Source organism: Bidens hawaiensis, unplaced genomic scaffold, assembly GCF_021521415.1.
Source record: "Bidens hawaiensis isolate Kalapana, Puna unplaced genomic scaffold, B.hawaiensis_p1.1 tig00024821_1, whole genome shotgun sequence".
Taxonomy (NCBI): domain Eukaryota; kingdom Viridiplantae; phylum Streptophyta; class Magnoliopsida; order Asterales; family Asteraceae; genus Bidens; species Bidens hawaiensis.
Window position 1 is genome coordinate 225,576 of NW_027493932.1, and position 123,314 is coordinate 348,889.

The 123,314-nt window shown below is 34.3% G+C and overlaps 5 protein-coding genes, 2 long non-coding RNA genes, 1 other non-coding gene and 1 pseudogene across 9 annotated transcripts; 4 read left to right on the forward strand and 5 right to left on the reverse strand.

The window, feature by feature from the left end:
- Positions 1 to 11,117: 11,117 nt before the first annotated feature.
- TRNAY-GUA (transfer RNA tyrosine (anticodon GUA)) lies at positions 11,118 to 11,201 on the forward strand. Its single transcript has one exon. It is a non-coding gene; the product is annotated as a tRNA-Tyr (tRNA).
- Positions 11,202 to 15,571: 4,370 nt separating this feature from the next.
- On the reverse strand, positions 15,572 to 16,020 carry LOC143570092 (uncharacterized). Its single transcript, XR_013141866.1, has 3 exons — positions 15,948 to 16,020; positions 15,738 to 15,854; positions 15,572 to 15,656 (listed from the first exon to the last, which is right to left on the reverse strand). It is a non-coding gene; the product is annotated as an uncharacterized LOC143570092 (long non-coding RNA).
- Positions 16,021 to 16,619: 599 nt separating this feature from the next.
- LOC143570093 (uncharacterized) lies at positions 16,620 to 17,070 on the reverse strand. Its single transcript, XR_013141867.1, has 3 exons — positions 16,988 to 17,070; positions 16,785 to 16,898; positions 16,620 to 16,673 (listed from the first exon to the last, which is right to left on the reverse strand). It is a non-coding gene; the product is annotated as an uncharacterized LOC143570093 (long non-coding RNA).
- Positions 17,071 to 27,644: 10,574 nt separating this feature from the next.
- LOC143570096 (uncharacterized protein At5g41620-like) lies at positions 27,645 to 77,015 on the reverse strand. 2 transcript variants are annotated; one of them, XR_013141870.1, is made up of 4 exons: positions 76,469 to 77,015; positions 75,540 to 75,665; positions 74,027 to 75,459; positions 27,645 to 27,655 (listed from the first exon to the last, which is right to left on the reverse strand). XR_013141870.1 is itself a non-coding variant. In XM_077055838.1 (3 exons), exons 1-3 carry the CDS (start codon positions 76,847 to 76,849, stop codon positions 74,143 to 74,145), a joined length of 1,824 nt encoding a protein of 607 aa, XP_076911953.1. In that variant the 5' UTR covers positions 76,850 to 77,015; the 3' UTR covers positions 74,026 to 74,142. The 2 variants fall into 2 exon arrangements, 1 of the variants encoding a protein (XP_076911953.1); XM_077055838.1 differs by lacking the exon at positions 27,645 to 27,655 and having other exon boundaries at positions 74,026 to 75,459.
- Positions 27,727 to 28,972, forward strand: LOC143570094 (uncharacterized). The gene has a single exon (XM_077055837.1). It carries the CDS (start codon positions 27,884 to 27,886, stop codon positions 28,853 to 28,855), a length of 972 nt encoding a protein of 323 aa, XP_076911952.1. The 5' UTR covers positions 27,727 to 27,883; the 3' UTR covers positions 28,856 to 28,972.
- LOC143570098 (uncharacterized) lies at positions 41,471 to 42,346 on the reverse strand. The gene has a single exon (XM_077055840.1). It carries the CDS (start codon positions 42,344 to 42,346, stop codon positions 41,471 to 41,473), a length of 876 nt encoding a protein of 291 aa, XP_076911955.1.
- Positions 71,574 to 74,088, forward strand: LOC143570097 (uncharacterized). The gene is made up of 7 exons (XM_077055839.1): positions 71,574 to 71,860; positions 72,700 to 72,866; positions 72,964 to 73,066; positions 73,172 to 73,288; positions 73,385 to 73,555; positions 73,629 to 73,752; positions 73,837 to 74,088. Exons 1-7 carry the CDS (start codon positions 71,588 to 71,590, stop codon positions 73,950 to 73,952), a joined length of 1,071 nt encoding a protein of 356 aa, XP_076911954.1. The 5' UTR covers positions 71,574 to 71,587; the 3' UTR covers positions 73,953 to 74,088.
- Positions 77,016 to 77,867: 852 nt separating the features above from the next.
- LOC143570099 (F-box/kelch-repeat protein At3g61590-like) lies at positions 77,868 to 100,556 on the reverse strand. Its single transcript, XM_077055841.1, has 4 exons — positions 100,373 to 100,556; positions 100,287 to 100,300; positions 79,497 to 79,553; positions 77,868 to 79,275 (listed from the first exon to the last, which is right to left on the reverse strand). The coding sequence occupies exons 1-4, from the start codon at positions 100,554 to 100,556 to the stop codon at positions 78,022 to 78,024; spliced, it is 1,509 nt and encodes a 502-aa protein (XP_076911956.1). The 3' UTR covers positions 77,868 to 78,021.
- A 14,654-nt stretch (positions 100,557 to 115,210) lies between these two features.
- LOC143570100 (cation/H(+) antiporter 18 pseudogene) lies at positions 115,211 to 118,467 on the forward strand (annotated as a pseudogene).
- Positions 118,468 to 123,314: the final 4,847 nt, after the last annotated feature.

The window sequence follows — 123,314 nt, forward strand, 5'->3', positions numbered from 1 at the left end:
TGCTACTTGGGAAGTCGAGGATGAGATGCGCAAGTTTTACCCTAGTTTGTTTATGTAATAGTTAGGTTTCGGGGACGAAACCTCTTTAAGGGAGGAAGACTTGTAACATCCTAAAATTTTTATATTGATAAATAAAAGAAAGTTATGTTTAGTAAATTCACGTTTTAGTTATTTAATGTCGAGTAAGGAACGGGTCTTGGGCTTAGTCATTTTATGAACTCGGCCTGTCTCGACCCGTAGGAAGCCAACCCGAGCCTAACCAAACCTGTAGTATATAAACGAAAGTTCTTGACACTTCCACCATTTTCACCATCTTCCTTCACTTACACCCACCCAAACACTCTCATTTCTAGAGAGAGAAGCTAGAGAGAGAAAGTTCTCAAATCACAAATCCGAGTCCACAATCTTGTTCCTAATCGTTTTTGGTAAGTCCCTCTCGAAAATCATCCGTTTTCATAACCATTTCGGCCTCAAATCGAGCAAAAACGTAACTTGAGTTTTCGGGTCAAAAACCGCCTTGTTTTGGTGTCAAAATGCAAGCTTTTGTGTTTAAAAGTACTAGGAATCGATAGCCCTTTCAATCCCGAGCATTTCCATGTCAAAAACTTCGATTTTGGGTCAAAAATCTGGAAAATCTGGAAAACCCGTGGGTTTCTCCGTCGCCCAGCTTGAAGGAGTCGAATCAGACTCATTCGATCGAACCAGTCGATCGAATCAGTCCATTCGATCGAATGCGTAGATCGAACAAGTCCAGTCGACCGAATAGGGAAGCAACCGAATGGTCTCCAACTCATTCGATCGAATGAGTTTTGTATTCGATCGAATGAGTGTTGTATTCGATCGAACGTGTTCCTATTCGATCGAACGTGTTCCTGTTTGATCGAACGTGTTCCTATTCGATCGAACGTGTTGTATTCGATCGAACGTGTTCCTATTCGATCGAATCAAGCCAGAACCAAGTTGTTTCCAAGATTCGCCTGAAGTGAAGTTCGTTTATGAAATAAATTAAAAACCTAATGGAAAATGTGTTAAGGCGGTTATCGAAAATGAGTAGTAGTAATAGTAGTAGCAGTAATTGATATGTGTAAATATTATACAGTTAGCCGAGCCCAGTTAAAGAAAGGAATTACAATCAACGGCGAGCGTAACAGGATCCAGGTGAGTTTCTAGCCCCATTCCTTGTTATGTTTTCGGGGCTGTGTGCATACTTGATGTGTTGTTAATACATTTATCCAAAGTGATAAGTGTATGCCATAGGTGATATATGTGATATGTATGAATGATTGCTTGATGGTTCGTGAACGATCTTCGGATATTGCACGTACTGTCAGGTTGTAACGTTATAAATATGGCAAGTATGATATGTATGTTTATGTGTATGAACGTAAGAAAGTTAATAAAAGAAGGAAATGACGGTTGTATGGTTGTATGGTTACGAAAGGGGTACCGAGCCCTAATAATACTCGAGGTATGATGTATGGTTGTATGGTAACGAAGAGGGAATCGAACCCTACTAATATTCGAAAACATGGGACCAGACCCTAATAATATCTGTGATGTTAGGGACCAGACCCTAATAATATCTGTGATGTTAGGGACCAGACCCTCATAATATCTGTGATGATAGGGACCAGACCCTTATAATATCTGTGATGTTAGGGACCAGACCCTTATAATATCTGTGATGTTAGGGACCAGACCCTTATAATATCTGTGAGGTTATAGGGCGAAAGGCTCTTTAAAACGTATGATTATGAATGTAAAGAAAGTATGTAAGTAAGAAAGAAAGTATGTAAGTAAGAAAGAAAGTATGTAAGTAAGAATGAAGGTATGAGTACTTATGTGTGTATGAAAGAAAGTTATGAGGTTAAGTACGTATGTATGTAACAAGGTATTGTATGGTAGTGTATGATTAACTAGAACTCACTCAGCGTAGCTGACTTTTAGTATGCACGCAGGTGAGTAGGATGAGACAGCTGGCTTGAGTGGAGGACACATGGCAGAAGACTAAAGCCTGGCATCTGAAGATCCGATATGTTTTATAAGTTACGTTTTGATTTTGAAAGACAAGAGGAATGTTTAAAGACATGATTATGAATTGATATGTAATGTTTTATGAAAGTTTTATATTCCGCGTAAAGTTTTTAATTAACTCTGATATTTAGAACTGTGTTTATGAGTAAATCCAACACGAAAGTAGGGTTACCGGTAACGGGGCCTTACAATGTTTGCCTTAATCTAAGTTCTCTTATATATCTAAGTTCGCTTATATTTATAAGTTTGCTTATGTATCTAAGTTCGCTTATATTGTGACCCGGATACCTGACAACCTGTGTATGTAGACATATATGTGTAAACACATTATGGTATACAATGTAAGGACTTAAGAGATAAAATGCAAGAAGGTTAAAATAAAGGAAAGACCATAAAAATGCTAAGTAAAAGTAAGCTAATACTAGGCCACTAGATTAGATCAGACGCGTATTGATACGTGTAACTTATATACAATTAGCATAGCTCAACTAAAGAAAGGATTAACTATTAGCGGAGAAAGAAACATGATTCAGGTGAGTTTCTAGCCCCATTCCTTGTTATGTTTTCGGGGCTGTGTGCATACTCGATGTGATTAGTTAATACACTTACCTTAAGTGGTAAGTGTATGCTATATATGATTTATGTGATGGGATATGAATGATTGCTTGTCGGTACATGAACGATCTTCGGATATTGCATGTATCGCAGGTGGTAGTTTAAAGATATGATTGCTATATATGAAGTATGATTAATGTATGTATGTTATATTATATATGAATGATTATTAGTGCGTGAACGATCTTCGGATATTGCACGTGTTATTAAAGAAAGTATGTAAAGAAAGGTACAGTATGGTTGCACGAAATATAGGGACCAGGCCCTAATAATATCTGTGAGGATAGGGACCAGACCCTCATAATATCTGTGATGTTGGGACCAAACCCTTATAATATCTGTGATGTTGGGACCAGACCCTTATAATATCTATGATGTTGGGGACCAGACCCTTATAATATATGTGATGTTGGGGACCAGACCCTTATAATATCTGTGATGTTGGGACCAGACCCTTATAATATCTGTGATGTTGGGGGACCAGACCCTTATAATATCTGTGAGGTTATGGGGCGGAAGGCTCTTTAAGTAGTATGTATAATGATGCATGTGAATAAATTGTATGTATGTATGATTGTAGGTTAACTGGTTAGGTATGAATATGTATCTTCAGTTATGTATGTTTGTATGATATGTGTATGTAATGTATGTCGCCTGATTAACTAGAACTCACTCACACTGACTTTTAGTATGCATGCAGGTATATATATATATATATATATATATATAAAGAGCTAGCATGAGGATGACACATGGCATGGATTGAACGGCTGGCCTTTGAAGGTGGAAGAAATGATGTTTTAAATGTGATATATTATGATACTTTTTTAAAGACAAGTTGTATATTTTGTAACGAATGATTGAAGTTAACGTTTCCGCGAAAAGTTTTAATTAACTCTGATTGTAAGAACGGTGTTTATGAGTAAATCCAGCGTCCAGTGTAGGGCACCGGTAACGGGGCCTCACAGCTGCAATGCATACCATTACCGTATCCTATGGGTAGGGTCGTGTATGAGTTCGGGTATTAAAAACCCGAATATAAAAAAAACGATTTTTAGTTCTTTTTTTGGGTCCGATTCTGTGTGCACCTCTATTAGAAACCAATATCTCAATATTAAATGGCCAATAACATTACAAAGCCCTATGGTCGGCTATCGACCATTGGTTATTTTCCGTATGGATAAGGCCGACTTCAAGAAGATGAAAAATATTTTTGGCCTTAAGTAAAAGAAGTATGTTATTGGGTTTAAAAAATTTAATTTTTAATGAACATACTTGATTATGATTTGAGTTGTGTAAAAAACTTTTATTTAAAACTAAGCTTAAATAAGTCTCAAATGGGACTAGATACCACAACCTTTAATTGATAGTGATATCCCTTTGTCACTAGACAAAGCAAGTTGCTATGTAATTAAGCTTAAACATTAAATAACATATTGTTTTTCATAAAAATACATATAAATTGTTTTAAAAAATATATTTTTTTGGGCCTAGCTGGGTGTCGGGCAGGGGCCGTCGACCACCCAGCCCCCTTAGGCTCGGCCCTTCCGGTACGGATCTAGCTGGAAACCAAAAGGACATGGGCTTACGGACAAAATCCAATGTGGGGCTAGAATGTTGGCGACTAACGAGTTTGGTGGGTTGCCTAACTGCTCCCACGATTTTAATTAAGAAAAAAAAAACATAACAAAAAATCAACTTATTATTTAAAAAAAATATACCAAAAGCTACATGTCTTTTTTTTAAATATAATTAAATATTATAAATTAACATGCACATACATTCATATTTCATACCTACATATCTCAACAATTCTCTTAAAAGCACACACGTTAAACAATAAAGAAAAGGTTGCTAACATTCGGTTTTAACAACTTTTACATGATGCCAAACCCCAGACTAGAGCCGGTCCATCCCGAATCTTAATCCAAGCCAATACCCGACTTTAAACATAGATTTTGCTCAATGTTAACACCCCGGTTATCCACTCTTCTAACACCAGAACTACGTCATGCAAAATTATCAAAATATTCAAAATCTTCAACAAGTTCAGTTTCCACTTCTTCTTGACATTAATCTAAGCGCATCGTATCCATCACCTTCATATATCCAATCGTTGGGAACATCTTCTCTATCAATTGATGCTCCTGTGAGTAGAAAGAATAACTCTAAACCCACTTCCAGACATCTTCTAAGGCAAAATTCGTAATACATAGATGCGTTGATGAAAAAGTAATTCTATATGTGCATACATTCACATCTTTGTCAACTCGAAACAGGCAACACAAAAAGAACATCGATTTCTAGACTCATGTCTACAAGTATTGTTGTAATGAAATCGGTGAGAGCTCTCGATTCGCCCATTATTTAAGGTCACATTGGCACATGGTGACATGTCTGGTTAAGAAGTTTTCTGACTTTTTCAAATGCAACCGATGTGACAAGAGAAATGGGTGATGTAACGATCAAGTCATGACCCATGCTATACCACGAATAAATGAAACACGTTTTTAAGTAAGATCATGTATGGAACGTTGTTAAATAAGAGCCAAACTAGGTCAAACCAATTCAATCAAAGAGGACAAAAACTTCAACTTCGGGAGGGGGGGGGGCACCAAATCATATTCCAACTCACATACAAGCATTGTAATGCCATGGACCCAGAGCTTCTTAGATATGCATCATAATTCTTAAAAATTTAAAGCTTTATAAATCAAGTAGCAAAATCGTACTATTTTTTTTACCCATGGGGTACCAAAACATAACAAACAATGTAATTGTCTGAATAAACAAAAACCAGAAACTTCAAACTACTTGGATGCTAGTCTTCAGTTGGATAACCCTACCTTAGTGCCCACAAATCCTTATTATATAACCATACATATCAACATATGTGCATACTAAAAGTCAGTCTCGCCAGTGAGTTCTAATGCTTAAACATTCATACATTCAACCAGTTATTGATATAACAACACATGCATACCTAAAGACACAAAACATTTCAATTCGATAGAAACTGCCTTTTTCCTTTACTTCATTTATAAGTCTAAGTTTCATGGTCAAAATCTACTCATACTTCTACTTTAATAGGCCGTGACACACCTTACTTCAGATTGACCGGAGTTAGTCAGCTTTAGATTGACCGTTATCATTCACACAATTTTACAATTGTCGGTATGCAAAAAATGCATCACCAACTTCTATATAAACTTATAGCGAGATTTAACCTTCTACCTTTCACATGGGCTAAGTTCATGTAAGGGACTGTTAGTAGATTAGAGAATTCACATAACTTATAAAACATACGTATTTACTTCATACTTTTGCTTCTTACATCACGTATTAGTATGCATACCAGTCCCAAAATATTTAAAAAACGAATCTTTAACTCACCTGGTTTGTAAATCTTCACTCTAACCAAGAGTCTTCTTTAACGGACCCATGATCAATTGACTATATAAGGTTCATAGAAGAAGCTATCACTTAAACCATCCCAGAACTTCATAGCAATCGCCTTTCTTCTAAGTTATCTAGCTAAGTAATCGCATAGGTTAGGTTATCGTTAATCTGAGTTGTTGATAAACATAAGCTACCATTATACGTAAGTATTCGCCTAACACAATTTAACGCTATACCAAGTTATCACCTGAAGAATTTATCACCGAAATAGTTATTGCTTAATTAACTATGTTATGTGATAGCTATTTATGCGATAAATCTATTACGCGATTATTATGCTATGCTAGAAACAAAACAGTTAAAACCCACTTCTTTTCATGTAATTGTGTGTCATTGACGTTTGGATAGCTTGTTCTAACCATCGTCTTTTTATATAATCTTTTTGTTGTAAAGAAAACTACGCGAGAACTTTAATACTCGATAACTTTACTCACGAAATAACTACATTCTAAGATAGCTATGTCTAAGGCGATAGCTACGCTATATGTGAAAACTAATAAAAATACGAATCTATCATAATGAAGCAATAACATACCCAGCTTTTTCATAGAACCCTACAACTGAAATGATCTTTGGCTTGATATGAAAATCCTTGAAGATTGAATCAACTTTTGAACTTTCTTAATCTTTGGGACTCGATTCACAACCTCTAAGAGTCTAACGCTTAGATCTAAACGAAAATTCATATTTTTGCTAAAAAAACCTACTAAAGGTTTTGATATCAAGATGGAGTTTGAGCTTGACACCACGGACTTCCACTAATGAATCAACTTGAGATTGCTAGCTCCTTCTTCAATCCGAGCTTGAAAGACGATATCTTGCACCTCATTCTTAACTGCTTTCTCTCTACAAACCCACATGCATACACACACATTCTATTTCTAGAAATACTTGGGAAAGAAGAAAGGAACATAGTGACTATTAGGGTTTTATTCCTTACTAGTTTGAGGCCCGTGTATTACAAGGGTAACTGATAAAAATTTTAAACTTTAACCATTAAGTGAAATACAATCAACAAAACGATCATATATGTATTATAATTTACATTAAACTTAATTACAGAAATTATAAAATAAGATAACACAAATATGTTACAAATAAGTAAAACATTCCTTGTACACTACATTTTTGATTTGTGATTGTATTGATCGGTATACATTATTATATCAAAAATCAAAACCTTTAGTCTATGTCTACATGTAACTCTTGATAAGATAACATATAGGTCTGCTTATAACTCTTTCGTGTGACATATAAGATTCTTTAAGTACATACCAACCCTAGATAAATGATAATATATCCATAAAACTAACAAAAAAAATAATGCACATAAAATATCATACATCTTAATAAATTAATATGATGTCATTTGAGATCATATGCTCATGTTTATCCAAAAAACATGACTATGCTAAAAACAAATTATCTAAACTTTGATGATATAATAATCATTCTTAGAATATTTAGAATTTAAAATTGATTGATCATGATAAATTTATTGTCATTAATACTATGTGTATGACAAATTATTAATTGATTTTATATTTCACAGTTAACAATTGTATAATCAGGCAACATATAAAACCAAAAATTAAAAATATAATAAAATGACTTGTTTCATTTCATATGAATGTAACTGTCAAGAAAATGCCAAAGAAGTACTTACCTTATAGCCATACTCAAATAACAGTGGGTTAGCTGAATACTAAAAGATTGCATAAATTTCATGTAGTGATTCTTTTTTATAATAGCTTAAAGTATTGGATTAAAAATATTTAAATTGTGAATACTAATCCCGTGTTATTGGTTAATATATGGGAAGTTGTTGGAATATTTAATTAATCGATATATATATATATATATATATATATATATATATATTTAACAACTTATAGAAAAAAATAGAAGCAAAGATTTCGAATTTTATGGAAACATGGTAAATGACTTTTACCCGGATTAACTACTTTTTGTAAGTAAATGGAATATCGTTAAAATGGAATGAGTAGCTTGATTAAGTTACAAACAATAAAAAATAAAAATAAAAATAATAAATATTTTTATCTAGTTACATTATAATTAAGGTGTGAATCTTAATGAATTTTTATAATATATTTTAATAATAAATGGTATAACTGTATTTTTTTTATTTTGTGTATAGGTTTATTATTTTTAATATAAATCATAATAAAGACTTTAATTATGTATTAACCAACATGTAACACTAACATAACCCCAATTCGTTGTATTGGTATAAATATATAATTAATAAGTTAATATAATATTGGAATTATGTAAATAACAGATGAAAATGATATTCAAGGTTTCAATATCCTAAATGATTTTTGAAAAACATAAATAGTGGATTGGGATTGAAACAAATTTTTTGGTAATAAAATTTGAATGCTTTTAATTAAGTAATTTGTCTTATAAGGCATATTAAATTAAACATATTTAAATGTATAAAAAACAGTATAAATCAAGTCATAATATATATATATATGTTTTTGAAGTATTTTGATCTGAGTTGTGGAAGAAAATATTAAAAACTAAATGATGATCTTATTGTTAAAACCCTTTATACTACATAAAAAATCATATAAATATATTACATATAGTGTATATAGTTAAATTGCTATACATATGGATTATAATTATAATATTCAACTTCAATTATTTAATACTAAACACCAAGATATATGTAATAAGTATTCTCCATGTTCGCAATATGTATATAAAATGTTTGGAGAAATTAAGAAAACACACATTTCCTTATTCAAATGCACATGAGAAAATTTTAAATTCAAATTTGAAACCAATCTTGTATAAAAAGTTATGCAATACTGCTCGAATACTAGTTTATAAATAATTTATAGTTTACCATACAAATCCAAATTTTTTGACAATGATGCACCTATATTTTCTTTAATTTGAAATTACATGTGACCACCTGTGTATCACACGGACTTTATCCTAGTTTTATTTTATTTTTGTAACCACCTGTGTATCACACGGGCTTTATCCTAGTTTTATTCTAATAGGCTTACAACTTCAATCTTGATATTTCCTTATTTTCTTTTTTCACCATTAATGTTAATGAATGAATCGATTATGATTTACATTTAATAAAAATATTGGGTTCATATATTGAAATGACTTAAAAGATAAACACCATATATCAAAATGAGTTGAAAAAAAAGGTAAGGAAATTTACAAGTGACAAAAATGGTAGTATTTTATTAGAGTACCATTTATGAAAGTCTTTTATTAGAGTAGTATTTTATTAGAGTGCCAAACATGGTAAGGCTATGAAATTTACAAGTGGCAAAAATGATAATATTTTATTAGGGGGGGAGGGGTGGTGGATGTGATGGCATCACTCATCACACACCCCACCCAATCAAATGGTGTCACATCACCAACCCCAAATCCATCACATTTTGATGAAAATTAGTAGGGGTGGTGGTGTGGTGTGGTGTGGTGTGGTGTGGTGTGATAGGAACAACCATCAATTGGAAAACAACAATCAAACGGTCCTATTTCCTTGGAAACCCACCATCACTTGCGTGATGGCCATCACTCAACTACACCATCACACGCGTGATACACCACCGGCGGCGGTGTTGAGTGATGCCATCACGCGTGATGGGCATTCATCACGCAGTGCCCCTCCCCCCTTAGAGTAGATAGATAGATTTCTCTCCATAATACCTTTTCATTGCCATCTTGCACTTTAAAACAAGTCCAAATATAAAGAATAACTCCTTTATTATTTACAAACTTGGGATGTTACAAGCATTGATGTCAGTCTCGGTCACACAAAAGGATAGTTAGAGTAAAATGTTGCTAATGAATTTGTAGAATTCCTACGTCCAACCGGATAAAAGAAGGCAAGGGCAAAAGGGTAAGTGATATGAGAAATGGTTGTGGACAAGGTACCCGAACAAATGCATGGTTTTATGATTAAAATCTTGATAACGTAGGACAAATTTCAAAAGCAAATGAATGAACTTCTATTCGTCAAGAAACGAACATTCTAATTATGGACTAGTTGCACATGGATTCACACTTGAAAAACGCACTTGACGTTATGTGCAAAAAGTCACGAATAAAGTTAACATACGTGGAAATTAATTTTGTATTTTATCTTTTATATTTATAATTAATGTATGTTTTATTTTTAAATTATTATATGTTTCATTTTATAATTAATGAATGTTCTAATTTTATTTTTAAATTTTCTATCATTTTAATTATATTATAATATTTAAGTATATACGAAAAATATAAAATTGAATCTACTAGGAGTAGGTGATCATCAAGGGTGAAGGTTATGAGGGACCTGGTGCCCCTAGTTACCCTCGTTTTTCCGTTTAGTGGTGAAATTTTTGTAATTTTGTCTGAATTTATTTTTATAGGTATTTTGAGTCCGGACACCCTTAAATTATTTTTACCAGACCTTTATCATCCCTTTGACTAAGCTCAAGCTTCACCACTGATTAACAAGTGGCCATTTGTGAAGTTTGTTTAATGCTCGTGTTCAAAACTTTTACTTTTTATATAGTCTTTCCTTTTGTTTTGTAACAATTTTATCATGGTGTTGGTAAACATACGCACTCCCTCAAGTTTTACATTAATACGATTTAAATCATTTTGTTTTTATTTTGACATTTGTTATCTTTTGTTATCATAATTATGTAAAAATAGTTTTTTTTTATTCTTTAAAGAGTTTTTTTTTTCATATTATAAAACTTTTTTTTGTAGTTTTTAAAAATAACAAAAAAATATGTTTTATGAAAAAAAAACGTTTTTATAATTAAAAAAATAAATTAAATTTGTATAAGTGTTTTAATACTTTAAGATTTTCTATCAAGTGATCCATCTTTGTCAAATCCTTCTAATAGTCTACTTAGTGGGACTTTGTATTTTATATAAAGTGATATGTATTTGTCAAATCTGCCTGGGAGACGAAAGGAAGTTGATTATGGAACGTCTAAAATGAATTAGGCGTTGGGTCGATGCCCGAGTGGTTAATGGGGACGGACTGTAAATTCGTTGACAATATGTCTACGCTGGTTCAAATCCAGCTCGGCCCAACAATTTGTCAATCTACTATCAGATGGTAGAACCCTCTTGTTCTTAAAAAATACCTGATACGAAAAAATACCTGATACGAGAGAATAAAAAAGAATCCAAAATTTCTGCTAGATCTCTTCTTATTTCCCTGGGATTGTAGTTCAATAGGCAAGAGCACCGCCTTTGAGTTTTTTTAATAACTTTTAGATATAGCTTACCCTTTTTTATAAAAAAAAATCTCATTTATAACCAATAAAAGAGATTAAACAACATAATACTTGATTAAAAAGTTAATTCTTTTCTCATGTGACATTAATATGCACCCGAATCTAACAAAAATGTATTCAAATGATTTTTTTTTGTCGATTTGCGACATATTATAAGATAAAAATATACCAAACGTTTTTATTGTTTTTATAAATACGTTATATCATTATTCTTTAAATACATTTAATAGTGCATGTACTAATAAATATTAAAATGATAATGAAGAACAGTAAGCACAAAAAGAGAGAAAATGAAAAAAGAAAAAATAAAATGTACGGTTTTAATTTGATATTTTGAAGGGAGACCTGAAATTACAAAAATATTATAGTGTAGTAATATGTCAAATAAAATTATACAATGAATTAAAAGTTTAGAGGAGAGAGTATGACAGGTAGAGGTGGGCAAATAAACCGGTTAACCGAACCGACCGAAAACCGAACCGAACCGAACCGGTTTGAAACAGATTTGTAATTTTCTCCCCAAAACCGGTTCCAAATCGGTTAACCAACCCGAAACCGGCTAAAACCGGTTAACCAAACCGAAACCGGCCAAAACCAAGCAAAAACCTGTCAAAACCCGAACCTAAACCAATCAAAACCAGAACCGAACCGATCGCAACTTGGTCGAGAAACTGATTTCAACCCGAACCGAAACCGATCATAAACCGGTTTTGACCTTTGTTGACTAAACCGAACCAGTTTCAACCCATTTTAAACCGGTTTGTACACCTCTAATGACAGGTTGACGAGGTAGTACATTTAGCTTAACTCTTTCATCATTGCACATCTTTGTTTTTATGCAACACATGAAAATTACAATGTCAAAGCAAATCCTAACTTATTTTCCGTTACAAATTGTAAAAAGCAAAGCATTTGACCGTGGAAACTAATATTGACCAATACATGTGACGCTAGTGTAGTTTATCTATAAAAATTCACAAATTATACTTACCTTTTTGCTGTAAAATACATGTGACGCTAGTGTGGTTGTTGCATATGGATGATTGGTGTGACACCGGAATCACATTGTAGATGATGACTATTTAAAATAAACCTTGTACCTTTTCTATAAAAATAAGTTTATTTGGTTATTACCTTACTTATTTTTCTTAGTTAGTATCACAATTGTTTAAGAAAGCTTAACCTCGTTTTGTATCCACCTATTTGTTGAGTTAAACAAATCTTCTAAGTGTGTGTGTATCTATTTATGAGAGGAAGAATGAACGAGACAAATCCTACCCAGGATTCCGCACGCCTTCTTCAAGGAAAATACGAGGCATCTCCTTCTCTTATTGCAACGAGTGCCAACAAAAAAATCAGCAACAAGCAAAAGGTAGTGGCTGCTTCTAAATCAAGATCATCGTCTCATAACGATACTCGAGAAGAAAAAGAATTCCGTTGCCCCTCTTGTCCTTGCAAGTTTTCGGTCCAACAAGCCTTGGCTGGTCATAGAAATAAACACAGGGCTGAATGGGAGTCTCTTGTAAACATACCTGATCAAGGAAAGGCTGATCGGTGTTGCAAACTTCCAATCCAGACTAAGGCCTCTAGCTCAACGCACACGAATGCACCTCGTCCTATTCATAAGCCATCATTTTGTACCTCATTGCATCCTTTAACGTCTGATCCCACAAATATCCAGGATGGGGCACATGCTAAATCATCTCCATACCATGTGGCTAAACCCATAAATACTTGTGCCCATCAACACCCTTCGGTTAAGCCTACAAATACACTCATGGGGCCATCACCTATATCACCTCCATCACCTAGGTACCCCTTCGTTAACCCTGCAATTAACCACAAAATCCACAAACCATTACCGTTGTACCGTTTGGATACCTCCACAAGTGTACTCAAGGCTAGCCCCACAAATACTCTAAAAGACTTGTCAATACTTACCCCTCAGTATCCTTTGGCAAGCTCCACAAATACTCGCAAAGGCTTGTCAATACTTTCCCCTCCGGATTTTTTTCCGAATGCTATAAATACCTCTTTAGTGCCATCACTTACTCCTCCTCAGCAGTCTTTCTTTGTAAAGGCACCGCACATGCCTTCAATTCTGAATCAAAACCACCTTCTAGCAAGTTACGATAACTTTATATTAAAAATAGTTCCAATTACAATAAAGAGGCAGGTAAGCGGGCAACAAGCCGCGCCGCCACCCCCTTTTGAATGGCAAAACCGATCCTACTGAAAACAAAGTTATCGTTCTTCGGCGTCAATGAGTTACTGTGCACGACCCGCTGAACTCTTTTTAGAAACGCAACAGCTTCGGGGGCAAGAGACCCAAATGTGTCAAAAGCAAAAGGAATGAAGGCGTGTTGATTCTCTACACACGCCTTTTCGTGCTTAGCAATTTTTCTGCTTCTGCCTTTAGCACGGCATGTCTAGCAACAAACCCGGTGTCCCTAAGCCCGACAAGAGGGGACACCCCAGTAAGGTCCACACAAGCATGCTTCCCCCCCGCCCATCCAAACACAAGAATGTCCGTTGGTCGGAGAGTAGACCTTCCTTCACGTGGATCCGACAAGAAATTCACAGGAGCCTCTTTTCTTGCCGAGATTCCCGCCCATTTTAACATATCACAAAGAACATCTCTGACCAAATCATGTCTATATTTGAACCCAGGGAGTTCTTTGCAATGAATCACGTGTTCACCAAAATTATCTAAACAAACCTTACGACAGATCGGGCATGGCTCATCAACCCAGGGACCTTCTAGCTAATTACGCAAAACCTCAAGGTAAGTTAGCAGTTGGGGTGAGATATGAATCAATGATCCACAAACCTTGCCAGCGCAGACGTATAGGACAGAGTGATCTGAGGCATTTTGGCACTGACAGTAGCCATGCTAATTTAAGATCTTTATTGACAGCTTCAAGTTTCAATTCTGCTTCTAGGACCGAAGGTCGAGGAAGTAACAAGACCCCTTATCTTGTTTATTCTTCTTCTTCTTCCCTGCCTAGGGGGATAAAGGCACATGACATATTCCCTCTTACTCCAGCACGTGAGAGCTATAACCATAACATTGTTCATTCATCACAAGGTCTAGTACCACAACCAGATCACAATGGATAGAATGTTGATTTGGACCTCAAACTTTAATCATAAGAGAGAAAGATGCAATCATTGTTTTCTAGTTGCTTTTATTTTTCATGTTAACTTAGTGTGTTATGCATCTAGAATATAATAAACTCTATTTCATGTTTCGTATATCTATATATCTATAGTGTAAGTAATTGTTTCTTTCACGTTACAATTCAGTAACCCAACATTCATTTTCCCACTTTTTTTTTTCAATTCAATTTTTTTTTTCAATTCAATTAAACATTCATTTTCCCAATTAAATATGATTTGTTATGCATCTAGAATATAATAAACTCTATTACACATAATTTTAATTACATCTTATCTCAAATTTATATTGTTTTATTTCTAAAACTTCATTACTAACTCATTAATATTTATTTAACCGTACATATAATACAACGGTTTCTAAACTACTATATATCATGACGTTCACTTTACTCTTAAATAATTTAAAAACTATCACCACTAGAAAAATAGGCATTTGCGACGATCTTTTTGGTCGGAAAGCGGTTGCAATAGGACTGTTGCGACCAGTTTGCAACTGAAAATGCTGTCGGAAAAACGCAGGTCGCAACTGCTCTGTTGCGACCATTTCTACTGTTGCGGTCGCAAACCTTGCAACCACTTATGTCGTCGCAAATCTTACGATCATTTATGCCTGTCGCAAATTTCCAACCCTTGCTGCGGTCGCAAATTTTCCAACCCCTATTGCGGTCGCAAATTTTACGACCCGGTCGCAAATTTTCCAACCCCTGTTGCGGTCGCAAATCTTCCGACCACTTCTGTCCCAGGTCGCAAATATTCCGACCATTATTGCAGTCGCAAATCTTGCGACCACTGCAGCTACCACCACTTTTTCCAACCAACATGAAACTGCTGGCTTGCTATGGATATTATTTATTATCTACAAATATTTACAAAATCATATAAATAGAGATGCAAACACAATGTTAACTAAAAATTCTATCAAAGATGTTTAATGTATCAAAATGTTATTCGAATTCTATAAGCCGACATAAAAAACATGATATTCTAGCTATACACAAATCAAAAACCACAAATAACATACTTCTGAGTATCAGCCCACTGCAAGCCACATAAATCGGATTCAAATATCTTCATACATAATTGCATTTTTAATACTTAACTTTTATAATATTGGATTAAAGATTAATATATTTTGAGGGTGAATGATACCATTATAACGTCACTGGAGAGAGATAAGAAACATAGTTGATTTTATTTATATAATCCTCGTATCTCTTCAAGCATTGCTCCAGTTGTAACTCCCATAAACCTTTTTGAAGTTCTCACCTTCATAACACCATATATTTATAATATACAAGAGTTATATGTCAGCATGAAATATAAGTATAGCTTAATAAAACATAAGCTTGAAGTACTCACAGCATGTTTATAGGCCGTACAGAGTGATTACATGGTCCTGATGTCCCAAGCATGGATGCATTTTCATCAATCATAAATTGGTCCGAATAAAGACCCTATTCGAATAAATAAAATGAGTTAAATGGGTCAAAACATGATGATAATGGTAATGGTTAACTTGTAAGCATCGACCCGAAGCCAGTTTTTGTTTGAACCAAAAATCTAGATTACCCTTTGTAAAGTTGTATACTTGTATGTTAACAATCAACCTTTGACTACATTTGCTGAAACAATTTACAAAAATTACAGAACTGCCCTTTATTCAAAATGTCCTTGACCCGTAAAAAAATTTCTGAATACTTGTAATCTGCTTTGAGTATCGAAATTTTACTATAAGAAGTTGACCAAACTACCATCAACTACAAATTGCAACATCAATTTCAAAAACTAATAACTGTATTCCTTTTTGGACCTACAGTTGAGTTAACGGGGAACAATATATTATATAATTTGTTTTTTAGAATATAGCGTTCGACAAGTATAAAAATACTTACAAATCAAAGATGCTTTGAAAAGTGAAGCAGTGTTAAGATATTCCACGGTGAGAGGAATACATTGACTGAAAAGTATAAGGTTTTTCAACAAATTGTTAATTCGGTTACCGAACACCGATATACTCGACTTGTCAAAACCGGTGAGGTTAAGTGATAATTTCCCCACTGCAATCGAGTCTACCCTTAGATGAACCTGTACCAACAATTCTTGTTAAGTTAAAACAAGGTGTATGCGCGTTTGTGTCATTGTGTGTGTGTATATATATATATACATGTAGAGATATAATAAGTTATAACTAATTACCTTTGATAATAGATGTAATAATATAAAATTAGCTGCTAAATCATCACCACCAAGAATTACTGTAAGATGCTGCAAAAGAGACTGGCTTATTTCTTTCATCAAATGAGGTTTTGGCTGCAAGATGACAACGCTTGAATTAATATTACTTATTTGATTATTAAACATTGAAATGAATAAACAAAATCATAACTAACTTCTTCTACCTCCATTGTTGGTGGTCTAATAATCAAATCATCAGGTGAAAGCTTTCGGTGTACAAGACAATGAAGACGTGGAACCTGAAAACATATTTATAATGTATTAAACCATTAAGTTTAATAATAAATAATACTCATATTTATAATGTATTAAACCATTGAAATGAAAAGACGTGGAACTTGATTAGACATTCTGATTTAGAACTTCATATAAAGTATGATGTTTTGACATCAATTAAAAATGGAAAAAAAATATCAATTAAAAATGAAAAAAAATTACCTTCACAAAACAGGGAAAATCATTATTATCAAAATTTGGCACCATAATCATACCACAATCAGTACCCTCGGTCATGCTGCCCGGTAGAACAGATACACATTCTCGCTGTTAAGAATAAATATTTGCATCAAGTTAATTTAAAATCTTAAAACAGAATATAACATCATCTTATACAAAGTAATCAAATTGATATATGAAAACAAGACATTAGCTCACCATCATATCTTATGTCAAACATGTAAAGCTTTAAACTTTTTTGTAATGCCTAATTAAAAACATACAAATATAAAAAAAACTTTTACAATAGATTCCAACATACTTGCATTTCCACCTCATCAGAAACAGAGCAGTCGTCTCTCTGTCGCTTCTCTCGGCTTGCTGGCGAGGCGTATATATTTTCCTGGCCATCAAGTAGCATGAATTATGACCAGGAACCTATAATGAAGAAAAAATACATGTAAATAATAGTTTTACATCATAAATGCATACATGATAAACCTTTTGGGACTTACAGGAACACAACAAAGTAACCGACGCTCCCAGACACGCGTGTTAGATGAAGAACCCATGGGAAATTAAGAAACATCTGTAAACTTATTGGTATTCCATGTATCATTGTTCTGCGAAAAAATGAACCCAAAATTAATAACAATAAAATAAATTAAAAAAAACATATTCATAATCTTATTCAGAGGTTAAATTGAGCCAAAAAAGCATACCTTGTAAGCACGTTGAATCAAACTAAAGATCTAAGTGGAACTTGTGAAGTAAAAGTTTTAAGAAAACATTACTTTTTCTCAAACAGCTAAGACCAGCACAATAAGATACTTAACAAGTGAGAATGTATATCATCTGTCATCAAACAAGGAGTGAACAATAACCAAACCGTTAACCGAACCGAAAGTAACCAAAAACAGTTATCGGTGTTTTTTTGCACCTCCATTTCATGTTTTCATATATTTCTAGCTTTTATATCTCCATTTCATGTATCTCATGTACTTATACCACCATTTCATATATTTATACCTTCATTTCATGTATATAATGTGCATCCAATTCATGTACTTCTAAGTAAAAACTTTAGCCTAAGTATGATTTTGGTTATTAAGTATTAACCAAACCGAAAACTGACAAACTAATCAAATAAACCGAACCGACAGGTTAATCCGGTTAAGCTAATAACCGAACTGAATCATACACATCCCTACATCAAACAATATATAGAGATATGACAGTTGAGTTACTCTTATTACAATAATAAGATGCTCAATTGACAAATCAAATTGAAGAGAAACCTGCAAACCTAACGAATAAATAAACCAACTGACTGACTAATTGATTACTAACAGCTTCCGATTGCAAATGACCTAATTGATTAATTTTAATTAATGTTTAAACTTCAAACTATAGCAGACAGACACCAAATCAACAACTGTACGTAAGCATATGCATAAATAATACTACCTTGAGAGGATGTAAACCAGCTTTAAGCTCGCGCTGTTGTCGTTCGGATGAAGAATCGTACTCGTTGCGAAAACTACCACCGAACAAAAACGGTTGCAAAAACTCCGACCGCCTAGTTGCGGTTGCAAAAGTTCCGACTGCCTAGCCACTCGGTAGCAAAAACTCCGACCGCCTAACCACCGGTTGCAAAAAATTCCGACCGCTTAGCTACCGTGTCAAGTAATTATGCATTTCGGTAGCAAATTTGCTAAATCGGTCGCTAAAATTGCTACCGTTTTTTTCGGTAGCAAATTTTGGTCGTAATTGCTCAATTTTATAGTAGTGTATAAAAGCTCTTATACAAACAATGTTTTAAAAAAATAATAATAATGATATATATATTAATATAATTTAAGGGTAGTTTAGTCACTAATTGAAAAACATCAATAACATTCTTTATGTGATTACCCATTCTTTATTCTAATATAAGGGGCTTTTTTAATAAAAATGAGCCACTTCGAATAGATTCATTGTTCTGCCCAGAATATTATTAATCCAGCATGGGCTACAGGAGCCCCTAGTAGTTTGCCGGATAAATTGATAAGCTGGTCATTCCCAGCCCACCAAGCGAAACTCGTGGTTTCTTGGTCAGACCAGCTAAAGCTAACCTCCTTAGGGAATATAAGGTTTTTTAGGCTGATTTTAAGCCGCCATCCAAGCACGATGGATATCATTTGAAAATGAGTAGTTCAGATATAATCAAACTTTCGATCGATCTGGGTACTTGGGAGCTGTAGAAAAGAAAGAAACTTCGTAGAATTGAAACATGAAGAACTAGATATGCCTAGCTATTCTCGTCTATGAGTATCTAACTGATAGAGTAAGTACCACAAAGATCAATTAGCGAGGTTTTGGCCGACACAATAAAACTGCTTACTTATGTCATGTTTTGAGGCAAACGTTAGTAATCAACTTATATAATAGAGTTTATCCACTAAGGTACTGAGCAACGGTGTAGGGTCTGATCCCAAAGATAATAAGTCTTTCCTTTCAAAAGCCTTTTTCAAAAATTCTATATAACTTAAATTTCTATATGATATGAAACTAGGATAGTTACCTTTCAAAAAATCCTAATGATAAGCGAAATGTCTATGTTTTATTCTTTGAGAAACGATAAACTAAAATAAACCAGATTTTTAATCCAAACTTAAGATTTAAGTTTGAGACTCATTATTTAACTTCTTTTTGTTAACCTGGAAAAAAGAAAAAATCGAATAGATCTACGTACAAGAAATCTTATTTAGTTAGAACTTCAAATGGGACACAACTGGCGAGCTAGATGAGGTAGGAAACTCTCAAGTATGATTCTAAAGGAAGGAATTACCCCTCCTATTCCGACCGGGAATACATGGGATTCTGAAATTGTGGAGGCTTGGTCGACCAAGCCGCTGAGTATTGTAAACAGGCTATAGCACTTACTCGTAGAAATTATGTTGTAGCTCATAATTGGTTGAAGATGACTAGACGTTTTGAATAGAAGAATATCATATAATGATTTAAATATTTATAGATATTTTTCTTATTTGTTATAATAAATTTTTTGTTACCCCATCAGCCAAATGAAATAGATCCTTTCTTTGGGGAGAATCAATCAAAGAATTTATTTATATCACTAAGCGTTATATTGCGTATGGTACTTTGTAGGTTTCTTATCAAATGTTCTTTTTATTACATCTATGTTTTATTTTCACAAGTAGTTTTACCCGCGCGTTATTGTGGGGACATGACAGGAACTCAGTAGATATTGGCTTGGTTTATTAAGATAAAAGTGTTGTGGAAAAATCATAAAATTTAAAAGTTGTTTGGCCAAATTTGAAAGTTTAAACTTTTATTATAAAAGTGTAAAATTTTTGTACCCAAAGTTGAAAGGTTAACTATTTTGTGTTACAATATTTGAGGGGCCATCTAAAGTTTTAATCAATTACTGCCAATTTCAACGCTAGAAAATTAAAAACATAAATCCACTAAGTGTGAAACTTTGGTTAAAAAAACTCAAATGAGGTCGAAGTTGTGAAGCCAACATGCAAATGACAAAAGTTCAGAGGAGGCCAAAGTTTTTCCTTTTCTTTTTTTTTTTCTCTTTTTTATTCTTATAGCTAACATGTAAATAGTAAAAATTCAAAACTAGGAGCTTAATTAAAGTCTCTTTATAAAATTTTAAGGGCCTAATATGTAAAGTTATGAAACCTTGGTGGTGCATTTTGTGACCATCGCTTTGCAAATCCGAGCAGCTGGGGAGAAGTTGTGGAGGGAGCCAACTTCGCCATAGGTGACGTTAGGACAACTTCATCTATTGGTGAAGTTAGAACAACTTGGCTATATGTGAAGTTAGAACAACTTCGCCATCAGGCCCAAGCCCAAGCCCGCGAAGATGTTTATCTATATATATGTGTCACACCCCGACCAAAGGCGGCGGAACATGCCGGGATGCGACGGATTGCCCATAAGCGCATGACACTATTTAAAGCGACAATATTTAACAAACTCATTTAATTTCACAACATCAAAATGTCACATAACATACTTGTTCATAAGATAATCATAACAAAATATAGCAAATCGAATATTGTTCATACCCCTAATATCCTAGAGGTCTTGAACAACATGTATATTGCATAAAATAAAGTTTTTCAACACAAAGGTTGGTGAGCAATTCATAGTTTTGAATAACATGTATATAATATGAAATTTCCACAACTTGTATACGAAACAATAAGTAATAGCAATAATTTGGATAATATGAGATCACTAATAAGAATGCATTAGTGACACTGTGTTATAAGAGAATACCAGATAGTTCACGGATTTATGTATGAGATCGTTAATAAGAATACATTAACGACACCGTGCTATAAGAGAATACCAGACAGTTCACGAATTTATGAATCAACCCTCCAAAAGCGGTAAACACATTAGTATATAAGCATGTAAGCATAGAACACCAAATCGAGCATTTATTTAAGTAAAGTATACAATAACATTTATGGTTTAAGATTCAAGTATAAAACATTATGTTCTAAATAAGTATGCAATATCACCCCCAAAACGAAAGATGAAAAACGGGGTATGAAAGTACTCACGTTCAAGTAACAAACTTGAAAGATTGATGATTTGGAGTTTAACCGGAACGACGGTTTTAACGAACAAAGCCTAAAGGAAAAAGTCTTATATTAGAAAAGTTGTCTTGGAAGTCTTTAAATAAAATAAATGATGAGAAATGTAAGCAATTAAAGTTTAAGGTTTAAAATGTAAATAATTAGGTATTTATAAAAATAGTCCTTTGAAAATATAAGTTTGCTCGAAACAGGGTTAAAGTATCTAGCTAATATTTACTCAACCTATGTTAACTAATAAGGTGGGTAAAATGCAAGAATGCAAATCCCTTTATAATATAGATACTAAAACAGATTTTAACGAGTGTTCGGGATGTTGGTTCGGGTCTTGATAATTGGTCAAACCCAAAGTCAACTTTTCAAAATATTAAATGTTATGAGATAACTCAGAGAAATCAAGTAAGACTTAACCAAGTATGTAGTAATATTGTTTTAGAACTAACAATGTCCGTTAAGCGAGTGTTCGGTTTTGTCGGTCCAACTCTGTTATAAGATTAAATTGGATTCAACATTCCAAGTACTTTAATAAAATATTTAAAATCAGTTTATAAATGATTTTTAAAGAAATATACAAGTCTTGATAGCTAAAAACACATTTGTGTGTCTTAAGCGAGTGAAAATCGATTTAGTTGTTTGGTTTGGTTTCCATCTCACAATAAGTTCATGGATGGTTTCCACATGCCCAAATATCAAAGAACTTGTATAATAACTTATAAATGATGTTACTTAAGTTTTACAACCAAAAAGTTAACAATAAAGTTTTTAAACGAAAGTTTGGTTTCCGGTTCGAATCTTGTTTCGGGTTAAGGCTGAGGTAAGATTTTACAAACCCATAACCATAGAACTTATAAAAATGATTTTAGAAACTTAAATCTAACAATAAACATGTTAAAACAATTATTTAACAAAAATAGTAAACAAGTTCGGTTTACGGTTTAGAGCTATTTATGGTTAAACTGAGGCTAGTCTCTTCAAACCCATAACCATAGAACTTCATAAATATGATAAACAAACTAAAATGAGCAGAATTTAAGCATGGTTAATATGTACAAACAAGTTATATAAGTGTGTGTGTGTGTGTGTGTGTGTGTGTGTGTGTATCAAGGACTACGAAAATCCTCCATGAAGTCTTGCCTTACGAGGCCCGAAAATTCACCGACCAAGACCGGAGAAGTAACAACCAAAGGTAACAAGGGGTGTATATTATATATATGTTGTTCAACCATATTCAAGTATTAATAAGACTATATAAACTAATTAGAATGCAAGACTTTTCTCAGTTTGACTTTGGAAGTCAAACCTTCAAGAACAACTAAGAAAATAACCTTGAGATCTTTGAATTTGAGAGAGATTTTGGGGTTGTAGCAGGGGAAAAATGAAAGGATTGATGGTGTTTATATAGGGTAATGAGTATGGTCAAGTATGTTTGATAATAACAAGAGTTTGCATGCAAAAGGGATCAAGACAAGACACAAAATAACAAAAATTCGGGCTGCTGACTTGATGGTCATCGCGCCAATCGATGGGGCTTGGCCACCCCCATTGCGCCACGTAATGGGCTGGTCAACAGCAAATCCCAAAGTTTCAAAATTGACAATTTTGGCCCCTGAAGTTCGTTTTAAGCGTTTTTAAGGCGTTTTAAGGATGGATGTTTTCAAGACCCAACAAGTGTAAAACAATATTGTAACATAAAATCCATCATTTTGATTATATCATAAGTTTCGGTTTACAAAACGGGTCGGTTTACATAGTAAATGGATACAAAACGAATACAAACGAGACCCAAATTTGACGAATGTCACAATATGTGTGTCATGTTTAGGATTAAGGTAACTTGAGAGTAAAAAACAGAGCAGAGAGTATTGTGTGTAGCCGTCAAATTGTTTAGAGAGAAACCGAGAGGGGTAGTCGCGTCGGCAGACCCGGGGTAGAGCTCACCTTGGGTCGGCCGTAATATGTTTTCTCGTTCGGTATGTAATGTGTTTTGATTAATATATAAAGTGATCTGTAGATCTGTTTATTGAATTCGTGTGTTTGTTTGTGTATAATCGTGTTCTTTGTCTCCAACACCATAAACGAGTCTATGAGTATTCCGCACTCGTAGACATCGTGCAGATCTCGTATCGATCACCATCGCATCGCAGACTTACAGGTGGTATCAAAGCAGTAGGATCTTATGCTATGGTTCGAGATCTGCGTTTTGGTGTTTTTGGCACGTTTCAGATCTAGTTTTATTTGGAAAAAACGGCAGGGGCGAAGTTATAGGGTTTGAGCGAAGTTGTCGCTAGAATTTTAGGGTTTTGGCGAAGTTATTGGAAGCTGAAGTTAACGAAGGGCGAAGTTAATGGAAGGTAAAGTTAACGAATGGCGAAGTTAACGAAGAGAAAAGTTACTAGAAGGTGAAGTTAAAGAATGGCGAAGTTATAACCAGTTGAAGTTATAACCAGACGAAGTTATAACCAGGTGAAGTTATAACCAGGTGAAGTTCACCCGTAGGTCAGACTTCTGATATGCAGAAGGTTAGACTAACGGTATGTTTTCCTTTACCTCCGACGTTCAAGATATGGTATTCCTAAAAAAAGGAAAAAAATATTTTCGGGAAGTTTTCTTGAACGGAAATTTTTATATGTCATTCATATGAAAAGAGGATCATTAAGGAAAAATTTGGTGATAACATTTTTGGAGATCATGGATGCTCGGGTAATAAAGATCATGGAGGCTTGGTTAAGCTTTTAATGATTATTACAGGTCATGTGTGTTAGATTATGTCATGGTGGTTTTGTGATGAAACTGATCATTTACTGTTGAGTAGTTGAAGATTGAACCTTATCTTACGAACCGATTACGGTTGAGATGATTGATTAGGCACTGGGATGCAGATCAAAGATCTCGATATAATTTGGATGTGCTTACACTAAAAGGGAGATCTGATATGGAAGACGTTGGGTGATTGGTAGATTTGTGAAGCTACAAGAGAGATTCAGACAGTGCTGGTTGAAGACATGATTGATGTTGCATATATACGTGAAGTTCAACCTTGAAGATCATAGTGCAATGTCTGAAGATCGAGTCCTACCAGAAGAAGAACACAGAAGATCATCACTTAATGGGGTGTCTGTTGGTGCATGTTTTGTAACAGATGATCTTTAGTGTTTGTTAGAATTGAGAGCAACGGTCAAGGGGGAGTCTGTTGGTGCATTTTGTGACTGTTGCTTTGCAATTCCGACCAGCTAGGGTGAAGTTGTGGAGGGAGCCAACTTCGCCATAGGCGAAGTTAGAACAACTTCGCCATCAGGCCCAAGCCCAAGCCGGCGAAGATGTTTATCAATATATGTGTGTGTCATGTTTAGGGTTAAGGTAACTCGAGAGTAAAAAACATAACAGAAAGATAGTATTGTGTGTAGCCGTCAAATTTTTTAGAGAGAAACAGAGAGGGGTAGTCGTGTGGGCAGACCCGAGGTAGAGCTCACCTCGAGTCGGTCGTAGTATTTTTTCTCGTTCGGTATGTAATGTGTTTTGATTAATATATAAAGCGATCTGCAAATCTGTTTATTGAATTCGTGTGTTTGTTTGTGTATAATCATGTTCTTCGTCTTCAACACCATAAACGAGTCTAGGAGGATTCCGCACTCCTAGATGTCGTGCAGATCCCGTATCGATCATCATCGCACCGGGGACTTACAAACCTTTGTGGTCAAAATACAAAGATCACAACTTCACATGTTGCCTATTAATATATATTATCTTAATGGCAACCAGTGGGTAAAAACTCGTGCTTCATTACGGATTGGATATTCGGGCATATCAGCTTTATTCGTCACGGTATTAGTATGATACCGACACTTGGTGTAGCAACCTAAAGAAAACATCCAAAATATAAAGTCCTTATATGATCAATTGGATACCTATGAGAAAAGCCTGTAACAAATAACAGGCCGTGTAAAAAAACTAATCAAAATTAAATAAAAAAAGCAAGGAAATAAAAAACTATTGAGTTAATTGCAATTATGGTTCCTGTGGTGAAACTCGAAATGCAGGTTTCAATCATGTGATGGTATTTTCGCATATATGGGCCCGTGGTGGTCCTTTTTTATTGCAATTTGGTTTTCTGTCTGGTCAAACATTCAATTGACCGTTAAATCCAGGGGTAAAGTCGTCTTTTCACGCCTAATAATAAAAATAATTATAATAAGAAGACTAATTGCAGTTTTAACCCATGTGGTGAGACCCGTTTTGTAGGAAAGACCCAAATCTGCAACTAACATCTGCCAAAATGCCACCATGGGGTTGAATGCTTCATTTTGAATTTCACCACATTGACCATAATTGCAATTAACTCAAAACTATTAAAAAAGAATAAATAATTTAAAATTTAAGGGTTTTTTTCTCAAAATACACACACACACATATATATATATAAAACGAGCTTGTGCTTAAAAAATGACTCAGCAGCCGAGCCAGAGCGCTAGCTAAATTGCTAAAACATGCAAAGGTCAAGTTTATTTATGACCCTACATGTTGTTGTATTTAAAGATCTTGAAGTAAATCTTTAACGATAAAATAACTTCTATATTCAAGTTAACAAAGAGATAAAGACGCTCGGTTACTTGCGAGTGTGAACCATATCAAAAAGCTAGGCAATCTATGGATTAACATCAATGGTGTAATTTTAATTTAAAAAACATTTAGATTTATTTTCACGGGTGTTTGTAATGTGTTTCTAACTTCTTGCTAAATATCTTGCATTTTTCTACTAATAAAATGTTTTGTCACGGTTAAAAGAAAATTAAAATTACACAAATTTTTAAGATTTACTTAAGTAAGAACATTTTTTTTACTAATGTATAGGTGTATTAGCAAAGACAAAGTATTTAGCATACCCGAGTTTAAGATGTCTTGGGTTTGATTCAAGTTTCATAGACGACAAAGTTTAAAACAAATTCGCAATTAAAGAAAAAATAATATTATTTTTTCTTTAAATATCCCATGCCAACATATGATACTCAACCAAAACATGCTAATTAATGCTAAACGAGTGATAACATTTTTTGTGCCAGCCGTGTGACACCATTTAGCACTCATACCTTTTAAAAATTATGATTAAGATTACATTAAATGTAAATTTATACTATAATTGGTAATAAATTTCAATAAATACATTTCGGTATTCGAGAATATTATATTGAAAAAATTAAAACAATTTCAACCATATATTGATTAATGTATAAACTACTTTAATTGATAAACTTTTTTTTTTTACTAAAAATCATTAATAAATAAACATACACATTTAACTTAGTGGTACCAAAAATGGTTTTGGCCAATGGTATTATTATTTTCGTGTTGTTCATAAAGCATACTAAAAATCAAATATATTTACATATAGTTTACGATTTGTCTAATGGACACCTAACTTTCGAGTCAAGAAATCAGTCCAAAGTTAAAATATATTTACACATAGTTTATGATTTGTGTTTCCAAACTTGAACCATGTTACAGTTAACTTATTGCTTGTATGCCAAACATAGATTAAAATCTTAATAATTTAACAAATTATCCTATATCAAATGTAATTGACATAAATACACCATCCTTTTATATTTAATCAAAATATTTTCAAAAAGAAAACTCAGTTTAAACAATTAAACATAATTAAGTTAAAACTGTGAAATTAATTAATTGTTATTAAGCTAAATATTGCATGATTTATGCCAAATTAAATGATTTTTTATTTTGAAAGGAATATGGCATGCGTTAAATTAAATTTTGGTGTTAAAACTGAATTCTTTTATTAAATGCAGGGTATTCTTGAATAATATATGCTTAATATAAATCAATGACTTTCTAAATATTTTGCATTGAATATCAAACTATCTTAATGCATTGTGTTACCTTCAAAACTAGAGATATAATCAATTCATCAACAATTATATTTACTTAATTATGTGCTAGTTTTACTCCATGCAATGATTACACCAGACAAGGTTTCCATTTATATCAGATATCATGCATTTAACTCCCTCTTTATTTAAACAAAGTATGATTTCAATCTCACATATCTTCTCCTCCAATCTTGTTCCATCTATTGCAGTTGCAGTAATGGAAGAAGAGCATAAATCAGATCAATGCCCTTCTGAGGCTTCAAGCATATCAGCAGAAGGTGAAAACTTGAAGAACAAAGCCCTAGATGTTAGCAAACCCTTAGAAGACCAGTCTTCTTCTAGGGCTTTTCTTGATCTTAAACTTTCAAACATGGATCAAGAAAAGAAAATCGAATTCAATCTGCTTAACTCTTCAGATCTGGAGGGTGCAACTTCATCCCAGGCGAGCGAGTCATCAAAGGAGGTGGCTCGAGAAAAATCTAGGCTTTTCTCTTGCAACTATTGCAAGAGAGAGTTCTCAACTTCTCAAGCTCTTGGTGGTCACCAGAATGCTCATAAACAAGAGCGGCAGATTGCGAAAAGGCGGCAGATGGAGATTCCGCCTTATGCCCACCTGCTTCCACTACCACCATCAAGTTATGGTAACTATACTTGTTACCCTAATTTCTCAAGTTTCACTAATACTCCACTTGGCACCAATAGATCATCATATATGGAAATACCCTCTTCTTGGGCAACCTCACCGATGAATTATCGGTTTGCTCATACCCCGAATCATGACCAATTCACCACCAGACTATCATATATTGATAGACCAAAGTTGTTGGAGAATTTTCAAGGAAATATCACAAGTAATGTTGGTGGTTTTGGTCCTCCTGGAGTTGGATCTTCCTCTTTCAAGTTTGAAGGGGGCACAAGTGCAACTCATGATTTTTTGGGCGTTTCTTCTGGAATTGGTAGCTCAAGTGCTGCACTTAACCATGGGATCGAACAAGAAAACAGTGCAAATAATTATTTGGCACAAATCGGTATGGCTCGTCCAGAGAATGATCAAGATGGATCCACAAGCGGTCTTGATTTAAATCTCAAGCTTTGAATCTTTGATGTTCACTAGTGTTCTTGTTGAGTTTGTGTTGGGAATATCCCATAATTTATTTCTTTTTCATATTGTTAAATTAAACTATTCAAGAATTTACAATGTATTCTATGATTGCTTATTTAAATGAAGTTCATTTTTTTCTTTATTTATGCGGATTTGTTAATTGTTTTTAGTAACTGGAAATCATTGAAGGTTCATTGTTTTCGAGAAGAGGGTGTTAAGAAAGCAAGTTAGTTTATTAACTTCAATGTTTTAAGTTATAAGACTCTTGCCCCTTCTCTCTATTGGTGTTATCTTTTTTTTAATGGTGTTTTTATTTTATACACTTTCCGTCTCATTAGAAGTGTCTTAGTTTGAAAAAAACAAAGTTCAAGGTAGATTGAATGATTACTTATTTTGTTTACCAAATAATAATAATACCCTTGAAACTTGTCAATCAATATTGTTTATTAATTCTACTTGTGTGTGTTTAAAGGTAAACTTGGAAATTAGCCAATAAATATTGAAAGTGGACATTTGTATTGGGACAAATAAAAATAAGAAATATGGACCATTTTAATGGGACGAAGGGATTAGTAAGCAATTAGACCTACCAAGCATCAATACCTGAGTATGAGTCCTGAGACGGAATTTCAACCGCCCATAATTAATTTGATGTTCCAATGATTTAAATCGACCAAGACCTCCCACGAAGGAAACCCTTAAGGGAGAACCCTCTGACCACTGATAGCAGGCCTGCTTGCCATTTCAACTTTATGATTAAATATAAGAAAAATGAGTTCATTAATTGCGAACAAAGTAAAATTGTAATCGAAAACACTCTGATTAATGCGGCGTTTCAAGTGATCGGTTATAAAACTGATCAAATATTGTCGTGTTCAATGATATATCGATACATTGACCTAGACGGACTAGACTAGTTTAACCCATTCGTTTGTTGGCCTACGACCAGACAAACAACCCTAGCAAACGTTACAATTACAACCCAAATAAACATGTTTTTACCCACTAACATTTAAGAGAGAGAGAGTTTTAAGACATGATTAAAGATTTATATGGGAACAACATTCCTCCATAATTCCTTTGCCATGTCTTTACGATCTTCAAGCTTTGAATTCATCATGCTTTCCTTAATTTGTTGACGACACCTCCATCTTCTTCACCATCCACATTTTCATCTTCAAATTCTTATTGGTTGTTTGTATCATCTTAATCAACATGTTCATTCTTGGGCACGTCTTCATCCATATATGGTGGTATGCCTCCAGGTGGAAATCTCGAATTACATTTACTTTTCTTTTCTTATACTTGATCCTTGTGTTGCTACTTTCACCCTTATCATTGGTTTCACTCATAACACGTACCCTCATTGTGTTCACTCTCTTCATTCTTGAACATCTTGAATTCTTCGTCTTCCAACTCGTAGCATTTTTGCTTGGTTATGGCCTTCAAGCACCATTCAAGCATGTCTAAGTATTGCACATATACCAACTTAAATTCAAGACCTTTATCAAGAAGTATCCCCATCTTGGTTGCAATTAACATCCAAGTATCTACCTTGGGTACTTCTTGATGACCACCATCACATAAACATATAGATAAAGGCTAACAAAATCAATTTCTCTCACGCCTTCTAACTTTAGTGGGTAATATTTCCAATAAACTTTCAAAAAATCTTCATCAAACCATTTTACTAACTTTTTAAACAAAGTTTGAAAAGCAATTGTATGTTGCACGAGCAATGTGTGAACTTGCAAAACGAAATACGGCTTTGAATTTTGGTACCCAATAATGGTTTTCAAAGTCTTACTGTCGTTCATTAATTATGTCGAAACAATCCCAAACTTCAATTGCTTCCTTTTGTGAAATGTTCAATCCTTTAACATTGAAATGTTCCCTTCATTCTTATTATCCTCTTCAGTAATTCGATTGAAGTGATTAAAGTAATTTTCCAAGTATGTTTTTTGACATGCAAAATATTCCTTTTCATCATTTTTCCAAAACACCATGATTTACTTCTTCTTCCAAAAATTAGGTTTAATTCAACTTCCATATCCTGTGCGTCTTCTCGATGTAACAAACTCTCCATGTAGTTTCACATTGAAACCTTGACATTTAATTATAAGTTCTTTGCTTAATACATTTTTGTCTAATTTAGAAACAAGATACACACTTGGGATCTTCTATATTTACCATTTATGAAAATCTTCTCTAATGAAAAAGATTTCGTTTTCATTTCTTTTTTTAATGGCAATCGAAAGCAAAATTTATTTACCAAAAACCAAAACAACATGACAACCAGGTTGGCCTAGTAAGTCTCTCTAGACAGAGTAACACTAGTAGGGCATCAACCACACTATTACAGAACAAACCAGCCACTCCCGGTCCACCCACGATATCAATGACCTGACCAACCTAGTTTTAGCCCAAAGAAACTCAAAGTTTTTACATTAATTATCCACTGCGCCCCAATAGTCACCACCGCACCGGTATGCACCATATCATTCCTTGTTTTCCATAAACACTATAACGTGACGAGACAAATTGCATGAAACATTTTCTTTTTTTTCTTAAAAAAACTATGTGAATTTATGTAGATTGAGAACATCCCGAACACCAAAAGAAAACCAAAGAGGTGTTGGAGTATTAATTCAAATATGGTATGGGTCATGGGTTAGCTCATTTAAGTTTATGGGTCAGGTTATTTTGTTTAATTATTATCCAAAAGAGTCGTCGTCTTCTCCAAGTTATTCAGTTTTGCACGTGTGTTTATTTTTATTAGGTTAAAGGTAGTGGTCCCTGATTTATCCCAATAAACTCGTGTAATCATGGTCACGTAGGTTAGTTGTTTTGTTTTTTATGGCTTATGAGTCTTTCTTTCGGTTGTAATTTGTTGGCTATTTAAAAGCCCTTTGATTAATGAAGTGATAACTTGTTATGGCAACAATATTTTTAATTGATTGCTCTTGATTCAACATATGATATCAGAGCTTCGGTTATGAATTAATTACTTATAACATCGTTCAATTCCTATCAAGCTATTCTTACTTCTCTCATGGCAAACAACAATTCAAACAATCTCTCAACCCCACTTCCGATCTTCAAAGGGGAGGGTTATGAATTATGGAATATCATATCTCTGGGATTATGTGGTAACGGGCTTTATCCAAGAAGATGCTGATAGAACCCACCTGATGCTAAGGCTCTTAGCATGACTCAATAAGCAGTCCATAATGCTGTAGTAGGAGATCAAGAGGAAGAGAATGACGATGGCCTTTTGTATATGGCCATAGTTGAGAATGATGAACCCAAAGATGATTTTTGGCTTATATACGGCAGTAGCTCTGATCACATGACAGAGCGACGCCGGCTGTTTATGGTTTAGATGAGGCAAAGAAGGTAACTGTGAGAATGGGAAATGGAAATGGAATACAAGTAGAAGGTAAGGGTAACGTGTGTCTAGAAGTTGGCAAGGGAATGCACAAAACATTGAATGAGGTAAAATATGCATCAGCACGCAGTTATAATCTTATAAGCGTAGGGCAGCTTATGAAGGTCGGGTTTGCTCTACTGTTTGATGATGGTGCGTGCACTATCACACGGTCTAAGAGTGGAAAGCATGTTCACCGAATCGATATGGTTGAGAATAATGTATTTCTCTTTCATGTGAAGAAAGAACACAAGCAAAAGACACTAGCAACAATGAAAACTGGTGATACTATTATTGTAAGGTCCCGTTCCCGGTAGCCCTACTTTAGCGTCGGATTTACTCATAAACACAGTTCTACAAATCAGAGTTTATTAAAACTTTCGCGGAATATAAAAATTTAACCGTTTATTACAAAGCATTTAATCTTTTCTTTGATACCATAACACAAAACATTATATTTAAAACATCTTTTCTCATATCTTCAGATGCCAGCCGTTCAACCCATGCCATGTGTCATCCTCATGCTTTCTCGATAAACATATTCACCTGCGTGCATACTAAAAGTCAGCTACGCTGAGTGAGTTCTAGTTAATAAGGCGACATACAATACATACACATATCTTACATACGTCACATAATATCTATTAAAAGAGCCATGGCTATTGCCCATGCTATATGTATATTTTCCATAGAATGACACTCTGTATAAATTCTCCATAGGAGAGCACTATATATATATATATATATTCTCCATAGAAGGGGCATCCTATTTACTTTCAAAGAAGGAACACTATGTTTTCCATTAAAGGGACACTATGTTTCCCATTAAAGGGACACTAGGCTTTCCATTAAAGGAACATTAGGCTTTCCATTAAAGGAACACTATATATATTATCCGTATAGGGAACTCTGTATATAAGTTATCATTTAATATCCATATAGGGAGACAATCATAGCTATTCTTGGCAATACGTGCAATATCCGAAAATCGTTCACGTATCGACAAGTAATCATCCCTGCATTACATACAATATCCATATCTTTATTTATAACCTAACAGTACATGCAATATCCGAAGATCGTTCACGTACCGACAAGCAATCATTCATGTCGTACACATATATCACATAGGACATACACTTATCACTTAGGATAAGTGTATTGACTGATCACATCGAGTATGCACACAGCCCCGAAAACATAACAAGGAAGTGGGGCTAGAAACTCACCTGAACTCGGTTACTTCTTCTGCTAACGGTTACTCCTTCTCGAGCTGTGCGCGTCTAACTGTTTAATAATTATAGTATTAAATACCGCTCTAGTCATCTCATTGCTACTTAATTAGTCTTACACGTCTAAGCTGTTTTACTTCATTAAATCATTACCTGTTTAGTTAATCGTTACTCATTAACCTTTAAAGGTATCTTTCATAAATTGCCAAACTCCAAGGGCTGTTATGTAATTATATAATTCTTTTCTAAGTCCAGGGACCATTCTGTCTTTATATTAAACTCCTAGTTCGTTACTTTGCCCTTAACGAATTGGGTAAAGAATCACCCTCTGATTCGCTAAGCTCCCATAACGAACTAGCTAACGAATCACCCTCTGATTCGCTAAGCTCCCATAACGAACTAGCTAACGAATCACCCTCTGATTCGCTAAGCTCCCATAACGAACTAGCTAAAGAATCACCCATAACGAATCACCCATAGTTCTTATCCAGACTTTGACTCAAGGGTCAAAGTCAAAATCGTCAAGAACAGCAAATAGTCAACAGATCTTAGATCTGCAATTAATCCTTCGTTTCTTAACCAAATATCACGATTTTGGTATCAACAGAATCGTCGGACCAGCGCCTACAAACCCCAACCATCAAATCGGCCTAACATCGATGTTTAAGGGGTGCGATTTAGGCATATAGGTTACGGGTTCTTTTAGGTTAACAATTAACCTATCAAATGCTAATCAATTCCAGTAATATTTGTTGTTTTTGGTTCGTTTATAACAAACTAACACAGATCTATGATTTCCCAAATCAAACCGAACCTATACGAACGATTTCTAACTATAAACGTACCTTGAACGAGTCGAACTACGAACATGGTTAAGCCTTGATGTTGTTTTGGTCCGTCACGACGTTCCAGCACCAACAAGCTCGGGTTTTCGCCTTCGGATCTTGGTTCGGGTTATAAGATGGTGCTGTGTGTGTTTTCTAAGGTGTAGGCTAGTGTGTAGATTAGGATAAAAATGGAAATGATTATGGTTTAAGGGGTATTTATACTCCCTTAAGCCCATGGACCTAAGGCCCATCTTTCCCTTTTGGTCCATAATTAAGTCCATCTAAAAGCCTACTTATCCTATCATATTTATTATTATTATTATTATCCGAACGAAAAATTGGGATGTTACAATTATGTGGCGTCAAAGATATGGGCACCTTTATGAGAGAGGGTTAAAGGTGTTGGTTTATAAACGGTTGGTGCGAGGACTACCGAGACTCAAGGCAATGGGTGTGTGTGAAAGATGTGCCTATGGAAAGCAAACCAGGAAGACTTTTCCATTATGTGCATAGCGTGTAACCTGCGCGTTGCCGGTCTAAGACGTCGAGGCTATGAGTCTACGCGAACTTAATTCTCCGGTTTTCGTTACGCTCGTTAGCGTACCGAAATTAAAACAATAAAAATTAAAACTGACGTTTGGTCGGTTTCCAAGAAATCAAAACAAAATGCGAAGACTAATAAGGTGCCACCAAGTGTCCCAATCGACACTTAGAGGCACCAAACTCTTTAATTATTATATATAATAATTTATATTCCATTTTTAAAATAAATTCAAGTTATTATACAAAACGGGACAAAAATGAAAAGGATGAGAAAGATTTGTGACAAAAAAAAACTCATAAAACAATTATAAACTAATAAATATATCATAACTCAAAATAAAAAAAAATATTTCTAAAAAAAACATTGCTGAGGAAAAAACATCATTCTTTGTTATTATTTATCATTGTGTTTTATGTTTGTTTTTGTCATTAATTGTGTCTTTTTTCTTTTACATTGTGTCATTTTTTCTTAATATTGTGTAATATTTCTCAAAATTGTTTAATATTTTGCTATGCATTGTGTTATATTTTGCAATCTATTGTCTTTTTTTATCAATGTGTTTTTTTTTATTTCCGTCATTGTGTTTTTTTCTCAATATTGTATCTTTTTTAGGGGTTTTTTTAGCGTGAAAGACATGAAAACATTTTAGTTTTTCTTAACGTTTTTTATTTTTTATTTATATTTTGAGTTATGATTTTTTTGAATTTTTTTGAATTTTTTTTAGCTTTATTATATATTTATTATTTTTATTACAAATTCTTCTCACACTTCTTATTTTTGTTTCTCTTTGTATTTTAACTTTTACCTTTAAAACAAACCATACATGTAACCCATCAAATAATATACTCTAAAAGTTGACATTACTTCCTTGAGTATTTTCTTCTTTGAAAACTTATTTACCAACGCTAAATAATCCAACTTTAAATCATCCAATATAAAGACAAGATTATATTACAATACTATTAAAGCAATACAATGTTTCACATGACATTCAATTAGGGTGTCTACATCAATGTCACATCATTGCCAAGTCATCTATTTATTAAAGAAATACAATGTTTCACATGGCATTCAACTAGGGTGTCTACATCAATGCCACATCATTGACAAGTCACCTATTTCCTTTCTTATTATTGTCAAATGATCTTAAAACCTCTTTTTAATTAAATCAAAAATACTTGACGAAGACGGAATTCGAACCCGGGTGTGAAACCAAGATAAAAGTTTTAAGAAAATCATCTCTAGCCATTTAAGAAAATCATCTCTAGCCATTCCACCAGACTATAATGATGTCTTTCTCTAGAAAAACAAACATATATATTTAGATATGGTGTACATGTCCTATAAATGGAAAACTGAAAATTAATCCTAAAAAGGAAATGAATCTCATATATTCAATGGTTCAAAATCAATAAAATAAATACAAAATCTTAAGAAAATAATAAATAAATGGATATTAACCCAAAAAAGAAAAAAACTCATATTATATATAAAAATTTGTTATATATTTATTATGTCAACCGGCTCAATGTCCGGTCCGTCCTCCCGGGTCGGTCCGACATGTGACCCGGTAAGGAGTCCGAGTCGACATCCGGTCCGGGTCTGAAAAATTGCATACACCATATTTGAACTTTAAGATTTTCCAACCTTAATCATTTTAATCTCTCTCTCTCTCTCTCTCTCTCTCTCGGCTTATTACCTCCAACATCTCCTATATTCCGGTAATGTAGATGGGGATTAATCGTTTTCCGGTAAGGTTATATTTTATATTCTAATGGCCAACAATGTTACATGATTTTCCGGTAAGGTTATATCTTTTTCCGGTAAGGCTTTATATTTATTTTAGTTATTATATGATTTTGTTATAATCTCTTTAGGTTGTTTATCAAAATCCAAGATTAAATTAATATTTTGAAGTTATTACGGTTTTCCGGTAAGGTTTTATTTGCTACTCTAATGTCCGATTATCATATTATTCCTTATTTCATTTACAATTGTCTTTGTTTTCCGTTTTTGTTTGTATTTATATTAATTATTATATGATTTTCTTATAATCTCTTTAGGTTTTATATCAAAATCGAAGATACAATGGAGATTTTCCCTATTTCGTTTTCCCGGTAACGCGATTCGAATATTCAGGTTATCAATTAGAACATCAATTTTACATTTGTTTACATAATTCAAATCTTATCAACCACAAATGATTTATCAATCATTTTATTAACTATGTTAGTAACTGCATACACTTTCATCTTATTTTCTGCATACACCTACACAAGAGGTAAGTTAATATTAAAAGTTATTTTTTAATTGATATATTAAAAATAAGTTGACCATTATTTGTTGAATGAGACATAATAAAACAGCATACATTATATAAAGTTTTTAGATATAGTTTATGTTTTATTTGAACATTTAATAATGTTTAATCCTTATTTCGGTTTTACTAAGACAAACATCCGAGTATATGAAAATGACACTAACATTAATTATTCATTAATATTTAAATCAAATAATTTGACATCATATCAATTCGTAATTACAAAACTTATATAATCATTCAATTATTTTCTTATATTTTGAAACAACTGAAAATAAGTTATGAAATAATTCTTATATGTTTAAAATTCTGAAATCTCTGATCACTCATAGTGTTAAATTGCTGAAATTAATAACATACACTCATTTTGTTATTGGGGCAATTTCATATAATAGTAACCAAGTTTCAAAAGTGTTCCAATTAGGTCACTCAACTTTAAAAAGTGTTTCAATTGGGTCACTCAACTTTCATATTTTATTAAATTAAAAGTTTAAACATGTTTTTTTAACGTTTTTATTTTTCATTTCACATAAGAAATCTTTTTATCTTTTTTTTGATGTTAACGTTGAGTGGCGACGTGAATTTTATTTTTTATTTTTTAATTTTATTATAATTAAAGTTTTCTATTTTTTTTAAATATAACTACATATATTGTAAATTCCGACCCCACATCTTATCCTTCATTTCTTTCTTGACAAACAAAAAAATCGGTGAGACTCGATTTGAAGATTTAGTGACCCGATTTGAGAAAATTATGCATGAGTGACCTAATTGGAACACTTTTGAAAGTTGGTTACTATTCTATAAGATATTCCCTTCTGTTATTATATACTGAATTCTCGGATCAATCTGTATTAACTTTAATTTATAGTTACAATTACAAAATTTATTAATTTTTATGCTCCATTGTCAACATTCCATAATTTCAACAAGGTAGATACTTTATTTTATAAATAAAGCAAATAACTTCTGAAAATAAAAATATAACTGTTTTTTGTTATAATTTCTAAAAAATCTAACTATTTTTTGAATTATTTGTTGGTGTTTGTTATACCGGCTCGACTCGCTTATTAGCATGCACTTCTAGATTATTAGTTTCTCTTCAAATGACTTGCAAGAGATGGTGCCTGCGTTATCGTATGTGTAAATCATTTAACTAATTAATCGATTCAGATGAAGTTTAACTTCAATATTAGTGATATGTGCATAAGTAGTTACACTAGATTATGCAGGTATTAAAAAAGCACAATTGCCATATCTATAACTAAATATGGTAATGCAATAATTTTGTGTATTTCTTTAGGTGAGAAACTTCTTATATTTGCTAGATCAAAATGCTATTATTAATTATGATAAAACTAGAAATTAGATATCTCGAATTCCAGATGATGTGACTTTTAGAGAATGAAAGTCTGATTAGGGAATGGATGCAAACAAAAGCAATAAGGAGAATGAATGCAAAAGTGACATTTGGGCATGATTATCTAATGTTTAATTTGAGGGTTCTTCATACATAACAGTATTCGATTTATAAACAATATATTTTTGGATTTGACAAATTTACCCTTGCATATTTGTGTCTTCTTTTGCTATGGAATGATAAATTTTATCAAACTCATTTAGTTTTGTTGTGTATAAATCAAATTGTGTTGCATATAAATCTTTCAAATTTACCTACTAACCTGTTGTTTTTAAACCCAATTCGGGACTTTAACTTCCATTCAATAAAATGAAACATTTTTTTTCATAGTTTTGTTCTTTTTGGTATTTCTTCTATTCATTCCTTTATTAATAATATATGATTATTAATAGTTTTGGTTTCTTGATTTGCAAGTTTGTAATCGTCTTTCTCAGGTCAATCTAAGATGGAATGATACATAAGACCTGGTTGTGTAGTTCAATTTATATATCCATGTCATCTTTCTCTTGGGATCAAGTAAGTTATTAAATAAACATAATAAATTACACAAAAGGTTCATGTGGTATGCATGAATTACGGATTGGTTCCCTACATATTTATCAATATTATTGAATATGTCTAGTAAGTTTGCGTTCAAGATGGTTTGGTACAAAATGGTTTAGCATAATCATTTTGAAGAAGTGACAATTTTGTACAACTCATTTAGGTTGGTGAAAATTATTAACTGCAGCTGGTTTAATAAAAGTTACTTTGTGTTGGTAAAATTTTTAAGTGACAGTAGCTGGTTTAATACAAATTATATTGAAATTTTACATTATTGTTTGAGTCTTCGTCTCCAATTCTTCCAACGTTATAGAAAGACATTTTTTAATATGTGACAACATTTTGTTCTAAAAATCATTTTTATACACATAAAATGTATAATAATATCGATATGAATGTTTTATTTTAAAATAAATCAAACACCAAGGTTTGGTTTGCAAAATATAATTTATAATTAATAGTGTATAAATATATTAAAAACTTATTATAAAAAGGCATAAATAAAATTCATTATATAATATAACTCAATTTACGTATTACATGTAATATTTTTTTACTTTTATTATAATTTTCATCCGTGTGTAACACGTGCATTCATTATTATTCATGTTATTATTATAATGATATATTTAATCTGGATGATATTATTTTTTTAATTTTTCAGGTGGTGAAACAAAATGAGTTTATTTTGTTAGAATATTTGAAGAAGTTGATGGTGATTTAATATGAAAGAACATGTTTAGGTCTTTTGTTGATTTTTTTTTTTTTTTGTGGTTTGGTGTACACTAACTTATTGTAACTTTAAACTTTCAATATCTAGATATTGTAAATGGTTAACGTTTTGGTCCGAAAGTTGAAGAAGTTTTGTGTTGCTTGAATTTGTTGTTTAAATTTATTATGTTTTTTGACATGTTTTTCCACCTGTGTGTAACACGGGCCTATACCCTAGTTTTAAACTATAATCATACAATTTTAAAAAGGTTACGTACGTTTCTTAGAATGGCTCACGATGACTTGCCATATGATGCTCGGGTTTTACCGTCAGATTAAACGTCATTTTAAATATGATTGTTATCAATGTTTTAGGCTATACGAGTGTTTTGGGTGTTCATATTTTATTTTTTGGGTTTAGTGTTAGTATAATAATGAAGTTAGCCAAACTGACTGAATTTATTACGCTATAATCATAAGTTGTACGTGTGTCATTTTAGGTGTTCGCGGGTCTTTTTTTTAGGATTTGTGTCGTTGCCATTTCAAAGTTACTAATATCTACCAAATTCGTAGCGTTTCAACGCCGCCGCAACACAACGGGTTTCGGGGTTGGTATTGATTTATTGAGGAGAAGATAGGTTGACCGAATTCACAGTATTCGTTGTTTCTTTTTCATGTGTTGGACTTCTTTGAAATTTGAATTCTCGTGGTTGTTTAATATCAAAGTTCAACATTGTTCTCCTTGGTTTAATGTTCATCGGCCCAAGCCAGACACCTCTTCTTAGCCTGCGTCTGACTTATCCTCATGTATACGGTTTGTTACGTAGCTTTCCTTCTAGAATAGATCTCCCAGACTGGCATATGAAAGATGATGCACGATAATTGTTCAAGATCTTAAGATTGTTGCTAACATGCTATATCATAGAAGTCATCGATTATTTTCAAATCGAAGAAGATCAACGTAGTCTCTAATTCTCTTTGTCTTTCTAGCTATAGGTTCATCCCTTTATTGTTATCTTCTTGTTTTGAATATTCTTGTAAGAACCATGTTCTTATATTTATGTTCAATCACTTTCGTACCATTCAGTTCTTGACGGTTTGTTTCGCTTAAATTTCTATGTACAACTATTAATCTGTTATGTTTACAGGGGAGGGTTTATGTACAAAATAATCTTAACCCGAGACATAGGAAATAATACCAATCAACCAAAAATGAGAACGTAGAAAACAATACCAACTACAACATCAATCTACATAAGTAGTGTTTTGTAATAACAAACCTAATAGAAACAACAAAGAATCATAATCAACAACAATAGAAAATAACCCAATAATAACAATGTATAAATCAGCAGATCATTATAACATCTCATAATTGGATATATATAAACATATACGAACAAAAAATAACAGCAAATACTTATAAAAACAAATCTAATAATAACAACAAATTGATTCTCATTGTCTTAATGTTATGTATACGATACTGAATATTAACAACACAAACTTGTGAAAACTGATGACAAAAATAGAATTCTGAAAAAGAAATGACAAAAGGCACCATCTTTAAAGTTTTAACTAACTATTAAGTAGTAACACCAGGACTTTCAAGATTTGGACAAGTCCTTGTATCGGTTGCACATGGCATCTTACTATAACCAATCCAAACTGTTTCAAGATCTATACTTCCTTCTTCCATTTGCATATCCATCTCATCTGATCTCTTCACTTTCGCGATCTTCACAAGCACGATACCAACAAAACTAACGAAAACCAGCGACAAGAACCCGGCCCCAACTCCCCACCAAACCCTCACTACTCCTTTCTTCTTTTTCGGTATAACAACCGAGAATCGACCATAGTTTCTAGTATAACAAACTTGTCCAACACCCATATCACTTAGAGAAAATTTGCCATTTGAGTCACCAAAAGAAGCACATTTAGCACCTTTAGGAAACTTCAAGTCAGGAAAATGAACTGATATAGGTGCATCAGTTGTGTTAAAATCAATCTTTCTAGCATTTGTAGTTGTAGGATTTGATGCATCATAAACTCTAAAACCGACAACCGAAGATACTAGCGCGTACCCTGGAACATTGTTATAAAATTGAGATGACAAGTTTCCCAAATCTTGATACATGATGACAACTCTCTTCGCGAAAGGCATTGGGAGAGTTCTTGATGGGATTTGAAAGCTACTGAAGTTTGCTCCTTTTCTCCACAATGTTTTGCTCCGGAATCTAATATAAGAGACATCCATGCCTGATAAATTAGCAGGCAACTTGACTGCATAAAGAGTGCCCGTTTTGTATCGCTGTTGTTGCGATAATAGAGCTTTGAAAGCGTGTTCGTGGAGAATAACATCTAGTGGTTCACCAGCACCAGTGTCTTTACTATCTGAGCTTTGGACAAAAGAGCAGAAAGATGAACATAGAAGCATGAGCAGTATGATATCTTTCATTGTTACATAACATCATTTGGGAGCAAATAGGAATAAAAGTAGAGTATAAATTAAAATCTAAGGGGAACAACTTTTAATAATAATAATTAACAATCATAAGAAATGATGTAGTGAAGCATGACACGAGTCTTTTTCCCAGGGAATGCGGAGATGATTCCCCAAATTGTCATTTATTCTCTTACAACGTGAGGCAATTTAGCAATTGATTGTGGATGAGTTGGTCCATGTAAGTCAAAAAGCTTTTAGCTTCATTGTATACAATTTTATTCCTTAATACGGAGTAGATGTCAGCGTGGTGAAATAATAAATAATGAAGATTTAATGTGTGTGTTTTTTTTTTTTTTTTTTTTTTTTTGAGGGGGGTAAGTATTCATTTTTAAAATATTAATACATCAAAATTGTGAAAAACACTTAATACACTTATATATAGGGAATAGAAAAGAATCAAAGTAGTAGGAAAGAACCATCATATGTATCATATCCTAAGCACTACATACAAATGTATATGTGATTTTTGCAATTCAAACTTATTATATATAGGTTTTAAACAAACGTCACTATATGTGTTTGTGCGTGTCAATATGTGTCCGTGCACGCGCGTGTGTCTTTGTACGTGAGTGATCTAGGCATAACAAAATTGACTGTTTAAAAGTTAAAAGAAAATGACATAGGTATATGGTTATTGTTTCACTCTATTGAATTTTTTTTAAAAAAATAAGAACATATTAGTCTGATTGTTTGTTTATATGTATATTAGCGAATAATACAACATTATAACATTATAGATATTTCATATTAAATTAGTTTGATTTTTTTTATGTACGTAATATATGTGAAAAGTACAAAATTTAAGATATGTTTATGTATGTAAGAAGTACAAATTTAAAATACAAATTATTGATAAAAGATATTTGGATTTACTTTTTATGTTCTTGTAATAATTTTGTATTGTGTAATCATATAAATAAGGACCGTTGTGATAAGTGATCCACTTTTTCGTCGTGAATATGTGAGACTAAAAAAACAAACCAACTATGAACAAATGTCTTTTAGTAATGGATGGGATTTTTTTTTCAAACCAGTAGTTTTTAAGAAAAGAAACTTTGGGTTCTAGGTTATGCAGTTGATATCGCCGATATATCATCGATATATCAGTGATATATCGGTTATCGGTCCCTTGGCGATATATAAATCAAAATATCAGTTCAGAATATCGGTACCGATCGATAATCTCAACGAAATTGACCGATATTTTACAGATATTGGACTAATATTTGACCAATATATCACCTATATTCCCGATATCAATGTTTTAAGTCTTAATTATCAAGTTTTAGTGTTCAATGTTTGTGTTTTAAGTCTTAATCAATTCTTACTTGCTTCGATTGTTAATGTTTTGCAATTTGCAAAAGGTTAATTTGTTAACGTTATGAGACTATATTGAATTATTAGTGTTAAATTGCTATATATATGAATTTTACATGATATTAAAATTACCGACATCCCACCGATATCTCACTGCGATAACCGATATCTCATATATCGGTCCTTGACCGATATCCGATATTTTTTCACATTAACTGCTTAGATTCTAGGTGTCTGTCAAAAGTGTGAATTTTAGGTGATCTTCTATCTGAGATGGAGGAACTGATCTAATAGCACACCAAGTCAGTGGTGACGTGTAATTTAGAGATGACTGGATCCTCCATCTCAGATGGTTGGATCCAAGATTCCTTCATTTGCATCACATGGCAGCTTAACATGAAATTCTCCATATGAGATGAAGGGATTGAACTTCATAGTTTCTGTTTCGGTCAAAAATTAACAACTAACTTTTGATCAAATTAGTGCGTGAGGCTAGGTGCTTAGTGGTAAAAAGATCGAACACAAAGATATGATTACGAGGGAAAAAACCCTTGATTATAATAGTCTTCGTTTCAGACAAGAGTTTACAACTTAATCCTTAGTCGAATTTGCTTCGGTTAAGGATTATGAACGTAACTTTTGGTCGAATTAACACTTGATTATTATGATCTCCGGCACAAAAAACCCCCGGACGGTGAAAACTATCACCGTCAATATTATTAATAATTAAATCGGTGAATACAAAGTGTTGGAGATAAGTGATCTTGAGCTAAGTGATACAATGAGTACTAGCAGCTAAACAAGTGAATTGTGTGTGACCTATCGATATTATCACCTCAATATATAATAAGATATTTACAATTGATATCCCGATTATTTCGGAAACCCTAGACTAAGTCTTCAGCAAGCCGTTACTGCCCACGTTTGTTTGTTGACGAAGTTCAAGCAGTATTCCATTGTAATCCACGTTCTTATAAACATATTTAACACGTGCTCTTATCTGCAAAACAGTTAGATAATATAGGACAATTGAATTAGTCAACGTTCCTTCCCCAGAATAACAGCTTAAGTCAACATCCTCAAGTTATGCTCAATTCCGAGGACAAAAATCCGCACCCAACAATTGCCCCCAATTTTTATAGATAAGGCGGGAATGCTGTAAAAATTTCAAATTTTGAAAAGTAAAATATCTTCTGTCAACTGAAAGGACGTGTACGCGGATCGAGGAAAGCCTATAACCGTCCTTCCAGGTTATAATTAAACCATTTCCCAATCTCAAATCAATATTTCTTCCATCGATTCAAAGTCAGGTCAGTCCTTCTTCTTTGTCTTCTTTATTTTCTTGAAATTTTCCTTCCGACCAAACGATAATGAGAAAGAGAACCCCTCGGGCGCCCAATCTTAATTCCTTTGCAACCTCAAATGATTTCGTCGACCAAGGTCTCATTCCGGCGACCGACGAAGACCAATGTCTTTTTAAAGATTTAGATATTAGGTTTCTGAAAGAATCAGGTTTACTACCTGCCGAAACCGTCATTAGGCCATACGATCCCAAAGTCAAGGTCAATTTTTCTTCTAAAACCTGGACCTGCTTCTTCTATTACCCTTTTTCGATTGGTCTTTCATATCCGTTTTCCCCGTTCGTACAAGAGTTCTTTGATGTGACCGGATTCTCGTATTCACAAGTCATGTCAATGGTGTGGAGGGTTTTGGCAACGATAGATCGTTTGAACAAAACCCGTGGACTATCCATAGGTGTGCCTGATATTGCCGAAAATTATAACCTTCGAACCCATGGATCCTTTCGCTATTGCCTTCAATCCAAGTCCAGCCGTCTTTACATGGTTCCTAAGGTGTCTGGTAGCGACCCTGATTGGAAAAATTACTTCTTTTTCGTCCGCCAGGATTCTATTCCTGATGGGATGAGCTTGCCTACCAAATGGGTTCGTAAGGGTAGGATATCTGTAGGATAAAGCTTCTTTTTGCAAACGATTTATTTTGATATGGTTTGTTTCTTGAAAGTTGTGTTTGAGGACTTGATAAAGCTTAGGAAGGACACGAAGAAAAGGCTCAAGGCATTGTTCAAGATTCCAGCAGAGCAAAGGGAGTTTCGGTCAGAGGAAGAAACAGGAGAAACAAGCGTGATTGCTGCAAAACCCGCTGAGAGCACGACTTCTGGTAAGTATTTTGGGGATATTAGATTTTCTAGAGATTTTGTTATCTTGAAAATAACTAGATAAATCATTGTGTAGTGATGCCGAAGCCAAAATCTTTTAGCTTAGTTGATTTGGATGATTTCATTGAGGATAGGCCTGAGGTGAAGCAAGAACATTCCAAGACACTTTCTCCATCGATGAGAATTCCAACTACTCGCCAAAAAAGTGCTGCGCAAAAGAAGAGGAAAGCCACCACTTCGGCTGAAACCGAGCCCTTTGCTGATATGACCACCTCTGATGCTGTAGAGAAGCTTCAAGCTTTTGCTAACTTTCTTGGAACAGTAAGTACTTTTTGCTTATCCTGAAAATAGTAACCTGCAGAAAAACTAACATTGATTTGGGAATAACAGAAAATCGAAAGTTACCGTCAGATATCCCAAGATGCTGAATTGTCAAAGAAAGAGGCTGAAGCCAACCTTGCCGATGTTCTACAAGCTGTTAACACCAAGGACAAGCTGCTCAAAAAGAAGGACAAAGAGATTTCGGATCTCAAAACCTCATTCGAGTCAGAGAAAGCTGAGTTTCTTGAGGATGCTAAAAAGTGTGCAGCCGCCAGCATTCTGGAATCGATGATCAAGATGTCTGAGGAAGTACAAGCGAAGGGTCATGTGATGGAGTGTTGGAATTCCATAGCTTGGAAGAAAAAGCTCAAGATGCTAAGGGGGGGAGAAGCTTGGAGAGGATGAGATGGCTGGGACTTCTGAGGTGATCAAGGATGCTGGAGCTGGTGAAGATGTGAAGGAGACTGAGGCTGGGGAGGTGTCGAATTTGGAGAAGAAGGAAGGTGACGATGCCGAAGGTGGAAAGGTTTGAACCTGGTTTCCAGGTTGTTTTTATGTATTTTCCATGGTTGTTTTGAACAATTTCTATTATGGTTCTGTAAGGACAAGGTATTAGGTTCAGGATAATGGTTTGGGTGGAGGGATCCTGGTTCAGGACGAAACCCAAACCGTCTTTTACTTTCTGCACTTAAAACAATTATGATAGTTCGGGTGGATGGGCTCCGTTTTGAGCGAAACCCGGACTATCTTTTTCTGCATAATAATATTAGTACAACTTTTTATGACGTATATTGGCATGCTTTCATTTTTTTCTTTTTTAGAAAAATCTAAGTTTCATGAAAAATCTCTTAGTAATAGTTTAAGTTTTACCAGCGAACCAATATTAAGTCATAAAATTTAAATAATATAAATGATAAAATTCTTGCAAATAGTAAATCATAGCAGAACCGTGTATCGATTAGTCTGGAAATTGTCCAGACCGTCTTATCTTTGCAATAAGATCACTGTTTAGAATATTCCCATAATCCTGAGGATACAACAATAGAATTGTGACATTAGCATTATCCTGAAAATATTTTTAGAAATTCTGGCGACAAGGCCTAGATAAACTGGCGACAAGGCCCTTGAAAAGAGATGAAAAATCTCTGAAACCATTAGAAACGAACTTGCGACTAGGCCTATTAGAAGAGATGTAAATCTCTTAAACCTTAAGAATGGACTGGCGACGAGGCCCTTTATGAGATGTAAATCTCTTTAACCTTGGATTATGGTACGTCTACCATAAAATTGTGATTCAAACCAATAGCCGAGGATAACGAGGTAACAAGTCACTATATTTCATGTGCTGGCCCCGCCTCTCAAACTAAGGCCGAATAAATCATGCGCTACAGGCGTCTTAAGAAGAGACGAAGATCCCTTAAACCTCTAGATCCAAAACAATAGCCGAGGATAACGAGGTAACAAGTCACTATATTTCATGTGTTGGCCCCGCCTCTCAAACTAAGGCTGAATAAACGTGCTCTACAGGCAATTTTAAAAAGAGATGAAGATCTCTTTAACCTTAGAAGAGGTGAAAACCTCTCATACCTTAGGAATAAGCTGGCGACAGGGCCCTTAGAAACTGGCGACGAAGGCCTTGTTATTCCATATGAGAATCCCTCATATCTACAAAACAGTCAACTCTAAGTGAGGGGTGGGTGTTAGCCTTACTAACACCCCTCCGATGCTTAAGTCAGTACCATGTTTGAAGAATAATAATATTAAAAAATAAATAAAAGTACAGGTTTGAGTACATACCTTGACTGTTTAGTATAACAGTTATCCTCGGGATAGAAATCTTACATGAAATATTTTTTGAGATGTATAGCATTCTAAGCCCTTGGTAGTAAGTCACCATCCAAAGTAGACAACTTGTATGCCCCCTTTCCTGCTTCCGAATCGATCAGGTAAGGACCTTCCCACTTTGGTGCGAGCTTCAAAGTAGACAACTTGAAAAGCTTTTCGGAGAACCAAATCCCCTTCTTGAAACCTTCGAACTCTGATATTCTTGTTGTATGACTTTGCTATCTTCTGTTGGTAAGAAGCCATTCTGATCTTTGCCAAATCCCGGAGTTCTTCTACCGCATCTTGATATTCGAGTAGACTTCGAGTGTTATCTTCGGGATTTTGATGAGTGACTCTGGCCGTTTGGATAACCATTTCTGTGGGGATAACTGCTTCAGCTCCAAGTACTAATGAGAAAGGAGTCTGACCAGTAGCATTCTTTGAAGTGGTTCTATCTGCCCAAAGAACGAAAGGTAGTTCCTCGGCCCACTTTCCTTTCTTAGACCCCAACTTTTTCTTCAGGTTATTGATGATGATTTTGTTGCTCGATTCGGCTTGTCCATTAGCTTGAGGATGGACAGGTGTTGATGTGATCATCTTGATTCCCCAACTGGCACAGAAGTTAGTTGTTCTCTTGCCAATGAATTACGAGCCATTGTCACATACTATCTCTGCCGGAATCCTAAATCTGGTAAGGATATTGTGCTTGATGAATGAGATAACTTCTTTTTCTCTAACTTGAACAAAGGCTTCTGCCTCGATCCACTTCGAGAAATAATCTGTCATAGCCAACATAAAAACTTTTCCTCCTGGAGCTCTTGGTAATTTCCCCATGATATCCATTCCCCACTTCATAAAAGGCCATAGGGATATAATAGGATATAATGGTTCTGCTGGCTGGCGTAAAATGTTGCTATGTCTCTGGCATGCATCACATTTCTGAGAATAATTCATAGCGTCCCTCTTCATTGTTGGCCAGAAATACCACGTCCTCAGGATTTTGGAGAATAGTGCTCTGCCCCCAGTGTGGTTTCCACAATCCCCATCATGGATATCTTGAAGAACTTCTTGAGCTTTTACCTTCTCCAAGCACCTAAGATATGGTCCTGCGAGAGATTTTCTGTATAATATATCATTTATTATAGTATATGGGATTACCTTTGTGCGAAAAGCTCTTGAGTTTTCATCCTTGGGGATAACGCCATCCTGAATATATTTCCTGATTGGGATAATCCAAGAATCTTCATTATCCTCAGGATTCTTGACTCCCACATCTTCGTCATCTTCTGATATTTCATTGACACTTTGCTCTTCTATTGCTAGGCTCAGGATGTGTACGATAGGGATCTTGACACCTTCTGGTATCCTGAAGGATGAAGCTAAATATGCTAGGGCGTCTGCTTCAACATTTTCTTCCCTAGGTACCTGCGAAATATCAAATATTTCGAAATACTTTGCTAGTTTTTTTACTAGCTCTAGATATTTCATTAGTCTTTTTCCTCTAAAAGTATACGAACCATTAAAATGATTAGTTAATAATAATGAATCAACATGTACTTGAATAAACCTGATTTTCATGTCGATTGCTAGTTGTAATCCTGCTATCAAATTCTGCCTCATTATTTGTGGCTTGAAATCCGCAGGATATGGATTGAGGTATAATGTCCCCCTGTGGCGATTTCAGCAGAATCCCGAGACCTGTTCCTCTAACATTTGAAGCACCATCAGTGTATATAGTTCACTTATTTTTTGTTTCTTCAAGTTGTTAGACTTCCAAGTCTGCCTTTTCTTTAAGCTCACTGGTGAAATCAGTCACAAAATCTGCTAATGCCTGGGATTTGATAGCAGTCCTAGGTTCATATGTTATATCATATGCACTTAGCTTTACTGCCCATTTTGCCATTCTACCTGACATTTTTGGTTTTCTCAAAACAGACTTAATAGGATAGTTAGTTTTAACACATATATGGTGAGTTTCAAAATAATGTTTAAGTTTAGTAGATGCCATAATAAGGGCTAAAATTAATTTCTCAAGATAAGAATACCTGGTTTCAGCATCCAAAAGACTTTTACTTACATAATATATGGGATGTTGCTGACCTTCGAGATCCTTAGCCAAAAATGCACTTATAGCATTATTTGATACAGCAAGATATATAGATAGAGATTCACCATCCTCGGGTTTTACCAGTAGAGGAACAGAAGAAAGATAAGCTTTTAAGGATGCTAAAGCTTCCTCATGCTTACTGGTCCACTCGAACCTTTTGTTTTTCTTCAGGATATCATAAAATTCTTTGCATTTTTTTGAGGATTTGGATATGAACCTGTTGAGCGCTGCTATCCTGTCGGTCAGCCTTTGAACATCCTTGACCAATTCTGGGGATTTCAGATTTAGGATATCTTGTATCTGTTCTGAACTCGCCTCTATCCCCCGTTTGGTGACCATGTATCCCAAGAATTAGCCAACCTTCACTCTGAAATGGCATTTTGAAGGATTCAGCTTCATGTTGTATTTGTCGAGGATATCAAATGTTGTCTTGAGATCTTGAAGGTGATCTTCAGCTTTTTTGGACTTCACCACCATATCATCAATATAGACCTCCATTGTGGCCCCCGGTTGCTCTTTGAACATCATGTTAACTAACCTTTAATAGGTTGCACCTGCATTTCTAAGTCCAAAGGGCATAGCAATATAACAATAAATACCTGTGGGAGTCATGAAGGCCGTATCTTCTTGATTTGAGGGCTCCATCTGGATTTGCTGAAATCCTGAGGATGTGTCCATAAATGTTAGCATCTCGTGACCAGCTGTAGCATCCACCATTGAATTGATGTGTGGTAGAGGGAATGGATCTTTAGGACAAGCCTTGTTCAAGTCTGTGAAATCTACGCAAACTCTCCATTTGCCATTCTTTTTCTGTACAACCACCACATTTGCTAACCATCGGGGATATTGAACTTCCCTAATCATTTTCGCCTTCAAGAGTCTTTCTACTTCCTCTTGAATGATTATGTTTCTTTCAGGTGCAAACTTTCTTCTCTTTTGATGGATTGGCCTGAAAGAATTATCAATTCCAATATGTGTTATAATATCTTTGGAAATACCTGTCATATCTTCATGTTTCCATGCATATGTTGATCGCCTTGACTTGAGGAAATCGAGCAATTTTGACTCAATATCCTCAGGAATGCTAGTTCCTATCAGCACTTTGACTTCAGGATCCTCGGGATAAAGAGGTACTTTTTTAATTTCTTTTTCCCTGGCCTCCATTACGCCTAGTGCTGGCTTCTGTAATTGCTACGCCTGCTGGGGTTTGGCAGTACATTTCATGGAAGAGGTGTAGCAATTCTTTGCGTCTTGTTGGTCGCTGATGATTTTGATAACTCCCCGCGGACTTGGGAGTTTTACATATTGGTGATAAGTATATGGGACTGCTTTCATCTCGTGTATCCAGGGCCTGCCTAATATAATATCGCAACAAGATAAACAGTCAATAACACAAAATTTTTACATTTTATTTACCCCTTCGACATATATTTGGAGCTTAATCTCCCCAATAGTGTTTTTAGTTTCTCCACTGAATCCAACCAATAAAGAGGAACTGGGGATGATCTCATCCTCAGGAATATTCATCTTTTTCAGCACGTCTAATTGAATAATGTTGACAGAGCTTCCGCTATCTATGAGGATCCTGTGAACATAATGGTTAGCCACATATAAAGTTATTACCAAACTATCATGATGAGGATCCTGAACATCGACTCTATCGCTTTCATCGAAGGATATAATCCTCTCTTTAGTGAGAATAGATGTCTTTGTTGGCCTGTCAGCCACTTCTAACTTTCTTTGGTCAGCATTTCTCTTTGCAGCAGAATAAAAGGTTCCACAGATGTCGGATCCTCCGGACATGAACATGATTGTTCTTGCATCCACTGGTGGAGGAGTCGGCTTTTCAGGAATTTTCTCGGGATCCTGCTCTCTTCCCTTCTTCTTGCCAAGTAGCTCTTTCAGGTGGCCCTTGCTGAGAAGATAGCTGATCTCCCTTCTGAGTGCAATGCAATCATCAGTCAGGTTCCCAAAGTCTTCATGGAAGGCACACCATTTTGATTTGTCTTTCCATGCTCCTGGTCTCTCCACTTTCCTTGGCCACCTGGCTTTCTCACCTAAATCCTGCATGGCACACATTAATCCACCAATATTAACAGAAAAACAATATTCAGAGATTTTAGGATATTCTTCATCATTTTTCTCATCTACTGCATTAATCTTGGGGTTATCAGGCTTGTAGTAAGGCTTTGCTCTATATGATTTTCCCGGGGATTCAAATTTCCTGTTCGTCTGATCATATTTTGGGATATCGACCTTAGAGTTTTTCTTGTCGTCTTCTAGCCTGATAAACCTCAGAGCTCTGCTTCTTGCTTCGTCTAATGACCTGCATGGAGTCATAACGAGATCATCACAGAAAGAGGAGCCTTTTTCATACCCCAACTTGAGAGCTTCCACTGCTGAAGCTGGGTTTAGGTTCGGAATTTCCAGCGACTCCTTACTAAACCTGGTAATAAAATCTCTCAAGGATTCCCCAGGATTCTGGGTAATCCTATAAAGATCACCTGTCATTTTCTCAAAAGTTCTACTGCAAGAAAACTGGTTATTAAACATGTTAACTAAATGAGAAAAAGAATTGATAGTGTTAGGAGGAATACTCAGTATCCATTTCATGGCTGCTCCGGTTAAGGTAGACCCAAACCCTTTGCAGAGACATGCTTCTTTGATTTCCATAGGGATTGGATTGATCTCCATACGTTCTCTATATTGTGCGACGTGTTCCTCAGGATCCGTCGAGCCATCATACAGTTTCATATTTGGGGTTTGAAACCGTTTTGGGATCTGCACGTCGCTAATTGATGGCACGAACCGGGATATCCTGTGACTATCAGTGGGAACTTCAGCTATGGGACGGATTATGCCAGGGACATTCGATATCATGTCCTTTAGTTTCTGCAATTCTCGGGCTAAGCCCGGATTTATGCCTGCATCCTGCAAAAATCCTTAATTAGCATTAAATGGAATTGTATTGAAAGAGTTACCTGATTAACATTCTGAGGAGCGGATTGGGCAATGTAGCTCGTATTCCCAAACATAGTATTTCCTAGAGTGACAAATGGAGTGGTCGAGGTGTTAGCCTTCATCGGGATGAAGTCTCCTTGGTGTATCTCGGAGGACCCTGCAAACTGCTGAGTTTGAGCAAATGGTTGTTGAGGATTGAAGGACCCTGATGGAGGCAATGCTGAGAATCCTGCTTGTTGCGGAAATCCTGAGGATACCACCTCCTGATAAGGACCTGAAGATCCTCCCTGCTGCGATAATCCTGAGGATAACGCTTGCTGATAAGGACCAGCCTGATGGAACAATCCTGAGGATCCGGACTGTTGAAACAATCCTGAGGATCCAGATTGCTACGACAATCCTGAGGATCCTGCATGTTGATTAGGCCCAGCAGATGACGCATACGGGTATCCTTGAGATCCAGGTAAGTGCAATCCTGTAGACCCTGAGTGCTGGAAGAGCGAGGATCCAGGGTTGTACACCATGGTTGACTCCGGACGCACCAATCCTGAGGATCCTGGAGGAGTGAAATCCAGAGATCTCGGGATTAATGGCGTGAATTCTTCCGCCTGCTTCTTGGCTTTTCTGATATCTTCAAGTTCCTTCACCAGCATCTGGTTGTTCTTGTTCTAGCGATCCATCTGTTCCTGTAACCGCTTATAAATAGGCAAAAGTTCATTATTAGATACTATAACGGGATCCTGGGGGAATGGTCTCGATCCCGAAAATACTGGAGTAGCAACTTTCTTCTGAATGTTATCAGGTTTCTTCGGAATAACAGCAACAGAAGGAGGAGGAGGCATGGAAGGTTTCCCGGAGGAATCTGAGGCTGCGGCAGAAGAATAAACAATCTTTGGTTGGGAAGACATGTGGAGGATATTGAAAGTAGGGTTTAGTTTGAAAGTTGATAATGATCAAAGCACCATTTGCCCCACGGTGGGCGCCAAATTGTTTCGGTCAAAAATTAACAACTAACTTTTGATCAAATTAGTGCGTGCGGCTAGGTGTTTAATGGTAAAAAGATCGAACACAAAGATATGATTACGAGGGAAAAAACCTTGATTATAATAGTCTTCGTTTCGGTCAAGAGTTTACAACTTAATCCTTAGTCGAATTTGCTTCGGTTAAGAATTATGAACGTAACTTTTGGTCGAATTAACGCTTGATTATTATGATCTCCGGCACAAGAAACCCCTGGACGGTGAAAACTATCACCGTCAATATTATTAATAATGAAATCGGTGAATATAAAGTGTTGGAGCTGATAAGTGATCGTGAGCTATGTGATACAATGAGTACTAGCAGCTAAACAAGTGAATTGTGTGTGACCTATCGATATTATCAGCTCAATATATAATAAGAGATTTACAACTGATATCCCGATTATTCCGGAAACCCTAGACTAAGTCTTCAGCAAGCCGTTACTGCCCATGTTTGTTTGTTGATGAAGTTCAAGAAGTATTCCATTGTAATCCACGTTCTTATAAACATATTTAACACGTGCTCTTATCTGCAAAATAGTTAGATAATATAGGACAATTGAATTAGTCAACGTACCTTCCTCAGAATAACAGCTTAAGTCAACATCCTCTAGTTATGCTCAATTCCGAGGATAAAAATCCGCACCCAACAGTTTCATTTTTATCAATCTTGCATGTAGTAAAAAGAGATATGAAATGTCATTAGGGCCAACATGAAAATGAGTGAAACCCTCCATATGAGATGGAGGAACTTGTGACATTCGTCAAATTTGAGTTTCGATTTATATTCGTTTTGTAAACTTTCATATTGTAAACCCGACTCAATACTTTTAAAACCTTATTTATTTATTTTATTATATTATTATATACCTCGACCATAATTTTCGATGTTTGTCATATTATAGTGTCGTTAAGAAAACATAGAGGGTTTAAACTGGTTTTTCGTAAACTCGTTATAAGCCTTGGAAACCTTTAAACTCATATTAAACATTTATTGAAACTTGGAGGGCCATTCTGTAAATATGTATGTTACATATAAAAAGAAAAAATACCCTAAACCTAGACATAAACACCCAGGTTCTTCTTCTCTTTCATTTTCCGGAGCCGGTCGGCGCATCTTTGGCGAGTCCCGACGCGAGCTCCGGCCACCACCTCCGATACCCCACCACCGTACTCCCACCCTCTCAGCCCCCTCGTTTTTCCGGCGAGCACACCACCACCGAACCCTCACTTCCCCTTTCCCCTTTTCGTCTTCCCGGTAACCTCACCACAACCGGCCGACGTGCACCGCCGTGACTCCCTCTTGGCTCTCTCCCTCTCGCTCTCTCTGTCTTCGAATCTCTCTCTTTCTCTCTCTACCTCTCTATCTCTCTCGCGCTGTCTCCCTCTCCCTTACTCCATCTTTCTCTCGGCTCTGTTGGAATTTGGCTCCGGCAACCCTCCGTGTCTTCATCTCCGACGACCTCGTGAACAACTAATAGGTAAACTAACAACTTTGGGTTTAATTACGAGTTTAATTAACAAATTGTTATCTTGTTTCGGTTGGTTGGTACGTTAGTTGTTGAACTAGAGGTCACGGGTTTCGAGTCTCATCCTAGATCTGTTTTGGTGTTATTTTTTTACACTTAACAATTTACGGTTACTTTTAGTGTTAATGTTACTACATAAAAATTATTATTAGTATTATTATGTTAAACTACTAATATATGTATTCATTATTAATATTATTACTATTATTATTATGATTATTATTATCATTTCTATTTTGATTATTAAGTAATATTACCAAATTCTAATATCCTTGATATTATCCACTTGTTTTATTAAACCAAAACCCATGTCGGGCCTAGTTACCATTTAACGTCATCATCACTCGAATTATATCTTTTTATCACTAATACTACTATTGTTAAAATGTTATAAGTATTAGTTATTATTTATATGGCACATATAATTATTATAATAATAATTATTATTATTATTATTAAAACTTATAAATTTATTAATGATATATTCAATGACAAAAGTAATTATTATCATACTTATTATTACTACTACTATTATTAGTTTTAACAATATTTCTCAATTGGTAATATTTCTATGTATTATTATCATCTTTATCTTATATATATATATATATATATATATATATAACATATTTTAAAATCATTATTATCATTTCTATCTTTATAATTAATAACATCATTATAAGCTTTATTATCTATTCATTTTTATAAAACCGAACTCTTAATTTAAACCCGTATATTTCTATTTAATATTGGTAATTATTTAAAAGCCCAATAAAATAATAATATTTTATTTTAAATTATCAATTAAGTGCGAGTCCCTAATCATTTACAAATTAACCGGTATTCCGATTTACAACCGAACCTCATCGTTCGTTGTTTCCAATATAGTTTCATCATGGTTTCAAGTTCATTAATATATTACCTTATTTATTTTTAGCTAAGGTGTTTATCGTTTCAAGTCGGATTTGTTCGTTTTGTTCACAAGCTTTCTATATGTCCATCATTAATTAGTTCTCAATTCGTCAATCGAGGTGAGTACTTTCATACCCCTTTTTTCCATCTTCCGTTTTAGGGTGACATTTCATACTTATCAAACTAAATGTTTATTTACTTGAATATTTAAACCCACAAACGTGATTGTATACTTTACTTAAATAAATGCTCGATTTGGTGTTATATGCTTACATGCTTAAATGTTTATTGCTTTGGCGGGTAGCCACACTTGAATGCTAAGGCAGGTTGGCCTCACAAAATCCGATCTATTTGGTATCCCCTTATAGACGGTATCGCGATCCGAATCGAAATCCCGAGTCCATTTGGTATTCTCTTATGAAGGGTGTCGTTAATGTATTCTTATTAACGATAACTATTTAGTATAAGGCGGGTAGCCTTATGGACACTATTATCCGAGTATACTTGGTTGTTACCATTTAGAAAGGGTCCGAACTATTTATCTTTTGCATACCTAAATTGTTGCTATTATTTATTGTTTTGTATACAAATTTTGTGGCTTTTTATTACTATATACTTATATGCTCAAACTTATGATTTGCTCACCAAACTTTGTGTTGACAAACTTTATTTTATGAAATGTTACAGGTTTGACTTTTGTTGACTCGAGGACTTGATGAAAAACGATACCAAGACTATTAGGGTATTAGTAAAACGAAAAATATGATTACTACTTGTTTCCAAATTTGTTTATATGAACGAGATGTGTTTGTTTATTGATTTTAAGTTGATTAAATATTGTCACTTTAATAGTGTCGTGTGTATTTGGGCAATCGGTTGCACCCCGACATGTTCCGCCGCCTTTAGTCGGGGTGTGACAGATTGGTATCAGAGCCACAAGACTATAGGATATGTGGTTAGACGTAACGACCTAGTATATTCTTTACTTTAGGGTCCTTATACGTGTTGCCTATACGTGTCTACCCTACTTGATTGTTCAATACACTTGTTTATTTATTTACTTATTTATTTTATCAAATCATAAATATACACATACACATACTTTCATAGTATTCCAAGGTATCCTTACCTTAAAACGCAAAAACATTAGTTTTTATTGTGTTTTATGGATCACGAGCTTAACTTGGATCCCGTTGTTTCAAATCTCCTTAAAGATCGTCTCATATGAGATGACCGCTTTAAGTAGTCGAATGCGAGCGTTCCGCCCGCCATCCTAATTTTCGGTGTTAAGACAATAGAACTACGGTGATTTCGTGGACTAGTGTTTTGACATGACGTTGTATTCTGATTTATTATTTTTGCTACAATCGTTATATGAGTCGAAGACATGAAAAAGACGCGGTGGTACGTGCATAATGTAACATCCTAAATATTATAATGTTAAATAAGGAAAGTTACGTTTAGTGATTTCGCGTTATTAATTAAATTAATATCGAGTAAAGAACGGATCATGGACTTAGATTAATTAAGATGGGTTAAATGAGAATGTGCCTTAGGTCCATGGGCTTTAAGGGATATAAATATCCCCTAAACCACCATAAAACCCTAAACCTCATTTCATTCCATCTTAATCTCTACACACTCAAAAACACACACATCCTCCACCTCACATGGCCGCGAGAGAGAGAGCGGGATCCGAGGCCAAAATCAAGCCAACCATTATTAGATCTTCGATATACGAGATAGCCACGCAAACCGAACACATAAAGGTAAGATTTCGATCTTAAAGTTCATGTTTTTATAGACGGTTTGCCATGAAACTTGAAACGATGATAGATCGGGTCTAAACGAAACGTAAAGTAGCAAAATTGATTATAGGACGAACCTAATAAACCCATAAACATGTACGGTTCGTTTAAGATAAACCGTAGATCTTGTATTGAACGTTCATGAAATTAAAGGTCCAAACTTTACGTGTTTTCGGGTCAAATCTTATCCAAAAACGACCATAGGTATGATCGCGGGCTAGTCAAATACCATACCCATGGATTTCTCAGTAAAACGATGATGATTTTGGGGGATTAAGGTTGAACAGAGGCGCAGCTGGGCAACTTCGCCTGCAAGCTTAACTTCGCCTGCAAGCTAAGTTCGCCAAGCCATAACTTCGCCTAAAGCAAGTTCGCCTAATTGATAACTTCGCCTAAAGTAAGTTCGCCTAACTGATAACTTCGCCTAAAGCTAAGTTCGCCGAGCCTTAACTTCGCCTGGTGATAAGTTCGCTCAATGCTTAACTTCGCTTAATGTTAAGTTCGCTTATTGTTAAGTTCGCTTAATGATAAGTTCGCTGGAGTTAGCAAATTAGAAAATAAATTAAAAACCTAATGAAAAACGTGTTAAGACTGTTATTGGAAATAAAATTTTTCCAAGCTGACCTGGCAGCTCGACCCCAGCCAGGGGCTCTGCCCCTTGGACCCTGCTAGGGGTTGCCGCCCCTAGACCCCGCTGCCAGGGGCGCTGCCCCCGGACCCCCGTTCGTTGTGGGTTATATAAAGATAGAAATACAACATGAGTAGTAGTAGTTAATTGATACATGTAAATATTATACAATTAGCCGTGCACAGCTCAAGAAGGGAATAACGATTAACGGAGAGCGTAACAGGATTCAGGTGAGTTTCTAGCCCCATTTATGTGTTATGTTTTCGGGGCTGTGTGCATACTCAATATGTTTGTTAATACGCTTATCCTAAGAGATAAGTGTATGCCTTATGTGAATGATATGATATGTATGAATGATGGCTTGATGGTACGTGAACGATCTTCGGATATTGCACGTACTGTCAGGTTGTAACGCTATGTATAAGGTAAGTATGATATGTATGCTTATGTGTATGAATGTGATAAAGTTAATAAAAGAAGGAAAGGATGGTTGTATGGTTGTATGGTTACGAAGAGGGTACCGGGCCCTAATAATACTCGAGGTATGATGTATGGTTGTATGGTAACGAAGAGGGAATCGAACCCTACTAATATTCGAGAACTAGGGAACCGAACCCTACTAATATTCGAGGAAAGAGGGTACCGAGCCCTAATAATACTCGAGGAAAGAGGGTACCGAGCCCTAATAATACTCGAGGAAGGAGGGTACCAAGCCCTAATAATACTCGAGGAAGGAGGGTACCGAGCCCTAATAATACTCGAGGAATGTAGGGCGTAATGCTCTTTATAACGTAAGATATGAAAGCAAGTTAATACAAAAGAAAGTATGAAAGTATGAAAGCATGAATGAAAGAATATAAGTTTGTGTATATTGTATAATGTATGATTAACTAGAACTCACTCAGCGTAGCTGACTTTTAGTGTGCACGCAGGTGAGTAGGATGAGGCAGCTCGCTTGAGGAGACACGTGGCACTGAATAAGAGGCTGGCATCGGAAGACTCAAGACGTTTAAGTTTAATGTTTCGGTTATTTTGAAAGACAAGATGATGTTTTAAGACAAGATGTGTTTGTTATGAAATGTTTTATGAAAGCTTTTATATTCCGCGAATGTTTTAATTAACTCTGATATTAGAACTGGGTTTATGAGTAAATCCAACACGAAAGTAGGGCTACCGGTAACGGGGCCTTACACACACGTTTAGACTCCAATATGGTATTTTTGTAATAAAGGTTTTTAGTGTCGGAATATCAAGTCATGGTGGTTCATGCACGATTTTTCCGCCTTTAAATCTTAAAACATTATTATTACATTTCGAGAATTTAAACCATTTTCCCTTTATTTTGTTATAAATCCTTATCACAAGCCTTCATTTATAAATGTTATAATTTTTTTTATTTATTGTTAATAATTCTTTTATATCTCGATTTTATATGGTAAAGTTTTACACCAATTTTCTCATTTTGATTTCACAATGATTTTATTACAAGTTTCGTTCATTATGATCTCTTGGATATAAGTTAAAAATATATGTATGTATATATATAGCTGGTTCGATCAGTTCGTAATGATTTTAATATGCCATTTATATTTATTAAGTCTATTTACATACAAATATCTTATTATATAAATTTTATCATATTAAGAAGGTTTTATGATAAATTCCACCTCAACTTTTCAAGTAATTTTTCCTATTTAATAAACTTTAAATTGTCTTTAAAGTCCTCGTACAAAATTTTTTTTATAACTGTTCCGTTTATTTTGGACGATCACTTCAAATCTTTTAATTATTTAAACATCGCACGACATTTTTAATTATACTACATTATATAATACACGTGGTAAAATTTTTACCACCCAATTTTATTTTCATAACAACTTTCATCAGGCAATCTTTGGTTAATTATAAATTTTCATAAATAAAAATTTAAATCATACGATTTTCCGCATTTTAAAATTCTTATGATAGTTTTGCCATGATCTTCCAAGAAAGTCAAAACTTATAGCTTGTAATCTTCTTGAAACTCTCATGCAAAACTTCATAGAAATTTTACTTAAAAGACCAAAAATCGTTACTTGTGATTTCTCGATTTGCAATGCCGGTCATTTTAACTTCCTATAATATTTTCGTCACAAGATATTAAGTAACGAACTTGGTAAGAGAAAATTTTCACTTCGCAACTTTATATTCCCAAGACGACACTCATCATTCAATGTTTGATACCTCATAACAAATTTTGACATTCAACTTACGTATTTTAAATTGCCTCATAAGCAAAAAAAGGATAATTTTTGTAATCTTTATAAAAATTTGTGTGGTTCACACGCTCGGATCTCAAAAAAAATTCTATTTATATAATATATATTCGTATATATATTAACTTGTAGTTTTAATTATCAAAAAAAAAATATTTTCAGGGATGTTTCAAACATTATTTATAAATTATGATATTTTCAATTTAATACTTATTATTAGTAAAAACAAATCCCCCTAAACGCAACCACAAGTTCCCAAACATCCGTATCCCATCTCAAACTACCGCCTTAAATCAAACCACCCTTACACTTCAAAAGTTTTCCCGCGCACTCAAATCTTTCCTCAATATGAACGAAACCTAAACATCAAGTTATATCCTCCCCTACCCAAACCCCATGCAAGTCCAAGATATACAAAAAAAATCAACTCAGCAAAAAGCCCTAAATACCGTCAAACACACCCACAAATGCCTTGAAACTATAATAACCAAAGCTTACCCAACTATGGCTCAAATCCTTCGACCCATGCTACGTCGAGTCACAAACCATATCGCCACAATGTTTCCCATCCAACCATAGAGTTTGATATCAAAATAGCAACCCAAACACTCCTTACTAAATACATGTATAAACCAAATCTCAACCCAAACTAGCCAAGATCAAAATTTTCCAACCCATCAACTTAACCCGAGCTCAAATAAGCCAAACCTCACATATTAGCCCAACCACTACTCACACAAATCATCCAAGCCTAACCCACTCAAAATACCTAGACTCAACAAACCCCATCGAATTCAACTCAATAAAACTCAACTACCCAAGCCGACCTAAACACTCCCACTTACTACTTTTCCAAACCATTCACCGTACGAAGCCTGAAACCCCTCCCTACGCATGCAAGCTTCATATTTCCCTAAATTTATATATATATATATACACACAAATAGCGTATTTATAACAACCTCATATGTTCAAACAATCAATTTTAAATTTTAAACTATATATATATATATATATATGGTATTGTCATGACAACAAAATTTGATTATGAGGATTTGCCTTCAAAGATTTTTAAACGCAAGAATCATAAATATTATCACATAAGGTGATAAATCTCATAAAGATTTTATAATTATGAGGTTTCATTTTGAATGTTGAATGCGGGATTTATTTAGTAATAAATTACAACTTTCACCATATTGCATAAACTCAATGACCATGGCTTTGCAAATCTATTGGGATGCGTTTATAAATATCTATTATTGTTACACAAATTTTTGCTCAATAACGATTTACGCAACTATTACCTCTTATTATCGCAAGCATCATCACTTTATATAATTTATTTTCATCACAATAAATTTATGTATACAAACTCCTTTAACAATTTGGGTTACAAGATTTACATTCAATAATGATTTAAATATTTTCCCTAGCAATGCGTTACCGCGATGCTTTGTTATTATGTACATTTCTTAGAAACAATAAAACAACCTTACTTAAGACCTCATTTGCAATTATATTCTATTATACGCTACGCGATTTACATATTTCGACATTAATTCGAGTCTCACAATTATTGCGATTTTATTTTCATTTGATGAGATGTTTCGATGACAATATTATGCACATGAGATTTCATTTTTGTGTTTTGATTTTCGTGACCGAATGCAAACTATTCAATAACAATTTGTGTAATACTTTCAAAACCTTAACTTCGCCAAAATCTCGTTTATCTTTTAAACGATATTATCATGACTATGTTATTTATATTTGAGCATTTATGTAAACACGATTCTATGCATGATTTTATATCATTTCATCTAATCTATTAACGGCCTATGTGTGGCTGTCTACAAGTTTTGGCGCTATTAGAAACCGTTATTATAATGACGATTATATAAATGGTTTCGTAATAGTGGTCGTATTCATGTTTTATCACATTTAATCGATTGTTTTGGTTGTTAATCAATACTATTTTATTTATATTGATGCACGTATGCGTCACCCCAAAGAAACTCACCTTATCCTCTTGATTTCACGAAATCATATCCTCAAATACTTATAACCTCAAGTTTGTGCACGCGTGGAACTCATTGTACGACGTTATTGTAAATTGTATAATCGTTTATCCCAACCTTTATGTGTCTATTCATTGGACTTCTCATTTTTAATTATCGGATTTCAATTTATCGATTTTAGTTAATGCCTCGATGTATAGACTTGAAAATTATCTCGATGACTTTTGACTTCAAAAAAAACTCATTTCACATTGTTACCCTTAAATAATTTTTTTCAGTTATTTAATCGATCGTCTTTACTTTTTTCAACCGAATTGTTATTATCACCTCGATTTTTACCGTCGGATTTTGTTGCTTCAATTATGTACCCCATTTTCCTACTTATTAAAAAGTCAATCCCGAATTTCCAACCGCTAGTATTGTTTTGTCAATATTGGTAAAATTCAACAAATTTATTTACACATTTAATAGTTAAAGATTTCAAAAAAAATATATGTCTTTTAAACCACGCAATGAAACGAACCATGTGGACCATGCGACGCTCGAAATAATTATGGGTGAAAACTTAATTATTGAAATCCTCGTATGGAAGCCATAGTAAGTACACTTGTGTGCGATAACTCAGGTCCGAGGATGATAGCGGAAAGACGGTAGGAATTCGAGTCATGATAAGGGCATGGTGGATACGCCGCTGGTACATCCTATATATAAGTGCCTTTATTATGTTTCTCATTTGTAGCGTTTTTCGAGTCATCCAAGGAATTGACGTTATTCTTTTGCAAAAAAAATTGTTCATGCAATTATATTACTAAAGACAATATTCGTTAATAATTACTTTTCTTTGAGTTTACTTTAATTTCGGGACGAAATTTTCAAAAAGTTGGGGATACTGTGACATTCGTCAAATTTGAATCTCGATTTATATTCGTTTTGTAAACTTTCATATTGTAAACCCGACTCAGTACTTTTAAAACCTTATTTAATTATTGTACAATATTATTATATACCTCGACCATAATTATCGATGTTTGTCATATTATAGTGTCGTTACGAAAACATAGAGGGTTTAAACTGATTTTTTGTAAACTCGTTATAAACCTTGGAAACCTTAAACTCATATTAAACATTTATTGAAACTTGGAGGGTCATTCTGTAAATATGTATGTTACATATAAAAAGAAAAAATACCCTAAACCTAAACATAAACACCCAGGTTCTTCTTCTCTTTCATTTTCCGGCGTCGGCCGGCGCATCTCTGGGGAGTCCCGACGCGAGCTCCGGCCACCACCTCCGATACCCACCACCGTGATAATGATGTTATCATCTTTATCATATATATATATATATAACATATTTTAAAAATCATTATTATCATTTCTATCTTTATAATTAATAACATCATTATAAGCTTTATTATCTATTAATTTTTATAAAACCGAACTCTTAATTTAAACCCGTCTATTTCTATTTAATATTGGTAATTATTTAAAAGCCCAATAAAATAATAATATTTTATTTTAAATTATCAATTAAGTGCGAGTCCCTAATCATTTACAAATTAACCGGTATTCCGATTTACAACCGAACCTCATCGTTCGTTGTTTCCAATATAGTTTCATCATGGTTTCAAGTTCATTAATATATTACCTTATTTATTTTTAGCTAAGGTGTTTATCGTTTCAAGTTGGATTTGTTCGTTTTGTTCACAAGCTTTCTATATGTCCATCATTAATTAGTTCTCAATTCGTCAATCGAGGTGAGTACTTTCATACCCCTTTTTTCCATCTTCCGTTTTGGGGTGACATTTCATACTTATCAAACTAAATGCTTTATTTACTTGAATCTTTAAACCCACAAACGTGATTGTATACTTTACTTAAATAAATGCTCTATTTGGTGTTATATGCTTACATGCTTAAATGTTTATTTCTTTGGCGGGTAGCCTCACACTTAAATGCTAAGGCAGGTTGGCCTCACAAAATCCGATCTATTTGGTATCCCCTTATAGACGGTATCGCGATCCGAATCGAAATCCCGAGTCCATTTGGTATTCTCTTATGGAGGGTGTCATTAATGTATTCTTATTAACAATAACTATTTAGCATGAGGCGGGTAGCCTCATGGACACTATGATCCGAGTATACTTGGTTGTTACCATTTAGAAAGGGTCCGAACTATTTATCTTTTTCATACCTAAATTGTTACTATTATTTATTGTTTTGTATACAAGTTTTGTGGCTTTTTATTTCTATATACTTATATGCTCAAACTTATGATTTGCTCACCAAACTTTGTGTTGACAAACTTTATTTTATGAAATGTTACAGGTTTGACTTTTGTTGACTCGAGGACTTGATGAAAAACGATACCAAGACTATTAGGGTATTAGTAAAACGAAAAAATATGATTACTACTTGTTTCCAAATTTGTTTATATGAACTAGATGTGTTTGTTTATTGATTTATGAAATAAATTAAGTTGATTAAATATTGTCACTTTAAATAGTGTCTTGTGTATTTGGGCAATCGGTTGCACCCGGCATGTTCCGCCGCCTTTGGTCGAGGTGTGACAGAACTGGACTCCAAATTTTGAGAGGTGTTGGTCACATGGTGTAAGCCCTTTTGTGAAGAACAAAGACGAGAGATTCTATAAAAGCAACATGGTGTAATCTTTTAAGACATACATATTTTTAAGTTTTTAATTGATGATATACAACCTTACATCATAAATTCTTAATGGCGATTTGCACTTTTGATCAATATGTTGTTGCTCACATATCTTAGATCGATCGCAACCCAGCCTAGACGTAGATTCTATTCATGTCCACGCTTTGTAAGAACTTTAATTTTCCTTGTTAATTCACTTGCCATTATTTTAAGTTTAATATACTTTACAGAGTCCCACATGTCAAAAAATTCTAGTTTGGATAGACCAACCCATGTGCGATCGTGTTGTAGCCATTATTCAAGGACTTTTGCGTTCTAAAAACATGCTAGAATCTGAAGTTACCGCACTTCAAGCAAAGAAGCATTTGAAGAAGAACATCATCTTTATCTTATTACTATGTTTTGTTGTTAAGTCTCTAGTGTAGGAGCGTATTAGTTTGTTTGATGTTTGTTTCAGTTTCTATAAACTCATATGTTTAAATATATATGTTTTATTGATTACAACTGAACAAAAATGGTTTAAACTTAATTTTTGTGCTTTGATGATAATTGTAACACATTAAAAGATGGATATGCTCTTACATGGGTAACATGTGAAATCTAAAAAATAACAATAAAAGTTACATCAATTAATACCCGTGACTCGTGAGTGTGCTAAAACTAAAAATTTGAAGTCCAATCCCTCCATCTCATATGGAGGGTTTCACTCATTTTCAAGTTGCCCTTATGACATTAATATACTTTTTATTATACGTAAGTTTGCTAAAAATGAAAATATGGAGTTCAATCCTTCCATATCAAATGGAGAATTTCATGTTAAGTTTTCATGTGACACAATGGAGGAATCTTAGATCCAGCCATCTCAGATGGAGGATCCGGTCATCTCAAACTTACATGTCACCGCTGACTTGGCGTGCCATTAGATCAGTTCATTCATCTCAGATAGAGGAACACCTAAAATCCATTAACACTCTTGTCAGACACCTAGAACCCACTTTCTTTTAGTAAAAGCTACCAGTTTGAAAAAAAAACCGAGGTTTAGGGCGTATACGGCAAAGAACTTTTTAGAGCATTCTCATCTTATCCACTATTTTATGTGAATGGAGTTTTTAAAATATAGGGAGTGATTTAAGGTTTTTTTTAGTAGATGGGATAGAAAGTACAATGATTTTCTAGTATATTTAAAAATTTCGTATTCATCCTCCTATTATTTTTTAATACTTTTTATAATTGGGTGAGTTGAGAATAGAGAAAATATATTGATAAAGTACAATAAAAATATTATTTAATTGAAAACGATTGAGAAAATATAATGATTTTTAGTTTAATTTTAAAGTTAGTGTAAACTCGTTTTTCCTTATTCTTTACTCAATTTTTAAAAGCTTAAGTTGTATTTATAAAAACTTATCTAACGAAGAGTACCTATGAATAATGCTTCAATTTGAGTGGTCAATGTGGCCCTATGTGATTAACCATTTTTAATTATATTTTAACCACTAAACTTCAATAAAGTTATTTATAGAGGTAGGGTACGAAAAAGACCTAAATACCCATAAAAGATCATCCGCGGGTCATTCAGGAATTCCTCGGAAGCCACCCGCGGAACATTCCCAACACCCGCATAACTTAAGTCAGAGGAAGAGTAAAGAACAATTCCAAAGACCATCTGTGGGTCGATCAGAACTCCCTCAGAAGTCATCCGCAAGGGGTTCCCTTCACGTGAAAAGATGACTAAAGGGTGATGTCAGCAAATCAGTTGTAACCAACTTCCTTTTAGAAGATTTGTGCGAAGATCCTTTCTTGGAAAGCACGTGATGCAACAACCAATCAAGACAAGAAAGGGCAGCTGGTAAGGTTGTTATAACCGTCCACATGGCCAGTTGTCTCGTCCTATCATATGCGGACACATGTCTAGTTTGTTACAAAGAGCATCTTCTAGAAGGAGACAGCTGTACCAAAAATATTCCCCCTAACCACCGGCTATAAATACCCTCTCCATCATCATAAGGTATTTATTCACACTTCACATATTACATCAATTACTAAAAATACTTTCTCTCTCTAAGAATAGTACTTATTCTCACTCCGAAAGGTTGTTACGAGAAGATCCCTTCTTGTCCTTCCTATAGCGAGCTCAAGGTGTTCTGATTTGTAGGTTTCCGTCATCGGACTTGTTAAGCTGAGCTTGTACCGTCATGTTAGTAGTTATCTAACCCGTATCTTGTGGAATCATCGGTCTAGCCTATTCAGGTTTAGATCTGTGCTTCTTCATTGGTGCCATCTGCATTTGTGCTAGAATTGTAAGAGTTTTTGTTTGTTTTGGGTGGTATGAATCAATCTCTTCAAGGTCTAATGGAAACTCCGGCGATAACCAGACGTTCTACTAGAGACCTGGATTTATGGCACCTATGAGTCCGACTCCTGGCGATTTGGGACATGTGACGGTGGAGACTCGTCGGGCTCGTCGAGAGCCAGATCTGGAAGACAGGTCTGGGGAATTTTCTCCGGCGAGATCTCATCGTCAGAATGCCAGATCTTAGGAGGTTCAATCTCCTGAAGAATGGTTGCAGTTGCAACAAGAGAAGGTTATAGTTGAGTATGAACACATGTGGCATGAAGAAAGAATCCGTGCAAGGACTCTGGTTTATGATGATCTTCCATTAAAATCTCCATCTCCTCCTTCAACAATCAGGCGGAGTCAGATGCGAGAGAGTGTCAGAAGTGAGGTGCTTTCTGAGGAAGAAATGGAGGAGAGAAGTCATGACAGAGATCGTCCAATTATGCGGGGATTTTTCCTGCAGAACCGTGTATGATCAGAGTCATGCTTCTAGAAGCAGAGACCCTACGTATCATCGTGAGGAGGCTAGTTATTTTAGCGGCGATAGTCAAGTTCATGGAAGAGAGGAAACCAGTCGCCCGTGTGCGATGGTTCGACATACTGAATATTGTAGCGATGCGGAAGAAGATTACACTAAGCCTTATCGTCCCACAACGTTTGTTGAAAAGTCAAAATTTGTCCCGTGTATTGCTACAGCTTAATTTCCTATTAATGTAAAAATTCCTACCAACTTAGGAAAGTATAATTGAATGACAGACCCAAGTGATCATTTGCTCAATTTCGTTGCGGTAAGAGGGGTCAGCAGTTGGACACTTCCTTGCTGGTGTCATATGTTTGCCTTAACATTGACGGGGGCGGCTCGCGAATGGTTCGAGAAGTTACCAGATGGTCAGATAAAAAATTGGGATGATTTGGTAGCTAAGTTCTCACAGCATTTCAGTCAACGGAAAAAACACACACGAGACCCATATGAAATTTTGGATGTTGTTAGGCAAGACAATGAATCTACTGAATATTTCACTATGCGATTTAATGATGAAAGTTTGAATATCGGTGGAATCAGTGAAGATATGTTGCGTGGTGCTTTCCTCAAGAACGTGCGGAGTGGTGCCTTAATCAGGTGTCTAACTGGTAAAGATGGTATGCCCAAAACTTGGGATAAGATCGCGTCTGCAACAAAGCTTATTGCTAGAATAGAAAAAACTTTAGGATCTTAAAGTCCTAAACAGACAACAAAGGTGGAATTCTAGAATATGCGGGTGAACAGAAAAGCGCGAGGTTCAATCTGGTCTATACTTCAACCATCCGCAGAAACCTTAAAACAGCTAGATGCTAGAACATTGATTGGTAACAAGAATAAGGATCATAATCTGGGGCAAGATAATAACAGATGGACTTCGTTAACAAAAAATCTTTCGGAGATTTTAACCACGAAAAATGTGAATTTCAGGAAACCACAACCACTCATAAAGAGAACGCATTTGAATCCCAATAAGCAGTGTATGTTTCACAATGACATCGGTCATCACACAGATGATTGTGTTAGCTTAAGGAATTAGATGGAAAATGCAATCAAATCGGGAAAGTTAGAACATTTGTTGAAAAATGTAAGGCAGGAAACCCGCAAGCCACCGGCACAAGTCAATTCTGGCCCGCCTAAAAAGCAGGTTAAGGATTTGAATGTTCACATGATCCAAAGGGGAAAACTCTGCGGATACAAAAGACAAGAAGTAGATTATAAGGAGTGGAAGAGTGAACCTAATGTATTCCCGAGGGTTAAAGGTGGCCCATGTATGAAATACCCGTTGATAATCACTGCTATGATTGGACACTATAGATCTCAATACGTCTTTTTTTGATACAGGGAGTACATCCGATATCATGTATCAACAATGTTTTGAACAGCTGGACGAGGAAGACAAGGCGAGGCTGAAACCTATTCACGCACCGGTGTCTGGATTTGGATATAAAGTAGTGCATCCACAAGGGGTAATTTCTTTCCCGGTTACCCTCAGTGATGGCATTCAGTCGCAGACTGAGGAGGTAGAATTTCTGGTTTTGCCAGCCAAGTCAAAGCATGATATAATCTTGGGAAGAGAGGCAATTGGCGACTTCAATGCTAAACCATCTATAGCTCATGGTGTGGTAGGAGTCTCAAAACGCACAGGCATAGCTATTATCCGCGTTAACAAACATTACTTCACAACAGAGAGTTCGAAACCGAGTAAGATTCCAAAGATGGTGATAACTGAAAAGAACTGAGCCAGAGAAATGGGCGAGGAACTCAAAGTTTTCAGAACAAACAATCACAATTGGTCCTGCTATTTCTGAAATAGTGAAGACATTTTTGAAGCAATTGTTGGTTAAAAACTTGGATGTGTTCGCCTGGCAACCCGCAGACATGACTGGTGTTCCAAGAGAAATTGCGGAACATAATTTGAGGGTAAATTCGGGCGTTCACCGCAATCGTCCAAAGAAGCAGAAGTGGGTCCAAATTGTGTGGGCCATTTTACTTAAAATTAAACCCACATCCAGTAACTTGGTTAAAAGCCCAAGTACATTGATATTTTTTACTGTGTTCATTTTCCCCTATTGATTATGAAATTTCTTTGGTTTCACTTTTTTTTAGATAAAAGTGCATCAGGACGTGAAGTTTATTTTTATTATTTTTATTTTTATTAAACTATTTTAAATAAATAGATGATCTCTTAGTTAATATAAATATATATTTTAATTTATTAAAGAAATATTATTCTTATCAAATGTAAAAAACGGGTTTTCTTATAGATACATTGCTAAAAACTCTCAAAATCAAATTCTTAAAATAATAATAAAGAAGCCGAGAAGAGTTTGAACTATCGGAAGATGATAATGATAATGACCTTGCCTTGGTTAAACCAATTTAACGATTTTTGGTTAATAGTCAAGAATCATGTTTTCGCAAATGTTTAAAATGAAGCAATTTACGACGATTTTAAGTTATGGAAACTTGAAAGTTACCGTTACCAACTATTGGTTAAAAGATAATTTGTATACCCTAAAAAGTTACGAATATATAAAAAAAATTCTATTACGACCCCCGGTTAAAATGTTCAGGTTTCGCCACTGATTGATGTCTTTACTTCTAAACTGTAACAGGGTTATCCAATACTGTAGAAAATCATTCTTAATGGGCGCAATCCGTAGATTAACAATTTTGAGAGGACTATTTCTGTTACTCACTCTAATATGTGAAAGATAAGGGTAACTAACTATAAACAAAAGTCAAACACACTCATACACAAGAGTTCATTCATACTTCATACTCCCTCATGGAAGCTGCAAACAAGTTGGAGATATATGAAGTCGGACCCTGTGAAGACCCATACCAATTCGGGTTATCCATTGGCAACCATTTTTCTAAACTTATAATAAGCAGACTATCCACAGACTCCATCTTTAACAACCAACTTCTTCCTTTTGCTCGAACCACACATGCACACTCACTCCTTCAATCTCTCTCAAACAACAACTCCACCAAATTCCCACATTACTGGAACGAAATGAGAGGAATAGCCGATGGATCCGGCGTCCCGTTTCTCCATGTAAGCAATTTTTGATCATTGACTACTCGTTTATTATTTATTAGTTAATATAATGCAATTCGAAAAAGGTTTGCGGCGCAGCTTACTGCCCGTTGGCCTTTGTAAACACCACATTTTTGCTTTTTTGGGGTTAAATAAAAATGCATATTTAAATTTATTCTATATTTATATTTAAGCTCGGCTTGAGCGCGTGTGCATTATCTTAAAGTCTTAAACCAGCCGAGCCGAGCTGTGAAATTAATACATAGAACTTCAAAAGTGTTAAAACTTAAAAGTATGCTAGTCTCATTAAAGTTAGACGAGCCTAAACGATCTTCCAGCTCGGGCTTGATAACTAAACGAGCTGTTAGGAATTGGTGAAGCCTTTGGACTTGTGGTCCATTGGAAGAAAATAAATAGGGCTTGTTTGTTAATTTAATAGTTTTCTTTAGTCAGCAAGTTTAAATCTTAATCCTAGCCTCTATATTTATCATTGTTTCCAGTAAATGTAATATTTGCACGCAAATAATGAAATAACCTAGTTGCAGCCCGTGGATGTAATTAACTTCCCCATTAGGACTGAGTTATGTAAAATCTTGAGTCATGCTTATCGTTTATTATTTTCTGTATATTGCATGATAATCGTGTGTTCTCGTTTGCGTGTTGTTTCCGTAACGCCGCTTTGTTTTCTAACACAGGCCTTATTTGAGGCTCGGGTTCTGATCGGGCTCGATAGAGCTCGGCTCATTTTTAATATTTATCGATCTGATCTCGAGTATCTCACGAGCGGCTTGGCTCGTTTGCACCCCTAGTTTTAATCGTTTCCGTTTCCCCAGTTCATACCGATGCTATTGTGACAGATCATGATTTTGAACTTTCGGAAAGAGATTCTACCGTTTATTCCAAAGCCGAAAAAGGTTGAAGATGAAGAAACCATCGATGATTGCTCGGATATTCTTGTTGTTAGTGATACAATGGCTGTTGTAGTTCATAATGAGGATGCTAATGTCGCTCTTGTTGGCCAAACGTAAGCTCTAAATTCTAACTTCAAATGATCAAATCCCTGTTTTTGTGCTTAATTGTTCGTCTTTGTTAGATTATCAGATACATTACTGATATTGCAGGTATCTGATCAAAGCAACAATGTCTAATGGACTGTCTTACACGGCTTACACCTATGCGGGCGAGCTTCCTAGCTGTGCTTTTGGTTTTAATAACCATGGTCTGGTAATAATATTATTGCATAACTGATAATCAGATCTCTTTATATATTTTACGATGCCGACTAATAATAAATGATCATTCAAATAACAAAAACTACAAATCATGCAGGCATTTACACTGAACTCGGTACCACCAGCCGAGTCAGAGATAGTGGCGGGTGGGATCGGGCGAAACTTCATTTCTAGAGACCTTCTAGAAGCGACAAGTCTCGAGGATGCGATTAGCGTAAGATTCAGATTATTTTTTTTCCCATCAAATTTAGGTGATTCAGTAGAAGGTTTGACTTTTTCTGATGTGTTGACTTTCGCTTTGGTTATTTAGAGGATTCATTCGTCACAAGTTTTAGTCGGGCATAGCTATAACCTAATCGATGTAAACATACGTAAGATCTTGAATGTGGAGACTGCATCAAGTCAACGACTTTCGGTTCGTGAAGTTGGGTCAACCCCTTTCTTCCATGCCAATATGTATCTTCATCTTCAAGTTGACCAGGTAACATATTAACAGTTATTATGGTTATAGTAATATTAAATTGTACAAGATTATCATTTCATGCAATTTACAGGTACATGATGAAAACTCAATAAGCAGACAGAACAAGGCAGCTTTGCTGCGGAAAAAGTCAAAGCATGACCTTCTTTCACTCCTTGGAGACACAAGTGATCATAAGTATCCTATATTTATGCAAGGTACATTACACAAAGCATCTATAAATGTCACATGATATAATATTATGATCCATTGTTAATGGTATCTTTATTGCAAATCTTCAGGTCCAACTCTTTACACTCTATGTACGGCTGTGATTGATTTAGACGAACGAACATTATCAATAACCGAAGCTAATCCTAGAAAAGGCGAAGTTTCTTACGTTTTCAAAATGGCTTGACCTATTTGATGATTTCCACAATTCTTGTAAGGAACATTTTGCATATTTTGATAATTTAAAAGCACGTGTAAGACAACCGATACAAGAGATGTACATTATAAAACTCGAACGACATGGTACAATAATAATATGTAGATTATGCACGCTGAAAACATAAAATGTGAATCTAAGAACAAGAGACGAGACCTTGTTACTTTTTTACACGCGTGCCCACTCTATGACCTCGTGTTCTTGCTTCGAGTAGCTTTGACTTTAAGCTAGTTTGCTCCTTTGACTCGGGTTTGACTTTGGTTGATGACTCAGAAATCTCGAGATCTTCAGTTGGTAGCTTTGTGGTCCATCCTCGAACCGGGCTCGGGTGACTTTTCCACATGTGTTTATTAGCCGATTCATCATATTCGTTTCCCGGTTGTAGATGATGGTTTTTTAGTAAACTGTTCAAATACTTCGAGTTTAGACCGACATTTTCTTCTGTTATTTCTGTTTGTTGCTCGCCTAATATCGCTTGAGCCATTTGTTCTTCAAACTTCACTTGCAAACTAGACGGGTCACGTGCTATTTTTTTCTTACCGCTGTCAGGTTTAGTTGTTGAATTTACCATATTGTCCTTGGCACGGGTGACAGGTTTATCTAGCTCAAAACAAGGCGAATCACCCCCATTGGAAGAAACATGTTCATCATCATCACCATCATCAGGAGGTGCACTAGTAGCCAAGTTCATGGGGATTGACTCAAGAGAATGTCGTCTTCGGGCCAGGGGTCCCACCACTGACCCTGAGCCTGACCCTGAGCCAATCTTTTGCATACCCTTTCTTTTCGCTTCAAGAAAAGCCTCGAGTTCCGAGCTTAGTTTCTCAACTACCGATTTCTTCGTTAATGTCGTTTCTTGTTTCATTTGCATTCGTTCGTCTAGCCACGATTCAGAAATATGAAGAATCATTCCGTCTCGGGCCACTCTATGGTTAGAACCATTACCTTTATCGGGATTTACATGTTTCAAAGAATGCAACTCGTGTTCATAGTTTTTAATCCCCCAAGCAAACTCGTCACATAGATCTTCCAAAAGTACCCTCGATCGCCTCTCGTTTTCCATGTCTTTTAAAGCATTCACGAGGGCCGTTTTCGTCTCGTAAAGCTCCCGGGCCAGCTTCCGGTGAAGTGTCTCGGACCGTTTTCTTAACTTCCTCTCGTCTTCAAGCTCGTCTCTCACAGACTGAACCGCAGCATTGGCGTGACCTTGTTTATCTTCGGTCATTTGCTTCATCAAGTGCTCCATCTGGTGACGGTCACGGGCCAGTTCTTTGATCTTGGACCTGGCCAGGTCTAGTTCGCGTTTCAAATCACGAACCAGGGTTATGTTAGCCGCGTGTAACTCTTCGAGGCTCCAGATTCGGTTCAACACTTTGAGCAGCTCGGTTGATGTTTTAAGACTGTAACTTGTCTCACCATTTCCACCCCTAAACTCTACAGAACTTGTAGGTGTAACAGCAGGGTTATAAGGTGCTACCTGTGATAAAATATTACAATTATCATATTTTCAAACAAAACATATACTTCAAATTTTTATAGATTAAATTGATATTGTACCTCCATGGAACTACTACCATAACTTGCGGGTGAGACCGCACGTATCACATTATTGTTCCTTTGAATTGCCTGCTGATGTTGCATTAATGATGCTGCAACATGTCTTCTTAAACTACTAGCACTCCCCTGTATTCATCATAAATCAACTTAAAGTTCACAACTTTATCATGATGGTGCTTTGGTAACAGGGGTGAATCATTGATCAAGATTCAAGAGCACAGACCCAAATTAAAGTTTACAACTTTATCATGAAAGACACTTATTGTTGCATAAGTGATGCTGCAACATGTCTTTTTAAACTACTAACACTCCCCTGCATTCATCATAAGCCAAGATTCACAGATATCAAATTAAAGCTTAAAACTTTATCATGATGGTGGTTTGTATCAGGGATGAATCACTGATCAAGATTCAAGAACACATAAACCAACAAAAAGTTTACAACTTTAATTCGAGAACGCATATACCAAATTAAATTTTACAACTTTTTCATTATAGACACTTAATGTTGCATAAGTGATGCTGCAACATGCCTTTTTAAACTACTAACACTCCCCTACATTCATTATAAACCAAGATTCACATAAATCAAAACAAAGTTTACAACTTTATCATGATAGTGCTTTGGTAACAGGGGTGAATCATTGGTCAAGATTCAAGAACACAAACTCAAATTAAAGTTTGCAACTTTATCATGATGATGGTTTGTAACAGAGGTGAACTACTGATCAAGATTCAAGAAAACAAACCTAAATTAAAGTTTTCAACTTTATGATGAAAAAACACTAGAACTAGCATAAAAACAGACCCCCACCACACACCCACCCACCATAAGCATTAATCAACAAATTCCATTTGAAAATGCAAATAACAATCAATATGTGTTATCAGATCCAGACTCATAAAATCAAGAAAACTTAACAACTTACCAGTTCAGGATAAGGATCAGGTTTGTCTTCAAGAAGATGATGCCTGTGGTGATGATGATGGTGGTGGCTCCGCCTGCTTCCACCACCATGGTGCATTTTAGCAACAGGTAAGTTGTAGTTATAAATCTCCCAAACAGTAGCACCAAGCTTTCTAGCAGAAACCTTTAAAGGGTGGTTGTTGTTCTCTAAATCCTTGCTGCTATCTTGTGCCTTACCACCCTTGCTATCTTGCGCACCACCACTGTTGCTAACATGCACTGGGAAGGGCAAAACAGGTGTGACTTGTCCTCCTTTTTTACCAACTACTTTCTTCAACTTTTGCCCCAAATTCTGCTGCTTTTGGGGTATTGGTGGTGGCTCCTCTTCATCACACTTTTTCATCTAAAAAACTTTTTTTTTTAACTTTCTTTCTCTCTCACCCCACCACCAACTTTTCTCTCACTAGAATACCATATTTTGGTATTTAGTTTTTGTTTTTTTATTATTATAAAGTTGAGTATATCATGTCATCTGGGAAGGTGGGTTCTTTTTGCTTCTGTGTGTCTGTGTTTTTTATCTTTGGTTTCTTGTTGTTCAACTCAGTGTGTGTGTGTGCAGGGATGTGATTGAATCATATGTGTGGGACCCATGGTGTTCATGGCTGGAGGCCCATGGTGTTTAAATTATGGAAGTTTTGAGGGATTGTGGGGTCCTTTCCATGTATTTGTCCGTTAGGAAAAGGAAGTCTGGTATAATCAGTCTTTTTCTTACTTTATTTTATTTCCTTTTATAAAAGATTGTTTTTCTTTACATCTTCGTGCATTTTTTGATATAAAGATGATACATCTGTGTTTTGAATATAATTAGGTAAGTTATATTCCTTTGATTAGTATTTCTAATGTTCACTGGTTTTGGTTTTTATACATGTGGCATTTGCTTTTGTCTAGACTAGTTGAGATCAAACCCGTAAGCACATTAGCTAAAACGGGTCATTTGGGATCGAACTGGCAGGTTCAAAGGTTGACCTAATTGGGTCATACTTATTTTTGTAAAATATTTTTAAGTTATAAATTAAATCGATCAGATATTTTGTACCGAAAATCAAAACATAAAAGAAAAACAAACATCAATAACGTACTTAAAATACCCGTTTTGGGGTACTATATCTATACGAAAAAATATAATATAATAAATTCCGTATTAAATGAGGTTTGTTCGTATCAACCCGTCAAAACTTGTGTCATGTTCGTATCGGGTTGAGGGTACCAAGATCAACATTTTCTATAAAAATCACTTTAAAAAAAATAAACTTTAAATATGTCATTGACATGATTCCTAGTCCAATCAGTCATGGTCTCCACCAAAACAGATGAGTCATAGGAAAAACAACACTGCAAATGCTTCAAATGTTTGATTGCACAAAAACCAACAACACATGTTTCCCCACAAAATGATACATAAGAACATGTATAAAGACAGATACAAAATTCAAGATTTCAGATACCCTAATAACAAGATATCATTTCTAATTTGCAACAAAACAAAAACAACATAGAACCAAACCACCTCAAATGTTACATGAACTGCAGCCTAGGTTCAAAGCAAAACCCCGAAAAGATTTCAAGTGGAAACTTCTTATGCATCGAACACTTTTGCGACCAAAACCATTGTCGCGTCTCCATATCATATATAAGCAAAGCCGTCCCACCATAACTCTGTATGTAAATCAAATCGCCACCGCCACTACTAGCAAAAACATCATCCAATTCACCAAAACCTTGAACAAACTTGTGGGGCATTCTGGTAATTTCTGTCCACACACTCCCATCAAGAACCCATATCCCAATTCCCTTAATTACCCCTGGTCGGCTCAGCCTCCCGATACCCCCAACAAGCACGAGCTTTCCTTGAACATTCATCAACCTCCCGCACGTAAGAGCACAAGGTGCTAAAATTACCGATTCATCCCTCAACATACCAACCGACGCTTCAGTATTATCAAGATTGTAAGCTACCAACCCATGAAGGTTTTGAACAGGGTTTTGAATATCAATCTGTCTTGTGTAAAAGACCAAAATGTACAAAACGTTGCCACAAATTACACTTACGTCCCCGGGCCTCCACCCTTGCATAGCCCCTGTTACCGAGGACAGCCACGTCTTTTCCTTCGAATAATAAACGTGGATTGAAACTTTCCATAACACGAAATCATCGGAATCTTGCATTGACCTGACGACGGAGATGGTGTACTTCGACTTTGATTGGTCAACGGATAACGCCAATGCGCTATAAACCGGGAAACCCGAGCTCGGTGGGGTTTTAAGAATTTGATATTCCCGAGTAATGGGATTACAAACATAGATTGACTTACTTCTTTCGTCATCCATAAACGATACAAGACCGCAAGACGAAGCAATGTTCCACGTGTGGTGGACCATAAACGGGAGCTCAAAGTTGTACCATTTCCTGAGACCCGAGTCATAAAGATACCCCACGGGCTCTACCGAGCTCGTGAACATAAAGTACCATGTTTTATCCGACAAAAGATTAGCATCTTTTAAAGTGAATCTCTGCGAATGAACGATTTGTTTCCATCTTTGACACACACAAGATGCTCTAAACGATGCGGATAACGGAAGGCACGATAATATTCTTTCGTGAATATCGTATGGAAGGATATCTATCGAGACGGGCTCTTCAGATTCCCCTTCATCATTAACATTCTCAAAAATTTCCAAATTTGGAATGAAAACCCCGGTTCCCTTTCGGTTCACCTCGGGCTCGTCATCCGACCACGAACCACCCTCTGTGGATATATTCAGAGAGTCCTGACACATAACAGATTTAAAATTTTTGTTATCAATCTATATCATTACATAATTAAACTAAAAAATTTGAGTTTTTATAGGTTAATCCTGAATTGGGTTTAATTAAATTTAAACAAATGACATCATAATGACATAGATCAACTAAATTAACACAAAATTGGACTCCAATTGCACAAATTAAACAAAATGAAAACAAGGGTTAGGGTTAATATTATTCATACCATGTTGGGCAATCGATTAATCGGCCTCCAAACTTGCTTAAACCATGGGGGATTACCCTGTAATCATCACAATTAAAAACCCACAAAATTACAGTCAATTTTGGTGAAATTGAACAAAACCCACAAATTATTTCTAGGGTTTTTGGTTATTCGATGAATCAATTTATTAAATTTCATATTATTATTATTATCGTCAAGAAAAATGATGGGTATTGTGCGGTGGGGTTTGTGGGAGCATTTTGAAGAACGAAGATACGTGGCGGTGTTTAATTGGTTGGTGTGACCACGTGGCCAACAGACAAAACGGTAGTAATAATAATAATAATAATAATAATAATATATCAAGGTTTAATCCTGTCCGTCGATTTTTATATTTTACCCAACGTTATTAGGGTTTCAATTTCCGAACAATTTACAATATTATTCGAACCTAAAAGGCTAAAATCAAATTTGTGTTATTTACAATTGTTAAAACAATTGATGTGAAGCTAAAATTGTGATGGATTTTGATTATTAAGATACAAACATTAGTATAGATATACATTACAACAATGAGAAAGATGGATTGTAAGAACATGAAAATAAAAATAAAAACTAAAATTTGTGTACCTTGTATCTTGGTCTCCATGAGATATGCATATCAAAGAGAAATTTGGGATTTGTTTGGTATCTTGACTTGATAGAAAAAGGATGAAATTCCTGGGACAATCTGCGTCTTTATATAAGAAAGTTACATGGAGTCATAAATGGATGATATCAGATACAAGATATTTTTATTTATTCGGTTTCCTTAAATTATCTTGTGTAGTAAATGCACTTGTAGAAGATATATACATATAATATTCATGTAATATTTGTAATAAGGTGTAATCTGCTGATAAATTATTTTAATGTTGAGAATGTGTTGGCGTTAATGCGCGAGAGCTTTATCAGCGAGGGAATTTCCGTTCATTAACTAACGTAACTTTCTAACGTCTACAACAGTATTACGCAAAATAGTATAAAACACCATATATGCTTTCATTTACGAACACAACTTTCTGACGTGTGTAACCTAAACAAACACATATAACCTAAACAAAAAATAAATTATAAAAAACATTGCAATTATTACAAAAATATTTAAATATAGCTCTTAGACATAAGTTTCACCATGTGTATGTAATAGCATAATATACAACATAATACATCATTTGTGAAAAAAGATCAATCATACAACTTAGTCATAAAACACCTACACGTTATATAATAAAATAAAAAGTAAAAAAACGTGAAAAGCATAATAAAGTATAGTAAAAACAATACAAATTGCATACGTGTCTTTATGATTTAAACTTAAACAAGACTAAAAATTATAAAAAGTAAAAAAACTCTAGTTTGTTTTCATCACATAATTTTATAAAAAAAAAAAACAACAACAACAACAATAATAATAATAATAATAATAATAATAATAATAATCATCATCATCATTTAAAACCATCTTGACCCATTTAATTATAAGGAAAGATATCAATAATAAGAAAAGGTAATTTCAATACTACCTTTAGCTAATTAAGTCATACATTAAATGTTCCAGTTAATTACCAAATATGTCATTGTTAATTTTGACCATTAATTAAAGGAAAAAGTTAAAATACAAAAGGAGACAAAATTGAAAAGTATAAGAAGAATTTGTGATAAAAAATAAACCACTAAAAAAAATTAAAAAATAAAAAATAAAATCATAACTCAAAATATAAATAAAAAATTAAAAAAATTAAAAAACTAAAATGTTTCCGCCATCATTCCCGTTCTAGAAAAATACAAAAAATAAAAATAAAAAAATAAAAAGTTGACGAAAAGACACAATGCCGAGATCAAAGACACAATGACGAAAATAAACAAAAGACACAATTATAACTAAAAAAAGACACAATAGATTGCAAAATATAACACAATGCCGAACAAAATATAACACAATATAAAGAAAAAATACACAATGTCAAGGAAAAAAACATAATCAATGACGGAAATAAACACAAAACACAGTGATAAATAAAAAGACACAATGACTTTTTTTTCACTTACCGTTGTTTTTTAATGATAACGAGAAAGACGGTGGAAACATTTTTGTGTTTTTACTTTTTTCGTGTTTTTTATTAAATTTTGATTTATGATTTTTTATTTATTTTTTTAAATTTATTTTTATGGGTTTTTTTGTGTGACTGCAAGTCCTTATCATTCTTCTCTTTTTTGTTCCCATTTGTATAATAACTTGACCCTTAATTAAAATGTTATAGTGGTTGAGATTTCTTACATTTTTCGTATCTTTCACATTAAAATCGCTCTCGCATGTGTGCGTGTGTGTAAGGGTTCAAATAAGAATAAGAAGTTTCCTAGGAATGGTAAGAACCACTAGAGTTTGGACATTTGGCATTACAACCTATGGTGGAAGAACAATTCTAGCAAACTATGTTGGTTATAATGGTGAAAGGGTAATTCTAGGAAACTATGTCGGTTTTTGGTAATTTTAAATCTCAACCATTGATTAACATGATGCAATGGCTATAATTTATTCATAGTCTTCCTAAGAAACTACTTATTTTTAGGACCCTACCATATATATATATATATATAAGATAGGGTTAATATAAAAAACAATAGTTTTGTGAGAAGCATAAGAATAGATGTACACCCTTAGATCTAGGATCCAATGGTTGAGATTGTTAGTTTCAAAAAGTTGTATAGTTTCCTATTTACATGTTATAGTGTCCTATTTAGCTGGTGTATTTTATTTTAAAGTCTCACACTTCTCACAAAACAATTATTTTTTATTTGAACTCTTATATATATATGTGTGTGTGTGTGTGTGTATGTTTAAGTTCAAGAAAGAAATCAAATTATTGCAAGAAATGAGAGAAATGAATATGAGCCACTAGTTTTATTTTAGGTTTTAAATATTTAAAAATAAATAAAAAAGATGTAAATGCAACAATAAATGCACACACTCTCTCCAATTAATACAACTAATATAACCATAATAAATATCTTTAATTAATATATCTAACTAATTTAACTATAATAATTAAAAAGATAAAAACACTACTTTAGTTTTATTTTTTGTTTAAACATTCTTCATTTTATTCAACATAAATACAATTTATTCATATAATGCTATTTCTTTATATTAAAAAAATAATTTTCACTCAATATATTAGCATATATCAACGAATTTAAGTTCAATAAATATACAACCTACACAAAGTTATATAACCTACACTTGCTTTGAACAATAAAAACGTACAACATACAAAAAGCATATAACTTACATATGTAATTCGACATCAACAATTATATAAACTACACAAAGATACACATACCCTACACATGCGTAGGTCATATGTTTTTCATATGTAAACTATATGTTTTCTTATTCTTAGAACAAGTGTAGGTTATATGTTTTTGTGTAGGTTGTATATTTTTATTTACATTTAATGCAACCATGTGTAAGATAGTTTTTTGTATTATTAATCACAATGTAACTACGTGTTGATGGATATTGATATGTTGAATTTGAAGAAATTGGTTTTGAAAAGAAATTAACGTATGAATAAGTTGTATTTGTGTAAGATAAAATTTTCGTGTGTAGGTTATATGTTTTTTGTGTGTAGGTTATATGTTTTCGTGTGCGTGTGTATTTTATTGATGATGAATTTTGCGAGTATGTTAAATGATTTCGTGTGTAGCTTATATGTTGTCTTAATTTTAGAATAAGTGTAGATTATACGCTTTTGTGTAGGTTTTATGTTTTTTGTTGATATCTAATGCAAACACATATAAAATTGTTTTTTGGTATTATTCATCATAATGTAAGTATATGTTGATGGATATTAATATATTGAGTTGGAAGAAATTAGTTTTGGATAGAAAGAAATTTTAATGTATGAATAAATTATACTTGTGTAAGATAAAAATTCAAGAAATAAAAAGTAAGTTATAAAAATAAATGAGTATTGAAAATATTTTCTAATTATAATAATTTAATTAGTTATATTAATTAAATAAATAAGTATTATGGTTTATTGGTTATATTAATTTAAGAAAGAGAATAATTAATAGTTTCTTTATTTACATTTAAGCATTTAAAACTTAAAACAAAACTAGTGGTCCATATTCATTTCTTACAATAATATCATTTCTCTCTTGAACCATCCCCTATATATATATATATATATATATATATATATATTGGATTAGGATAATGTGAGAACTATTTTGAAGTTGAGAACTTTGAAAACCATTTTAGACTACAAAAAACTCTCATCTTAAAAAAATTATAAAAAAATGTGAAAATAAAAAAAGTAAAAAACAAAAAAAAATATTATTCATCCCGGTTTCATTAAAATATAAAAAAAATTGGAAAACAAATATCAAAGTATACATATATGTATAATACTTGTTTTTTTTTTAATTTTGTACATGTTATTTCTTTATACACATATATACAATTAAGATAAATGATAATGTATATATGTGTACATTATGTAAATCAAGATTAAATACAAATATACATATGTGTATAATTATGTGGTTTTTTTATGAAGCCGGTATTAAAAATAAAATTTTTTGGTTTTTTACATTTTAAAAAATTTTGTTTTTTTCGTTTTATAAATTTTTTATTATTTTTTAAAAGGATTTTTTGTGGCTTGAGATGGTTCTTAAAATTCTAATTTTAAAAAGTTCTCTTAAGATTTTCACCTTATATATATATATATAAGGGTTTAAATAAAAAACACTTGTTTTGTGAGAACTGTGAGAAAAATTTAAAATAAAGTACACCACCTAAATATGACATTATAACATGTAAATAGAAAACTATACAACTTTTAGAAATTATCAATTTCAACCACTAGATCCAAGGGTATACATCTATTCTTATGTTTCTCACAAAACTATTATTTTTTACATTAACCTTACCCATAAAAAATAATAATTTTGTGAGAAACATAAGAATATATATAGACCCTTGGATCTCGGATCTAGTGGTTGAGATTGGTAGTTTCTAAACGTTGTATAATTTCCTATTTACATGGTATAGTGTTCTATTTAGGTGATGCACTTTATTTTAAAGTCTTCTCACACTTCTCACAAAACAATTGTTTTTTATTTAAACCATTTTCTATATATATATATATATACATGTTCCTTTGAAAATTAATTTATATTATTGAGAACTATAAAAACAGCATAAATCACGTATCCACGTGTATCTAATACATTAATGGTTCAATGAGTTCGCGGTTTATGTAACAACCTTAGTTAATATCCTTGTAATATTTGTAATAAGGTGTAATCTACCGATAAATCATTTTAGCGTTGAGAATGTGTTGCGTTAATGCGTGAGAGCTTTATAAGCGAGGGAATTTACGTTCATTAACTAACGTAACTTTCTAACGTCTACAACAGTACAACGCAAAATAGTATGCAGCACCATATATGTTTCTATTTACGAACACAACTTTTTGACGTGTGTAACCTAAACAAACACATATAACGTAAACAAATATAAACAAACAGCAATTGTTAAAAAAATATTTTAATATAGTATTACACATAAGTTTCACCATGTGCATGTGATAACATAATAAACAACATAATACATCACTAGGTTAGATCTTGTGTTACAAACGGATGAATATATATAAATCTTTATATATATATGTGTGTGTGTGTGTGTGTGTTATACATTTTAGTGAATTGTAAACGTACGTCAGATAATCTAAGATTATTAATATAAGGTATCACATTATTGTTTTAATTAAAATAATCCAATATACAAAGAAAATTAGAGAAACATGACAATTTAAAACATATTTCTAACTTATACAATGAAACAAAAAAGACATATTAATTAAAGCTTCATCATCTACTGAAGTCATATGTTGTAAACTATGAAGCTTAAACATGTAGATATTGTAACATAAGTTGTGTGTTATTGAACATCCTGTTTTCCGTTCGGTTAATAAATAATAATGTTAGATGTTATGAGATGGGCCTGTGTTGGGTTAAGTAATATGGGTAATGGACTTGGGTTAATAAGAAAAGGGGAAAGACCATGGGCTTAAGCCCATGACCCATCATATATAAATAATAATTACCTCATAATCCATTCATTTCATATATTCCTTACACCATCAAAAACACACACTTAGCTCTCTCTCTCTCATCCTACTTTCTCTCTCTAGCCGAAATCACCAAGAAACCCGAGCATCAACCCGAGGTAATGATATTATGATATTGTATAGATCCAAACCCGCTAGATCTAGCCGGGAAACGACGAGCCGACACCCTAAATCGTTAAAATCTCGAGATTCAGATGGAATCGGGTATAAACCGATCCAAATATGAGCTTAAGGGTCACCCTAGCTCAGATCTGGATCGAACGGTACGAAAATCGGTGAAAACGGTGCGAAAATACGTTTTTCCGGCCACCACCCGTTTTTCTAGCATTGACGGCGCCGGAGAATGTGTGTACGAGGTAAGGGAATGCCAGAGAATGTTTCTGACATTCTGTAACATCCCGAAATTTCTAAAATAATATTAATTGTATTATTTAATATTTGCAGGAAAGTTTACTCGGGTAAGCGGAGAAATAATAAAATAGAGTAGGAGTTAGTAAGGGTCGGGCTAGTGTTGGTTAATGGATATGGGTTATGTACTTGGGTCATGAAGGAAAGAAGGATGAGACCATGGGCTTAAGCCCATGATCCATAATTATATAAGCCTAAATTACCCATTTAATCCTTCATTTCTCATATTCCATACACCACCAAAACACACACTTATCTCTCTCTAGCCGAAATAGAAGAAGCATTGATTTTCGACCCGAGGTAATGATAGTATGATGTTGTTTATACTCAAACCCGTTAGATTTAGTCATGAAACGACGAGCCGACACCGTTAAACCATTAGAGTCACGAGATCCGGGTAGAATCGGATATAAACCCAACCTAAGCTGAGCTTAGGGGTCACCCTAGCTCAGATCTGGTTCGAACGGGACGAAAAACGATGAAAACGGTGGTGAAACGGCTGAGATATCGTTTTTCCGGCGATATCCCGGTTTTCCGGCGAAGGCAGCGCCGGAAAGGCGGCGCCGGAGTTGGGTGTACGAGGTAAGGATATCAGAGAATGTTTTCTGACATTCTGACCTAACCCTAGTTCGTTAGCGGTGACTTAACGAACTAGAAGGCAATTCGTCAATCCATTTCGTTAAGAGGAAGTAACGAACTAGAAGCAGTTCGTTAAGTCATTCGTTAAGGATAAGTAACGAAGAAGCTCCAGTTCGTTAAGCAATTCGTTAAGGGAGAACTGACGAATGAACCCCAGTTCGTTAAGGGTTTAGTTCGTTAAGGGTTTAGTTCATTAAGGGTTCAGTTCGTTGAAGGACCAGTTCGTCATAAAGGTCCAATTCGTTATGAAAAAGGACGAACTAGTATAACGAATCAGCTAAGGAAAGATAACGAATCAGATCTGGTGCTAGATAACGAATTAGACTGTGATGTGATAACGAATTAGCTTAATTCATTATGGAAAATGTGATGGCGAATAAAATAATAATTTAAAATCTTAATGGGAAATGTGTTAAGACAGTTATTAGAAATAAAATTTTTCCAAGCTGACCTGGCAGCTCGACCCCAGCCAGGGGCTCTGCCCCTTGGACCCTGCTAGGGGCTGCCGCCTATAAATATAACATACATATATTTATGTATGTTATGAATGGATGCCTGTTGGTGCGTGAACGATCTTCAGATATTGCACGCGTAGGTTAGTCGGTGTGCGAACGATCTTCAGATATTGCGTGTATCGTCATTCGGGAATGATCCCCAATTGGTTATTAGTGTGTATATAAATGTTGTGATGTAACTTGATTATTATATGAATGACGTGATAACATAAAGTGCATTGTAGACAAGTAGAAGTAGGGTGTGATAGAAGTCGCAAGGGTCTAGTAGGAGTGTTAGTGGCATGACGATAGTACGTGGTAGGGTAAGCCTATGCGTGAGTTCGTTATTAAAGTGGCAAAGTGGCATAACGTTATTCGTTATTAAAGTGGCATAAAGTGGCATAAGTGGCTAAGCTGTAGGGGTAATTAAGAGGTTAAGTTGTAGGGGTAATTAAGTGGTTAAGCAGTAGAAGGTTAGATAGTGGATTATGTGTCTTCGGATACGCATATGTTGTGTGTAGTGGTTGTATGACAAGTTGCCTGATTAACTAGAACTCACTCAGCGTAGCTGACTTTTAGTATGCACGCAGGTGAGCAGATTAAAGAACTAGCATGAGGATGGCACATGGCATGGAGTGAACGGCTGGCATCTAATGATAAAGGAAATAATGTTTTAACACAATGTTTTATGTTATGATTTAAAGAAAAGTTTGTAATGCTTTGTAAAGTATGATCGAAGTTTTATTTTCCGCGAAAGTTTTTATTAACTCTGATTTGTAAGAACTGTGTTTATGAGTAAATCCGACGCTAAAGTAGGGCTACCGGGAACGGGGCCTTACACATTCTCTGACCTAACCCTAGTTCGCTAACGGAGAAGTAACGAACTGACATCAATTCGTTATGTCAATTCGTTAATGAAGAATAATGAACTAGCTTCATTCGTTAATCAATTATTTATTTCAATTCGTTAAGGAAAGAATGACGAACTAACCCTAATTCGTCAAAGGCCAGTTCGTTAATAAGACCAATTCGGTATATGGACTGATTCGTTATATGGACCAATTCGTCAAGAGATAACGAATGAGCCTCCTTCGTTAACGAACTGGATAACGAAGTAGACTTTGAAAGAATGACAGAAAGGTCCCTAGACTTAGAAAAGAATGATATAATTACAAATAATCCCTCGAACTTTATGAGTTAGCAAATAAAATAATAATTAAGAATTCTAGTGAAAAATGTGTTAAGACAGTTAATGAAAATAAAATTTTTCCAAACTGACCTGGCAGCTTAACCCCATCAAGGGGCTCTGCCCCTTGAACCCCGCTAGGGGCTGCCGCCCCTAGAACCCCGATGCCAGGGGCGCTGCCCCCGGACCCCCGTTCGTTGAGGGTTATAATTATAATGACGATATGGGTAGCGATAGATAGTTGATACGTGTAATTGTTATACAGTTAGTCGCGCACAGCTAAAGAAAGGAATAACCATAAATGGTGAACGTAACCGCATTCAGGTGAGTCTCTAGCCCCATTCCTTGTTATGTTTTCGTGGTTGTGTGCATACTCGATGTGATTAGTTAATACACTAACCTTAAGTGGTAAGTGTATGTCTTATATTATTTACGTATGAATGAATGCTTGACGATGCATGAACGATCTTCGGATATTGCATGTACCGTCAAGGGATAGTTTAAAGATATGATTGATATATATGTGATGTATAAATGATGTATGAACGTATGGAAGTTATAATTATGAATGTATAGAAAGGTATGGGAGGTATAGTTATAAAAGGGAACCGACCCTAATAATATCTGCGAATGTAGGGGACTGACCCTATTAATATCGAAGAATGTAGGGAACTGTAAGGCCCCGTTACCGGTGCCCTACTTTGGACGTTGGATTTACTTATAAACACAGTTCTAAATATCAGAGTTAATTAAAACATTCGCGGAATATTAAAAACTTTCATAAACATTACAATCAAATCCATAACTTTGTCTTTAACGAACATATTGTCTTTCAAATCAAAAACATTAACTAAAAACGTCTTCGGTCTTCAGATGCCAGACTCTTATTCTTCTGCCATGTGCCCCCGCTCAAGACAGCTGTCTCATTCTACTCACCTGCGTGCATACTAAAAGTTAGCTACGCTGAGTGAGTTCTAGTTAATCATACTCCATACAACATATTCATAACTATATACTTTAGTACATACTTCATACTTTCATACTTGCATTACCATACCTTACGTTTTAAAGAGCATTACGCCCTATAAACTTCGCATATATTAGTAGGGTATGCAACCCGTTAACTTTCGTATATATTATTAGGGTATGCAACCCTTTAACCTTCGCATATATTATTAGGGTATGCAACCCCTTAACCTTACCTTACCTTTCATTATCATTTCCATACATTTAATACCATACATATCATAGTCGTACATACTTCCTTATTCACATACACATATCATACATACTACACTATACTTGCCTTAACAATACGTGCAATACCCGAAGGTCGTTCACGTACTGTCGAGCATACATACATAACTATCACAATCGTCATTAAGACATACACTTACCATTTAAGGTAAGTGTATTAACATTCACATCGAGTATGCACACAACCCCGAAAACATAACAAGGAAATGGGGCTAGAAACTCACCTGAATGCGGTTACGTTCACCATTTATGCTAATCCCTTTCTTGAGCTGCGCACGACTAACTGTATAACAATTACACGTATCAATTAACTATCACTATCCATATCGTCTTTCTAGTTCAATTATTACCCACAACGAACAGGGGTCGGGGGACAGCGCCCCTGGCAGCGGGGTTCTAGGGGCGGCAGCCCCTGGAAAAATTTTATTTTCATTAACTATCTTAACACATTTTCCATTAGGAATTTAAATTATTTTCTAATTCGTTAATCCGTTCTCTATAACGAATCAAGCCTAATTCGTTATCTTTCATAATCTAGTTCGTTAACTGATTCGTCATCTGGTCATCATCTGATTCGTCATTCCAATTCGTTATCTGAACAAGCCCTGATTCGTTACTTTATTCTTAACGAATTGGCGAGTAACGAATCACCTGATTCGTTATCTGGTTCGTTGTCTAGTTCGTTATCCTAACGAATTGGGTAAGTAACGAATCACTTGATTCGTTATCTGATCATAACGAATTGGTGAACTAATTCGTTACCTTGCCATAACGAATTGGGTTAATTAATTCGTTACCTTCTCCTAACGAATTACACCGATCTTATCCAGACTTTGACTCAGAGGTCAAAGTCAAAATCGTCAAGAACAACATATAGTCAACATATCTTAGATCTGCAATTAAACCTTCGTTTCTTAACCAAATAACGCGATTTAGGTATCAATGGATTCGGAATTACAGCGCCTACAAACCCTAACCCTTTGTTCGACCAAATATTCATGTTTAAGGGGTGCGATTTATATATATTTAAGTGTGGCTCAACACTCATTCAATTAACCAATCTAATGTTCACGAATTGCACGGTGTATTGGTTGGTTTGATTCGTTTTCATCACATTTATACAGATCTAGGATTACCTTAACAAATCTGAATCTAAATGATCGATTTCTAATTATAAACATACCTTAAACAAGTCGAACTACGAACACGAGCTGGTCTTTGATGTAGGTTCGGTTCGTCTCAACGTTCTAGCCCCAATAATCTCGTGTTTTCGCCTTCGGATCTTGACTCGGGTTATAGGATAGTATTTGTGTGTGTTTTTGATGGTGTAGACCATGGGGAGCGCCAATCCTATTTGTCAAGAAGAAGGACGGATCCATGCGTATGTGTATCGACTATCGTGCGTTGAACAAAGTCACAATCAAAAACCGATATCCACTCCCCCGAATCGATGATCTTTTTAACCAACTTCAAGGTGCTAGCTTCTTTTCTAAAATCAATCTTCGTTCCGGCTATCACCAACTCAAAGTCCAATACGAGGATATTCCGAAAACCACTTTTCAAACAAGGTATGGACATTATGAGTTCACAGTCATGCCGTTTGGACTTACTAATGCTCCAGCCGCGTTCATGGACATGAATAATCGTATCTGCAAGCCTTACTTGGATAAATTTGTTATCGTATTCATCGACGACATACTTATTTATTCTAAGTCTAAGGCTGGTCATGAAGTCCATCTTCGAACATTGCTTGAAATTCTTAGAACCGAGAAGTTGTATGCTAAATTCTCGAAATGTGAGTTCTGGTTACACGATGTACAATTTCTTGGACACATCATTAACGTCAACGGTATTCAAGTCGATCCCGCTAAGATTGAAGCTATCTCTAAGTGGGAGATTCCAAAATCGCCAACCGAGATTAGAAGTTTCTTAGGTTTGGCCGACTATTACCGTAGGTTCATTGAAAACTTTTCCCGAATCGTTGTTCCCTTAACTTCTTTGACTCGCAAGAACATCAAATATGAATGGGGAACAAATCAACAAGAGACGTTCGATATACTTAAACAAAAATTCACCCAAGCACTTATACTGGCCTTGCCAGAAGGTACTGAGGATTTTGTGGTATTTAGCGACACATCCCATTTCGGCTTGGGATGTGTACTAATGCAAGGAAAGAAAGTAATCGCATACGCCTCTCGTCAACTCAAAGTACACGAAAAGAATTATACAACTCACGATCTAGAGTTAGGCGCCATAATCTTTGCACTTAAGATATGGAGGCACTATCTCTATGGAGTAAGATTTACCGTGTACACTGATCATAAAAGCTTAAAGTATATCTTTGATCAAAAAGAGTTTAATATGCGTCAATGACGCTGGATGGAAACTCTTAATGACTAGACTGCGAGATAGTCTACCATTAAGGTAAAGCCAACGTTGTGGCTGATGGCTTAAGTCGTAAAGAGCACGAAAAGCCAAAAAGAGTCCGAGCGTTGAGGCTAGAACTCCAAATCGACCTCCTCGAGCAAATCAAATATGCCCAAATTCAAGCAATCGCTGAAAACCAAATCTCCGACGAAAAACGTAACGGCACCATTGACTCGCTAGTCAAAGGTGACGATGGTATCCTTAGACTCGGCAATAGAATTTGGGTACCAGTCGTTGGGGACTTGCGTGAGAAAATATTGAACTAAGCTCACAAATCCAAATATATGATGCATCCTGGAAGTGACAAAATGTACCATAATCTCAAAGCAAATTATTGGTGGAATGGAATTAAAAAGGATGTCGCTTCGCATGTTGCCAAATGTTTAACATGTTTGAAAGTCAAGGCTAAACACCAAAAGCCTTCGGGATTGCTCCAGCAACCTGAACTTCCCGTATGGAAGTGGGAGTTAATTACCATGGATTTCATTACCAAACTCCCTAAAACGACTCGACAACACAATGCAATATGGGTGATTGTGGACCGCCTAACGAAGTCCGCACACTGTATACCCATTAATAAATCATAATCAATGGATATATTAGCGTGTATTTATGTAAAAAATATCGTTACTTTGCATGGAGTACCGCTGTCTATGATCTCTGATCGAGACAGTCATTTTACATCTCACTTTTGGAAAAGCTTCCAACAAGCCTTAGGCACAAAACTTAACCTTAGCACTGCTTATCATCCACAAACTGACGGGCAAAGCGAAAGGACAATTCAAACGTTGGAAGACATGCTTCGGGCTTGTGTGATTGATTTAGGTGGAAGTTGGGATGACCATTTACCTCTAATGGAATTCCCGTATAACAATAGTTATTACACAAGTATTCAAGCCGCACCATTCGAGGCGTTATATGGTCGAAAGTGTAGAACGCCCGTGTGTTGGTCTGAAACCGGAGACAATCAATTATCTGGACCCGAGATAGTCCAAGAAACCACCGACAAAATTCTTCTAATCCGAGAACGACTTAAGACGGCACGTGATCGCCAAAAGAGTTACGCCGATATCCGTCGTAAGCCGTTAGAATTTAATGTTGGTGAAAAAGTTCTTTTGAAAGTATCGCCTTGGAGAGGCGTAGTTCGCTTCGGTAAGAAAGGAAAATTAAGTCCTTGATTTGTTGGACCCTTCGAGGTACTTGAACGAATCGGCACTATTGCATATCGTTTGCAACTGCCTAAGGAAATGCAAGGGATACATGATGTATTCCACGTTTCGAATCTGCGTAAATGTTTAACTGATGAATCTTTAGCTATGCCTTTAATAGACATTGAAATAAATGAAAATTTAAAATTTGTAGAACGTCCAATTCAAATAGAAGATTCGAAAACAAATAAATTAAAAAGAAGAACATTGAAAATTGTGAAAGTTAAATGGGACTCGCGTAGAGGGCCCGAATATACATTGGAACTCGAATCGAAAATAAGAAAAGAAATACCCCCACTTGTTCTTGTAAAGCAATCTCGAGGACGAGATTTATTTCAAGGTGGGGAGAATGTAACATTATGAAAATTTCGAGTTCAAAATGTCAATTTTCCAAAGTCTAGGGACCAAATTTACCAAATTCCAAATCTAAGGGTTAAAAATGAAGATTCTGTTTTCCTGACCCATCGCGCAGCGCGATGGATCAGAAGAGAGACCCATCGTGTATCGCGATGGGGTGTCTGACAGCGAGACGTGTGGCCTGCCACGTGGCCACACGTGGCACACCGGTCGCCACGTGTCCCGCCACGTGACCACACGTGGCACGTCGTCCGCCACGTGGCACACCGTCTGCCACGTGGCGACACGTGGCAGACCTACGTTGTGACTGGCCAGGGCTACGTCGCGGTACGCGACGGGTGCCAAGGAGGCCGTCGCGTACCGCGATGGGACACCAGATTTTGTCTATAAATAGCAAGGTAGGGATCTCATTTCTCCACACCACAAATCAGTACAGCTTTCTCTCTCTAACATCTCTCTACACCTCGAAATACGTACCCTCGATCCACCTCGATAAACGTGCCATACTTCCTCGATAATCGTGCCCCGATCCTCGATTTCCGTGTCAACGTTTCCTCGAAGTTCGTTCCACCCTCCACCCACATACCAAGAAGGCGTTTGTTATAAGATGGCAATGGGTCTTGAAAGGCGTGACGACAAGTATTGAAGTTGGTGTCTATTCGTTTGACGTGTTGAAAGAAAGGTGACGAGAAGGGAAACTCGATCAAGAAAGCAAAGAAGGTAAAGCGGCTTTGGAGTGCTGCTCGAATCGTTAAGGTTTTCATAAGCCTTTAAGGTAAGGCTTAACGCCAATGAATATAATAATAAAATATTATAAAGGCTTGAACCTTAAGTCGAGGTTATACTCGATACCTTGATAAAAGAAAAAGATAACATAACAAAGAAAGAAACAAAAGATAAGAATATGAATATTTATACATATATATGTGTAAAAGTATATATTCTTTGTTATGAAAATATTATTTAAGTGATAGTGAGTATTCTTAAATAATAAAAGAAAAAGAATATGTTTCTTAGAGAAGAAGAAACGTCGGGTTTTATAAATAAACTAAAGGTTTATAATTACTTTTAAACTAAAGCTTTTCAAGTAAAAGAGATCTATGAACTAAAGGTTCATCGAGTTAGAGTTATAAAATAAGACTAAAGGTCTTAAGCCGGATTGTATATCCGACTAACAAATGGTTATACTCGTACTATAGGTGCGAGATAGCAAGGGAAAGACCCTCGGACGGTGTTGCAGCCGATCCCAAAGCGAAAAGGTGAATACGCCCCCAAACTTTTACAACTTATTTTCAAACGAGTCAAACATGTTATATGAAAATTGTTTACAATGGACTACGTGTTCCTAAAATCGTTATAAATAAGAGTATAAGCCTAGTCCTCAGATTGTAGTATACGTTTGTCTGGATCCTTACATATGTGGTAGTACGCGGTGGGCACACCGCACCACGCTTGGTCGTAGGACGCTTTCCCGCGGGAAGCACGGCCATTGTGTATACGTACGGGTACTTAACTAAGTCGAACGCTGCGGTGTTTGCTGAGGTGACCTAGAGTAGACACTCAAATTTATAAATGTGTTGTTTAACTTTATTATTCCTAAGCCACGTTGGGCCGAGGCAGGTGTAGTCTCGAGGGGTAATAAAGTAAAAGAAAATATTTTAGCGTCAGTGTGTTCACCAGCATTCGTTGCTGACGTATTTTATTTACATTTTGCAGGTGACCAAGATTAGCACTTGGAGTGTCGAAGTGCTACTTATATATCCGATGGCTCGAATTTGTTTTGTATAAACTTAAAGTATTAAAAATGGTGGTTTTGTAAAACAAATAATCCTTTAAACTTAAACGGGAATATTTTATATCCCGTCTTTTGTACTTAAATATTTATAAGTTAAATCCACATGTTTATAAGACTTTCGCTAATTGAACGTAACTCTGATTTATTTACAAATGTGGTACCAACTATTGATCGTACTCCTAGGCCTAAGATGGGGGTGTGACAATAAAATCCCAACCTCGTAACTTAAACCATCATTTCAATCCATATATCCAGTCCAGACGTTCATAAATAATTTCCAAAAATAAAATAAAATAAAATAACAAACACTTAAAATTTTTAAAAATAACAATGAAGAAAGTTAATTTACTTTATTACTCAATAAATGGTGATTATAACCATTTATTTTGAAACCTTCTCGCTTATGAGTTAATATTTAAAATTAAATTGTTTATTAGGAGAATAATTTATTTATAGAGATTGTATATTTGACATCCTATGAGGATAAACTAGTTAAATGACATATACAAAAAAGTTGTGCTTTAATAATATAGGCAGATGTGTAAAAAAATATCAATCATACAACTTAGTCATAAAACACCTACACGTTATATGATAAAATATAAACAAAATAAAAAGAGAGTGAAAAGCATAATAAACTATAGGAAAACAATACAAATTGCATACGTATCTTTATGATTTAAACTTAAACAAGACTAAAAATTATAAAAAAATATAAAACTAACCATGTAACACTAGTTTGTTTTTATCACATAATTTTATAATAAAAACAAAAATGGTAATAATAATAACTAGCATTTAAAATCATATGGACTCATTTAATTATGAAGAAAGATGCCAATAATAAGAAAAGTTAATTCCAATACTAACTTAGCTAATTAAGTCATACATTATATGTCCATTTAATTAGAAATATGTCATTGTTAATTTTGACCATTAATAATAAAAGTGTTATAGTGGTTGAGATCTCTTTTTACATTTCTTGAATCTTTCACGTTAAAATCACTTATCTCATGAACTTAATCATAAATATATGGACGTGTTCCTTTGAAAATTAATTTATATTGAGAACTATAAGAACCGCATAAATCACGTATTCACGTGTACCTAATATGGTTCAATGAGTTCGTAATTTACGTAACCGCATTATGTATAACACTTAAAGCAAAATGTAAAAGTCCAAATTCATTCCCCTTAAAACACCCCAAATTTATTTCATCCACCCCCTTGTTTTTTTTTTCATTTCATCCATCTTTCACACTATATCGCCTCAGTCACCCTCCCACCACCACTACCTGTTGCCCTCTCACCACCACCACCACCCACCCACCACCGCTTGCACCACCACCACCCGCATCCGCCACCACCATCGCCACCCACCTTCGCCGCCCCCCACCGCCACCACCAACCATCGCTCCCAATCATCACCATCGCCTTCCACCCACCGCTCAACACTGCAACCGCCACCACCACCCACTATCACCGCCACCTGCCACCACCAACAATCGCACCTGGCTCCCGCCCACCGCCGCCGCCACCATTACTGCTCGCTGCCCACCCTCACCATCTCACTGCCACTCACTACCACTTTTATTTTATTCCGATCTTTTCTAGCTTACCAAAAATAAAAACTAATAATTAATTTCATTCCCACATGGTAACCAAACATGTCAATGGCATGGTAATGATTCATTCCATTACCTCGTTCATTCCATTCCCTCGCTCATTCCATTACATCGCCCATTCCATTACCCCATACAAAACAGACACTCAATGTTAAAATAACAACTTAGCTAAAACCGTTTTATTATTTATGAAACCTAAACGGTTTGTTTCAATAACTGGTAGAATCAAGATAGCATAATTTTTTCAATTCAACTTTATTAGTTTATTTTGTTATTATTTTTTTTATTTTGTCTTATAGTATTTAATATATTAGTTTATTTCCTTGTTACTTTTTTATGTCATTGTATAGCGCTTGTAACGTATTAATTTTCATAACTTTCAATGTATTTACATTCGACTACAACATAACACTCTATTAGTTTATTCGTCTGTAAAAAAAATTATCATAGTTATTTTGATTAACAAACTACAGTTTAATACTCCTTATAAATAACTAAACACTTGATCGATGCTACTTTTTTCCATTTTTTTCCACTACTTCACCCTCATTGTGGTCGGACCGTAAATATGTTCCCTCGTTTCAGACTCTTTTCTAGGTTGAGTATCGACAGAAAATGGCAGGATCTCGTCAAATTTGTTGTACTCTTCCTCGTATACAACATGATCAACTCCAAGAATACGTTATTTACCTTGCAATACTCTGTGATATTTTTTTGAGCTTGGTTCTTTGACATAAAACAATTGTGTGGCTTAAGTAGTGAGAACGAATGATTCCGATTTATACCCGTCTGTTTTAAGGTCAACAAGCGTAAAACCATTTGCGTCAACTTTAATGTCAATACCATTATTGACCCAATTACATTTAAAAAAGAGTATGATTACTTTTTCTCCATAGTTCTAACTTCCATTTTTTTTCTATGACACCATAATATGAGTTTTTGGCTAATCTTAATCTTGAACTATTATTCGATCGGTCAAATTCGGTACTTAAGGTCAGTAGTGTCACTTCGTTGTTTTGCGTTGCTGTCACACCCCGACCAAAGGCGGAACATGCCGGGGCGTAACGTATTGATTGGACACTAGCTCAAAAGACACTAATTAAAGCGACAATAATTATTTAATTCATTAATATCAAAACAAGTACACAATTATAATAATCAAAACAATTACATCATGTTTTGTATTATGAACAATATCATAAGATAAAACTATTATCTTCAATCTTGACCAATGTAAATTATTTGTACCTGTAGCATGTATAAAAATAGAGTTTGTCAACACGAATGTTGGTGAGAATACATAAATTTTTAGTTGAGATACTTACATAGATAAAAACCACAATTCATATGTAAATGATGAGTATTACAATTCTTATGAAAATGTAAACAACTAAATAGACGTGGACCGATTTAGGAATATGAGATGGTGGTAGAAATAAGATAGAAAAGGTCGAGCTCCTTGGGATACGTCGGCAAAAGTTCCTAGTTAATAATAATATAATTAATTAAGATTAAAGGAATAATAACAAGGCGTATGGCCGATTTAGGAATTGATAGGGTTTACGTACAATTTTATATAATACTATTAGTTTAATTATCAAAAGTTTGCAAATAATATAACTAGAGGGTAGAAATAGTAAAAAAAATAATACGACACGACGTAATGGTTACAAACCAATTTAAAAGTATTTTCGAGTCCTTTATAGTTTACGCTATTACTATTTTTTTATTAGTATTATTGTTGTTATTGTTATTAATAAAATAAATAGGTATTTTATATATATAATATATATACATATATATATATATGTATTACGAAACACAAATTCGAAAAGAAGAGAAAACATAAAGCTGGGGTTCGGTTAAAAAAATAACATTTATTATTTGATATTTATAAGTTATATTAAGTATGGTAAAGGAAAAGGAGTAAATAAAAATAAAATACAAAAAACCGGGTCCAGGGGGCTCGAACCCGCGCCTGGACTGGTTCCAGTGTCTTAATTATACACACATCAGCCATCAGGCTGGTGTGTTACTTGTGATTAAACCAGATTGGAAAAATAATATATATTTTATGTTCATAAACACAATTTAACCATAAACCCTAGAATTTAAATTGGCTCAATTGTTGTTCGTTTGCAGAATTTGAATTGGGGTTACTGTTAATCGCGCATAAACGAACAATATGCATAAACATGTTACCTCTATTGTTAACGAATTTGGGGTGGACGGCTAACTAGGGCTAGCGGCTCAAGCTTGATTGCGAAATCAACTGTAACAACAGTTTAGGGATTATTTGTCTTAGGGGTTTAGCTCGTGATGTAGTAAGGATTGTGTGGACGAGTTTAATTGCAAAAAGATCGAGTTTATATAGGGTTTTAAGAGCGATTTGGTCAGTGGTTTGTTTTGGAGTTGATAGCTGTCAATTGCTCAATTTACCACAATTAGGGTGTCGGTGGAACGCGTTAAGGATCAAGGATTGATTTGGTAACGTCGATTTTGTTGATTAAGGCCGGATTTGACGGATTTAAAAATGGTAATGGCGTGGCATGGGGACGACGATGGTGATGACGGGAAGATAGGGAAAGAGGGAAAAGGTTTTGGGAATTTTGCAATATAGTCCCTGGTGTATAGGTGTGGCTTCAAAAGTGGTAATAAGTTAGTTAGAGGGGGTATTATTGAATAGAAATCATAGCTATTATCAATAAACAAAATATATATAAAGTTAAACGAAGGCGGGAATTAGTAACGAGCGTTCGAATAATAAGTGAGGCAAAAGAAAGAAAAAGATAAAATAAACGGGTCGGGTTTCGGATTTGAAAAGTAACGAATGTTACAGTTGCACTCTTGTATCTTGAGCTATTGTGTAAAACGTATAACCGTTAATATCATACCCATGGTAACATGTTACTATAAAATTTGCCCCAGCCTTTGAATAGTGTCATCAACATTTGTTTTTCCATAAGCTTCCACTACCCTATCCTTTATCCACCAACAAAACTTTTTGTTGTGTTGCTTTTCGTATTATTTATATGTCTTCCCTAAATATGTTGATCGTAATACATTCATGTGTTCTTCAATATACAGAGTCATAATGTCATATGCTCCAAAACAACAAAATGTGCAGGTTGTAGCAACTTCGGGCGTGAGCTGAATACTTTTGGACCAGTTACTCCCACGTCCGCAAGCTGCCACAAATGACGAGTTTCGAAACACTAATACTTTTTTACATCTTCCAAATAACCTGTGAATAAATTAGTTAATATATTATCAAAAAGATAATTGGTATTAATCAAAATGTTATATCGATCATTACCTGTGTAGAACTTAGTCACCTCTTCAGTTGTATAACCTTCAACGATGCTACCATCGGGTCGATTACGATTTCTTACATGACCTTTTAAGAAACCCATATACCTTTCAAAGGGGTACATGTAACGTAGGAATACAGGGCCACAACTCTTGATCTCCCGTACAATATGAACCACTAGGTGAACCATTATATCAAAAAAATGGCGGTGGAAAAAACATCTCTAGCTCACACAGGGTAACAATAACATCATTTTTCCATATATCCAATTGTTCGATATCATGACCTTTGGGTGACTATATTAAAAAACAAACAGAGTTTAGTGATTGTATGTCGGAGGTTCGGTGGTAACAAACCACCAATTTCAATGGGAATCATATGTGTCATCAGAATATGACAATCACGAGACTCCATGCCAAGCAGCTTACAATCTTTCAACGACACCAACTTCTTAATGTTTGCAGAATATGATGATGGAAGCTTAATACTATGTAAACATTCACAAACTATTTTTTTTCCTTTTTTGACACATTGTAGCACGCATGTGTTAGATAAAACGAGTCCTCACTTTCAACAGGTTGAAGCTCTTTTTGAATTCTCATCTCTTGCAAGTCTTTACGCACCTTAATGCTATATGTAGTTTTCCCCGGAATGTTTAACAACAGGCCCAACAAACTATCGCATACGTTTTTTTCAATATGCATCACATCTAAGAAATGTTTTACCTTCACCAATCTCCGATAAGGTAAATCCCAAAAATTTGACCTCTTCTTCCAAGGGACATCCACCTTCTCGACACATGGTCGTTTTTCCAACATGGTTTTTATTTTTGCAACTGTTGAAAAAGGACCAAATTATTTCCTAACCTCCAGTCTTTCCATTAAACTCCTTGGTTTGTGTTTGTTAAACAATACAAATTGCATATGTGTCTTTATGGTTTAACCTTATACAAGACTAAAATAATAATAAAAAAACCACATAACACTAGTTTGTTTTTATCACATAACTAGGTTATTAACCCGTGTACGACACGGGTGGAAATATTGAAATTTTCGAACACGCACATATTATTTGAAAAGACAACATAAGTTGTTATATGTTATTCGGGACTACAACATACTTTAAGTTGTAAATAATATTGGTATGAAAACTAATAATTGTGAAATACAAAGATAAACCCAAACAACATTTTAATTACAATATTTGAAAACATTATCAAAAGTTAAAAATGTAAAATTCATAAGCTACTAAAAAGACTTCCTTATAAATTATATTCATTCTTTATTTGTAGCTTTGTCTTCCTTGTTTAATATAAGAATTTTAACATCACTCTTCACTCTTGATAAAGCCACATAGAGTTGTCTATATGTAAACACCGGGTCTCTGAGATATATGTCAAATCTTGCTAAAGATTGACCTTGACTTTTGTTAATGGTCATTGCAAAACAAACTACAACTAGAAAAAACTACATTCTCTTCAATTTAAATAAAAGTTTCTTATCTGAAGATGAAGATGTTAGACTACAACGAATTATATAAGTGTGATAACCAGTATTATTACCTGAAATAACTTTACTACAACAAAACGCCTACTCAAATTAATTATCCGCAATCTAGTTCCATCACACAAACTGTTCTTCTTATCCATATTCCTTAATAACATTATTGGCACACTGACTTTAAAACCAATCTATGAGTCAAAATAATTTTGGTTTTTTTGATTTTATTTAGCGTAATGTGTTTATGAAAATTTTAGTTCAAATTAAAATATAAAAAAATAATTTGTATGATCTTACTTTAAAACAAAAAAAAACTGATTTTTTATATGAACCACAACTAAATTTGTGAATTTTTTTGCAAAATGTGGAAACAATATACATTGAGTTGACCAAATATAAGTAAAAAAAATAATTGGTCAAATATAAGAAAATGAAAAGTTTGTTGCTAATTGGTCAAATATTTAATCAGGTTTAAATATGTTATGAATATTAAGAAAAAATTAAGATACTCAAAAAGTGTTAAACTAAAACTAACATTTAAAATCACCATTTAGTGAATAAGAATTAATGTGTCTGACTTTAAGATCATTGATACCATGTGTCTTTGCTCATTCTTTAATCTGCAGGCAATCATCAAATTTAAAAAGACAAAATGTTATTTGCTTCACTTATAGCGAATGTTGTTGAGACTGGACCGGACCGGCCGGTCTGACCGGTTCGAACGGGATTAGGTCCACCGACCGGTCCGGTTATGTGCCATTCGCTCGGCTCTCAGTGAATCGGTCGGTCCGACCGGAAAACCGGACCGGTTGAACCGGTTTTCTATGAAAATTTTTTTTTTTTTTCTAAAAACTTTTTTTCGTCTTTCCCGTCATTTTTTCCCCAAAATTGTTCTGCCGGTCCGACCGGTTAGACCGGTTGAACCGGTGACCCGGTAGCCTGTCCGGTTCGATGCCGATCTGGTTATGAAAACATTGCTTATTACATATCCACTCTTAACCTCATAAAGTTCAATAACTTAAAACAAGTTTTGGTGACCTTAATTAAAAGTTTAAACTACGGATTTATAGGATTGTATAAAAAACAAAAAATACATTAACTAATAATTAATTTATGTTTATCTTAATAAAAACATGAAAATTATTGAAATTTCAATAGAAACAAAAATATATTAATATTATAATAATCTTTATAAAAACATAAATACATAATTAATTAATAATATTAATTTATTGGTTACCTTAATTAAAACGCGTTAATTAAAAAAATATAATAAAGATATATTAAATTGGTCAAATATATTAAAGATTTTATAATGTACGTGAGCACCGAATTATTAACTGTATAACATATTTTTGTAAACTTCATATAAGTGGTCAAAAATTCGAATTTCAATTTAAATAAATATTTTTTATTATTCACTTAAGGGATTTAGTTGAAATTAACATTAAATTCATAATAACTTGATATATTTAGAAGAAACTAATAATTTTTTATTTAATGCATGAATACTGAATAATTATGAAATGAGTTTATAATTATGGATGGTATTCAAAAAATTAAAAAGGTTGAAAAAAATTAGTCAAATTAGGAATGAGAATTATGTTTAAATATGTAAATGTTATTTAAACCTATTTAATAAAAATGATCAAATTGGACTTTGACCAACAACAATATAAGATTGATTATCTTACTCTAAATAATTTAATGTCTATAGAATAATCAACTAAATTTCATTTCCGGATTATATAATAATCAATTGAATTACATAAATTGTGAAAAATAAATAAATACATGAATAGTAACAGAAATATAAATCAATATTAAACAAAAATAAGACATCTTATCAAAAATACATCAATCCATGAAATTAGCTATATCAAGTTGGGGACAAAAACCTGAAATGATAAAATTAAATATTAATATTAATATCACATAATAAATAAATTACAAACTATGGAAGATTTGAATCATGTGAAAAAAATGTAAAATTGTGTTATAATTTACAACCGGAAATTTAAATCGTGTTACCGGAAAACGAAATAGTGACGATCTCCATTGAATTTTCGATTTTGATATATAACCTAAAGAGATTATAAAAAAATAATATAATTATTATATGAATACAAACAAAAAAGGAAAACAAAAATAATTGTAATTGATATAAAACCTTACCGGAATAATATGATAAGAGTATCATATAAAGTATGAAATATCTTAGTATCAAATTAATTGCTTGTTGTCTCCATCTTCCTAGTGATGAAAAAAACAAAACAAAACATTAATTTCTGAACAATAACACTTTTAACAAAAAAACTAAAAAACAAAATGAATGATATAAACAACAAAAATATAAACCTTAGAAACAAAGAAAATCGTTTTAGCTCAATTTAGTGTGATAGTGTAAGAATTCTTGTGTGAAGGTAAGTATTTATATATAGTTCATAGTAAATGATTAAATTTTAGGAGGAATGAATAAAGAATGAATGTATTTACGAAATTAAATAAAAACATAAAATTAGGGAACTTCAGTTACATTAAATCATTGATGAAAATTAGGGAATGAGGATTAAGGGATTTTCAAAATTTGAATTACTAAAATGTAATGTTGTTAAAGTGTATTATAAATACAAAATAATTCAATTCAAATCTTTAGTTCTAGACTATATTTAAACATACGGAATTAACTTTTTAATGTGGAAAAATAAGTTACTAATTTTTTTATTTACATGAATATAACTAATCATCAATTCAATCAATTAAATAATTACCGTATATCTTGAATGATTATCAATTACCGTATATCTAATATCTAAAATTATAATCAATTATGATATATTTAAATTGTGAATCATATGGTTGAAATTTATAAAAATAGTCAACATAATATAATTAATAAGCATTTGAATAATTAAGTAACTGATATAAGTTGTGTAAAAATAACTAAGTAATTTCTTTTTTATGTATTAGCAATAACACAACTTTAATATAATTAAACAGCAATTTATAAATTGAGTTATTGATATAACATACGGTAAGTAGTAATAATAATTATAAATTAACATATATTTCAAATTAAAATCAGCCTCATTTGATTGACTATTTTTGAATTAATCAATCGGTCAAAATCAGTATTTATAGTAACCCTTAACGATGCTTAATCAAAACCTTAATCAAATGATCAAATGATATATCATAAATTATTAAAATAAAGAAATTCCGTAATTAAAGAATTTATTAATCAAATGGAAAATTTATCCCTAATTTACGGAAATTGATTACGGAAATTGATATTTCATAAATATAAAATTAGAAACAATTATAGTAAAGTTAAATTTGTAATCTCTATATATTAGGTTGTTTTATATTGAATCCAATTTATGAAATATCAATTAATTATCTCAAATAAATTAAACCTGGAAGAAAGCCTGATGATTAAACTGACCGGAGGTAACGTTGATGGTGAGCACCTTCATCGACGGTGGACTGTGAATTTGACAGATAAATGAATTGAAGGTAGTGATAGGTGGAACATGATGGAACCGTCAATGAGAATGGAGGCGTGAAAGAGGAAAATTGATTTGGGTTTCTAGTTATTTTATATTATAGTATAAAGAATAATAAAAATAACATAAATACTAAAAATCATAATTAATTGGTTAATCATTATTAAATTAAAGATTAAATTAAAGTTAAAGAGAATCATTAAAGAGAATTGATTGTATTTTATTTTAATTTAATTTTGATTAATTTTATTCAAATGAAAATTAGAGAGGTGGTAGATATAGATGGAAAGTTTAGGAAACAACCAATAGGAAGAGGGAAAGTTGAGTTAAAGCCTACTGGTTTAATAGTATATATAGATATAGATTTATAATAAAAACAAAAATAATAATAATAACCAGCATGCAAAACCATCTTGACCCATTTAATTATGAGGAAAGATACCAGTAATAATAAAAGTTAATTCCAATATTACCCTTAGATAATTAAGTCATACATTAAATTCTCCATTTAAATATAAATATGTCATTGATAATTTTAACCATTAGTTAAAGTGTTCTAGTGGTTGAGATCTCTCTTACATTTCTCGTATCTTTCACATTAAAATCACTTATATATATATATATATGTGAAAGTATTCATTTGAAACTTAATTTATATTGAGAACTATAAGAACCGCATAAATTACGTATTCACGTGCAGCCAATGCATTAATTGTTCAATGAGTTCGCAATTTATGTAACCGCCTTATGTATAACACTTAAAGCAAAATGTAAAAGTACATTATGTGAAGTTCTAAGTTCTTAGCATTCTTTTGATTCTGATTTAAACACAATCACACGTTAATTTTTGGTATCTATAATGATAGAATAATGAAGAAATTCCTATGGCAATCTGAGTCTTTATATAAGAAACTTACATGAAGTCATGAATGGATGACATCTTATACATGATATTTTTATTTCTCAGAATCCTAAAATCTTGTGTTTTAAATGTACTTGTAAAATGTATTTACTTACAATATCCATGTAATATTTGTAATAATGTGTAATCTTCTGATAAATCTTTTTAACGTTGAGAATGCGACACGTGTGTATGTGAGTTCTTTATGGGCGAGGGTATTTACGTCGATTAACTAACGTAACTGTCTGGCGTCTGCAACAACACAATGCATAATAGTATATAACAACACCATATTTGCTTCCATTTACGAACATAAGCACCAACACCAAAATGATATAACAACATCAAATTTGTCATAATACAAAAACCTTCCAAACTTGGACTAAAGTAGCACCATATAAATGTGATAACCACACCCTATATATTGTAATAACATTATCATTCTAACCTACTAAAGATACCAACACAGTGTAAGCAGGTATGACAACACCAAACGATATCAATATTAAGGCTCCTTTAAGGGGACAAAAGTGATTGTTTTTATGGTAAAATTTCTAGAATTAAATACGTAACAATCAACAAAAATTCATCTTCACCCTTGCGACCTTAAGTAACTTCTACTTAATTACAAAATTGTCATTAAGGTTAATATTATTTTGTTTTTCATATTGGGGCACTCTCTTTCTTCCTCTGGTTATCTTTATATACACACATACAGGGTAGGGTATTATAAGAATACATAGATTTTTAAGAAGCCTAGGAATAGATCTAGTCATTTGGATCAAAGTAATTGATGGTTTGGATCTATAATGTATTGAAAATCGTATAGTGTCTTATTTATATGGTATAGTGTCATATTTACATGGTGTTCTTTATTCAAAGTCTTCCTACACTTCCTAAAAAACTATGATTTCTTATTTAAACTATTTTCTATGGGCGCATTACTTTGAAAATTAATTTATGTCGAGAACGTCAAGAACTCCATAAATCACATGTAGCTAATACATTAATGATTCAACAAGATAGCGGGGTGGACGTTTATGTAACCGCCTTCTAATAAACACTTAAAACGAAATGTAAAAGTTCATTATGCGATCTTCGTAGTTCTTAACATTCTTTTGATTCTCATCTGAACACACCCCCCCCCCCCCACCCACACACACACATATATAGTCACATCCCAACCTACGGCGGAAATGCCGGGGCGCGAACTGATTGTCACAGCTCTCAAGGTACTATCATGCAATATTTAAACGACAATATCTATTAATTTAATTCAATTTTCAAATAAATCAAATACAAAATACAACTCATTAAACAAACAATAAACACAAATTTAATTCTTGATTTTATCTTTTCTAAAATAATTCTTCACTAAATCTTCACAAAGTCTTGCAACTAATTCAAGCGATAGCATGCAAATGCGTATAAAATAGAATTTTGTCAACAACACATGTTGAGTGAGCAACACACCATTTTAGTTGTACATATAGTATATATATTAAAATACGTAGCTGCAACAAGTCATATGAGAATAACAAATTAACCAAATGAGCAAGTATAACTGAGATGTCGAGAAGCACAAAGGCTAACGACTGGCATATGATCATACTAGACTGATATTATGTTGGACCTCTCCGAATGCGGAAGCATATAAAGCAAATAAGCACATAAATAAGTAAGGTATAAGTTGTTAACACATAGGACAATAGTTGCAGTTTTGAGTATAAGTATATATGACAAAAATATTTACGCATATATCCTCAAAACGTGAGAAAACGAGTAAAAAGGGGAATGTGGTACTCACCTCGATAGACGAACAATAGTGAAAAGAGAAGTATTAGGAATGATGATTCGCGGAAATCACGTGTTGACGATATAGCCTAAGAAGGAAAAGAGAATATAGATACGCTAAGTTAATGAACGAGATCTATTAAGAAATCTCGATAATTATAATTATTATTAAGTCACTATTATACCCTTTTTAATCATAGTTAATATAATTATATATAAAGATATATTATATGTAAAATTATTAGTTTATTATATTATATTTAAAGTATATTATAATATTTTATATAAAAGTAAAATACATCTTTTAAAAATATTATTAGTTCGTATATTTATAAGTAAAGTTTACTTGTTATATATATAATTATATATATATATATATATATATATTAAATAATAAATATTAGTTTTCGTGTTATTATATATACGCATATACACATATATGTTTACATATACATACATACAGGAACGAAAGACGTGAGAAAACAAGTGACATTATTTAACATATATATATATATATATACACACACATAGGGGTGAGATCTAGAGAGAACTCCTCTTAAAGAGAGAACTAGAGAACTAGTAAAGAATTATTTTTAACTATTTAAAAAAAATTATTTTGTGATTTTTTTTCTTTCCTCATTCTAATAAGATGATATTGACCCTAAAAAAACAACAACTTGTCGGTGTAGTATTATAGTGCATATGTGCACTAATGCATATTGCATATATACAATAGTGTTTTATTGCATATAATACAACACAATTGCATTATCCAATACACACTATTGAATATATGCAAATACGACACTAATAATTGTATGCAAAACACATTATCGCATATATGTAATACAACACTAATGCACATATGCAGTATATCGATTTTTTTTAATTTTTGTATATAATATAACACTATTGCAAATAAACAATACAAACAACTATATATATGTTAGTCAACACTATTTCAAATATCAAAATGCACACTATTGCACATATGCATTATAAAAAAAAGTCGGTGTATTGTATATATGCATTACTCGTTAATTTTTTTTATTTTTTTTTTGTGGTGAAGAATAACAACATATAAGAAGGATGGAAAAAAAATTTAAAATATTTTTAATTATATTAAAAATACTTCATTATTAGTTTTTTAGTTCTCTCCATAAAATAGAGTTCTCTCATGATCCTCTCCATATATACATATATGTATATTTATATACACATATACATATACACATAGACGGACCTTTAATAAAGATGCGGGGAAAACATAAGTATCATTACCAGGTTTTACAATTTATTTACTGTTTATTATAAATGAAAATAACCTAAAATACTTGAATTATCAAAAATATCAAAATATGAGGTGGCAGGGTCTAGAACCCGCGAACCCCCCCCCCCCCAACTCATGTGTTTATCCAGCTGACTGCCAAGCGACGTGCAATGAGGCACAACTCCGATTAATTATAAACATATACATATACAATAATAGTTGGTTATGAACCCTAACAACATCAATCGATGAATCCGATTGATGTTGTTGTAATTACTGTTAGGGCTTATGATTAGGTAAGAAAAACGAGTTCACTGAATATAAATATTACCCATAACGATGATGATTGAGGGTGTATTGAGCACAAACAGGGTCGGCCGAAATTTGCGATGAACGGCTAATCAAACGCGTAAGAGAATCCAATTAATTATAGGGGTTTTGTTTTCGATGGATAGGTGATGCTAACTGTGGGTGTATTTGATTTTATAACATCGTTTGATATGTATATTAAGCTAGGGTTAGGGTCGGCTAGTTATATAAAGAAAAACGAATCTGTTTGTTGTAATTAACATAATTAACACGTTGTTAGGTCGAAAAAGGAAGATTAACAATACAAATGATTTGATTTCCATATTGTTTCCGAGAATTGAGGATCAAGAAAACCCAATTGGATCGGGTTATGAATTAGGGTTTGGATTTGGGAATTGAATATGGGTTATCCAGATTATGAAAACGGGTTATAACAAAATTTCAGTTTAGTCCCTTGGGGTTTAAGGTGGAAACAAAACTGGGTAAGAGTTTAAGTTTGGGTTAAATTTGCATATAAATCAAAGTAGTTATACTGATATTAATTAAATATGATAAAGAATATTAATAAAATAATATTAACTTGAATAACGCGATACGTTTATCGATAAAATTTCCCGAACGTAAAACGAGTCGGGTCAATAAATAAAAATATTATTTTGGAAAACCGAGTTGTTACAATATACATATATATATATATGTGTGTGCGTGTATGTGTGTGCGCGCGTGTGTAAAACTGCTAACTCACACACCTGATTTACTTTGAATTCGCATATGTGTTCATCATGCTACTAGAAGCCTAAATCTAGTGAGGAGCACCACTATTATTTACACAATTTGATTATTGTTTTAATTTTTATAGAATAAACATTTATGTTATGTGCAAAAATATGGAAACCTAGTTTGAGACCCGTGTACATGGTTAATTAATTAAAACTAAGTATTTAACAAATAAATAGAATCCAAATTTAACAATATACTCATCATACGTGATTAATACAAAGTTATTGTACATTTACAACAATTTAAATATAAACAATTATATAGTTAATTGATATTATTTGTTGTTGTATTCTTTTGAGACTGCATAGTTTTTTTTTAAATGAACCCTGGTAATTAAAAAAACATAACATATAAAAATTATTATTAATTAATTATTCTAAACATAAAGATGACATAATACAATTGGAGACTGCATTTCGAAGAGGTAGAGTCATTTTTATCTTTTTTAGTATCCAACAATAATATCCTCAATTTACGGTTCTCTCGGTAAACATAAACATCAACTTGAATACCTAAGGTATGGAAATATTACAAAATAAAAAACTATTATAAAATTTTAAGAATATGTATTGAATAATGATCGATGTCGAAAGGTCAATCAAAAATATTTGTAAAATTGTCTTTACTAGCAAGGGCAAGTGGTGTCGAATACACAGGGAATCAGTGGAAAGTGCTTGTTCAATATAACGTTTTTACTTAATTATAATATGGTGGACAAACGATGTCAAGCGGTTTAAAAGTGATTTGTAAAACAATAATATGAAAATAACCAATCTCCAGGTTTCGGGTTTTGAAGCAAGTTGGACAATTAATAAAACTTATTTGGAAAAATCTTCGTTTAGATAGGTAAACCAAAAGACTTAATATTTGGCTATGCTAAATGTCATAACTTAATCCAAATAAGGATCTATTTGATTATTAGTTTTAGGTTTTGATGCACAAAATCAATTCTATGGTTAATGATGAACGGGTCAATGACGAAAAGAACTTGATCCTAATTGTTGATGACCTCAAATCAATTAACTGATAAAAGATTAAGCATTCAAATACTAGAAAGTGTATAGGCACACAAACAAGTATAAAGATCTAATCAACCGAATGATTAACCAAATCCAAATCCATAGTTAAGGTTTAGACTACCAAAAGTCCAAAGTAAAATTCAACCCTACGCCCGAAGATGGTTATGAGGTCTTTAGATTTGCATCTTGATCTTGAATCTCTTGATTATAATGTTGAAAGATGATTGCATGAATGATTATGGTGATTAGGATATGATATGATGGTGAAAAGTAGCCTCCCAAAACACCCCCATGTGGTAGAGAATGAAAGATATTCGACGTTAGGGTTTTTTTTTTTGCCTTTAAATAAGGAAGAAAAACAACCCAAAACAAGAAACCCGCCAGACCTAGTTGTAGCCTACGGCCATGCCACCGTAGCTTTCGGCTGGTCCGTAGGCTACGACCCTCAAGTTCTGCCATACGAAACTCATTTGGATGTAGGACGACCAGAACCCCATAGCCTACGGCTGCTGCAATGTCAAATTTCCCAATTTCCATTTTCTTCAACTTTCGATCGTCCGGTTAAGCTCCTGATCACTCATCTTCTTATAATCTCGATTTCTCCATCCTTAAACATTCCAAATGAACTCCGTTAAACTCTGCACACCTGTAAACATAAAACACTCAAAGTACTCGAGTTCGATGCATTTAAACTATTAAAACACATGAGATTACACACTATAAACATATTTTCATCCACACATCAAATAAACATGTGGAAATTGAAGGTTTTTAAAAATCCATTATATTGTACTCAATATACAAAATATATAAAAACTAAAGTTAAAAAAAAAGTTAATGTAATGTAAAAGTTACAATACTAAATTTAGCAAAATTAACTGCATAATTTTAAACAAGTTACCATTTAATAGAAACTAGTAAACAGCCCCGCGCTTCGCTGCGGATTTTACGTATGTAGTGTATAATTAATTAAATAAACATATGCATATATATACATACCTAACTCCATGAACACGTGATGTGGCGCGCCATTAGTTGTATACATTAGAATAATACAAAGTCGTGCATTGCATAATGTCAAATATAGAAAATAAGAATATTAATCCATAATACATAGGCCTTTAAAATTAACATTTATTCTACGTCTTCAAAAACTTCATCCTCTAATGACTTCAGAATTCCCAAATGAACTCAATTTGATTTAATCAATATTAGAAAATAAAACTCAGAATTTCAACATGCCCATTAACCATAAAGAACTATACTGAAAATATTGACTCCCCTTATAAGTTGTAACTATCGATCTCATAAAAAACAAATATAAATATGAAGGCACAACCTACAAATTAATCTGCGGTTAAAGGTACAATTTTATCTGCCAGATACAATCACAAACTGATACAAATAATGAATGCAGATGGATACATGTATCATACGCATAATATACTGTAATTTCTTGGTAGTGTTATGTGACTATGATACATCCTTCCCAAGATAACTACCACTTCCCATCAACATAATTAAATTATTAAAAGTAGGTAACGTGGATGAATGAGAACCATAAAACTATGAATAGTAATTTTTGTGTGTAAACTAACACTTACCTTTTAATATATATATAATAACATAAATTGTTAGTTTAGTAAATAATGAATTAATGAATTAATTCATTTATAATTATTAAATTTATAACTCTCATTAATAGTAAAGTATTAAAATTATATAATATTCAAAGATTGACAAATAAATAATATTAATAAATTACCATATTTAAATTATAGAATTACCATATTTAAATATCTGTGAAGATTAACATGGAAGTGATACATCAACAAAAATGATAGTCTTTTATTAGGACTATAAATATTCTATTGAAACATAAAAAATTAACCCACAAACAACATATGATTATCGTAATAGAAGGTTGTTCGATACATTATGGTTCGTACGTAACTAAAGTATATATGTGCAGTAACTTTAGTTATATCTATCACACATAGTAATGGCAACGAGTCAGGGCGAGCCGGACCCTACACTACTCAAGCTCCATTAGACTTTTCTAAAGCTCGAGCTCAAGCTCGGCTCATATAAAGAAATTGTAGCTCGACCTTATTTTAGAAAAAAATTTAAATGAGTCAAAGCTTGGCTCGAGCCCAGATGTATATTAGTTAATACAAAGAAGTCCAAAAAGTGTTGAGTCAAACATAAAGACACACACGGCTCGTTAAAGCTCGATGATCCTAAAATAATAAAATATATTCCTACTCAAGCTCGAGCTCGGGCATGATAATTACACAAACTTTATTTTAGGCTCGAGGTAAGCTCACAAAGCCTGCTCATTTTCACCCATGATCACACATGTTTAAAAAAAACACATAATCCATTGTTTAATTAGATGACCAACATATTTTCATCATGTATCTTGGTTAACCCAACATTTGTATTTTGTAAATCTATTTATTTAGTATAAATATAAATAGAATGAATATAAAGTGTAGAGATGGATCAGATGTAACTATAAATACGGAAAACTCGACGCCTATTTTTTCTAAAATAAAAACACGAAAGAAACAAAACAGGGCTCTTCTTAGCTTCTTTCTTTCTTTCTTTCTTTCTTTCTTTCTTTGTGTCATGTCATTTCACTCTCAATATCTAAACATTTGAAACACAAATGATCACATCAAACAACGATTAATCGCTATATGGAATAAATATATAAACACCCTTAGAATTCTTTCTTCATCTTTGTCGATTTCAGGTATTAATTTCATGAGTCTCTGTTTCTTGATTTCATGTGTACATTTTTAAGATTGCTTGATTCATGCATCTGCATGAAATAAATCGAGTGTTATTAAATCAAGATTGGATTTTTATTTATTGTTCTTGATTTCATGTTTATTGTGTGGAAACAATGGATGAGTTTAACGTGTAATTTAGCAACCATTATGGGTAGGGGTATTATGGTAATTTCACAACGAGAACTCTATAAGATGCACAATATAGAGACACGTGTCTTTTTGACTTTTGACTTTGAACACATATATTATTTTCCTGAATTATTTATTTTCATATATTTAAAAAGCTATATTTGTATGTTTGTGGCCCCTATTTGTAACACTATTTCTCTTTGGGCACGCTTACTTCATTATTCATATAAATAATTTACCATCATAACCTAATTACTAGTGTTAGCCGAGTTTATTATTAGTTGCAATCAATGTTGTAAAAGTACAAGTACTCCTCGAGTAACGCTACAAGGTATGGCGTCAAGACGACTTTCTTTAACTGCGCATAGTTATTAAGAATCGATAAAAAGGTGCTCAACCTCTGCCATAATCATATCTAGTTAGTCAACTTGGGGCGATTTTGACTTTAATAAAAAATAAAACATAATTCGTATATCTATAACCTTAAAAACCAATATCGGTTTTTTAACTAATTATTAGCCATTTTAAGAATAATTTAATAATTAAAGACGTATTTCTCTTATTTTTATTAATATTCACCTATTTTGTTATAAATATTAGTATAAACATTAATTTTCTTTGCGAATACTATGCGAGTACACCGAACTCCTCAGTTGTCCGCCTAGGGTCTACCTAGCGACTTTTTTATAGTTATTATTATTTCATTTATTGTTTGTCTTTAAGTTAGCTTACTCTTTATGTTTGTTTGGGATTTGAAACTTGAAGTTTGATAAAGTTTGAAACTTTTGTTGATGATCAGGTTGGTGTGACTTAAAGGTGTTGTTTTTAGGCAGTGCAAAATGGCCACCAATGCAACATGTGAACCCCCAATGAAGGCAACATCATAAGGGGTGTTCCAAGGAAACAATCCACTTGATTATGCACTCCCTCTTGTAATTGTGCAAATATGTTTGGTTCTCGTGCTCACTCGACTTCTCGCTTACCTTTTGAGACCGTTACGACAGCCTCGAGTCATTGCTGAAATCATTGTATGTTTCAGTCTTGTTTTATACCAGCTTTTGCTGTTTATGCAACTGTTTTACTGAGTTTGTGCAATATTATAGGCTTTCTGTCGAACCATTGGTTGTGAACTTATGATATGCTTTTAATCAAGATATTTGTACAAGAGTGTTTAAAAAAATGAAGTTTCATTGTGTTTTGGTAGTGTGTTCATAAACCGGTAAAACCAACCGTGCCATTCAGATTGAAGCAAATGGCCGGTTTGGCTGGTTTGATATTAATGCAGTTCGGTTTTGACTTTTTATCAGTCTGGCTACTGGTTTGGAATAGCTAAACAACTGTTTAGCTATTCTTATTTTGTTTTTGTTTCGTTTTTAGAATATGCGATAATGTATATACGTATTATCTTCTTAAACCATCTTATTTTTAAATTTTGTTTATAGAAACAAACGATTTTGGGAAAAAAAAATAGATCAGACCGTCAAACTGCTAAAAGCAGTCGTTTTTGTTTGGCGTTTTCTGAAACCGTAGTTAGTGTTTGACTCAGAATTTTTGTCAAAACTGGCAGATGGTTTGTTAAAAGATTCAGATGATTAGTGTTAGTAATTTTTATCACATTTATTTTTAAAAAATTATATATTATAAAAAAGAAAAGAACAGGCCAAGCGGATTTAACAGGTACCAGAAAGTAGCCCAAATTAAAGATTGATGCCATTTTTAGTTTTTCACCCTTTACTCAGCCCATACTATGCTTATGTTAATAATTATAAATTTTTTTTCAGGGTGGAGTTTTACTAGGCCCGTCAGCTCTGGGCCGCAACACAGACTACCTTCAAACAATATTCCCTAAAAAGAGCCTACCGGTATTGGACACTTTAGCCAACCTTGGGCTTCTATTCTTCCTCTTCCTGGTGGGCCTGGAGCTCGATTTAAACTCGCTTAGACGGACCGGAAAGAAAGCCCTGTGCATAGCCGTAGCCGGGATCTCGCTTCCATTCATCTTAGGAATATGTGTTTCTTTTGTCCTTCGGCACACCATCTCCGAAGGAGTCAATGCAGGCCCGTTTATCGTTTTCATGGGTGTCGCGATGTCCATCACTGCATTCCCTGTTCTAGCCCGTATCCTAGCTGAACTCAAGCTTTTAACCACGGATGTAGGCAAAATGGCCATGTCAGCAGCTGCTGTAAATGACGTGGCAGCTTGGATCCTACTTGCACTAGCCGTTGCACTCTCGGGCAGTGGGCGGTCCCCGTTTGTGGCCCTTTGGGTTTTTATGTGCGGTTCGGCTTTCATCATGTTATGCTCGTTTATCATCCCGCCAATTTTCAACTGGATGTCCCGAAGGTGCCCGGAAGGTGAGCCCGTTGACGAGGGTTATGTTTGTGCCACTTTGGGGGTTGTTTTGGCAGCGGGTTTTGTGACCGATACTATCGGGATACACGCACTTTTTGGGGCTTTTGTGGTGGGTGTTCTTATCCCAAAAGAAGGCCCGTTTGCAGGGGCGTTAGTGGAGAAAGTTGAGGATCTGGTTTCGGGCCTGTTTCTACCGCTTTACTTTGTGTCGAGTGGTTTGAAAACGAATGTAGCTACGATTCAAGGAGCTGAATCTTGGTGTTTGCTGGTGTTGGTCATATGTGCAGCTTGTTTTGGGAAGATTGTGGGCACAGTTGCGGTTTCGTTGTGGTGTAAAGTTCCTTTCACTGAGGCTCTTGCTCTCGGGCTTTTGATGAACACGAAAGGCTTGGTTGAACTCATTGTTCTCAATATCGGGAAAGACCGAGGAGTATGTAATATCTTTTACATTTTATTGCATTTACGGGCCTATGATCGTTATAGGGTTGGCAATCATTCTTTCTTATAATATGTCTTTGGTTTTGGATGCAGGTGCTAAATGATCAAACTTTTGCCATATTGGTTCTAATGGCTCTTGTCACCACATTCATCACAACACCTTCAGTGGTAGCAGTATACAAGCCCGCGAAAAGGCCCACAAAATCCGAATACAAAAACCGAACGATTTACAAGAAGGGCTTTGCAATGAGACAGTTCCGAATGTTCTCCACATTCCATGGAATCCGAAACCTGCCTGCAATGATTAATCTAATCGAAGCCTCACGAGGGGCCCGAAAGAAGGAGACACTCACGGTCCACGCAATGCATTTAATGGAACTCAGCGAGCGGTCTTCAGCTATACTCATGGTTCACAAGGCTAGGCGAAACGGGTCACCATTTTGGAAGAAAGATCCCCATGCTGGTTCGGACCAGATCGTGGTGGCTTTCGAGGCGTTCCAACAGTTAAGTAAAGTCACAATCCGGCCCACGACCGCCATTTCGCCTGTAGCGAGTATGCATGAAGATATATGTATCGAGGCCGAGATGAAGAAGGCTACCATGATTATACTTTTATTTCATAAGCACCTGAGGGTAGATGGTCATCTCGAGACAACCCGGGCCGAATACAGGCTCGTTAACCGAAAGGTTTTGGAGCATGCACCGTGTTCGGTTAGTATATTAGTGGACCGCGGGTTTGGTGGGAGTTCACATGTTGCCGCGAGTAATGTTGACTCGCTTATCACGGTTTTGTTCTTTGGTGGTCGGGATGACCACGAGGCGTTAGCTTACGGGGCCCGTATGGCTGAGCACCCGGGGATCAGCCTGGTCATGGTCCGGATCATTCTTGACCGAAAAGCAGCCAAATCTGGCTCGGTGAGTGTTGAGATAGACGATCAAGAGCCTAAGGACGACGACGTGATTGCTGAATACAAGAACAAGCTATTGAAAAACACCTCACACAAATATGTGGAGAGAACGGTTAAGAACGGGCCCGAGACGATTGAGGTGATTCGTGAAAACACTCGCTGCAACCTGGTTTTAGTCGGGCGAATGCCCGAAGGTGACCTGGCGACGTCTATGAGGAAACAAAGTGAATGCCCGGAAATGGGACCTATCGGGAACTTGCTAATCTCGCCCGAGTTCCACATCACTGCGTCAGTGTTGGTGGTCCAGCAGTACCAACCGCAGCTTTCAGTGCATTCTCTGGCTTCTTTAAAAGAGGAAGGATTTAGTGCTGACCCGTGGGAATACGAGTCGTATTAACTCTTTTGGTTGTTGTATCAGGATAGGTCCGATCTAGTCAGATCTTTTGTGGATTGGACTAGATCGGACCAGTTTGGGACTAGGTTTAATAAACACAAATAAACTCAGGACGAATTTGTAACACGTTACATATGTCGGGCTTTGTCGGGATGACGTGACGTTGTATTTTCTTTTTTTTCTTGAAATTTCAAAGCAGTGTAATTACGAGCGGAAATGTGTATATTGTTATGTCGCAGCTTTACACCGTGAATAAGCAAGCAAGGGATCGATAAAACATTAAAACATGATATATATATCCATGCAATTTTCCTATACTAATAAAAATAGCACGTAGCGGACTGTTATGCTTTTAGATAGCAGTTCGCTACGACGCTACCCAAAAACTATGCATAATTGTATATTAGACCATAATATTTTAACTTTGGCATAATTACCAATGGGTTCCTCAACTTTAAAAGCTGGTAAATTTGTTTTGAAATTTTCACTGTAATTAATATTTATCTTTTTTAATTTCTTGTGGGAACAATTAGTGTTTTATTTCCATGAGGTTATCTACAATGGCAAAAATGATGCTATTTGGAAATATAGTAGTTTGATGATGAGATGTCGCTTTAGACAATAATTTTCATTTAACTCTGGTCGGCCAGGCTCAAGGATGTATGTCTGTGACACAAAAAACACATTCACCACGTGGCTAGGGTTTTCGCTTGCATTGATTAATAGAGCACAACATGAAGGAACCATAAATTTCATTGAGGTTGATCCGACTTCGCTTAAAACCAGCTAAGATGTATCCGTGGTTGGTGGGACTGGAGACTTTTTCATGCACCATGGGATCACGACGATTATGACTGATTCTTACGAAGGGGACGTATATTTTAGGCTTCATGTCGATATTAAGTTTTATGAATGTTGGCGATCAACTCCTCGATCATGAGTCTCTTAGTAGGCTAGATATGCTTGGTGTGGAACTTGTTTTAAGTATTGAGATGCAAAATAAAACACTTTTTATGAAGTTACACAACTGCATACGAATTCTAAGATTGCTATCTCGAATATATACCACTGTTTGCCATTTTCTAAAACCATAGTTCTTAGTTTGGCTTAGATTTTTTGTCAAAACAGGCCGAACTGATTGTGAACACTGAACACCCCAAACGCGATATGTTGTTCCAACTAGACACCTTGAATTGCTAAAAGGTAGTTACATTTTGAAAACAATTTCTAGTTATAATTGGTCGAACGTCTTTTGTTAAAAGATTTAGATTATTATTATTGTAAGAGTTAATTGCCCGTTTGCCCCCTGTGGTTTGTCAAACTAGCACGTTTGCCCCCAGTGGTTCCGAAATAGCACCATTGCCCCCTGAGGTTGTTTTTTTAGTACCCGGGTGCCCCCAAACATGAACGTCCGTTAGTTTTCACCGTTTGGTGTCAGAAAGTTTAGGGTATTTTCGTCTTTTCACCGTTTATTATTATTATTATTATTATTATTATTATTATTATTATTATCCCTGCAACACTCTCCAGTGAACCAAACAATATCAATTAACATGAAATGAATCAAGGAGCATAGATATAGATGTATGCACCTTGAGTCTATTTATTTGCAATAGCGATCGGCCTTCTTCTTAACCCGGTCATCAAGCGCAGTTTCAACGGACTTCACTTTGGCTTTGGGATCATACCCGAACTTCTTAGCCTCCACAGGAAACAAGTCATCGTACTTCATTTTCTTCGCAGCGTCAATCGTGTAAATATCAGCAGCGTCTCCTCCAACGGCGGAGGAACCTTCTTCTGCCGCAGCAGTGGCGGCGTCTCCGGTGAGGATTTCTTCGGCGTTTGGATAACCAGATGATGATTTGTTGTTGTGTTTTTTCTTCTTTTTTTTTGTCGATGGGTTTGGATCGGGTGGGTATGGCTCCGCCTTTGATGTGAATTGGGTTTTGCAATTTGGGATGTGGATTAGGGTTTGGTGAATTGAGTTCCATGGCTGGTGGTTTGAATTGATGATGCAGCAGGTTACCATTTGGGGGTTTGGTTCATGGAGAGTGTTGCAGGGATAATAATAATAATAATAATAATAATAATAATAATAATAAACGGTGAAAAGACGAAAATACCCTAAACTTTCTGACACCAAACGGTGAAAACTAACGGACGTTCATGTTTGGGGGCACCCGGGTACTAAAAAAACAACCTCAGGGGGCAATGGTGCTATTTCGGAACCACTGGGGGCAAACGTGCTAGTTTGACAAACCACAGGGGGCAAACGGGCAATTAACTCTTATTGTAATAATATTTTTTCATCACAATTTATGTTTAAATTATTTATAAAAAAAAAAAGAAAAAAAAGAACGAGCCAAGCCCATTATGAGTGGGTACCAGGCACAATGTATTACTTTAAGCCCCTGTAGTTACTTTTTTTTTCAGGGTGGAGTTTTAGTAGGCCCATCAGATCTGGGCTGCAACATAGATTACATTAGCACGATTTTTTTCTAAAAAGAGCCTACCGGACCGGTATTGGTTATTTTAATAGCTTGAATACATTGGTTTTCGTTTCTAAGGTTTGCCCAACTACTTTCGTTTATATATTTTTCTTATTAACCAAGGGTTTTTTAATTGTTTATACACACATAGCCCATGTTGTTTTTACTACAATAGCAGCCATACCCAGTAAAATACCTCTTATAGTAAAATTATCGGGTGTGTCTAAGAAAATGGAATCAAATCATATATCTAGCCCAATAGAGAGCTACTTCCAGAGTTTCAACCTTTTATTGTTTTTAATAGTTTGGTAGAAAATGATTGAAATGTTTTTGTTTAACAAAATAATCAATCACGAAGTTAATGAGAAAAGAAAAGGGAAATATGATTAAAGTTTTGAAACTACGTAACCGACAAATAGAAAAACTGAGTTGTTTGATAGCCTCTTACTGATTCCCCTGATATCATTAAGGTATGTTTGATTGAAGATAAATGAAGAAAAAAAACTGAATGAACAAAAGAATAAAATGAATTATTACCATTTATTTAATTTATTTTGTTAACATGAAAATAAAATAAATTATTGATTTATATGTTGTTTGGTATTAAAAAAATAATTTATAGAAGTTTATAAGCAGCAAATAAGCCCAACATCAATGATAAGTTGGTTAGTAAATGAACCACTACCTAAAAAGGCTAAAAGATAAGTTACATTCGTTCGGTTCACTGACCTAATTCCATAAATAGTGTTTGGTCGTACTATTATTATGTGTAGGCGGCGGTGATTGGTGTGCTTCTATTTATGTCTTTACATCTGTCTTCTTGACGTCATCAATGGCTACATGTAGCATGTAAATATTTTATCAAACATACTTCATTCTCCGAAGTTAATCAAATCGACCAAACACGAGTTCAAATTCACCAAATAGTGGTTGTAACTTGAAGTGGTCGTTTATAGATTTAAACGTTCAGAGAATGAAGTATGTATGTTGAATTATTTACTTTGTTATTATGTCTAAACAAAAGGTAGTTTCGTTACAAAGTTAAGATATGTTTGGTTAAGGTAATGGAATGGACTAGAAAATAAAATCGATCATCACTATTATTTTGTCTTGTATGATTAACTTATGAGAATAGAAAGAATTGTTACTTTATATTTTTATATTGTCTTGTAGCCATAAAAAACGAATGAATAAAATAGAAAATGACAAAACTACTCCTATCACAAAATAATTTTTTTCTACCAACATAAGAAGATTTGCAATGGCGACGGTGGCGGCGGCGGGGCGACGGTGGTGGCGGCGGCGCGACGACGATGGTGGTGGCGATGGCGGCGGCGGTGGTGGCGGCAGTAGCGCTGGTGGTCAAGTGACGATGGCGATGGTAGCAGTGACAGTAAGGTGGTGGTGACGGCGGTCAACGGCGACAATGGTTGTGAAGGCTACAATGAAGATAGTGGTGGTGGCGGTGGAAGTGATAACAATGGTGGTCTAGTGGAGGCAACAACGGTGGCGATGGTTGTCAGGTAGTGGTGGTGACGCTGGCGGCGGTGTCGACATGGTTGGCACCTGGCGGTGGTGTTGGTGGTTGTTGTTAGATAGTGCTGTCAAGAAAGTAGGGTGAAAGACAAATGGAATGAAAAAAAGAAGGGTCGTGAAGTAATAGTTTTATGTAATCGTTGATTTCATTCTAGTGACCAACCAAACACCACTTTTTTCATTCAATTACGTTGAGTCTTCCTTTCTTCCTGTCATTCCTGCATACCAAACGTTACCTTAAGATGCTATATCTGAATCGGACAATCGGTTAGAGGTTGATTGTGTTTGGCCACATCTCTTAATAGTTCATTGAGTCTTATAATAGTTAAGTTTCAAAGACATTGATTGATTCAGATACTTTCTCTTAATTGGGTCTCCGTATTTTTTATATCTATAATACTAGTGCTTGTAGATATCGATATGACAATATGTCACCTACCCACTCACCCCACTTACTTCCTTTTTGTAGATACTGTTTGCATAGAAAAATTAACAAACATCTATTCGACTTGCTACTTTAACTTCTTATTATGTTTTTGTAACAGATTATAAGGTCATATCAAGTCAACATGTCACATGAAAACAGACCATGCAAGTCCTATGACATCTTTTAGTGATTACATCAATCGGTCAAACATATTACACGGATTGTATGACCTGGTTTTCATATATTACCGTTTTGCCCCATCATACAACTCGTATGACCATCAAAATGATTTGTTCGAGAACTTTTCACCCATGACACGTATGACTATACGACCCATAGAACACATTAGTAATGTCTAGACACGTTTAAAAAATCAAATCAAATCAAATCACAACACT

Coding starts and splice junctions, on each gene's coding strand:
- LOC143570094 (XM_077055837.1), top strand. CDS start 27,884: ATGCATTTAACTCCCTCTTTATTTAAACAAAGTATGATTTCAATCTCA.
- LOC143570097 (XM_077055839.1), top strand. CDS start 71,588: ATGGAAGCTGCAAACAAGTTGGAGATATATGAAGTCGGACCCTGTGAA. Junction 71,861..72,699: donor CCGGCGTCCCGTTTCTCCAT/GTAAGCAATTTT, acceptor CTATTGTGACAG/ATCATGATTTTGAACTTTCG. Junction 73,753..73,836: donor GTATCCTATATTTATGCAAG/GTACATTACACA, acceptor GCAAATCTTCAG/GTCCAACTCTTTACACTCTA.
- LOC143570099 (XM_077055841.1), bottom strand. CDS start 100,556: ATGGTTCACCTAGTGGTTCATATTGTACGGGAGATCAAGAGTTGTGGC. Junction 79,276..79,496: donor TTAATCGATTGCCCAACATG/GTATGAATAATA, acceptor GTTATGTGTCAG/GACTCTCTGAATATATCCAC.
- LOC143570096 (XM_077055838.1), bottom strand. CDS start 76,849: ATGAAAAAGTGTGATGAAGAGGAGCCACCACCAATACCCCAAAAGCAG. Junction 75,666..76,468: donor CTGATCCTTATCCTGAACTG/GTAAGTTGTTAA, acceptor TGATGAATACAG/GGGAGTGCTAGTAGTTTAAG. Junction 75,460..75,539: donor ATGGTAGTAGTTCCATGGAG/GTACAATATCAA, acceptor ATTTTATCACAG/GTAGCACCTTATAACCCTGC.
- LOC143570098 (XM_077055840.1), bottom strand. CDS start 42,346: ATGAAAGATATCATACTGCTCATGCTTCTATGTTCATCTTTCTGCTCT.